The sequence below is a fragment of the Saccopteryx bilineata genome, chromosome 4 (genome assembly GCF_036850765.1).
Source record: "Saccopteryx bilineata isolate mSacBil1 chromosome 4, mSacBil1_pri_phased_curated, whole genome shotgun sequence".
Lineage (NCBI taxonomy): Eukaryota > Metazoa > Chordata > Mammalia > Chiroptera > Emballonuridae > Saccopteryx > Saccopteryx bilineata.
In genome coordinates this window covers 264,978,854-265,107,046 of record NC_089493.1, presented here as the reverse complement: position 1 = coordinate 265,107,046, position 128,193 = coordinate 264,978,854, and the positions used below count along the sequence as shown (strand labels likewise).

Below are 128,193 nucleotides of genomic sequence, written 5' to 3'. Positions count from 1 at the left end.
CCTCACTGGGCATCCTAAAGTCCTTGCCCCTGTACCCTCCTCACCGGGCATCCTAAAGTCCTTTCCCCTGTACCCTCCTCACCGGGCATCCTAAAGTCCTTTCCCCTGTACCCTCCTCACTGGGCATCCTAAAGTCCTTTCCCCTGTACCCTCCTCACTGGGCATCCTAAAGTCCTTGCCCCTGTACGGGGTCGAATTGTGTCCTCCCCCCCAAATTCATGTCAATTGGGAAACTGTGAATGTGACATTTGGATACAGGGCTTTTGCAGTTAAGATGAGATCAGACTGAGATTAGGGTTCGTCCTAAACCCAATGTGACTGGTGTCCCTATAACAAGAGGGAAATTTGACCACAGAGACACACAGAAGGGAGAACAGCATGTGAAGATAGAGCCAGAGATCAGGGCACTGCCAAGGAGCCCCAAGAACGGCTTCAACCACCAGAAACAAAGAAGAGGAAAGGAGGATTCTTCCCCAGAGCCCTCAGAAGGAGTAGCCTGTGACACCTTGACTTTGAACTTCTGGCCTCCAGAATTGAGGAGATACTTTTTTTTTATAAGTCACTCCGTTTGTGGTCCTTTGTCACAGCAGCCCCAGGAGAGCCTCAATCTGTTCTCTCCACAGCAGCCTGGGAGACCCTGGTCACATCCTTCCTCTGCTCTAACCCCACATGTTAGCTCTCATCTCTCCCAGGGTCAAAGACAAAGTTCTGACAGTGACTTGCATGGCCACACAACACCTGTCCTGCCCTTTGACCTCACCCTCCATTAACCCCCCAGCCACTCTGACCCTAGCAAACCCACTGAGATGCTCCCTGCTTGGTCCCATGGTGGATTGTTCCAAGGATGATACTGGCATTTCCCCTATCTCTGTGTGGATGCTGCACTTCACTCTAAGTGGTGTCCCTTCACCCCCCCTTGAAGTTGGGCTGGCCTCTGGCTTGCTCTGGCCATAGAATGGGGCTGCACTGATGCTGTACAACTTTTAGGTCTAGCCCTTGAAAGGCCTGACAGTTTCTATTCTTGTCCTCTTGCAGTTCTTACTGCCATGTAAAGAAGTTTAAGCTGGACCAGTGAAAAAATGAGCAACCTAATGACAGAAAAAGATGAAGATCAAGAGAGAAGTGAGGAAGATGGAAGAGAAAGGGGAAGGAAGAGGACAAGAGGAGAGGTCCAGCCAGCCCTTAGTTGTTCCCGTCCCTCAAGACATGTGAATGAAGCTAAGCTCCCAGCTGGATGTAAGCACATTAGTGACTCCAGCAGACACCATACAGAGCAGAAGAACCACCCAACGGAGCCCAGCCCTCCTAAAGAATTGCTAGAGATGATTAAATGGCTGTTGTTTTAACCCACAGAGCTTCAAGGACATTTGTTACACAGCAATAGACAACTGATCCTGGGACCTTCACACCTGATGACCCCTCTACCAATAGAGCATTCCCACAGGGGTTCCCACGGCTGGAACTCTCCTGGTTCATTCAGGTTATGTTTATATGTCACCTTGTCCGGGTTCCATGATCTCTCTCCCTAAAATAGCCCCCTCTTCTATACCTCTAACGCAGTGATTTTCAACCTTTTTTTTCATGGCACAAACACACACTAATTACTAAGGTCAGTGCCCCTGACTAAATACAACCATTTTCATCTCATGGCACAAATAAATTAGTTACTAAAGAAGAAGAGGTCAGGGCCCCTTTTCCTTTTTTTCTTTTTTTTCTTTTCTTTTCTGAAGCTGGAAACGGGGAGAGACAGTCAGACAGACTCCCGCATGTGCCCGACCAGGATCCACCCGGCACGCCCACCAGGGGGCGACGCTCTGCCCACCAGGGGGTGATGCTCTGCCCCTCTGGGGCGTCGCTCTGCAACGACCAGAGCCACTCTAGCGCCTGGGGCAGAGGCCAAGGAGCCATCCCCAGCGCCCGGGCCATCTTTGCTCCAATGGAGCCTTGGCTGCAGGAGGGGAAGAGAGAGACAGAGAGGAAGGAGGGGGGGTGGAGAAGCAAATGGGTGCTACTCCTATGTGCCCTGGCCGGGAATTGAACCCGGGTCCCCCGCATGCCAGGCCGACGCTCTACTGCTGAGCCAACCGGCCAGGGCCCTATACCTGTATTTTTTAATTTACTCTCTGTCCCTCTTAAGCTAGATGTCAGACTATGTTTATTTTCCCTGAGGTACTCCAGAGCCTGGCCTGGTGCCTGACACAGAGCAAGGGCTCTGTGATGACCTGCTAGAGAAATGAATGAATAAAATGCCTGCCTTTTTCCCAACCCTGACTTCTCTGGAGCTTCTGCCCGTAGCCCATGCCCACATGGTCCTTGTACATAGAAGACTCTCATTAAACTGTGTGTCAGTTGCACTGAATGTAAGAACTGAATATGTCTCGGTGCTCTGACCTCCAGCTGCCCAGTATCCAGGTAGGGAGATGCAGGCCCTGAGCAGGAAAGACACGGATCAAGGATGAGCCAGGGTCACTTGCCTCCTGGTCCTGAAATTGTAAGATTTCACTGAAGAGAAGCATTCACCTACTAAAAAAGTTTCTGGTTTATGATTCCATGTGTATGAGGCTTTAACTAGATTGAGGAGGTGGTGAGCTTCCTGTCATGAGAGGTGTACAAACAGACTGGAAAAGGGCTAGACCACAGAGCAGTAGAAAGATTCAGGCCCAGGCCAAGGTTGATGAACTGTGAGGTTTGTCCCCCTTGATAAGAGCACAGATGGGATTTTGTCAGGGTCGGGTGGGTTGCCACCAAACTTGTGGAAAGGGAAGGATTAGGTCACCTGCAGTTCCCTTCTCTGCCCAGACAAAGTCCCAGGCCACAGATCTGGGGCCTCTCTCTGCTGGAAAAGGGTGAGGAAGAGCCCTGCTCTGTCTCCCTGTGCACCTCCTAAGGACAGGGTATAAAGGTTGTCAAGGAGCCAGGGCCTTGTTTGCCAACACAGGGTTGGGTGGGCCTTTGGGAGCCTTTCACTTGCTGCCCTATGTGAGGGGATGAGTGGGAACCCCACCCTGTCCCATGAGTCACCCTAAAGGTACACAGCAAGGTAGGATCTTAGGAATAGACTATATTCCCCAGAGTCTGACATGTCCCTCCTCACTCTACACCACCTTGGCCCCTCTGGGCATCCTGGGCCCACTCCCTACACACTGGGATTCACTGGGGCTGGGCACATCTGGACCACGCAGAAGGGACACAGCAGGGAGGCTGGCTTCTGCTCAGAAGCCATGACATTCTGGTCATCAGCCTGATGCTATAGAACAAGATGGCACCGTGGGCCAGCTGGCCAGATATACTGAGCAAGAAGGGGTCCATATTAGCAGGCAAAATAATTATTGAGCACAACTATTGGGCCAGACCCTAGGCTCAACTCTGGGGATAGAGGGGAGAACTAAATAGGCCTGATCCCTGCCCTCAGGGAGTTACATGGAAAAAGGAGTTATTCGCCAAATAATGATCGAGCTAACTGGTGACTCCTGATGTAAGGGATCGTTTGTCCTGTGGTACAGCAAAACACAGTGTAAAGTTACAATGACCAAAATGGTCTGGTTCTGATTCTTGGGGAAACAGATTTATCCAGGGTGTGAATCAGAGTCTGAAAACTAACTTGAAAACACACACACACACACACACACACACACACACACACACACACACACACCACATACACAGCAGGCACAAATGTCTTCATGACCTTTGAATTTGTTTTCTAAATAATAGCAACTCTGGTTTCTGGTGTCCACCCCTCAAGACAGTAACAATAACAGTCACTTTACATAGCTCCTCTCCCCTCTGAGCTCGTGCCAAAGCCCCAGCGCTGGCCCAGGTTAGGAAAATGGCAATGGGTGGAGGTGGGGTCTCTGGTCTTGGGTCTACCCTGGTCCCTTGGCTGTTATCATTTCTGCAACATTGTGGAACTGCTGGGAGTGGCTTACTCCTGCGAAGTTCAGTTATCCTCCAGTGGGAGCCGGACCCCACCCCGGACTAGCTGGCCAGGCCCCTGTCTGGGACTGTGGGAGGGAGCACCCCCCAGCATGGCTGAGTGTTTGTCTGCTGCCTAGCTACAGTGCTGTCACTTGCGGCAGCTCCAGGATGCATGCAAGACCAAGGGGGACCCCAGGAGCCCTGTGGGTCTGGGAAGAAACGCTCACACCAAAACCTGAGGAGATAAACTGGGCAGCCGGTACCCTGAGCAGGCTGTGGGTGCAGACACCCCTGATACTCACGGGAGATCCGTGTGGGAGAGGGGACTTTGAGGATTGCCCCATGTCTGTGGCATATGATAAAAAATGGTATTTCACACTGATAAGTAAAGACACATGCAGCCCCATGTTTATTGCAGCATTGTTCACAGTGGCCAGGACATGGAAACAACCAAAAATCCCGTCAATAGATGACTGGATAAAGAAGATGTGGCACATATATACTATGGAATACTACTCAGTCATAAGAAATGATGACATCGGAACATTTACAGCAAAATGGTGGGATCTTGATAACATGATACGAAGCGAAATAAGTAAATCAGAAAAAACCAGAAACTGCATTCATTATTCCATACGTAGGTGGGACATAAAAGTGAAACTAAGAGACATTGATGAGTGTGGTGATTACGGGGGGGGGGGGGGGGGGGGGGGGGGGGTGGGGGGGGGGGGAATGGGAGAGGGAAAGGGGGAGGGGGAGGGGCACAAAGAAAACTAGATAGAAGGTGACAGAGGACAATCTGACTTTGGGTGATGGGTATGCAACATAATTGAACGACAAGATAACCTGGACTTGTTATCTTTGAATATATGTATCCTGATTTATTGATGTCACCCCATTTAAAAAATAAAATTATTATAAAAAAATGGTATTTCAAATCAATAAGGAAAAGTCTGATTTTTCAGTATTTTAGGTTTCTTCAGTATTTGGGAATTTGGGGTGTCTTTATTGAACCATTGACCCTTGGTGATTAATTCTACCTCCAGCCTCTCTCCCTTCCCTCCCTGGATGTAGTTTCAACCCTCTCATTACACCTTTGGTTCCCTTGGCAACCAGTCCCCACCCCGGGTTTTCCAAAAATCACTTCATTCATGTAAACTCAGGCATAGTTGAAAAGGGCCTGTTATGAAAAACAAAAAGTATCCATTTCCCCTTCATTACTCCGGAGCTATTTCAGGGAACAAAAGATGCCCCTTTAGGGGCCCTGTGCTTGGTCCTAGAGACAAAGGTGCTTGGTCCTACAGACAACCCCCCCCCCAACATGTATCCTAACTGCCACAGGTCACTAACTGATACAGGCACACCCCGAACTGAGGGAGGGGCAAGAGCAGGCGAGAGATGGGCATGAAGAGAAAAGCAGCGAGCAGCGCTGTGCAGAGCAGCCACGAAGCCTGTCACACTTTGAGAGGGAAGCTTAATCACTTGCTCCCACATTAAATGCAGAAGAAAAAAGGGAAAAGAGTCTTGCCTGAGTCTCAGAAGATGGGCAGTTGATTTCCAGCTATGCTGCTGCCCTGCCCAGGAAGTCCCTCCTGGCTGGGGCCAGGTTTTTTCATCTGCATTAATGAGATTAAGAAGAATGCTTGCTTGCCCTGCTCACCTCTGGGGACCTGGGGAGAAGATGAGTCCGATGAGCAAGAATGAGCATTCAAAGGGATGCGGCAAGCCCTTCCCAGTTCGTGATGTCTGCTTTCAACTACTTTTCAAAAGGTAGAGAGAGAGAGAGAGAGAGAGAGATGTAAATATATATATTTATTAATATATTATATAAAAAGATGTAATATCTAAAAACCTATTATATAAGCACGTATATTATATGTACATGCACATGTGTATAGCAGTGAAATGGAACCAGGTGTCACCTTGGTCCTTGAGTTCTGGCTAAGAAAGAATTCAGAGCCAAGACTTAAATACATGCAAAAGTTTAGTTAGAAAGTCACAGAGGTAGAGGGAGCCCACCGTGGAAGTGAGCCAGCTGGGCTGCACGGGCTCTGGAAGCAAGTTACAGAGGCAGAAGGAGGGCCCTGGAGCTTAGGAAAAAGAAAGGCAGAGAGACTGCGCCTGGGGGCAGCAGAGGCCCCAGAGAGAGGGGCAAAGGGAGGGGAGTGTGGACAGAAATGAGAGGGGGAGGAGAAGGGAGCTGAGTCCTGCCTTGAGAGTGCTTATCTGGAGGTCTCAGGGGAGAATCTCAATAGCCTGTTCATCAGCGTTCCAGATGGGTCTCCTCAGGGCCACGGTCACTGATTGATCGGCACCAGGGCAGAGGATCATCAATCATCGCGGCTGGTCCAGATGTCCACCATGGCTCTGTCCCACCTGGTCTTGCTGCTTTTCTGGCCTGGAGCTGAAACATAACTGAAGCCTGGATGCTGTCTCTAGTTTGACCCCAAACTCTGTCTCTGTGGCCAACAGACCAGAGACTCTGCTTCCAAGATCATTTGGTGCAGGCCAGAACCTCACTGTTTTGAGGGCTTAATACTTAAGGGAGTGGACATGCAAAGGAGGCATGAGGCCATTCTTGGGCCCTTTTTCTACTTGCCTGACTTGCGATATGCCAAGGGAGGCTCCAGACCACGTGCCCAGTGATATGAAAGGTCAGGGGATCTAAATCGCATGACCAGCAATATGCTAGGGGAAGAAAGGTCATCCTGGGGGCAAAGTCCCACCCTACAATTGTCCCTTGCTAGGCACCTGGGGCTTTTCTGCCCTGGTGACCTTCAATATCTGGCCTATGGTTCCTACTTCGCATGCCTAACTGTAGACTACCGATGTATAGAGAGTAACATAGTATATGTATAGTAAATCTATCTACCTAGGAGGGAGGGGATCCAGAGCAAATGCAGCAAAATATTAACAATTGTAGGATCTGGGTGGAGGCTATGTATACTGACACTCATTGTACTATATATGTTCTTTCAACTTTTCTTTAGGTGTGGCCATTTCTGTAGTAAAAAGCAGGAGGATTAAAGAAAGCCCTTACAAGGACCTGGCTGGTTAGCTCAGTCGGTTAGAGTGTTGTCCTGATATGACAAGGTTGAGGACTTGATTTCCAGGCAGGGCACATTCAGGAAGCAACCAATGAATACACAACTAAGTGGAACAACAAATAAATGTCCCTCGCACTCCCCAACTTCCTCTCTCTGTATTTCCAAAATCAATAATAATAATAATAAAGCCCTGCAGGGCTGCAGTCCAATCCAGGTGCGATAGGGTCAGTTCACGCTCTGCCCACCTGCCCTGGGCCCTATCCAGGAATCTTCTGTTAAGGAGAGATTGTCCAGTCCTGGCAGTGGCCACAGATGGAGGAAGGGGAAGCTTGCCTTTGGGTGTGATCCTGTAATTTGGGCTCTGGCTTGGCTGGCTGGGTGACCTTGAACAAGTCCCCTTCCTCTCTTTAGATTTCATCTAGAAAACTGAGGGCAAATCCCTTCTGCACAGGAGGGCTATGGAGAGCTCTATTTGCCAGGCTGGGGGCTGTTTGGACAAGAAGATTTAACAGCGTGTGGCAGGACTGTCCCGGGGCTGCCTGGACCTGGGATGCCTCCTCTCTGTGGCCCCTCCTTGGCCAGGCTCTCCTAGAGTCGGGGTGGGGGTGTCCAGGCTTGTCTTGGCGCAGCCACTGATTTGTCTTCTTCAGACCCCTCCCTGGCGATGCCAAATTCATGAGGCCAGCAGATTCTGCCCCCAAACCTGTCCAACCAGTTGTTTGGGATGGGGGGGCACCTGGGAGGGGCAGCAGGAGATGCCAGAAGAAGCCTCCCCCAGCCCAGCCCAGACGAAGGAGCTTCGGGGCTCTGGATGCTGCAGACAGACCCTTGGACAAACAGTTGAAGGTTTGTCCCATGGGGCTCAGTGGAGGACAGTCTGGGCTGCTGATGCCACCATTGCTGCTGCTGATCTGCCTGAGGCCAGGGACAGGCCTGGGTGAGTAAGAGTGAGAATGGGGCAGGGTGCTCACTGTGCCCCGCAGGGGCTTCAGGAGGACAGACCTCCCCTCTCCCAGCTGGCCCCAAGCCTCAAGTCGGGGGACTGGGTCCTGGGGGGGTTCAGAGAGACAGCCCACCAGAGAGGTCACAACACTGACACCTACCCTCCACTCCAAGACAGGGAAGGGAGTTACGCTTCCTGTCTTTCTGGGATTTTCATCTCCATGTACCCTGAGCCCACTCCACTTCTCACCAAATGGTTCCCTTCTCCCCTCCTTGCTCTCCTTCCTGTCTCTGAGCAAAGGTTAAAAGAAATCTACAGAGACAACCCCGAAAGGAAGCTCCCTGAGGGAGGCCGCAGGCCTTGTTCACCATGCGCTCTTAAACTAGGGGCTCAGAGATGCAGTCTCCCCATCTCCGCAGTTCCCTGCCTTTTCCCTTGTTAAGCAAACTTTAACACTTGCTGTATGCAGTGTGTACTTGGCCTCAGAGGTAGAACTGGGAGCTCAGAGAAAGGAGGGCTCTAGCACCGAACCTTGGGAATTGAGTGGAATGAAATGGAAATGAATATAATTTGTCTGATTTGAACCAAAAAGGGTGGTGGTGGTAAGGGGCCCAGAGACTTGATAAAGGCTCACCTCCTTTTTCTGTGGCTCTCTGGTATTTAGGCCTCTAGAGAGGAGGAACACCGCTCTCAAGGCGCCCAGGGAGAAGTTAGGGGTTCTGCGTGCCTCCTTCCCTGGACTCTGCCCATCACAGGGAGACCTAGGTAGAGCAGGGCCAGACAGGCTCCCCCTCACCTCCCACAGTGCCCTCCACTATAGACTCCCGAGGCAGGGGCTGGGGCTGGACTCAGGCCACCCACCCGTGCCGCATGGGTACAGAGTTGCCCGGGAACCCTCCTGATTAATGCCTGAACAAAGCTCCTAGCTCAGACTAGGGCTGTGCCTTTCCCCTCAGATTGGGCTCCCAAGATCATGTTTCCCGCAATCTGAGCTGTAGGGGCTTGCTTTTTGGCTGAGACTCTTGTCTCTGACCCCGGCCAGCTCCAGAACGCATCAGCTATGTGCCCCAGCTCGCAAGTGGCACTCTGGCGGGGACACTCACCCAGTCCACCTTCACACTGGAGCAGCCCCGGGGCCAGTTCGGCCTTCTCAACATCTCCGACTTTGACCCCATCTGGCTGGTGGTGGCCTACAGCAACGGTGGGAGCTACTAGGCAGGCCTTGGGTTTCCCTCTGAACAGGGCAGCGGCGAGCCAGGAGCAGGAGGGCGGGGCAGTGCGGGGGGGGGGGGGGTGCTGCTGGAGGTGTGGCCAGGGACTGTCTGGCCTGGTGGGATGTGCTGGAGCCCTGCCTGTGGCCTGTGGGGTCAGACGAGCAGGTCATACATTAGGCCTGGGAGCCTGGGGGGCTCCTGAAGACTGGGGGTGAGCCAGCCCCTGTCGTCAGAACCACCATTACCCATTGTCTGACCCGAATGCCACCCTCAGCCTCCCAGAATGTCACCATTCCACAAAGGGTGGAGGACATCCCAGTCCCTGCCGACTTCCCCGAGAGGGGCTACTACCTTACTCTGATGGCCAACCGGGCACTCTATCCGAGTAGCCAACCTGGCAACCAACTCCGGGTCCTTCGTGTGGGCAATGATACCAGCTGCTTCCCAACTTCAAGGGGCTGCAACCACCCTCTGCCAGGCCCGGGTCCCTACAGGTGAGCAGCTCTGCCAGGCCCTGCTGTGTTGGGTGTGCTCCTGCCTGTGCCCAAACCCGAGTCTGGGGCAGATCCCACCTGGGTGCCTGGGTTCTCTGCGTAGTTCCGCGTAGGAGGAGACCTGGGTGATTTCTGTCTTTCTTGAGCAGAGGGTCCCCTGACTTGAGCCACTGCCCCTCCGGGCCATTTAAATCCTACAGATGGAGTCTCCCCCATCCAGGCAGGGTGTGCCCCTAGGAAGGACTGGCCCTTTGACCTATCTCCCCTCATTCAGGGCTTAATTCACTAATGTTTAGTGCTGGGGGATATAGTCTACTCCACACACATTTCCCAAGTGAGGACACAGGCTCAGAGAGGGTAAGGGATACACCTAAGGCCACACAGCTGGGAAATGTCATAGCTGGGATAGGAGCCCCTCCAGGTGGGCTCCAAGGCTATATTTAAGCCCCAATCCCCACTCCTCCACCTGCCAGGCCCTAGACAAACTGATAGGCAACAGGACCCATGGACTCAGGATGCAGGGACCCTCACCCCCAATGCTGGATCTTCTGTTCAGAGTGAAGTTCCTGGTGATGAGTGACAGAGGACCCGTGGCTGAGACAGAGTGGTCCAGTGACATCCGTCTGCAGCAAGGTACGGCACCTGATGAGCAAGTCACACAATAGGGCTGGGGGACTGGGGAAACCCCCAGGACTGGGTGTGAGCCAGCTCCTGTCATTCAGGACCACCCTTCCCACCTGTGCCTGCAGGTACCCCTCCCCAGCCTGGGTGTGGGCTGGATGACCTGGACGCTGTTCCAGGTCCCCTCCCTTGGGTCAGATTCTCTCTTTCCTCTCTGCATGGCCTGCCCTGCTTGCCTGTGGGGGCCCCTCCTGTTCCTCCTGCCCTCAGCTGAGGCACTCCAGGCTACCCCTGGGCTCCAGAGCACGGGTTCAGTGGTCATCATCGCCATCCTGTCAGTCCTGCTGGCTGTCCTCCTCACCGCCCTTCTTGTCCTGCTCATTTATACCTGGTAAGTAGACAAGGCAGAGACTCGCCAGGTCCCTGAGAGGGGTGAGGTCCCTGACTTGTAGCCCCGCCCAGGCCCGCAGCCCAGCCCCCTCCCCCTTGCTAGCCATGCTGGAGTGGCTTCCCCTGAAGGCCAGACATGGGTAACAATTATTGAGCTAGGAATCCCCAAGGTTCCAGAACCTCTTAACTTCTTCCTACCTTGTTCCTTTCCTTGCTACCTGCCCAGGAGGTACACAATTTCTGAGTGGCGCCACCTCCCCCTGGTGGCAATAACTGGAATTGTGAGTGGGGGCGGGCAGCAACCCTCCAGCAGGGAGTCACCAGGTGGAGGTGAATTGCTTTTAGGTCAAGCACTAAACTTTGCCTCAAGCTTTTCATTCAGAGCTCAGATGCTGGGGTCCTGGTGGAGAAGGGGTGTCCGCAAGGCCTCTGAGAGTAAAAGGAAACCTACCCCTGGGTAGGATTTGGTGAGGAGAGAGGGGGGAGGTTCTTGAACAGGCAAGGCCTAGCTCTGATTCCCAGTTTAGAAAATGGCTGTATCCTTAAGGTGTTGATTAGGAGAGACAGGCATCCTAGGGTGTGGGGACATAGGAGGGGAGTGTGGGGCTGGATGATGACAAAGGCAGAGAGGGGAGAGCTGGCTTTGTGAAGTTTAGGGAAATAGTCTTGTTCCCTTTGGTTAATCCAGCTGGCCAGTGGAGCCTGTTTCTCCAGCATTCCAATGCCTAGAGCTCCAGTTATTTGTCAGGGGACTTCAGGCCCTATGTCCATCATTCTCTCTTACTCTTGCCTCCTTGTCCCCTACCCAAGCTACGACACCTGTGAGAGCACCCCCATTTCTGGAACAGGGGCATCGGTGAGCATGAGAAGATATAACACCCACCACATGTTCAGCCCTCGAGCTGTGAGAGGCTCCTGAGTGGCTCCAGGGGGCTCCCATCTGCCCCTCAACCTCCCTGGTCCAGGCTGCAGAGCCTGGGATGGGACCATGTCCTGCAGTGTCTGGAGCTCAAAAATAAATGCCTCCAACAACTCCCTGTGCACCAGTGTCACTGTATTCCTGGCAGTCTCCTCCCCTGCTGTCCCCAGATCCTCTGAGGGGTGGGGATTCTCAGGAGGATATAGCACAGGGCTGAGGTCCAGGGTCCTAGGCTGACTAAGCCATCTAGGGCAGGGCAAGCTTTTCTTTAGGCCCCGGTGTCCCTATCTATAAAATGAAAATGATCACACTGCCTACTGGGCCACGGTGAGTCCAAACCAAGGAGGTGAATGGGCTGACCCGACCTTCATGTCTAACACTTGCTGCCTCCTCACCCCCAACATCCTCCTGTGGTCCCTCTCTCCAGCTGGCCTCTCCTCCTGACTGAAGGACTGAGAGCCATTCACCTTCACTTTCTCTAATCTTTCTTTCTTTCTTTCTTTCTTTCTTTCTTTCTTTCTTTCTTTCTTTTTTTATTAGTGTGAGAGACGGACAGGAAGGGAGAGAGATGAGAAGCATCTGCTCATAGTTGCGGCACTTTAGTTGTTCACTGATTGTTTCTCATACGTGCCTTGGCCGGGGGCTCCCACCTAGCCAGTGACCCCTTGCTCAAGCCAGCGACCTTAAGCTTCAAGCCAGCAACCAGGGGGTCGTGTCTATGATCCCACACTCAAGCCAACAACGCCGCACTCAAGCTGGATGAGCTCATGCTCAAGCCTACAACCTCCTTTGTGGTTTTGAACCTGAGTCCTCAGCATCCAGGTCAACGCTTTATCCACTGCACCACCACCTGATTAGGTCACTTTCTCCCATTTCTGCACAAGTGCAATTTCTAAGCTTTATCCACCCCTGTGCTTATTCTGGGCCTGGAGGTTAGGAAGTGCATGGGGAATGCAGCTGCTAGAGAAGCCTGGGCTCAGCCCAGAGCAGACTGCAGCCCTGAACCTAATCTGGGCACCTAGCATTTTTTTTAGATGTTATTTATTGATTTCTAGAGAAGAGAAAGGGGGGTACAGAGGGGGAGGATCCAGGAAGCATCATAGTAGTTGCTTCCTGTATGTGCCTTGACTGGCCAAGCCCAGGGTTTTGAACCGGCAACCTCAACATTCCAGGTCCACATTTTATGCACTGCGCCACCACAGGCCAGGCCAACCCCCAGCAGCATTTTCATCATCAGCTCCACTCCAGGGTGGCCCGAAAGGGCTGAAGGTGACTTGGGCAAGGCTCTGCCCTCAAATTGCCCAAAACTGTGGGGAGAAGAGGGTTATTATTACACACAAGGATGGAGGGAACACAAGCATTGAGGCTTGGAGGAGGCTTCCTAAGCAGGTGTGGCCTGGAGAAGGGACCCACTGTGCTAGGTGGAAACAGGAAAGGGTGTCCAGGCGAGAGCAACAGCATGTGCTAAGGCCTGGAAAGTTGGGGACTCCTGGGTGTGCAGGTTGGGGGCAGCTAGAGGGTGGGGTGAGGAGAGGCTGGGAGGCACCCCACACCAGGTGGAGGGCCTCACCCACCGGGGCACGGATCAGGGAAAGAGGGCACTGAATGGCTTTCCAGGTGCCTATCTCTGGGAGGTGCACATGGCCCTAATTGGTTTATTAGCCTGTGCAGACACATCCTGCTCCTGCTGGGCAGGAAATGCTCCATGACCCTGGGGGAGCCAGGCTGGGAGGGACAAGGACGAGAGGAAGCAAACAGATCTCTAACTTCTCTTGGTCTTCCCACAGCTTTTTCAGAGCAACCATGAGGCACGACCCGGGGGCCTGGTGACCCTGGACAGATCACTCACCCTCTCTGAGCCTCAGTGTCCCTTTATGTAAAAAGCGAAGGTTGAACTAGGGGACTCTAAGACCTTACACTCCACAAACCTACACCTTGTGTGGGTCGGGCCCTGACAGGAAACAGATGGCATGCCTCTAACAGGGCAATTGAGAGAGTTTACCAAGGTGTGGGCAGCATTAGGGGAACCAACAGGAGAGGCTGACCTAAGGCACTGATGGGGCCATAGCGCTCCTGCACCTGATGGGCGGACGTGGGAGGGAGTGGTGTCTTCAGAACCAGTGAATAGGAGCCATGGGCAGGGTCCATCTGGCGGGAGCAAGGCTGTGGCTAGAGGGATGCAGTCGCTGGGGGTGGAGGAGGTATAGGGGGGAGGGGTAGAGTAAATACCCCTGCCTCTCTTCTCCTGTTTTCTGATTGCATACTGGTGCCTCCACTGACCATACCAGAGCAGAAGCAAGAGGGCAGAGGGTCTGGATGGTGTGGTCCATGGTCCATGTCCCAGCCTCCTGGGCCCATAGCAGGGCAGAGAAGGGCCAAGAATGAACTTGGAGGGTACTATAATCTGTTTTTTACTCACAGCATTTCTGACACCAAATGTGTGGGTTTCCTCACACCAACCAATTCTCCCACTCTCTGGATGCCAACTGAGTGTCCTACACTTTAACTCCATTCTGACACTAACTACCCAGAGTTAGTGCAGATCCCTCAGTTAAAGGGCGCAGTCCCACAAGACTGTCCCTTCTTGAGACACCAGTTACAAGTAGTGCATGCCTGGGGTACCCACACTTCTGTCCAGCTTGGTTATAAATCGGGGATTCCTGTGACCACCTCCTCAGTTTCGATAATTTGCTAGAACTGCTCCCAGAACTCAGGAAAACAGTTTACTGAACATTACTGGTTTGTGATAAACGATGCAGCCCAGGGTCAGCAAAATAAAAGATGCACAGGGCTGGGCGGAGGGACCGAGCAGAGCTTCGGTGCCCTCTCTGGGCGGCACCCTCCCAGCACCTCTATGTTCACCAACCTCGAAGCTCTTCGACACCCACGGTCTGGTTTTTTACGCAGGTTCCATTACCAGGCACGATTGGTTAAATCATTGGCCACTGGTGATTGAACTCATTCTTCAGTCCCTCTCGCCTCCCTGGAGATGATTGGGGTAGGGGGTGGAGCTGACAGTTCCAACCCTCTCATCCTACGGTCGGTTCCTCTGGTGACCAGTCTGCATCCTAAAGCTATCTGGGGGTTCACCTCATTAAGCATAAACTCAGGTAGGCTAAAAAGGGCTTTTTTTTGTGACAGAGAGAAGGACAGATAGGGACAGATAGGAAGGGAGAGAGATGAAAAGCATCAATTCTTTGTTGTGGCACCTTCGTTGTGGCATTGATTGCTTTCTCATATGTGTCTTGCGGGGGGGGGGGGGCTACAGCAGAGCAAGTAACCCCTTGCTCAAGTCAGCAACCTTTGGGCTCAAGCCAGCAACCTTTGGGCTCAAGCCAGTGACCTTTGGGCTCAAGCCAGCGACTATGGGGTCATGTCTATGATCCCACGCTCTAGCCAGCAACCCCGCACTCAAGCTGGTGAGCCTACACTCAAGCCGGCAACCTCGGGGTTTTGAACCTGGGTTCTCTGCGTCCCAGTCCAACACTCTGTTCACTGCTCCACTGCCTGGTCAGGTGAACAGGGGTTTTTATGAACAAAAAAAAGATGCTCCTCTCAAAATCCCAAACGTTTTAGGACAGGGGTCGGGAACCTATGGCTCACGAGTCAGATGTGGCGCTTTTGATGGCTGCATCTGGCTCGCAGACAACTCTTTAATAAAAAAAAATAGTAACGTTAAAAATATAAAACAGGACCTGGCTGGTTGGCTCAGCGGTAGAGCGTCGGCCTGGCATGTGGGGGACCTGGGTTCGATTCCCGGCCAGGGCACATAGGAGAAGCGCCCATTTGCTTCTCCACCCCCACCCCCTCCTTCCTCTCTGTCTCTCTCTTCCCCTCCTGCAGCCAAGGCTCCATTGGAGCAAAGATGGCCCAGGCGCTGGGGATGGCTCCTTGGCCTCTACCCCAGGCGCTAGAGTGGCTCTGGTCGTGGCAGAGCGACGCCCCAGAGGGGCAGAGCATCGCCCCCTGGTGGGCGTGCCGGGTGGATCCCGGTCGGGCGCATGCGGGAGTCTGTCTGTCTCTCCCCGTTTCCAGCTTCAGAAAAATACAAAAAAAAAAAAAAAAAAAAAAAAAAAATATATATATATATATATATATATATATATATATATATATATATATATATATAAAACATTCTCGTGTATTACAATCCATTCATTTCCTACTGCTCATGTTCATGGTTGCGAGTGGCTGAAACCAATTACAGCTGTCTTCCGGGACAACACCAAATTTTTATTGGATAATGCATAAGGTACACGGGTCATTGTATGGCTCTCACAGAATTACATTTTAAAGTATGTGGCGTACTTCACTCTCTCAGCCAAAAAGGTTCCCGACCCCTGTTTTAGGAGCTCTGTGCCAGGAACCGGGGGCAGAGACCAACCATATTAGTAGTTTCCCCTTATCCACAGGAGATCCACTCCAAGGCTCTTCCTGGGTGCCTGAAAACTCAGATAGTATGAATCTCATATACACTGCTTTTTCCTATCCATACATACTATGGTAAAGTTTAATTTATACATTAGGCACAGGAAGAGATTAACAACAATAACAAATAAAAAACTAGAACAGTCGATCTGATAAGTGAGATGGCACTAAGTGACTAATGAGTAAGGAGCATGTGCAGTGTGGATACACTGGACAAAGGGGTGATTCATGTCCTAAGCGGGACAGAGCAGGACTTAATGATGCTACTCAGAACGATGCACAATTTGAAACATATGAATTGTTTATTTCTGGAATTTTCCACTTAATATTTTTGGGCCATAGTTGACCATGGGTAATTGAAACCATGAATAAGGAGGAGCTACAGTAGATCTTACTGTATCACAGTATCACAGAGGGACACCGGGTGTCTTTGTGCCAATCCTAAGGAATCAGACCGTTCCCCCACCCTTAAAGTCTCTAGACTGGAGAGGGTGACTACACAGTCCGGTCCCCTACAGAGGGCTGCCTGAGGCCATGGAAGGGACTCTTCAGGGGCTGACCCCAGAGTGTTGGGGAGGACAGGGATCCTGAATGTCTCTGACTGAATATCCCACAGTCCCCTCTAGCCACCAGGCCACCCCCACAGCCAAACCTAGAGATGCCCCCCTCCCCCCACCTCCTGGTTTTGTGGTTCCCCAGACCCCTGACCGAATGCTGGAGAAGACCCCCTTAAACATCTCTCCCTGACCACATGCTCTTGCTAGCGACATGTGATAGACATAGCTTGGTCACAAAGAATTAAGCCACTTTCTTAGGCCCAACCTCAGGGGCTGGGGAGAGCCAGCATGGTATGAGTGGAATTCTCCCTCACCCAGGTTCCCATGGGGACCCTACCTATGCCTGGGCTTGCTTCTCCGGGCTCTTCTGGGGGCCTGAAGCACAGCGGCTGTGGTACCACTGACCACAGGGGTGGCTGCACCAGCCCACTCAGCACTCCAGCTCTCCGGGCACAAATCTGGGGAAAACAGACTTAGTGACAATGTCTTGAATCATGTCACCTGATATCAGCCTGATAAATGGGTAAACAGATGAGAGTGGGGGGACCTGCTGCAGCCCTCCCTGCCTCTTTCTGCCTTCCTCTCTGTCTTTCTGGTTGTCTGTCTCTCTGTGTCCCCTTCTCTTCTAGTTCTTTGCCTGCTTCTCACTGTCTATTGTCTCTGTTTTTAACTCGGACAAGCTGTGAGAACACACTTCCTTGGGGGAAGCCATCTGAGCTGGCCCAGAGATGGGCATAGCCGTTTCCCAATAAACACAAGATAAAATAAGAAAGCTGGTTCTAGATTTGGGCTCAGTAGGGGAAAAGGGCAAAAATAGAACAGAAAGAAAGGAGAAAGAGAACGGATATCAGGGATGGGACTATTCACAGCCTATAACCCTGTAGTAGATACAGAGGGGGTTACCCCAGGTCTCCTCTCCTGCTGGCCCTGCCCTATGCCCTTTATAACCTCTAGTCCTGCTGTGCTGTCTCCATGCCCTGGCCCTTTGTCCAGACACCCAGATATCCCCTGCAACGGGAGCTTAGGTGGCCCAAGTACCTAATAAGTCAGGCAGCTCCACTCCCCATAAATATGTACTTGCACCCCTCTTTGGCACGTGACCGGGGGCTTTCCTAGTGATGTTGGCTCACACAGAAGGATCTGAAAGTTCCAGTGGGGCTGGAAGCCAGGCAGGCAGGAGGGGCTACGAGGGAATCATCTGGCCTTTGAGTTGGGGGTCAGGGGAGCTGCTTCTGAGTATGACCGCATAACCCTAAGCTCCTGGGGGATGTTTCTACCTCAGGGCATAAAGATGCAAGGGACACGACCTGAAAGATCCACCCTGTTGGGAGGCACCTCCCGGGAGGACATTCTAGGCCAAGATGCAGGCTATTCCTAGGGTCCCCCTGGGGACTTGTAGAATGCTGAGGACATGTGTTACAGGGGCTGGCATTCCTGCTTGCTGGGCGGTTTGAGCTGCCCAGAGTCAGGCCTTGTCATTGGGGTGATGGCCCGAGGGCCCATATGTGTTCCTTTTGTCCTCTTGCCATCTTCCATGCCTTTCCCAGAGCCCAGATCCTTCCTTTTGGCCACCAATGACCCCTTCCACTGCAAGTTATTTGTCCCTTGTGAAGCTCAAGGACCACAAGAACATCTATTTGTTCACAAGGCTGCTCTCCATTCATTCTTTTTCTTTTTTTTTTTTTGCATTTTTTCCGAAGCTGGAAACAGGGAGGCAGTCAGACAGACTCCCGCATGCACCCAACCGGGATCCACCTGGCATGCCCACCAGGGGGCGATGCTCTGCCCATCTTGGGGCGTCGCTCTGTTGCATTCAGAGCCACTCTAGCACCTGAGGCAGAGGCCACAGAGCCATCCTCAGTGCCCAGGCCAACTTTGCTCCAATGGAGCCTTGGCTGCAGGAGGGGAAGAGAGAGACAGAGAGGAAGGAGAGGGGAAGGGGTGGAGAAGCAGATGGGCGCCTCTCCTGTGTGCCCTGGCCGGGAATCGAACCCGGGACTCCTGCACGCCAGGCCAACGCTCTACCACTGAGCCAACCGGCCAGGGCCTCCATCCATTCTTAGTGGGGTGAAGGAACTGTGAGAGACAGGTGGAGAAAAGCAGAAACAGAGATAGGGGACTCAGACACCCTTGTCAGCCACCCTTGGTCCACCCAACCCAGAGAAGACCACACACAGAAAGACACGGTGACTCAAAGGAGGGGCTGACCCCTGCACAGCACTTACTAGACACCAGCAACTGACCTGAGCAAATTCACATATGTGAACCCAAAATCCTTGGGGCAATCCTATGATTAGTCTCACTTTACAGATGAGAAAACAGAGGCGTGGTAAGTACCACCAAGTTAGAAAACACAGGGGATGGGAACCCAGCTGGGGGATGGGGTGGGGGTGCTCACGAATGGATCTCAGAGCTTAGCTGGGGGAAGGGGCTGCAGGGCCATTGGTGGGGAAACAGGCGTGCCCAGTTCTCCCACCCCTGCCCCTGTCTGGGCAGAAGCCCTGGGTGGTCCCCTACCCTTCCCACACTGCCACCCCCAGCTTCCTCAGTGGGAGGATGAGGCAGGGCATTTCCACTCCTTTCTGGAAAGTTCAGAAGGTTAATGAGGGCAAAGCACGCAACTCCATTCAGGGGGATGAACTTCTGGGAAGAGAGGAACCTGGGTCTGGGCTAAGGGCCAAGGGCGGGGTGGGCGACAGCACCTATGGTCATGGAGCCTGACTGCCCACTGCCGTGGGGCCACCGCTCGGTCTCTCTAACCAGACACTAGCCCCAGGGAAGTTTCTGAGAATGTCCAGTACATTGAATGGAGGCTGCTTCTGCCTTGACAAGGCAGGAGGCCCCTTCTCTTCCCGCCGTGGACCTGGTCCAGCCCAGGCTGTTTGGGGAGGATGTGGCTGATGTGGCTTTGGTTGTCCCCAACTGGTCTGCTTTGAGTCTAAGGCTCAGTTGGCCAGGGTGAAGGGAAGAACAGGTTCTGAATCCCACCTGGACCCTGAAGGGACACTAGGCCTGCAATAGGCCTGAAGAAGTTAAAAGCTGCCCCTATTCTCAGAGAGACTGGACCTTAAGCCTGTGTCCCCGGGCTCAGTCCCCAAGGTGGGGACATTTGTCTGTGAGCTATTCTCTTCCACCACCCACCTTTCTGTGAGTCCCCAGCTGCACGCTGTCCTCTGTGGGCTTCCAGCTGTGCACTGAGGGCAGCAGAAGCCTGGCCACAGACCCTGTCCTAGGAGGGCAAGGTGGCTAGTACAGAGGGACATACCCCAAGTAGGCAGTCCTGAAATGTCATGAGAGGAGGTCTCAGCCTCTAGGAAGAAAGTTCTATGTCCTTTTAGGGAAAAGGGCTCTCTTCTTGTTGGCCAACCCAGTGGGCTCTCCAGCCGTGAGAGGGGGGCCTGGGCCCACAGGGGCAGCAGGAGTGAGGTTAGGACGGCTGCCCTGCTCTGCCAAGCAAGGCTGAGGAAACTGGAGTTTCCACTGCTGGGCTCAGAGGGAAATGGAGAGAGATCTGGCAGTGAGACGGAGGGGACAGGTGTGAAATGCCAAGGGAGGGTGACAAGAATTGACCTGCTTAGGACTCAGCATTCTATGTCCCCCTCAAGGACCCAGCAGTTCTGCTCATAAGTTTCCCTGGGAGAAATGAATGCTCCTGTCTACCGGAAGACATACGCATGCAAGAACATGTGTTCTTATTCCTAACAGCCCCAAACTGGACACAATACAGATGTCCATCCACAGCGAAGGGATAAGGGAGGGAGCTGCATCCACACCGTAGAATACATTCAGCTTTAAAGGAGAATGAACTGTGTGACACATGCAGCAACGTGGAGGCTGCCCTGGTCATTATCACACTGAAGAGGAGCAGCCTGGCACAGCAGAATTATAGGCAGAACTCACTTTATTGCGCCTCACAGATATTGTGTTGTTTTACAACTTGAATTTTTGTGGCAACCTTGTGTCAGGCAAGTGTATCGTCACCATATTTTCTGATAGGTTTAGATGATGGTTAGCACTTTCTTGTAATAAATCATTTTAAAACGTGGCATGTACATTGTTATTTAAACAATACTATTGCACACATAAAAGACTACAGTATAATGTAAACAACTTTTATATTGTACGAGGAAACCCACAAATTCGCGTGACTCGCTTTCTAGCGATACTCTCTTTTTTGGCGGTCACGTGGAACTGAACCCCAGTCTCTCTGAGGTATGCCTGTACACGGCACGAGTCCATCCATATGGAGATCAAAAGCAGGCAAGACTAACCAGTGGTGATCGGTTCGGGAGAGAATTTGTCCCTGAGGGTGGCAGTGACTAGACTGGGCCCTGAGCAAACCTGACAGGGGCTGGAAATGTCCTAAATCTTGATCTTGGTGATGGATATTCAGGTGTAGGCAAGTAGAAGGATTCAACAAGCTGTTTCTTATTATCTGTGTGATTTACTGGAAGAACAGTCCATTATTCATGAAGCAACTATGGAGCACCCACTGTATGCCATCTTAGCCATAGCAGTGTAGAGATAGGTCCCTGCTCCCGGAGGAGCTGGGGGTGTGGGAAGCTGTCTGCTGCCCCGGGGGTGCCTGGCCCCAGGGCGCTGCTCACCGCTGCTCCTCACTCAGGCACAGGCCAGAGAAACGGGCGAGGAGGAGACTGCGTGGGGCCCAGCAGGGGAAGGAGGGACAGTCACACAGATCTCCGACAAGGCAGAAGCAGAGACCCCAGGAGGGCCCGTGTGCGTCCTGCTAGAGGCAGCAAGGACAGGGGTACCCCAGTGAGCTGAGGGCGAGGGGATACCCAGAGACCAGGGTCTTGAATACCCACAGTGCACCAGGAGCTGAGGAAGTGGAGAAGGGGAAGGCAGCCGAGGGAGCGCTGCCCAGAGGGGCTGTGGATATGAAGGGTAGACAGAGATGTCCCAGCAGAAGTCAGGCTGAGAACCAGGAGCCACCTCTTCCTCCTGTCCCCCACCCCACCCCCCACCCCGCCCATCCCCTGTGGCTCCAACTTTCACACCAAGGCTCCTGGTTCCTGTCACCATGGCCAGGGTTTTGTCTGGAGCTGGAGCAGGGAGGCTGTGGCGCCAGAAGCCACGACAGGTTTATGTTCCAGCTGCAGCTGCACTGGCCCCAGGCCAAGTCTTCTGTCTGGTGCACATACATCCTTCTCCCCGTGGAGCCAAGGGAGGCTCAGCATGTGAATGTGCCTCCTGAGGTCTGGTGAATCAGCATGCTCTATTCACAGCTCCTCTGTGGGGTCCAGCTACAGCCACCATTGCCACACTTTACAGATTAAGCAAACGAGGTCCAGAAGAGACTAAGTCGCTTGCGGTCACAGAGCAGGTTCTATAGTAATAGAAGAGTCAGGATTTAAACTCAGTGGTCTGGCTCAAGAGTTCACACTCTTCACTGTGGGCCTCTGCTTTAAACTTCTATTTAACCTTATCTGTCTAAATGGGGGAGACAGAAGTGTCAAGATTGGCAGGCAGGGGGAGGCTGGGCACAGAACCCCATCTGGCCTGTGACTGCCTCTCAGCCTGCCCCTCCAGGCTTCTCACAATCGGCAAGTCCAGACTTCTTGGCACGCTGTTGTCGCTCAGCCTGGAGCCTGCCAGGGCTCCCTGTGGTGTTGGGTTTAGTGCAGACTCCTGTGGCCAGCATTTGCTGGTTCATAGCTGGGCCATTCTGACCTTTTAGTGAGGGCTGCCATCGAGGCTGGGCACTGTCTGACGGGAGAGGATGGAAGGATGGCATGAGAAGGCCTTTCCTTTGAGCAGAGACAGTTTTCCCCAGGAAGTCTGGTGGGCATGGGGCTTCCAGCTCATTAAAAATCCCTAAGGGGAGGGAAAGAGGCATCAGCCTCAAAATATCAAAACCATAAAATGTTTAAAAATAGTAAATGTTTACTTAAATGTAACACCACATCAGTTTCATCCACTGTTAAATTTAGTATTTTAAAGCATGTCACTGTGCAGGAAAACAATTTGTAGGTCACATTTTTTCACTTGAATCCCCAAGTTCCCAAGAATGCATGATGTTTGTAGAGAAATCAAGTCCAGCACTAAATGAAATCAGTTACTTGTACTTAGCCAGTTTCAAAAGCTTAATTATAAACATCTTTTCAAATATTTTTATAGGCAAAAAAAAAAAATACACATAAAGTTGGGATATATTTGCATTTTGTGTGTGTGTGTGTTTGGTAAAAAACAAAAACATAATATAAAATTTACCATCTGGCCTTGGCTGGACGGCTTGGTTGGTTAGAGCACTGTCTGGATGCACAGAGGTTGCTGGTTCAATCATAGGTCAGGGCACATACGGAAACAGATCAGTGTTTCTCTCGCTCTCTCTCTCTCTTCCTCTCCCTCTCAAATTAATTTTAAAAATTTACCATCTTAACCATTTTTAAGTTTACAATTCAGCAGTGTTATTTATATGCACATTCTGTGTAACCAATCTCTAGAACTTTTTCATATTGCAAAACTGAAACCCTACCCATTAAATAACAACTCTCTGTTCTCCCGCCTTCAGAATAGAACCCTGGTAAACTCCGTTCTACTTTCTATACTCTAGGTATCACACGTAAGTGGCATCAGGCAACACTTGTCTTGTGAATGACTTATTTCATTTAGCATGATTTCTTTTCTTTTTTCTTTTTTTGACAGAGACAGAGTCAGAGAGAGGAACAGATAGGGACAGACAGACAGGAAAGGAGAGAGATGAGAAGTATCAATTCTTTGTTGCGGCACCTTAGCTGTTCATTAATTGCTTTCTCATATGCCTTGATGGGGGGGGGTACAGCAGAGCAAGTGACCCCTTGCTCAAGCCAGAGCCCTTGGGCTCAAGCCACTGACCATGGGGTCATGCTCATCTTGGTGAGCCCACATTCAAGCCAGATGAGCCCACACTCAAGCTGGTGACCTTGGGGTTTGGAACCTGGGTTCTCCGTGTCCCAGTCAGACGTTCTATCCACTGTGCCACCCTCTGGTCAGGCAGCATAATTTCTAAGGTTAATTCATGTTGTAGCATGAGTCAAGATTTCCTTCTGGCCCTGGCCGGTTGTCTCAGTGGTAGAGCGTCGGCCTGGCGTGCAGGAGTCCCAGGTTCGATTCCCGGCCAGAGCACACAGGAGAAGCGCCCATCTGCTTCTCCACCCCTCCCCCTCTCCTTCCTCTCTGTCTCTCTCTTCCCCTCCCCCAGTCAAGGCTCCATTGGAGCTAAGTTGGCCCTGGCACTGAGGATGGCTCTATGGCCTCTGCCTCAGGCGCTAGAATGGCTCCGGTTGCAACAGAGCGAAGCCCCAGATGGGCAGAGCATCGCCCCCTGGTGGGCATGCTGGGTGGATCCTGGTTGGGCGCATGCGGAGCCTGTCTGACTGCTTCCCTGTTTCCAACTTCAGAAAAATACAAAAAAAAAAAAAAGATTTCCTTCTTACTTTTCTGACCTGGGCCAGTTCACCGCTCCTTAGGCAACCTGGTGGTCCCCTGCTCCTGGGAGGTCATCACCTTGATGCCGAACTTAGTGCAGTCACCTGGTTGGCATAGCACACTAGAGCCCAGAACTCCCGGGCTCAAGGGATTTTCCTGCCTCAGCCTCCTGAGTAGCTGGGACTACAGGCGCATGCAACTGTGCCCGGCAATTTCCTTTTTTCTTAAAGCTGAGTAGTACTCCATTGTATATATACACCACATTTTCTTTAATTGTTCTATCTCTTGGCAACTGTGAAAAATGCTGCAATGAACATGAGTGTGCAAATATCTCCTTGAGTCACCCAATAAAATTCAATAAAAAAAACAACAAATATCTCTTTGAGACTCTGTTTTTAATTTTTTTGCATATATACTCAAATGTGGGTTGATAATTCTATTTTTAATCTTTTGAGGCCTGTGGTGGCCTGTGGATAATGTGATGACCTGGAATGCTAAGCTCGCTGGTTTGAAACTCCGGGCCTGCCCGGTCAAGGACCTACAACAAGCAAGCAACGAACAACTAACGTGAAGCAACTATGAGTCGATACTTCTAGCTACTCTGTCCTTCTCTCTCTGTAAAATCAATAAATAAAATCTTTTAAAGAACCTGTAATGAATGCAATTTTATTTCCCACTTTATTGAGATAGAAGTAATGTATAGCATAGCATTGTATTAGTTTCAGATGTACAACATAATGATTTCAAATATGTATATATTGTGAAATGATTACCACAAGCTTAGTTAACATCCATGACCTCATACAGATACACTTTTTTCTTGTAATGAGACATTTTAAGATCTCTCTTAGCCTGACCAGGCAGTGGTGCAGTGGATGGAGCATTGGACTGGGATGCAGAGGACCCAGGTTCGAGACCCTGAGGTCGCCAGCTTGAGCGCGGGCTCATCTGGTTTGAGCAAGAGCCCAGCAGCTTGAACCCAAGGTTGCTGGCTCCAGCAAGGGGTTGCTCAGTCTGCTGAAGGCCCACAGTCAAGGCACATATGGGAGAGTGATCAATGAACAACTAAGGTGTTCCAATGCGCAATAATGATTGATGCTTCTCATCTCTCTCCGTTCCTGTCTATCTGTCCCTGTCTATCCCTCTCTCTGACTCACTCTCTGTCTCTGTAAAAAATAAATAAATAAAATTAAAAAAAATTTTTTTGAAAAAAAAAAAGATCTCTCTTAGTGCCATGTGGATTTTTCCTGGATGTGGACTTTTTCTGGACTCCTGCTCCTTGTGATAGCTCCTAATGGACTGAACTGTGGTTGGGTTGCATTCGCAGGGATTTGGAATGGTGTTGGTGCCAACTTGGACTTGGTGAACATGTTAAGGACACTACTCTTTTATGGATTCTTGTTGTATTGGCCAAGAGTTTGCTTAAAGGCTTTAATCACTGTAAAAAAAATAATAATAAAATAAAAATATATATAGAAGACTGGATAAAGAAGCTGTGGCACATATGCACTAAAGTATACTACTCAGTCATAAGAAATGATGACATCGGATCATTTACAACAACATGGTGGGATCTTGTTAACATTATATGGAGTGAAATAAGTAAATCAGAAAAAAACAAAGAACTGCATGATTCCATACATTGGTGGGACATAAAAACGAGACTAAGAGACATGGACAAGAGTGTGGTGGTTATGGGGGGGGGAAGGGAGGGAGGGAGAGGGGAAGGGGGAGGGGGAGGGGCACAAAGAAAACTAGATAGAAGGTGATGGAGGACAATCTGACTTTGGGTGATGGGTATACAACATAATTGAATGACAAGATAACCTGGACATGTTTTCTTTGAATATATGTACCCTGATTTATTGATGTCACCCCATTAAAATTAATAAAAATTTATTTATAAAAAAAAGATCTCTCTTAGCAACTTTCAAATATACAATAGCATATTAGTAACTATAGTCGCCATGCTGTACATCACATCCTCAGGACTTACTTATCTTATAACTGGAAGTTTGTAGCTTTTGACCACCTTCACTCACCCATTTCACTCCTGTCCCCCAGCACTGGGTGCATTTTTAATGTTTATTGAGGTGTGGAGTGGAGCCCTGGTTGATGTGCAAGGCATGCATGCAGTATGCAAGCTCAGGAGTTCCCAGAGTAAAACTTTATTTTTCTATCATTCAGTGTAACCTTGATTGAACCTTCATTGCTCATCTCAGGCAATATGGCATCTCACCCCCTTCCTGTGGTAGCACCCAGGGGACTTCTCCTTGTTTAAGGGTCTTTTGGGTGGAGGCTGAAGGGGTAGGTAACTGGTCCTTCCCAAACTCTTCTGATGCTCAAAGACCCAGACTTTGCAACTCAAACACTATTTTCTTTAAGCATTACTAATCTGCTGTGAAGTTTAAAGGCGTGTATTGAACCTCAAGAGCTGCTTCTGTCCTATGCCAGGGAGCATTGTGATATGATCTTCATGAGCCCCAGGCACTTTCGACTGGTGTGAATCAAGATACTGTATTAAATTCAGCCCTGGCCAGTGGCTTAGTAGATAGAGCATCGGCTTGGTGTATGGACATCCTGGGTTTGATATCTGGTCAGGGCACACAGGAGAAGCAACCATCTTCTTCTTCACCCCCTCACTTCCTCCCCCTTCTCTCCCTGTTCCCCCCTTGCAGCCAGTGGCTCGACTGGTTTAAGCGTGGACCTACTGGTTGCACTGAGGATAGCTCGTTGGAGCGCATCAGCCTCAGGCACTAAAAATAGCTCAGAACTCAAGTATCATCCCTAGATGGGGTTGCTAGGTGGACCCTGGTTGGGGTGCATGTGGGAGTCTGCCTCACTATCTCCCCTCCTCTCACATAAAAAAATATAAATATCCTAACCAGGCAGTTGCGCTGTGGATAGAGCGTTGGCCTGGGATGCTGAGGACCCAGGTTTGAAGCTCCAAGGTCACCAGCTTGAGCCTAAAGGTCATTGGCTTGAGCCCAAGGTGGTGGCTTGAGCAACCGCCACTGGCTCGGGTCACTGGCTCGGCTATAGCCCCCCAGTCAAGGCACATATGAGAAAGCAATCAATGAACAACTAAAGTGCTGCAGCAAAGAACTAATGCTTCTCATCTTTCACCCTTCCAGTCTGTCTGTCCCCATCTGTCCCCATCCGTCCCTCTCTCTGTCTTTCTCTGCCTATGTCTCTCTCGCTAAAACAAACAAAAAATATATTAAATTTATATTTTATGACTTTGATATAAAGATGAATACAATCCAGGATGTATTAATTATTACATATTTATTACCATTATATTCACTTTTCCTTTTGATTATAAAAGAAATGAAAACATATTTGTGGGTCCCTAAAAATACTGCATGAGAAGGAATAATAAATTCACTTGACCACATGAGTGAGGGCACAAGAAGCTCAGTTTGGGAAGGAGCCCCATATGCTAATGCTTCAAAATTTCAGCCCGCTGCATTTCCAACTCCTAAATCCAACCATGTTACTTTTTTGTCCAAACCTTCACAGGAGCACATCCAAACTCCTTCCCAGCAGTCAAGGTCCTTCGTTGGCTGTTTCCCATCTGTTTTTCCAGTCTCGTGTACCATAAGCTTCAACACCTCCCTCTTGGATGTTTCCAGAACACCCAGCCTTCATCACACCTGCACACCTTTGGTCAGGCTACTCCCACCTCAGCCACATCATGCAGGACTCTGCATCCTTCCAGATCCAGCGCAAATGTCACTTTGGCTTTGAAGATCCCCTACCCCCTCTCTCCTTTACATTCCTCACTCATTTCTCTGCTCCAGCACTCACCCGCCCTGCGATTTCCATTTCTTACCCTCAACTGAGAACCTCCTGAGGGCAGGACCAGTTGGGTTTTTCTCTGGATCCCTAGTGCCCAGCAAGGGCCTGGCACACAGCAGATACTCAGTGAATGCAGACTACATAAGCAGATGACTGAGTGAATGAATGAATGAGGAGCTAGAAAAGGAGGGCAGGCCCCGGCCAGGTAGTTCGCTTGCTTAGATCATCGTACCCATACGCCAAGGTTGCAGGTTCGATCCCTAGTCAGGGCAAATACAAGAATCAACCAATAAATGCATAAATAAGTGGAACAACAAATCCATGTTTTTTGTTTGTTTGTTTTAAATATTATTGACTATATTTTCTAAGTTGTACTTTATATCCCCATGACTATTTTATAACTGCCAATTTGTACTTTATTAATTTATTAGTGTGAGAGAGAGAGGGACAAACCGGCTGAAAGGGAGAGAAATGAGAAACATCAATTCTTCGTTGCAGTACTTTAGTTGTTCATTGATTGCTTTCTCATATTGACCGCGGGCCTTCAGCAAACCAAGTGACCCCTTGCTCAAGCCAGCGACCTTTGGCTCAAGCTGGTGAGCCTTGCTCAAACCAGATGAACCCACACTCAAGCCGGCGACCTCGGGGTTTCGAACCTGGGTCCTCTGTGTCCTAGTCCGAAGCTCTATCCACTGCACCACTGCCTGGTCAGGCAAATCAATGTTTTATTTTATTTTATTTTATTTTATTTTTTTCTCTCTCTCTCCCTTCCTCTCTCTATTTCTCTCAAATAAATCAATAATTCTTTTTAAAAAAGAAAAAGAGCCTGACCAGGCAGTGGCATAGTGGATAGAGCATCGGACTGGGATGCAGAGGACCCAGGTTCAAGACCCCGAGGTCGCCAGCTTGAGTGCGGGCTCATCTGGTTTGAGCAAAAGCTCACCAGCTTGAACCCAAGGTTGCTGGCTCCAGCAAGGGGCTACTCAGTCTGCTGAAGGCTCGCGGTCAAGGCACATATGAGAAAGCAATCAATGAACAAAGGGGTGTTGCAACGTGCAATGAAAAACTAATGATTGATGCTTCTCATCTCTCTCCAGTCCTGTCTGTCTGTCCTTGTCTATCCCTCTCTCTGACTCACTCTCTGTCTCTGTAAAAAATAAAAAAATAAAAAAAAAATAGAAAAAAAATTCATTTAAAAAAGAAAAAGAAAAGGAAGGCAGTGGTCTGCTCAGAAAAGGGATCCCCTCTGTAGCCCTCAACAAATGCAGGGTGTAGGCCACGGGGGGAGCCAGGCTGAGCTCCCCTCCCAGACCTGCCCTCTGGCTCACCCCTCCCCAGAGACTGGTTTTCAGGAACATGATGGAAGCTTGGCTCGTCTCCCTGCTTGAATCCTCTATATTGACCATATTCTGCCCCAGGAGTCCCTGTGTTTAGAGGTTGTGCTTCCAGACCACAGGGCCAGGAATGGGCAATGCAGAAGTAAAAACCTCATGTGTCAGCAGGGATGAAGTGGAAGCAGCAGCCTGAGACCCTCTGGCAGCCCCCACAGAGCCTCCTCCCTTCCTTCTAAAGTGGACTTCAATGCAGGATGCTGGGCACATCACAGAAATCTCAGGGAAACGGGGGTGATAGCACCTACCTCAATGTTGTCATGGGAACCAAATGGGAAAACTATGTGGGTGCCTGGAGTCCAGGTGGCATTTAGTGGGTGTTAAACAAATGTCATGTGGGGTGCGACACAGAGAAATTCAAGACCCTTCAGTGAATACTGTCACTCTGTAATGCCTAGCACCTGAACCCCTTTCCTCAGCCCAGTTCTCCTCCTTGCCCCACGCAGTCTTCTGAGGTAACCTCCCCACACACAGGTGCTGATGATACTGTCCCAGCCTCGAGGCAAGGGGGATGCAGTAGTCCAGCAGTTGTAGCGGCAGCACCCGGTGTCCAGTGTTGGTGTGAGATGTGGGGTCTGTGGACAGGGCTGGCCCCAAGCCACTTCTTGTATGTGATCTGGGGCATTGTTCCTGACTGGATATGGCTTTGGGGCCTGGTTCCTTGGCCCTCCCATAGAATCTGTGACACACTTGATAGCCTTCTTCTTCTTCTTTTTTCTAATTTTCCCAATAATGAGAGAGAGAGAGAGAGAGAAGTATCAACTCATTGTTCCACTTAGTTGCACACTCATTGGCTGCTTCTTGTCTATGCCCTGACCAGGGATTAAACCTGCAATGGAACCTGTAACCTCGGCACACTGGGATGATGCTCTATCCACTGAGCAACCTGGCCAAGGCCTTGATAGCCTTCCAAAGAACCTCTTTCTGTTTAAATTATTTGGTTTCTGTTGTTTAGAACTAGAAACCAGGAAAATGTGACCCAAGAAAGCTAAGGGGATTGTGAGTGGCATTATTAAATGTCTAGTGCCCAGAGGGTTTGATCTATTCACATCTGCTCTGTACAGCACAGAGCACAGTAGTGTGGCCCAGCCCCCAGCCTCACTCTGGAAGCTACTACATTCCAGAAGGGAACATGACAAAGTGGAGGATTTCTAGGAAACAATGACCAGATCAGTGTGGGATCTAGAACTCATGGAAGGGCAGGGAAAAGGGATATGGAGCTTGGAGCTGAGTAGGCTAAAGGCTTTGGAAAGAACAGTTAGATCCCAAGGGCCACTCTGGCAGCTCAGTGGGGTGGAGGGTCCAGGCCTTGCTCACAGCTGGAATAGACTGAAGATAGACAGAGTTGCTTTTGGGAGAGGTAAGCCCCCCAGCAGTGGAGGTGAGCAAGGACTGCATTCTGAAGCCTCCCTGGACTGGCTTTGGGGTGTGTTTCTCCAGGTTTGCCAAAGGGATTAGCCTGCAGCAACGCCTGGACATACTAGACTTTCTCAGAGGCCCTCCCTGCCTACCACCCACCACCCAGGCCTCAACAGCAGCCCACAGTGAGCCCTCAATCTACAGAAGCTAATAAGCTTCTTCTTACTCCCCAGGCAGCCTGGCCTAAACCCAAAGGTGTGGTGTAGAAGGAGGACATGCCTGAAGGACTACCAGGTAGAGGGGGCAAATCTTAGTAACCAAGAATGACTGGTAATGGCTCTAATACACCAGCCAAAGAAGTAGCCCTTAGTTCCCTGAGAAACCATTATTTTCCCATTGCTTAGACAATGATCACAAATTGGTGAGAACATGGGGACATGAGGAAGCTGGCACTCTTCTGTATGTGGGTGGTTTCTGTAAACTGTGTATATTAGAACAATCACAGCATCAGGAAATTTGGCAAACCCTTCAGAAGTCTTTCACACACGTCTTCTGGCCCAGGAATTCCATTTCCTGGAATTTATCCTTGGCTGCACTGGCTTACATGCAAAATGATGTGTGAGCCATGTTAATTGTTTGGTGAAAACAAATGAGGGCAACAATCTGCCCATCCACTAACGGGGGACCCATCAAGAGATGACGGTATATCCACATGATGGAAAACTGGGCAAGTGACAAAGAGCATGAGGGTGCTTTTTACATATAGACATGCACAAACAACTCTCCAAGATAAAATAAGTGAAACTGTAAGTGCAACCAATAAGCTACTATCTGTGTATAAAGGAAACACACACACACACACACACACACACTGAGGCACTATAGATAGTCTGTCTTCAGAAGGCACAGAAACCAGGAATAGTGGATACCTCCAGGGAGGGAATTTATGTAGCTGGGAAAAAAGAGACGTGAGTTTTCAGTTTTCATTGTAAACCTTCAATATCTTTTGAATTTTGTAAAGCGTGCATGTAGTGTATAAATAACAAATAGGAAAAGAAACAGAATGTAATAGGAAACAGAACTTGTGCTAGTCCCTCCTACCCCCCACCCGGACCTCAGTGTCTCCTGGGTATCTTTGGCAGGTGTCTCTGCTCCCTCTTTGCAGATGATAAAATGGCACCAGCTCACTAAACTTCAAGAAGCCTCTCAGCATCACTCAGCAAGGGAGTGGTGACTGGGCGTGGGAACCAAGTCTGCAGTCGTGCTTGGGGCAATACCTTCCTTGGAAACCAGCTGCCCAGTGCCAGTTACCCCTGTGCCAGCCCTAGGTCTGTGACCTCTAGGTGTGGGAGGGAACCACCAAGAAGGACAATTCTAGAAACTCAGCTCTGGACACAATCTGGTAGAAGGATTGTGCCCCACTGGAAAGGCCTTGGTCATGGAGTACTGGGGAGACCAAACCTGGCTAGCATTGGGGCCAGATGTGTGACCCCCAACAAGTAATTTTCCCTCTGTACCTGAGTGCCTCCTCCACGTTGTCACCGTGGGGGATGTAGGAGGTGTAAATGAGCTGATAACTGAGAAAACCCTCATTTGCCAAGGAGGTTCTCAAAAATAATTCAGGTCATTCAGGCCCTAAATGCTTGGTTCCCAAACCTCTGGGCTGCCCTTGATCTCGCAGCCTCCTTCTGAGTTCAGGTGGCTCTACCATAAACTCTTATATTGTTTGCTAAGTTCGCCCAATTGTTTATTCAACTGACACCTATGCGGGGCCTCCCACGCGCCAGCCTCGGGTATCCAGGGAGGTCCTTCTCGCACACCACCGTCCCGCGTGTCCTCGCACATGCCCACGCCTCGGAACACACACTTGGGCCCACAGTCCCCGCGGGTCTGGGTACTAGCACTCGGACCACTCCTGCCACCCACACGTAACCATGGAGCAGGCCACGGGCGCAGAACATCTCTACTAGCCTGGAGAGGGGCCCCCTAGACCCACAGCACCCGCCGGGTGTCAATATCTCCACGCAGGCCCCGCCCTACCTTGCCCCAGGCAGCCAATAAGCGCCGCATCCCGATATGGCCCCTCCCACCCAGGGAGCCCCAGCCGCCGATTGGTTCGCCTGGGAGCAGTGTCTCCCCCCCGCACGTGGGTCGGGGCGGGGGGGGGGGGGTGAATGAAGTGGAAGTGATTCCTCCGCCCCGTCGCTTACCGCCCCCGCACTTACCACCCCAGTCTCGCATAGTCCGCCCCCCGGGTGCCCAGTCTAGCGCCTGCCCGCCTGCCCGTCGGATGCGGGCTGCACCGGACCCTGGCGTCTGACTGCCCTGGGCCAGGACCTCGCGTTGCGAACCCACGATGGCCAAGCGAAGCTCGCTGTTTATCCGCATAGTGGAGGGGAAGAACTTGCCCGCCAAGGACATGTGAGCGCGGCGGGGGAAGGAAACCTGAACTTTACGGGGAGGGGCGCTGTCCTTTACGCCTTACCTTTCGGGGGTCCGCACGGCCCGCCCACAAGTAGAGCGAAGGAAAGGGTGTGGCGACTGTGTCCGCAGTGGAAGACCCTCAGGAAAATGGGGACAGTGAGATGATTTGCTGAGAGAACTGGACAGGGGGTGACAGGGCAGGGCGGTGGACTGGGGACTGGGCGAGGATGGGTAAGGGGCCTCAGTGAGCCGGGAGCGAGCGAACGTTGGTTCAAGAGAGGAATGGGCTTTGACAGGACAGGAGCTGGGCGTGGGGGTAACATCACAGGGAGACATTTCCGTCAACTGCCGGGGGTGTGGCTGGAGGGAGGGAGTAGAGCCGCACCCCCCCCTGAAATGAGGAGTCTTCCTTTGTATTTTTTGAACCCTAAGTACCCTGGAGTGTGTGCCTGTGTCACGCCTAGGACCGAAGGGCTGCCCTGGGGCTTCCTGCCTTGCACTTAGATCAGGTGGTACTGGCATGAAGAGTTGACCTATAGGGCAGGGGGCCAGGACCAGTGCAGGATGCAGTAGCTGGGCTTGTAGCCTCATGAGTCGTTGCCTTTAATCCTCACAAGCACCCAGCAGGGCAGTTTTTATCATAACATTTTACAGAGGAGGCAGCTGAAGCTTAGAGAAGGCAAATGCTGGCTCCAGGTGTAGAGCAAGATCTTGAATCTAGGGCTTCCAACAATGGCTGGCATCTAGGGCTTTCCCTTGTTCCTGGCCTTCAGGAGCTCCTTGTCCTACCTTTCTCATTAGGTACCAGAGCTGAGCTGCTCATTTGATCCCTGGCTCTCTGGTATGCTGCCTTAGGCAGCTCCCTGTCCTCTAAGCCTTAGTTTTCCCTTCTGTAAACTGAAGGTAAAAATTTCTCAGATGGAGCAGTGGAAAGCACAAAGCTCCAGGGTCTCTGGCTGCCTGGAGAAGGGGGTGGAGAAGGGGAGGCCAGAGGCAGCATAGGGTCCAAAGTCTGCTGGCTGGACGCTTCTCATACCCAGACTCTTCATCAAGCTCCTGGATGCAGAGAGGTGGCTAGATGGGGTGGGGGGTGGGGTGCAGCACAGGAAAAAGGGGCCAGGCCATCTCTCTTACAAGGACTGTGGCCTCTGTGAGTTTCCTAGCACACTCATCTCAGCAGGAGCAGTTCCAGTTCAAGGGCCCCTGGGCCTTATGAGGCTGGGCTCAGCAGTTGCCATGACAATGGGTGTGGGAGGATGGTGGGGGACCTTCTCAAGGTGGGTTTCTATGCATGGGAGGCAGAGGGGCGGGAGCTGGGATTGTGGTTTCGGGGGGTAGGAAAGCTGATGAGCTCTGAGAAGGGTCTAGGCCTCCAGGTCCAGCCTTTAAGCACCCACTACACTTGTAACTAGGTCAGCTTGGCCTTCTCTGGCTGGTGGCAGCTGGGAGGAGCAGCTGGGAGGAGCAGCCCTTCCGTCTGTTTCCTCCCTCCCCTTCCCTGAAGCACTTGCCCTAGTGCCTGGCTCCAGGCTCTCACCAGCCCAGGGCAGTGAAGCTGTGGGCTGTGCCTACCTGGGATCCAAGGTGTCTGGTTCCTTGCCCAGCCCTGTCTCTGCACAGCTGAGGGACTCTGCACAAGATGCCTTCATTTCCGGGGGTTGGGCCACCAAGTCCTATTGGTTCTGCCTTTGAAATTTCTTTCCTTGCCCTGACCCCCTTCCTGACCTACTCGCCTCTCCTCGCCCCCTTTCTTTTGCCTTTCCTGTAGGGGCTGGTATATATACACAGTTCTAACCTGTCAACTGTCTTTTAAAGCCAGCTGTGACCTTCTCTCCCAGCCCCTCACATTTGGGCTACTGCCCTTCACAGCTCTGCTTCTGCATGTATTGGGGGCCTTCTGCTCTCAAGCATTCCCCTTCAGAGTCCTCCAGAAAACTCCTGTTCACCCTTCAGGACCCCTCTCAAACTTCTCTCCCGGTACTGGTACCCTTGTGCAGGGTTCACTGTCCCTGTTCTGTGCCCTTCAGCACTTTGCGTCAGTTGGAGTTAAGACAGAGCCCTTGATATCAATTGCTCCTTCCTGGGCTGCCTGTGCCACGTGACTGTGAGGGTAGGAACCATGACTCATCTGTCCCAACGTTCCAGGTACCCTGAGGGACACCTCGTCCAAAGTTGGAGACAATAAGAGGTGTTGAAGTCTCTTAATTTTCTCAGTAATTCTATAAGGTAGATATGCTCAGTTTGAAGATGAAACTGAGGCTCAGGATGTAGAAGTCATTTGCCAAGGCCACATAGGTAAGTAGAGAAGCCAGGATTCAAACTCACTCTTCTGCTGACAGGCCAAGAATCCTAGCAGGATGGAGGTTGCAGGCTGCTCTGGGGCTCAGTGGGGAGAGCCTTGCAAATGCCATGCAAGGCTCCAGCATTTGGCTCCAGGATGGCAAGGGTTTGGAGATCACAGAAAGCCCTCACTGAGTGCTGGAAGCAGGGGTGGGGGTGATCCAGCCTCCAGCCTGTCTTCTGAGCAGCATCCCTTCCAGCCAGGGCTTACACACTTATGAGGACAGGGAGCTCATCACTTATCATAATGGCCCATCTTGACTGAGACAGCTCTGAGGAAGGAAGGCTGTTGAACACAGCTGCCACCTGCCTCCTTGCCACTTCCACTCATGATTTTTTAGTTCTCTTAAGGGTACAGAACACAGCTGTGTTCCCTGTCACCAACAGTTCTCAGAGCCCACCTGTTCCTGTCATGCTTCCTCCCTGCTGTCTTCTATCCTTGGGTGCTTGGGTAGACAGACAGGAGCTGATTCTCATGGTGACCATTGACCCACTGGCTCCTATGCCCAGTGACCCTGGGGACAGGCCTGGGGCTATTTCAGGGTTTACCCTGATGGTTCCTCTTCCACAGCCTGGACACTGCCAAGGCCCTAAATATAGAGGCCCTGCAAGTAGCCAGGCTGGGCCAGAGCCGGGAAGTGGCTTGGGGAAGAAGTGGGAGAGGTGATCGGCCCAGGGGACTCATCAGGGCAGAAGACACTGGGCAGGGTACGAATCCCAACAGCTGGCCAGGGGCAGTGATTGGACCCAGGTCCTTAAATCTGGCCTTCGCCCACTCTTGACACTGTTGCCTTCCTGCCACATGATACAGCCACCTAGCGCATTCCTGCCCCTGCACACAGGTTCTGTTCTTGCCTCTGGGCCTTTACCCATCTCCATGGCCCTGCCTGCAACATGAGCCCCAAACCTCTACGTGCATTTACAATTCACCCATTGAGTGAAAGCTGAGCAGTGGGTAGTGCTGGGCTCACAGTACACAAGAGGTTTCCTGCCCCTAGAAAACCCCAGGCCCCCCCAGGGAAGAAGGCAGAAGCAGGGCAGGGAGGGATCTGTGGTGGGGGACAGTCCACAGAGGTCTCAGTCCACACTGAGACCTGGTTCCTCTGAGCTTCTTGCTCACACTTGTGCAGCTCCTGGGTCCTGCCGCCCAGCCTAGCACCTGGGGTGCACAGGGACCTATTCCTTGAGGCCTGGGGTCCCTTTACCTTCGGGTGGTGGGATGCAAGCTGGCGTGTTCCCAAGGGATTTTCTGGAGGAAGGGGCTCTTGAATGATAGGGAAGGGGGTTTGGGGCAGAGGAACAAAGAGTCTAGCGCAGGGTTAACATCAGTTGAACACCTCCCATGGCCTGGCCTTCAGGGAGCTGGCTTGACAAGTCCCATTTTATGGGGGAAGCTGAATCTTGGCAGACATTTTCTGTTGGCACCTGAGAGCCTTCAGAGATGTTTGTGTCGCGTGGTTTCCTCAAAAGAAGAGCCTCTTTTGAGAAGGGAAACAGGGCCCTTGGAATTTCCCAACCTCCAACACGAAAACACACTTCCTTTTTATAGAGGCCAGGCCTAAAGGGCTTTTCTGGAGATAGACCTCACCCTCCTTGCCCAGTACTAGCCCTAGGCCTAGCTGGGGCTGCCCTCAACCCCCAAGTCCCCTACCAACCAGACAGGTGAGACTGGGCAGTCCCAGGTTTGCCTCCCTGGTTCTTTGTCCCCAGATGGCTGAGAGCTCAAAGCCAGACTGTTATTTTTGTTCATTCATTCATCCATTCATTCAGCAAACACTCACAGGACCTTGTCTTGTGCCATGCCTTTTCTTGGGCCCTGGGGATACAGAAGTGGTTTCTACCTTCAGGTCACTCAGGTTGGGAGGCAACTGACAGGACATTACTAGCTTTCCTGGGTGGAGGGAAACATACTGAAGAGGGGACAAGCAGTAGGATCTCAGGAGAGACTTACTGTATTTCCCCATGTATGAGACGCATAGTTTTTCAAAAAATTTGGGGTCTAGAAACTAGGTACGTCTTACACAATGATTATAGTTTTTTTACCTGCATTCCCGCTTTTTTGCGCTTGTTTTTGCAGTCATTGTTGAAGACAGTGATTCGTCATCAGACACAGATAAGGACAAGCTAATGATGGGAGTTTTGACAGTAAGGAGGAGTTGTATGAATTTTATGACGAATAAAACTTGAGTTCAGTAACTTTATATAATACTTTTTTTTTTCAAATTTCGGGCCCCAAATTTAAGGTGCGTCTTACACATGGGGAAATACGGTACTCCCTGCCTCCAGACCCAGAGGGCTCTTAGAGGAGGGGCCAAGGCTGGGAGGAGTGGGAGGGTAGTGCTGGCAGGAGGGACAGCAAGAGCAAAGCCTCCGGGGACAGCATAAGGGGGCTGCCTGTGGTGTTGAGGGTCCGAGTGTCAGGGAGCTGGACTGAGGCTGTTGGGACTTGTGACTGTCTGTCTGTCCTCCCTGAGGTGGGGCCAAGAGCCTTGGGTAGGCTCCTGCCTTCCCTAACCACCACCTCCCAGACTGAGGGTGAGGACACAGGTTTTAGCCTAACCAACCTTGCGGCCCCACCCCGGAACCGTTGCCTCAGCCTTAACTGTCTTTTTCCTGGGGTCACTGGGGTGGCAGAGTGTGGGGAATGCCTAGAAGGCCCCCCCCCGTGGCCCTACCTGCAGCATCACCCCCAGCCCTTCCACTTGTCTGTCTTGCAGCAATGGCAGCAGTGACCCCTACTGCGTCGTGAAAGTGGACAATGAGCCCATCGTCAGGTACCACTCCCACCACCAGGATTGAGGGCGGGTGAGGCGGGATCCCTCCTCCATCCCTCCCACCCCCTAAGCCCATTTCAACACACACACCTCAGAGGGTTATGAAATTTGTATGGAGATGGGCACCTAATCCCCTGGGCCCCCACCACACCCGGACACATCTACTAGTAGGTGTGAAAGACCAGCCTATAATTCATCCTGCTAATTACTGACCTAACACCATCCCAGAATTATCTGCTGTGGGCCAGGCTCTTGGCAAAAGGCCTCTCAGCAGCTGTTCTTCTATAGTCTTTACAGCCCCCAAGAGGGACATCATGATGATGATGATGTTTAGTAACAAGACTGTCACTTTTGGAGTGCTGTCCCACCACTGTGTCTTATGGAGTGTGTCTCTGCCACACTGTACTAAATGAGTCCAGCCCATTTAATACTTACAATGAGCTATATATATCATTAAACCCTATTTTTGGATAAGGAAACCGAGGCTCTGAAAAATTAAGTAACTTTCCTAAAATCACATACTTAGTGGCAAAGCCAGAACCCAAGTCTGGCCTGCCCCAAAGCCTGAGTTCCTTTTCCCCTCCGTGGTCCTTGCTCTGACTTGGTGTCCCCTCTCCCCTAGAAAGCCCCACAGTGGTTGTCCCCCAGAAAAACTGCTCCTCTCCAGGCTGAGGAACCCCAGTCTGCACCCAGAAAGCCCACTTCCCCTGGACCTTCCTTTCTCCATGGGCGTCACGATTCTGGGCAGGGTCTTTGCTGTCCTGTCCTGTCCTTGCCCTCATCCCAGCCTCTGCCTCAAAATTCATGGCCACAGCTGCTCTGCTGGCTGCCCATCTGGGTGCCCACTGCTGCCTGCTGGCCAAGGCCGCCTGACTCCCAGTCCTTCCCACCTGCGAGCAGGGTCTGCCCTCCTTCCAGGTTCTCCTAACCACAGACACCAGGTGAAGAGAGGGACGTGATAGCGCTGAGTATCTCAGTGACAGGGACACTGACGTCCCAGAGTTCAAGTGGCCTCTCTGAGACGTGTTTGGGTGAAGGTGACCCCCTGAGCCTTATTATGGGTTCTTGGGGACTTCAGCTCCCCCCCCCCCCCCGCACATCCTTGCTGAGTCCCGTGAGTTGAAGGCTCTGACCCAGGGGGGTTGGCTAGAGCTGGGTAAGGTCCTGCCCAGACGAGATGTCTCAGGGTCAGGCCCCAGACCTTGGCTCCCAGGTTCCCAGGCCCTCAGGAGAACTGTCTGGCTCCAGAATCAGCTTGGCCATCCTCCTGACTCCACCCTCAGGAAGTCCGTTCAGCATCTGGAGTCAGGGAGTCCTGCTATGTGACCTAAGCTGCTGCCAACTGTGGTCTCAGTTTCTCCAGGTGTAAAATGGCCTGATAGATGCAGCCCTGTGCCCTACCCAGGGCAGAGAGGAAGGTCAGGAGGGAGTGGCTGCTGGTGGACAGGGTGTGGACAGGGTGTCTGGGACACGGGAATTCACCAACAGCAGCACAGTTGTTCCCAGGAGTGGAAGGGGGTGTGGGGAAAGGTGGGCTCGAGTGACACAGCCCCACCTTGCTCAGCCTGGGGCCGGCAGGTGGCCTGAGCAGGTGCTGATGGTCCTCTCCTGTAGGACAGCCACTGTGTGGAAAACCCTGTGCCCCTTCTGGGGTGAGGAGTACCAGGTGCACCTGCCGCCCACCTTCCATGCGGTGGCTTTCTATATCATGGACGAGGATGCCCTCAGGTGCGTGGGCCCCACTCTTCAGCTGGAGCCTGGACCCCACCATCTGCCCCTCCCTGGTCCATTTCACTGCAGGGACTGCTGGTCACTCTGCATCCTCTAAAGAGCTTGGAGGGAGGGGGATCCCAGGAGGATCTGGAAGGGTACAGAGTGTGAGAGAGAGTGTGTGTGTGTGTGTAGATTTACCATGCTTGCACCATGTCATATGTGTGCATGTGTGGGAATATAGGCATAGGTATGCTGTGTGAGGTGGGGAATGGGTACCCAGAGAGCGTGAGCGTGGCATGTATGTGGGCACACGGGTTGGTCCATGTGCAGAAAGGTCATGGGTCTGGCTCAGAGAGAGAACCCTGCAAGTGACTGGAGTGTCAACCTCCCTGCTTGCCACAGGAGCCCTAAACTTGGGAGGGGGGGTCCTGGGCTCCCTGCAGAGCTGCCAGCGCTAGCTTCCTTTCCATCCTCCAGCCGGGATGACGTCATCGGGAAGGTCTGCCTTACCAGGGACACTCTGGCTGCTCACCCTAAGGGTAAGGTCCACAGGAGGGACCCCGCAGCTCACTCCTGTTGCCCCTCTCCTGGCCTTCCTCCTCTCTCCCCCGCTGGTCTTCCCAGCCCCCAGCCTTCCCCTGACTCAGAGACCCTTCCCCGAGGCTCCTTCATGCCCCATGCTCAGGGAAAGCCATTTCTACCCTCCCCAGAAGGACCTACGGCATCTCCTGCACACCCACTTCTGTGCCTTGGGCCCCATTCTGCCTCTGGGTTAGGACCATATACCCGATCAAAAGGGCTGCTGGTGATGGGATCTGAGGAGGGGGCCTCCTTAAACTCCATTGCCGAGATGTAGGGACCCCTCCTCCCAATCTAGCTGGCTCCTCTGTACCCCCCAGGGCCCCCTCAGCCTGGGCCCCAGTGCCACTCTGTCCTAAGTCTGAGAGGTCAGCCCTGCCCCAGCCTTGCTGTGACTGGGGGCAGGTGTTGCCTTCTCTGGGCTCTGAGTCCCCTTGTGCCCATGAAGGTTCAGACCAAAAGCTCTTAGATGCTTCCAGCTCCGCTGGCCTGAGCCCCTGGGACTCTTAGGGGCCTCCAGGCACACACCTGCTCCTGTCTGTGAGGCTGGGGCAGGCATGCGGGGGTGGAGGGGACTTTGCTGACTCATGGAGCCTCTTGGCCCCTGCCAGGCCAGAGGCCTCTTCTGCCAGAGACCCCAGCCAGCCCCTTGGGGTCCAGTGGCCCCAGTGATGCCATTCTCTTACCGCTTCCCCTTCTGGGCTGGGCCCTCCTTCCAGCCTCCCTAGGTGGGAGCCACTCTTCCCCTGTTTTCAGATAGGGAAACCGAGGACAGGGTAGTGCTGTGATAAGTTAGGGTAGGGCCACCAAATGCAGCATGGCACAGTAGCAAGTATAACGGGGTCACAAGTCTTTGATTCTAATCTAGGCTCTTCCAAGTACTGTTTCGCAGCTCCTGAGCCCCACATCTGCCACTGGGGACAACGGCCCCTACCTCACAGGAGCTTGAGAGAACTCAGGGAGGGGGGATTAAGGAAGAGCCACATGGTGCCTGGCGGGGCTGAGGGTGAAGAGCGCGGGAAGAAAAGAGCCAGGCCACTGGCTCAACCGCAGCCTCACAGGTTTTAGTGGATGGGCCCACCTGACGGAGGTCGACCCTGACGAGGAGGTACAGGGCGAGATCCATCTGCGGCTGGAGGCGGTGCCAGGGACCCCAGCCGGCCGGCTGCGCTGCTCTGTGCTGGAGGCCAGGTGAGATTGGGGGCTGGGCAGCGGGGCCGCGGGCCCCACAAAACCAGAGAAACCCACTGTGGATGCTGGGCTTCCGCTGCTCCCATCGACTTCCTGACCCCGTGCCTCCTCCATCAAAGCCTGATCTCAGGCAGACTGGAGAGGGTTCCCTGGTGTTCTGATGGCGGAACTTCAGGCATTCCAGTGGGGGTGGAAGTGAGCAGGGACCCTGAACTATAATCATGCAGCCCCAGTGCCAAGACTGGGCTTCCCCTGGGTTTAAGAGCTGCATGAACTTGGCCCGATGTATGATGGTGGGAGAGTCCTTGGTTTGGTAGTTGGGGGTGTGTGTGTGAAAGAAGTTTCTGAAAAACTCCACAGTTTCTCCTCAGGAGGGACAGTGACTTGGGTGGGAAGGTGGGCCTGAGTCACCTGTGACAGAGACGCCCCCCCTCACCCTCCCCGCAAAGTATTTTTAGCGGCAGGCCTGAGTGTGAGTCACACACTCTCCATGAGAAACGCCTGCCTTTCTGGCTCTAACCCACTTCCACAGGGTTATTGCCTGCCCCTGGGGTGGGAGGGGTCCCCAGCCTCCGCCGGCTGCCCACTGAGGGCCACCAGCCAGCGGCAGCTATGGGAGCATGCCCCCACTGTGGAGTGGTTGGCATCCCTGGGAGGAAGATCTCTCTCCTGAAAACAAGAACTTTGGCTTCCCAGGCTTAGTTTTCCGTCCTGGGCTGGAGTGTGGAAGGGGCACAGTCAGATGGGAATGGTTGGACTTGGGGAGAGTCACGGTCACGCCGCTCATGAGCAGTCAGCCTCTCACATGCCATCCGTCCCTCCCTCCCGTTTCCGTCTGCTTTAGCCTCGCTGGCACCAGGCTCTCCGTGGCACATGTGCACACATGCTCACACGTACTCACACTGCCCAGACGACTGGGGACATAATGGCTGGGCCAGCCAGGCCTTTTAGCAAGTCCTTGGATGGGGGAGTGGTCTGTCCAGGTCTCTCTTTAGAGTGTGGGGGGCTCGTCTCCAGTGTCCTCAGCTCAGACTCCTTCTGGAATTCTGAGACAAACCAAGAGGCTGCCTTTAGCTGTGGAGGCAGAAAGGACATATTCTCATCTTTCTGGGCAGATTCTCAAGACCAACCTCTGGAATTCTGTTAGATGATTCCGAGGAAGAAAGAAAAGCAGGCATGAGAGGCTTCAAATTTAAAATAAGGAACAGAGCAGGAAATAATATTTATAGCAAATGGAAGAGGGGTAGGCTTTGTGGTCTACAAGCTTCCATGCTGAGGGTGCTGTAACCAGACTGGCTTTGGAAGGGACCCTCTGTGGAGAGATGATTGGCCAGCCTGCTCACCAAGACCCCCCTTCAGTAGGGGGATATGTCAGGGCAAGCCTTTTAGAAGCTCATTACCTCAGTTGCGGGGTGTGTCTGCATTTTACTGATGAGGAAACCAAGGCTCAGAGAGGCGGCCCTGGGAACACCGGTGGGGGCCCACGGTCCCGGCTGCTTCACACTACACTTGCCTCCTCAGTCACCTCAGGTGCGGCAGCCTAGTCAGAAGGAGCTGTGGCCTGGTGTGGGGCCCTAGGTGGTGATCGCTGTGGCAGTTGAGGTCCAGAAAAGAGAGAGATGCTGTCCACAGTCACCCAGCTCTCTGGGGCAGATGAGCTCAGAGCTTTCCAGCCTGGTGTGGCTACCCCACAGCTGGGGCAGCTTAGGTGACGGTGGATGTTTTGCTTCCTCCTCTCCCCAGGGACCTAGCGCCCAAGGACCGGAATGGTGCATCTGACCCCTTTGTTCGTGTGCGCTACAATGGCCGGACCCAGGAGACCTCGGTGAGGAGGCCTGTGGACTGTGGAGGAGGCAGGGAGGCTGAGGGCCCACTGGGCCCCTCACTGCCTTACCACCTCCTCGCCATCGCCTGGGAGGTCAGGGCTAGGACTGCCCCTTTACAGAGGAGGCTCAGAAAAGCAGGGTGACCTCTCTGAGGTCCCAGCCCTCTGGCACCAAGCCCTGTGGCCCCGTCCGTGTTTCACTCCTGGCCTGGCCGGACCCTGATAAGAGGCAAAGCCAAGAGCTTCCTCCAGTGCTTTCCTCACCTCCGGGAAACAGCCAGGGCGCTGGGCTCAGCCCCACGTGGGAGGATGTGAAGACCTGGGTTCCCAGTGCAATCTAGTACTTGTTTGTTTTGTGGCCATGGACAAATGCCTTACTCCAGGCCTCAATTTACCCACTTGAGAAGTGGGTGGGGGCTTGGGCAGGAAGTTTTTACCTCTGCTATTGCAGGGCCTCTGCTTGGACCCAGGAGAAGAGGCTACTTAAGTGCCCCCGCAGGGAAGCCAAGGGACCTGTTTGGGGTGGCTTTGCCCTTAGTTGGGCCTGGGGACCCCATGGAGTCCACCCCCTGCTTTCTGGACAGATCGTGAAGAAATCCTGCTACCCACGCTGGAATGAGACATTTGAGTTCGAGCTGGAGGAGGGGGGCACGGAGGCGCTGTGCGTGGAGGCCTGGGACTGGGACCTTGTCAGCCGCAATGACTTCCTGGGAAAAGTGAGCACCATGCCCCTCCAGGCTGCACCTGCCGCCTTCAGTGCCTGTCCTCCCAGCCATCCCGCCCCTCCACCTTCCTCAGAGAGGGGCACTCAGGAGACCTGGGGCTCCCCAGAAACAGCAGCCCCCCTGTCCCCAACACCACCGGTGCCCAGGGATCCTCTGAAGGTACAGTAGTTGGTAAGGAAGAGACCTGAGTGGCTTCAGTGTGCCCCCCCGCCACTGTGCCCCCAGGTGGTGGTCAATGTTCGGAGACTGTGGGCAGCCCAGCAGGAGGAGGGCTGGTTCTGGCTGCAGCCTGACCAGTCTAAGAGTCGGAGGGAAGAGTAAGTGCTGGAACTTGGTGGCTGGGATTGCGGGCTCTGGGCCTGGGGGAGGCTGAGAGTTGGCTTCAGCAGGCAGGGGGCACTGGTCAGGGGTGGGCGATAGGCCCCAGGTTTCTTTCAGCTCTTTCCCACCAGGCCAGGGTCCTACTCCATGCAGGCTGGACCCTTCCTCCTCTCCCTTCCCACAGCCCTGCACTCAGCTCAGTCCTCTGAACTCGGAGGCGGGGTCCTACTCCACGCAGGCTGGACCCTTTCCTCTCCCTTCCACAGCCCTGCACTCAGCTCAGTCCTCCGACCTCGGAGGCAGGACATGTCTCCTGCTTTTCGGCTAGTTGATGTTTCTGGAACAAGCCTTTATGCCCTTTCCCTTTAAGAGTTCCTTTGAAGACCTCACACTAGAGTTCAAGTCCCCAGAGTTCTGAGTCAGTGTCCCTGAACCATAGCTCTGACTTGCCCCAACATTCTCTGGGAATAAGGCTGCCAGATAAAATACAGGATGACCAGTTACAACTAAACTTCAGATAAGCAATGAACAATTTTTTAGTATAAGTATATCCACGAAATATTTGAGACAAACATACTAAACTTTTCAAATTCAACTGGGTGTCTGGTATTTTTATTTTGCTAAATCTGGCAGCCCTATCTAGGAAGCCCTCTGGCCTCCTTGCCCACCCCTCAACCCAGAAATGGAGGCTCAGCAGTGCCCCCCCACTGTAGATGGGCAGAAGGCCCTAGATTCCCATCCCCACGGTCAACAGAGCAGGGGCAGGGCGGTGGGGTGGACGTATCAGCATAAGGCATTTCTGTCTTGACGGCTTCTACTGCACGTGAGGCCGTGAGCGGAGCAGCATCACCCAGTGAACTGTGTCGTGCTGTGGGCAGCGGGCCTTAGAGGCTGTTAAGTGTTGGTTGGTGCGCTCACCAGGAGGAGTGAAAGCAGGGGAGCTTGGAAGTTAGGTCAGATGTTGCAAGTTGCTTAACCTGCTGGAGCCTCAGTTCCCTTGGCAGGTTGTTAGTGGGATTGGATATTTGCTTCTAGAATAAAGTGCGTACATGAAGGAGCTGTTCTCTGGGAGTTTCTAGACTTGAGGCTAGAGAGTCCAATGTGTCACATGGGTCAAACTTGGAGTCCACAGGCATCTAGACGTGGCAGGAAGCTAGGCCTTGAAGACAGATGAATTTCCATGAGTATGGAGGCAGGAGGGGCTTTCCAAACAGATAAAACAGCCTGGGAAAATATTGGGAAGTGAGGCAATCCAGGGAACCAGGGTGGAGGGTAGAGAGGTCACATGCTGCCTGTTCCAGGGGCAACCTGGGCTCCTTGCAGCTGGAGGTACGGATGCGAGATGAAATGGTGCTGCCCTCCAGCTGCTACCAGCCCCTGGTGCAACTGCTGTGCCGTGAGGTGAAGCTGGGCACCCAGGTGAGGGCCCCCCCAGGGAAGGCGGGAGGGTTTAGGGATGGTAGGCCTGTCCTCCCTGTCCACCCTGTCCATCTAAACCCAATCTGAAGAGCAGTAAACGGTTTTCAGTATGGTAGTGTCCAGGGACCTTTGCCATCTCTTGAGAAAGCCCTCTGAGGTCCTCAGAGTGAAGGGTTTGGGTTCCCTGTGTGTCCTGCAGCCCTGTCTCTCCTTGCTGCCTCCAGCAGGGCCCAGGACAGCTGATCCCACTCATTGAGGAGATGACCAGCACTGAGTGCCGCCAGGAAGTGGCCACCAACCTTCTCAAGCTCTTCCTGGGGCAGGGACTGGCCAAAGACTTTCTGGACCTGCTATTCCAGCTGGAGCTGAGTCGTACTAGTGAGACCTGGGAGGAAGTGGCCTGTCTGAGGGTGTTGTGGAGAGTGGAGAGTGGAGCAGGGAGCCAAGGACTCTAGAGATGCTGGGGGGGGGGGGAGAAATCCAGAAAGTCCTCCTGTAGGAGGTTGATGAATCAGATTAGGAGGAAAAGGGTCAGGTTAGGAGGCAAGGGCAAAAGCAAAAGGCAGAGGTGGGGCAATGGATTGGGATGTGGCAAGGAGGCTCTTTATAAAGGGCCAGCTCTGTCCTCTTCCCCAAAGCATTGTTTCTTTCCCAGCCCCCTACTCACTGGAACCTCTTGTTTATAGGTGAGACCAACACCCTGTTCCGGAGCAACTCTCTGGCCTCAAAGTCCATGGAGTCCTTTCTGAAGGTGAGGTTGCATGGTATCTTGTTTTTATTTGTATATGAGGAGACTAAGGTTCAGAGAAGCCAAGAGACAGAACTTAAATTCAAGTCTTCTGTCTCCATGTCTCCATGTCCCAGGACCTTTAAGGCTAGGAATTTCTACCTTTAGTTCATTCCTTCATTCATTGATTTATTTATTAATTGATAGATTGATTGATTCATGTAGCAGCAGTTTGAGCTGTATTCCTGTGTGCTTGGCCTGTTCTGAGTGGATATAGTAGGCAGATGGTGCACAGTTTGGCTGGGAGGCCAGCTGTGGGGAGATGGCTGGCAGCTGGGGGGGGTGGGCAGAGCCAATGCTGTTCTCGGTGGCCCCCAGGTGGCTGGGATGCGGTATCTGCACAGTGTCTTGGGCCCCATCATCGACAAAGTATTTGAAGAGAAGAAGTACGTGGAACTGGACCCCAGCAAAGTGGAGGTCAAGGATGTAGGGTGAGATTGGGGAAGGTTCTTGGGAGGGAAAGGGGTTGAGTGTGGGATAGCCATTTCTGCAAGTGTACGTTTATGACTCTTTCTGCCTGTGTCTACCTACCTTTCTTCTATCTGCTCACTCGCGTGTTGTTTCTGTGTCCCTATCTCGGCTGATGCCTTTTGGTTGCCTGTGTCTCTGGGAGTCCTTGCCCAACTCGTGTGCGCAGACGCTGACTGGGACCCTTTCTGACCATCCACCTCCGCCCCACACAGGTGCTCGGGGCTGCATCGCACGCAGACAGAAGCCGAGGTGCTGGAGCAGAGCGCGCAGACGCTGCGCGCCCACTTGGTGGCGCTGCTGAGTGCGCTCTGTCGCTCCGTTCGCGCATGCCCAGCCGTGGTCCGTGCCACCTTCCGCCAGCTTTTTCTGCGCGTGCGAGAGCGCTTCCCCAGCGGCCAGCACGAGGTGCGCCCTCTGCGGGCAGGACTGGGTGAGGGAAGAAAGCGGTAGGGAAAGGGGACCCGTGGGACCCCCAGGTCCAGAGCCGGAAGGGGTGGTGGTGGTGGAGTTAGTAACCGAGGACAGGCAGAAAGGCAGGGTCATGAGGAGAGAATGGGACAGCGCCAAAGGGAAAGCTGTTGTCAGGAGCTTAGGCCTGATGGAGGCCAGCCCACTGCTCTCCCCTCCCCATCCAGAACGTGCCATTCATCGCTGTAACCAGCTTCCTGTGCCTGCGCTTCTTCTCTCCCGCCATCATGGCACCCAAGCTCTTCCACCTGCGAGAGCGACACGCAGACTCCCGCACCAGCCGCACTCTGCTCCTGCTGGCCAAGGTGTGGCTGCAGGCGCGGGTGGGGATGCTCAGCTGGATGCTGAAGGGGGGGTCCTTGCCTGGCCTGCACTGTGTTCCCTACTGGCTCCGGGAGGGAAGGCCTTATGATTACTCCATGGATACTCGCACTTAAGTTTACACAGCTTTTCACAGTTATCTTATCTAATCTCACTGATAAGGGAACAAGTCTGCCACTGGGAAGGAGGTTGCCCAAGGCCACATAACCTGTTGGTGGTGAATTCCAGGCCTTTCAATCCAGATCTGCTAACTCTCAGGCTGGGCCAACCTGCCCAGCCTCGGGCTGGGCCGGCATACACTATGGGGCAGAGTCTGATATAAGACCTACAGAGGAAGGACAATAGGTTGGGTCTAGGTAGTCTCAATTATCAGGTCCTAAAATGCCTCATACTCAGTGATCTGTCCCCTACTCCCCATCCTCCCTGGGGATGGAGTGGGCCTGTGAGTGGAACCTATGCTCTTTCTTCCTCCATTTCTACTGTGGGAGTAGCACAGACTTGGGGGGGGGGATGGGACGAGGTTCTGTGGCTGGGCAACTGACGCAGCAGAGTCTGGCCCTTCCTGCTGTCATCTCCAGGCAGTCCAAAATGTGGGCAACATGGACACGCTGGCTTCCAGGGCCAAGGAGGTTTGGATGGAGCCCCTGCAGCCCACTGTGCGCCAGGGTGTGGCCCAGCTGAAGGACTTCATCAGCAAGCTGGTAGACATGGAAGAGAAGGAGGGTGAGTTCTTCCTGTGAGGCCCATAGCCTCTTGTTTGCATTAACCCGCCACCTATCCTATGGCCCCATCTACCTCTGTGCCTCATTGGCTGCTCCTACAGCGCCTCATCACATTTGCTCTGCTCAGTCCCATGGCCATGCCCCTAACCTGTGCTTCTGTAAGTTCATCCTACAGCCTGCTGGTGACGTTTGCTCAGCTCAGACCCCACTCAGCCCTCTACCCTTTTTTTTCGTGAGAGGAGGGGAGACAGACTCCCACATGTGCCCCGACCGGGATCCACCGGGCAAGCCCACTACGGGGCAATGCTCTGCCCATCAGGGCACTCCTTCATTGCAACAGGAGCCATTTTAGTGCCTGAGGCGGAGGCCGTGGAGCCATGCTCAGCGCCTGGGGCCAACTCGCTGTAATCGAGCCCTGGCTGCAGGAGGGGAGGAGAAAACAGAGAAGTGAGAGGGGGAGGCGTGGAGAAGCAGATGGGTGCTTCTCCTATGTGCCTTGAGCAGGAATCGAACCCACAACATCCACACACGGGGCCGACGCCCTACCACTGAGCTAACCAGCTAGGGCCCAAACCCATTTTTTGTCCTACTACCCCTGCCTGGCAGAACTGGACCTGCAGAGGGCGCTAAGCTTGCAGATGCCGCCAATGAAGGAGGGGCCACTCTTCATCTACAGGACTAAGGGAAAGGGCCCCCTCCTGTCCTCCTCTTTCAAGAAGCTCTATTTCTCTCTCACCGCTGAGGCCCTCAGCTTCGCCAAGACACCCAGCTCCAAGGTGGGTAAGGGGGGAAGTAGGCAAGTAGGGGTCTGAGGGGTTGTAACACCTGGAAGCACCTGTCTCTTCCTCAGAGCCCATCCCAGGGTCCACCAGGGTCAGAGAAAAAAGCTAGGCAAGACTGGCCTCCTGATGTCAGCTGCAAGTCACTTAAGACCCAGGAGGAACAAGCTCCCCTGAGAAGGGGGCCTGGGGCAGGCTGTCTCTGTGGTGTCCAACCCTGGCTTCTTGGTCAGGTGCATGAGTGGGGCAGGAGGCTGAGAGGTGCTTCTGGGAAAGCAAGGAAGCAGGCAGGAGCTAAGAGGAGTCCTGAGTTCCAGCCCTGTGTACCTAGGGGAAGTGTCTCAACCTCTCTGAGCCTTAGTGTCTTGGAGATAGTGGCCCCTACGTAACAGGTTGTTGAGGGTTAGATGAGATGATCTTTCACAGGGTCCAGAGCCAGGATCTGGCACAGACCAGGACCTAAACCAATGATATTTCTAAACACACTGTGTCCCCTGGGCTGGCCTCCTTTGAGCGCTCTTCTCCCAAGGAGGTGCTTAATGCGTCCTTTCTGGATGGACCTTTGACCCCTATCTTGGCCAACCTTATTCCCAGTCAGCCAGGCTCTGGGATGGTCTGCCAGGGATGCCCCGAGCAGCTGGGGGGTACTGAAGGGATGAAGTTGCTCCTTGGGGTGACCCCTCAGCTTAGGCCTCCCACTTTCCAGCTTCTTTTGCTTTTGGGTCCCCTCAGCATTTTCTGAAGCTTCAGTAAAGCCTGGCTACCTGGGCCCCTTACCCTGCTCTGGGCCCCTTTCTGTTTATTGGCATTGGCACATTATGAGTACCCCCTGTGCGGTGCCACTCCCACTGCCTTCTTTCACCTCTTCTGTAGCAGGCACACCCAGCATAGGCAGCACGCGGCACATCCTCTGGGCTGTCTCTTCTGTAGCAGGCACACCCAGCATAGGCAGCACGCGGCACATCCTCTGGGCTGTCTCTTCTGGCCTTTCGGAAGTTCTACCCTGAGACAGCTCAGACATGTGTTCCCAGGGGATGACACTGCCCCTCTCTGCTTGTCCCTGAGGCCGGTGGGGGTGGTGGGCTTATATGCCAGCCTGGGGAGTGTGGACATTATCCCAAGGGCCATGGAGACTGGTCATTTGAATGATGAGGGACTTGGTGAGTTCTGATGGGAGAGTATTCAAGAGGCAAGGAGAGCAGGGTCTGGAGCTGGTGGATTGGATGCAGCTTGAGCAGATTGGCGTTCTCTCCGGGATATGGGTATTTTACATCCAGAGCTTTCCTCTGTCCCATTTGTATCTCATTAGATTTGATGGTGGGAGTGGGGGAGGGGTCGGAGGTGGGATATGACTGTTAGAGTCTGGGAAAATAAAGGTGAACTGGGAAGTGGATAACTGCAAAGGCACATGGCCTGGTCCATGGAAGCCCTTACCTTCCCGCCCGGGGAATGCTGGGTGTCCAGAGACTTCCAAAATTCAGACCTCCCAGGACAGCTGGGAGCCCCTAAGAGGTCGAGTGTGTGGACACCATCTGTCTGCATTCTGTCCTGGCTAAGGTCACTCACAGAGCAGGCTCCGAGAGGGACAGGCATTCTGGGTCCCCCATGCCAATCCCTGGTGCTGCATAAGGGGAGACTGAGGCCCAAAGATACGCAGTGGAGTGGCCTCAATTGGAACCCTTAATCTCTCTTCCCCTGCCCCTCTCAGAAAAGTGCCCTGATCAAGCTAGCCAACCTCCGAGCAGCAGAAAAGGTGGAGGAGAAGAGTTTTGGCAGCTCGCACGTCATGCAGGTCATCTACACCGACGACACGGGCAGGCCCCAGACCACCTACCTGCAGTGCAAGGTGGGGCGGGGTGGCGGGAGCACCTTGGGGAGGGGTGCTATGGGTGTCCCCCGAGGGGGTTGGAATGAGGAGTGAGTGAGTCACCCCTTTGTCGGCCACGAGGTATGTGAGGTCTGGGAGTGTGCGTGTGCGTGTCTCTCCGTGGGCCTGCCTAGGCACCCCCATGTAGGTCTGTGCTTCACGTGGAAAGCGTTTGTGGGAAACTGAATTTCCAAGCGTCTTGATTTGGTTGGTGTCTATGTGTACCTGTGTGTGTCTGTGTGTGTCTGTGTGTGTCTCTGTGTACCTGTGTGTGTCTGTGTGTGTGCATATCAATGAGTAACAGTCATTTATGTCTGTGTGTGGCTCTGGGTGCATGCTCTCACTTCTTCCTCCCTGTTCGTGGATTCTTTCATTTATTAATTTAAAAAATACTTATTGAGCACCTGCTAGGTTCCAGGCATTGTTCTAGGTGGTGGGGGTGTGGCAGCAGATAAAACAGAGTCCCTGCCTTAGTGGACCTTATATTCCAGGGAAGAAGATGGACTGATAAGTAATAAATATTTACAATGGCAGATGGCAAATAGTGCCTTGAAGGGAAGCAAAGGAGCCTAAGAGAGATAAGGAGGGGACAAATAGGGTGCAGCAGGGAGGGATGCTGCTTTATAAAGGATGGTCAGGGGGGCCTCCGTTGGTGGCATTTGAGCAGGGACAAGGTGAGGGATGGAGCATCCAGGGGAAGAACACATGGAGGAAGAGCATGAGTAGGAAGGCTGTTCCCCGCGAATGGCTGTCCTGGGTGGGAGGTCACAGACCCATCCCATGGGGTCCTGCCCTCTATGGGCTCCCTGGTGGGTCAGAGTGCAAAGCCACAGGGAAAAGTTGGTAACAGCAGAGCCACCACATATGGTTGACAGGTTGTGAACTACCCAAGATCATGACCAAGGGGGCCAGGGGCAACCCATACTCTGTTTACCAAGCCAGGTGTCTGGGCATGAGCTGCGTTCTTAGGGAGAAAGGGCAGTCTTTCCTAATTCACTCACATCTGCTGAGTGTGCTAGTGGGGAGCATATCGATCTGAGTGGCACAGAGAGGCAGGGAGGGAGGCGCCCTGGAGGGGGTGACCTCTCCTCAGCTCCATTCCCTCTGCTTCCTGGTCCCTGCAGTGTGTGAATGAGCTGAACCAGTGGCTGTCTGCACTTTGGAAGGTGAGCATCAACAACACTGGCCTGCTGGGCTCCTACCACCCTGGTGTCTTCCGCGGGGACAAGTGGAGCTGCTGCCACCAGAAGGACAAGACAGGTGGGGGTGAAGGCCTGGGTCCCGTTGGGTTGCATCTGTCCACAGCAGGCAGCCTGCTACCAGAGCTGGTCATGGGGACCTTGGGCCTTGGGCATTAGAGGGATGGCCCAGAGGAGCTTCTACTAGAATTTTTGGTGATGATGGAAATGGTGTTTATCTGTACCTTCGCCATGAGCACAGGTGGCTGCTGAGCACTTGTGTCTGACCAGGTAGTGGTGCATTGGATAGAGCATTGGACTGGGACAAAGAGGACCCAGGTTTGAAACCCCGAGGTTGCCAGCTTGAGCTTGGGCTCAACCAGCTTGAGTGAGGGGTTGCTGGCTTGAAGCCCAAGGTCGTTGGCTTGAGCCCAAGGTCGCTGGCTTGAGCAAGAGTCACTCACTCTGCTGTAGCCTCCCCCGGCCAAGGCACATATGAGAAGGCAATCAATGAACAACTAAGGTGCCGCAACAAAGAATTGATGCTTCTCATCTCTCTCCTTTCCTGTCTGTCTGTCCCTATCTGTCCCTCTCTCTCTCTCTCATTAAAAAAAAAATGTGGCTAGTGGCTAGTGGAGCCAAGGAACTGAATATTAAATATTTTTAAATTTTATTTAGCTCAATTTAATTTAAATAGCCATATTTAAGTGTGGCTAGAGACCACTGGAACCTGACCCACCTGGATTTGAGATTGAACAAGGGGTGGAAACTGGCGGCTCTTGACAGTGTGTTGCTGGCTGGTTGGCCTTGCCTGAATCCTGACAGTTCCCATCACAGTGATAACCTTGTCATTGGTGAAGTGGGGCGCCCCAGGGCCTACGAGGCTCAGGGAGGGCAGATGCTTGTACCAAGGTGGTAAAGCCAGCAAGTGGTAGGGCCAGCTCCTTCCAAGGCACAAACGCCCTGTTGGCTCATTCACCGTAATATTACATTCTGGGATGGTCCTGTTTCCTTCCAGGCAGGTACTTCTAGAAAGTGGTCCAGCTCCCTAAGTTATATTCTGTGCAATTTCCACGCTGTGCAGTCATGTCCCCATGGCTCAGGAGTGAACCTGGGAGAGGAGTTGCTGTCCCCAGAGTGTGGGGAGCCATAGGCAGGCCCTGGGCCAGACTTTCCAGGCTGTGCTCCCAGCCAGGACCCCCACCAGGGACCCCTGAAGCCATCCCTTTCCCTCTCTAGGCCTCAGTTTTCCAATCAGAACTACCAGGAAGTTGGACATGAGCTCTCACAGTGCTTGACCAAGACTTATCTGCCCCCAGATCTGGGCTGCGATAAGACCCGGTCACGGGTGACCCTGCAGGAATGGAATGACCCTATCGACCATGACCTGGAGGCCCAACTCACCTACCAGCACCTGCTGGGCATGGAGGCTGCACTGCGGTGAGGAGGCCTATGCAGGGCCCGAGTCCCTCGTGGGAGAGCTCATAGAGTCCGGGAAATGTGCTGGGGGTTGCAGGCGGAGGCAGGGCTGCGATTCAGACTTAGGGCTGCTCCGTGATGACTGGTCGCCTCCCTCTGATCTCTGATCAGCCCCAGTGCCTTTCGACCTTTGGCAGCCACACCTGGGGAGGTGCACCTGGATCTCTGCAGTATGAGTCCAGCTCATGTTAGGATGGAGACCCCAACATGAGCTGCAGAAGCCCAGGGCCAGGGCCATGGCTGCTTCCTGCCCCGGCTGACTCAGACTCCCTATCTTTCCAGCCTCTTGTGGTACCCTCAGAGCACAGGGATTGTCTTCAGCCAACTCCCCGAGTTCCTCAGCCATCTTGATTAATTCAGTGGTTCTCAGTACTGGCTTCAGCGTAGGAAAAACAGGATGGTTTTCAAAAACAACTTAAAAAACCCAGGATGCGCCCTGGCCGGTTGGCTCAGTGGTAGAGCGTCGGCCTGGTGTGCAGAAGTCCTGGGTTTGATTCCCGGCCAAGGCACACAGGAGAAGCGCCCATCTGCTTCTCCACTCCTCCCCCTCTCCTTCCTCTCTGTCTCTCTCTTCCCCTCCTGCAGCCAAGGCTCCATTGGAGCAAAAAAGTTGGCCTGGGCACTGAAGATGGCTCCATGGCCTCTGCCTCAGGCGCTAGAATGGCTCTGGTTGCAACAGAGCGATGCCCCAGAGGGGCAGAGCATCGCCCCCTGGTGGGCGTGCCGGGTGGATCCCAATCGGGTGCATGCGGGAGTCTGTCTGACTGCCTCCCGTTTCCAACTTCAGAAAAATACAAAAAAAAAAAGAAAAACCCAGGGTGCTCAGGCCCTACCTTATTGACTTAGAATATCTGTGGCAGGGGATGGGGTAGCATGGGGACATTTTAAAGAGCTCCAGGGCTTCCTAAGAGCACCGCTTCCCTGGACAGTTTTAGCCCCCACACCTCTGCACTTGGGCCAGGCGGGTGGTGGCTGTCCTCCATGCTCCTCGTGTCCTCCTCCAGGGTTTATCTGTTCAAAATCCTTCAAAGTTCATGCTGTCAGACTAGAACTATTTACTTCCCTGTGACCTACACTCACCAGTGGCTTCCAGGTCACAAAAGCCACCTCCTTTCTTTTTTTTTTTTTTTTTTCTGAAGTGAGAAGCAAGTAGGCAGAGAGACAGACTCCCACATGTGCCTGACCGGGATCCACCTGGCAAGCCCACCAGGGGGTGATGCTCTGCCCATCTGGGCCATTGCTCCATTGCAACCAGAGCCATTGTAGTGCCTGAGGTGGAGGCCATGGAGCCATCCTCAGCACCCAGGACAACTCCGCTGCAATGGAGCCTTGGCTGCAGGAGGGGAAGAGAGAGAGAGAGAGAGAAAGGAGAGAGGGGGAGGGTGGAGAAGCAAATGGGCGCCTCTCCTATGTGCCCTGGCTGGGAATCGAACCTGGGACTTCCACACACCGGGCTGACGCTCTACCGCTGAGCCAACTGGCCAGGGCTGCCACCTCCTTTCTGACAGTGTGGTCCGTCACTAGCTTTTTCTCCACCCTACTCTGGCCCCCTTACCCTATTGACTTTATTTTCTGCCTAGAGGATACAGCCACCACCCTGTCCGCTCTGTTCCTGAGCTCCACACTATCAGAGACTTACTCTTTCACCCACCTGGACCCTTATTCCCGTGGCCACACCCTAAAACCTCCATTCCCTCCTCCTCCTCATCTTCCTCGTCCTCCTCCTCCTCCTCCTCTTCCTCCTCCTCTTCCTCATCCTCATTTTCTAGGCTCCACTTGAATTTCACTTTATGTATAAACACATTTAATATTCACAATCACTGGACCAAGTAGGTACTCATATTATCCCCCATTTAACCCAGGAAACAGTGGAGCTAAGATTCGAACCCAAGCCACCTTGGACTGAGGCGGGTCCCACCATGTGACCAGTGCCCATGGCTCTAATTACCACACCCTGCTTTAAGACCCTCCCCACCTCTCATTCCAGCTCACTTCCTCTGGTGTCCGGTGCCAGTGGAACTTCTACCCGCTAGGATCTCAGACCCACTGACCCAGCCACCTGCTATATCAGTTTCCTGTGATTGCTGTAACAAATTACCACATACTTGGTGGCTTAAAGCAACACAGATTTAGTCTTACATTTATAGAAGTTGGAAGTCAGAAATCTGCCTCAACGGGCTAAAACCAGAGGGGCCTGTGGTCCCTTCCTCCATTATCAAAGTGCATCACTCTATTCTCTGCTTCCATCATTGCACTGCCACCTTCCTCTTTACATCTTCCTCCCTCTTAAGACCCTGTGATTACATTGGGTCCACTTTCCTCACTTCCCCTCACCTCCCTCAGCCCCATGTCCAGCCCTTTAGCAAGTCCAGTCCCTTGGCTTTACTTTCAGAATAAGGCCAGATCGGGCCTTCTTACATTTACACTGACTCTCCGTGTCTGAGCCTCTCATACCTTCCATTGTGGGAATAACCCAGCAGCCTTCTGACTGGCCATTCTGCCTCTACTCCTGCCTCCCTAGGATCTGTTCTCCCCACGGCCCCCAGAGTGATCTTTTCAAACACAAAACATCACATCACTCTCCTGCTTAAAACCCCTGAAGACTTTCACAGCCTTAAAAGCCAGTGTCTCTGTCCTGCCTACAGTGCTCGAGTGCCCTGGCTGACCTGCTTCTCAGTTCCATCTACCACCAGGCCCTCTGTGCTAAGCTCCCTGAAGCTGTCCTTGCCTTCTTGCTGTCTCTGGGCATTGCCACCACAGGACCTTTGCACTTGCTGTGTCCTTTGTCTAAAGGTTCTCCCCCAGTTGTTCACGTGGCTTGTTCCTTCACCTGACTCAGGCCTCTGCTCAAAAGCATGGCACCTGTCAGAGAGGCCTCTCCTAACCACTGTTACTCTAGAACATGATGGAACTCATCAGTATGTGTTGTTGACTCATTTTTGCCTGTCTCAGTTACACTGAGCTCCCTGATGGCAGGCCTATAGCATTTGCTGCTCTGACCCCAGTACTGAGAACAGGGCCTTACACATTCCAGCCCCTCAGTAAATTTGAGTAACATGAACGGAGGAGTAAGGGAATGACATTTGAGCTCGTCTGTGAGGTTCCCAGGATCACTCTCAGAGAGTGAAGCAGGGAAGGGCATTCTGAGCAGTGGGGGCGACATGGAAAAAAGGCTGTGGTGGCTGCACTGAGAGAAGCAGGAGAGCAGGCCAGGTGACCCTGGAGGGACAAGAAGGTGTCTGAGCAGGAGGAGGGGCTGTTAGACCTTAGCGGAGGGAAACATCTCTCCCAGAATAGATCAGAGAGACTGTCAAAGGGCTGAGCCAGAAGAATTCTTACATCAGGAACTTCCAAGTGTGGGGCCCATGCAGCTGCTCAGCCACCAATACACACACAAGGATTGGACCTGGGGGGACCTGTGCAGAACCCCAATTAGGAATCGCGCTTAAAATGTCAGTCTCCATGGCCAGTTAACTAATTCTTGACCAGTTAATACTAGATGATTTTCAGGCCCCAGTGGCTCTTTTCCCAAGGGCCCCTCAAAACAAGAGTGACATGATTCTAGCTTGGTTTCCAGAGTACCTTCTGCTGAGGCACAGTTGGGAGTGCAGGAGGCCCAGAGGGGGAGGTGACCAGGGACCAAGACCTGGGCCTGCGTTGCTTCTGCATAGATAGAAAGTCAGCCCTGTTCCCCTAAGAAGCCCTTCCAGTCAGGATCCCCACACTGGGTCACCCAGCCTTCCCGGCACGGGCAGCAGGAGCCCTCACTCTGTCCCCGCAGGGAGAAGCACCGGGAGCTGAGTGCAAGCACAGAGGCAGGCTCCGCGCTTTCAGGCCCTGGTGAAGGTAGGTCCCTCCTGTCTGGACTCTCGGTGGTCTGAGTGTCCTTCAGGGACACTGTGAGTGAGGCTCCTGAGGCCTACTTCTGGGGGCCCTCTGACCTTTGGGACAGGCACTGGCAGGCAAGGTCCAGCCTGCCCTGCTCTCAACCTGCACCTGCCTTCAGCCCCAGAGGACCCACTGGCCCAGCTGCTGCAAGTGCTGCAGGACCTCCGGGCGGCACACAGCTGCAGCCCAACCAGCTCCTCGCCCTCAAAGCCGAACTGCCTCGCGGAGCTGCAGACGTGAAGCCTGCCTCACACTCCCTCACCAAGCCCCCTGCCAGGTGCTGGACACCCCTGGTGCACTCTTGGCCCTTCACCTCAGTCCCTCTCACTGGGGTGCGGGGCCTGGGTCTCTCCTGAGCTGGGTGAGTTGGGTAGCCAGGGACCAGCAGATCCAGAAATCCAGAGCTGACAAGGCTCTGGCCCATCGTCCCCCATATGAAGTCTGTAGGGGAACCTGGGGGTTCCTGCTCCTCTGAGAGGCCTGGCTGCTCCCTGCAGTCCCTGCCCCGGTCACCAGCACTAACCCAGACTCCAGGGACCTTCCACTGCTGCCCAGGGCCCACCCAGCCAGAAACTACCCCTGGGATGGTCCACACCCAAGTGGACTGACAATTCCTTGGGCCCAGAGAGGCAGGAGGGAACACGGCCTAGGAGATGAGGCCATGACCTCAGCACTCACTTTGCTCTCAGCTACCACTCCGCCTCCTCTCCTCACAGCCACTGGCTCTGCCTCTGGGAGAGCATCGCAGTGCTCTGGTGCCAACAATAAATGTGCTGTGACTGGCTCTGCGCTCTCGCTCTCGTGATGGGTGTTGGGAGGAATGGGTCTGAGGACCCCAACAGCTGCTGGTGGGCGTGGCCAAGGACTGACTGCCGGCATAGCTTCTGCACCCCCCTCGTTCTCCTTTGCTTTCCCCTTCCCGGGGGGTGGGGTGGGGGGGGGTGGTGTCCCCTTTCTCCTCCCAGCTGCTGGTCCCTCCATGCCCTAGGGTCACTCCTCCGTCCTCCACAGGTTACAGAGCCTCACCTGGCTCTTTCTGGGGCTCTGCTGCTCCTCTGCTTCAGGTATCCTGAAGACTGCACAGTATCCTGAAGGGGCAGGTTCAGAACCTTGAATCAGGTGGCCTGGCCCTGGTGCATTCCTTTTGCCAACCCCTTCTGCCAGAGCACGGCTCCCTCTGGTCAGAACCCCCCTGCCGTCACCCCGATCCATCTCTAGGTACACAGTAACCTCCGACATAATAAGATGGGGGAGGCACTTCCAGCACATTCTTTAAGACTCTCCTTCAACCAAGCTGGGAACCTTGCCTGTGAATCCTAGGCCTAGGACAGTCCCCAAGGACCTGGGTCACGGGTAGGACCCCTGATCCAGCTGACCAGTGAGGTCCTAGGGCAGGGCCATCTGGACAGGCTACATACTGGGTTCTTTGAAGGGTGGCAGAGAAAGCAAAGGGGGATGAAGGAATGGGGCTGCCCACCTCCCTCAACCTTGTGGTTTTTGTGGCCATGCTGACCTTTTCTCCTGGTCGCAGCCTCAGTGGGGGGTTGTGTCCCCCCACCAGCAGCCCACCAACCCGACCCCTTGGATGTCCATCACCTCTTGGTTGCGGTGCAACCATCCTGTGGACCTTCTGAGCCTCTTTGCAGGGCTAGGGAACCCCTCTTCCTTCCAGGCCCAAGGCTTGAATCCAGGGGTGGCTGAGCTCACTCTGCACCTGCTGCATCAAGAACACCTGGTTCTCTGGCTACTTCCTTAGAGCCTCACACAAATACTCATGCCTGTTGGATCTTCTTGGGTTTCGAGGACCTCATGGTCAGGAAGTATGTATTTCAGGGTTTCCTGAGCCCCAGTGCAGGGAATGCAGGGGAAAGAGAAGTGTGTACTTATTGGGGTTGTAACAACTAGAATTCTGGATTTTAAATGCACACATACAGCCACCCACTGGGACTCTCCTTCAGTGGATCCTGGTGTGGACATGGCCACCACAGTCAGAAGGGAAGTTTAACATGAGTAAGTGCCTGGCACTACTCCCACTGTTCGTGTACCCCCACACCCAGGGTCTCCTCTCCTCTCAGCCTCTGAGCAGAGCTGCCAAATCCACAGGTGCCACATTATTTTTGGAAGACACCTGGAAAAAGAGGGTCACAAAAGACTCCTGTCTGCCCATGGGACATGAAAGTGCCAGAGGTCACACTTTCCACCAACCCAGGCATTCTACATCAACACCATACAGCCTCAGGATTGCCAAGCCTATTTACCCAGGGGGCTGGCAGCACAGGGCAGGCACCCTAGGAAGCCTTGAGTGGGCCCAGCTCACAGTACATGTCTTTCATCCTCTGGGCCTGCCCTGTAGGAAATCTGGGCAAATTCCCACCAACTTCTTTCTGGAAATTCCTATCAAAGTATAATTTTTAAATATACCTTAAAAAATCGCCTGACCAGGCGGTGGCGCAGTAGATGGAGCGTCGGACTGGGATGCAGAGGACCCAGGTTCAAGACCCCGAGGTCACCAGCCTGGGCATGGGCTCATCTGGCTTGAGCAAAAAGCTCACCAGCTTGGACCCAAGATTGCTGGCTTGAGCACGGGGTTACTTGGTTTGCTGAAGGCCCACGGTCAAGGCACATATGAGAAAGCAATCAATGAACAACTAAGGTGTTGCATCAAAAAACTGATGATTGATGCTTCTCGTCTCTCTCCGTTCCTGTCTGTCCCTGTCTATCCCTCTCTCTGACTCTCTCTGTCCATGTAAAAAAAAAAATGACTCCTACAAATACAGAATGAACATGTATCAAAGATTTGTTACATATCAAGGAGGAAATGAGTGTTTGGTAAAGATGGTTCATAGAGCTTTTTGAGAAGCTAGGTCAGTGGTAGTCAACCTTTTTATACCTACGACCCACTTTTGTATCTCTGTTAGTAGTAAAATTTTCTAACCACCCACTGGTTCCACAGTAATGGTGATTTATAAAGTAGGGAAGTAACTATAAAATTTATAAAGCAGAGCCTGACCTGTGGTGGCACAGTGGATAAAGTGTCAACCTAGAAACGCTGAGGTTGCTGGTTCAAAACCCTGGGCTTGCCTGGTCAAGGCACATATGGGAGTTGATGCTTTCTGCTCCTCCCCCCTTCTCTCTCTCTCTCTCCTCCCTCTTTATAATGAATAAATAAAATCTTTATAAAATTTATAAAGCAGAGTTACAGCAAGTTAAAGCATATAATAATAATTACTTATCAATTACTTTATGTCGGATTTTCGCTAAGATTGGCAGAATAAATCTTTATAAACCAACTTCCTATAGTTAAATACTTTTTTTTATTTATACTTTGGTTGCTCTGCTACCGCCCACCATGAAAGCTAGAACGCCCACTAGTGGGCGGTAGGGACCAAGTTGACTACCACTGAGCTAGGTATTTGTAAGCTTTCTAAGAATGCTAGAATAAGATTGTGATGTTCTCTAGTATAGAAACGTACAAGTTCATAAGTAACTTCAGTGTCTGTGTTCTGATCAAATAATAAATATAAAAGTAAAAAACAGGTCCATTCCCAAAGATTAGGGATTGGTAAACTCTTAAAAAAGATTTTATTCAGCCCTGGCCGGTTGGCTCAGCAGTAGAGCGTCGGCCTAGCGTGCGGAGGACCCGGGTTCGATTCCCGGCCAGGGCACACAGGAGAAGCGCCCATTTGTTTCTCCACCCCTCTGCCGCGCTTTCTCTCTCTGTCTCTCTCTTCCCCTCCCGCAGCCAAGGCTCCATTGGAGCAAAGATGGCCCGGGCGCTGGGGATGGCTCTGTGGCCTCTGCCCCAGGCGCTAGAGTGGCTCTGGTCGCAACATGGCGACGCCCATGATGGGCAGAGCATCGCCCCCTGGTGGGCATGCCGGGTGGATCCCGGTCGGGCGCATGCGGGAGTCTGTCTGACTGTCTCTCCCTGTTTCCAGCTTCAGAAAAATGAAAAAAAAAAAAAAAAAAAGATTTTATTCATTTTAGAGAGATAGAAAGGGGGGAGGAGCAGGAAGCATCAACTCCCTTACGTGCCTTGACCAGGCAAGCCCGGGATTTCGAACCAGCGACCTCAGCGTTGCAGGTCAATGTGGGTTTTGGGGGTTTTTGCTTTTGTTTGTGCAGGTCAACGTTTTATCCACTGCACCACCACAGCTCAGGCTAAATATTTTTCTTTTTTTTTTTTTTTAAGACTTTATTCATTTTAGTGAGAGAGACAGAAAGAAAGGGGGGAGGAGCAGGAAGCATCAACTCTTATGTGCCTTGACTAGGCAAGCGGGATTGGCAAACTTTTTGCAAAGGCCCAGGCATGCAAGTTTTTGTCACAGTTACTCTCAGTACAAAAGTAGCCACAGACAATGAGTAAACAAATGGGCTTGGTTTACTGCAATGAAACTTTATTTACAAAAACAGGTGGCGAGCCCTAGCCAGCTGGCTCAATGGTAGAGCGTCCGCCTGCCGTGCGCCTGGCGTGTGGATGTTCCGGGTTCAATTTCTGGCCAGGACACACAGGAGAAAAGCCCATCTGCTTCCCCACCCTTCCCCCTCTCCTTTCTCTTTCTCTCTCTCTCTTCCCCTCCCACAGCCAAGGCTCCATTGGAGCAAAGTTGGCCCGAGTACTGAGGACAGCTCCATGGCCTCCGCCTCAGGCACTAGAATGGCTCTGGTTTGAATAGAGCAACGGCCCAGATGGGCAGAACATCACCCCCTAGTGGGCATGCCAAGTGGATCCTGGATGGGTGCATGCAGGAGTCTCTCTGCCTCCCCGCTTCTCACTTCCGAAAAATACAAAACAAACAAACAAAAACAGGTGGCAGGTTCAATTTGGTCTGCAAGCCCTCACAGTTTGACACACCTAGGTAATTAAATAACCCTAGGTCAGGCCTGTTCAGAATGCTACAGTAGGTCACTGACAGAACATGCTACACTCCCCCTTCACCTATTTCCAAGATTGGATAATGTTTCATCACACTCTTTGTCCCAGCAGGCCCATTCACAGTTGTGCCAGGCAGGACTATCTTATCAGAAGATGGGAATGGTTAGTTGGCCTCCTCTTGGGGCACACCATAACCAAATTTCTGAAGACTCTGTGTGTGTGGGGGGGGGGGGGGGGGGGGGGGGGGGCTGACAGCTTCTAGAGCCCAGGATCTCGTGTTGATTTGGGAATCAAAGAGCAAATGTGACCAGAACTCCCCAAAAGAGGGCAGGCTTCCACAGTGACAAGGAGGGTAGAGCCCCTACTGGGTAAAAATCCTCTCCCTGCCCTATCCCTAGCCCACCCAGTTAAGGGCAGCCAGTCTCTGTACATCCAGGCCCCTGCAGTCCTGGCAAAGGTATATCCCTGGCCCAAATATTTCCTGGATGGCTCAGAGGGGTGGGGCTGCAACCTCAGGGCATCATTAATTACCTTCGTTGCCTTCTATTCCTCAGCAGTTAAAGAGGTGCTGCCAGGGAATGACACTTCCTCACCCCAGGGCTCAAAGATCAAGTAGGAAATGGCCCCTTCCCAGAAAACGGCAGTGGAAGCTCAGATTTCTTTTGGAGCTCCTTGGCTGCTACCCCGACCTAGAGAAGCAGCTGGAAAGCTGTTAGGGGTCCGTTAGCGAATCTTAGACTCCAGTCCCCCTTGCTTCAAACAGCTCAGGTAAGGCCTTTATAATAAGCTGTTGTCTGCAAAATATCAACTAATCAAAATAAGTACTGATGCACTTACCCCTCCCAGAGCCTCACACCCGTCTTTTGCCCCAGCCCTCACCGAATTGTTCCCCTAACAAGGAGCTCACTATGCCACAAGCCCAGTTACAACACTGCCAGGGGTCTTGCGACAATCCGCCCAGGCAGCATTGGCAGGGTCTTATCCATACACAGCCGTCTGGTTAAAGGGATGGACAGCCATGAGCCGATGAGGCTTCTTCCACCCTCGCCAGCCACACCTGCTCATACCCAAAGACTCCATTCTCCATTCAGGGGCTTTTTGTTGTGTGCTCCAAGGGTACATTTCCAAAAACGGATCAAGGGATGTGGGAAGCAGAGACAGCCCCAGCTTAGGGTTGTCAATTAGCCTGGAGGAAGATATCTCAGGACGCAGAATAGCTCCTAGCTCTCAGAACATGTGACAAGGCACGCCCACGAAGAAACTCACGCATGCGCAGGCCCACCAGCCTCCCGTGGACCCTCTTGGGTTCTAGCGCCTGCGCGAGATCCTCCAGTCCGATAGGGGGCAATAAGCCATCCCTCAGATGGGCTCGGCACCACCGGCGAACTCAGAACCAGCCGCTGAGCCGGAAGAGGTTGTGTGAAGTACTCTGGCGGCGGTGGGTCTGGCAGCTGAGACTTGTAGGCGTCTGTGGCTTTAGGATGAACGCTCCTCCTGCCTTCGAGTCGTTCTTGTTGTTCGAAGGCGAGAAGAAGTAAGTGGAGCCTGCCGGGCGGGGGATGGTTGGGCCGAGGTTCGCGCCGTTGTCTGCCAAATTTAAGAGGCCTGCGAGGCGGTGGTGAGTTTCCCCTTTGCGGTTGAAGACACAGACTCAGAGATGTTAAGTAATTCCCCGCCACAGCCTGACCAGGCGGTAGCGCAGTGGATGGAGCGTGGGACTGGGACGCGGAGGACCCAGGTTCGCAGTCTCGTCTGGTTTGAGCAAAGCTCACCAGCTTGAGCCCGTTGGGTTGAGCAAGGGGTCACTCGCTCTGCTGTAGCCCCCTGGTCAAGGCACATATGAGAAAACAATCAATGAGCAATTAAGGTGCCGCAAGGAAGAATTGATGCTTCTCATCTCTCTCCCTTCCTGTCTATCCTTCTCTCTGACTCTCTCTTGTCAAAAAATAACAAAAAGTAATCCTTGCTGCAACCAGAGTTAGACCCATACCCGAGCTCCCTCCACTGTGCATTCCTTCAGTGACTCAGTGCTTGCAGAGCAAAGGAAAATACAGTCCGGTGGTCAGACAGCCTGGCCTTGGCTCCTGCAACCCCCTCTTAAGAACTTTAGTGTCTTTGGGTAAGTGACTTAATCTCCCGTAGGCCCTACTTTCCTCATCTGCAAAATGGGCTTATTACTGTATTAAATCACAGAGTAAGTCTAGGGGAGATTAAATGAGGTAATTTATGTAAAGTGCTTAAGAGCCTCTTAAATGCTAGTTTTTCAAACTTCTCTTAACAGCCTGGTATGCAGGGCTTTACGGTCTAGCTCTTGTCAGCCACTGCAGTCTCCCAGGAGAGCAGTGCTTCTTAGCTGGGGACCACCCTGGAACTTTTGGCAATGTCTGCCAACATTTTTGGTTGTCATTGAGGAGGTGCTACTGGCATGTAGTGGGTCAAGGCCATGACTACTGCTACTATTCTAAAATGTGTAGACAACCCCCTACCAAAAAGAGTTATCTGGTCTAAAATGTCACTGGTGCCAAGACTGAGAAACTCTGCTCTAAGGGAAAAGGAGCAATTCAGAGTAAGCAAGGGTCCCACAGAATCAGGGAGTAACAGGTTAGGATATAGACACGCTGCAGCTGAGTGAGAGAGGTCTTTATAAGATGAAGAGATTGAGAAAGGCTTCCAGGAGCAGGTGGGACTTGAGCCAGCCGTAAAGGGTAGGGTTTAGACTCGGGAGGAAGGGAGCCTCTGTCCCTCCCCCCCCCCATCTCTTGTCTCTCTCTTCCTAGGATCACCATTACCAAGGACACCAAGGTACCCAATGCCTGTTTGTTCACCATCAACAAAGAAGATCATACACTAGGAAACATTATTAAATCGTAAGTTCCAAGTCAAAGGCTCTCAGGGGCTATGTTTCATGGGGTTCTTTGAGGCAAAGTACAAGTTCCAGAAGATTTTCTTAAGTCTCGGAGCTATGTAAAGTCCTTCTGGCGGTTCACTCATTTTAGTACCTTATCTTCAAAATGATACTGACCAATACCTATTCACATAGCCACATTTCTGTACTGGCTCATTATCTGACTGAAGTAAGTGAATATTCAGGAAGCCACAGAAAGGTAAGCCTACTTGTGTGTCTTTGTGCTAATGAGCATGGAGAAGTCATCAAGGTTAGCTCCCACTCATCTTGCCCATGACAATGACCTCACTGACACTTGGCATTCTAAAATGTTTGTGCCAGAGATTGTAACTGAGTAGAATAAGGGGAAGAGGTAAGAGAGGGGCTTGGTGGTTATCTAGTGCCTCTGGTGGGTACCTGATACTGGCTGGTAGATATTTGTTTACAACAGTGAAGTCCTAGCCAGGTAGGTGGCTAGCAGTGTGATTGATACTCTGGCCCAGGGACTTGTCATTTCACTGCTGAAAAGTACCATCAGGGAAGCAGGTCTTTCCCAAGGTTGTGTGTTTTGAGACTTGGCTGAAGCCTGCCTGCTCTCCTGGTTTTAAATAGAGGGTGGTGTTGCCCGTCTTTTGTTGACTCCCACCCTGAACCAAGCCAGTGATGCACCCTGGCTCTTTCTGGGGCCCTGCTGCTCCTCTGCTTTATGAGCCACGTACCCACCTATGCAAGGACCCTCCCTCTAGGTGCTCACACCTGACTGAGCTGCTATGGAGAAAGCATGTCCCCAGCAAACAACACTGGCTTCACTTCACCACAACCTCATGGAACAGGACCCCATGAGGGTGGACAGCAACTGCCAGCCTATGTTGCCTAAAGCAGTGGTCCCCAACCCCCAGGCTGCGGACCGGTACCAGTCCGCAGAGAAAGAATAAGTAACTTACATTATTTCCGTTTTATTTATATTTAAGCCTGAACGATGTTTTATTTTTAAAATATGACTAGATTCCCTCTGTTACATTTGTCTAAGACTCACTCTCGACGCTTGTCTCGTAAGTTCGACAATTTATATATATATATATATATATTTTTTTTTTTTTTTTTTTTTTGTATTTTTCTGAAGCTGGAAACGGGGAGAGACAGTCAGACAGACTCCCACATGTGCCCGACCGGGATCCACCCGCACGCCCACCAGGGGCGACGCTCTGCCCCTCTGGGGCATTGCTCTGCCGTGACCAGAGCCACTCCAGCGCCTGGGGCAGAGGCCAAGGAGCCATCCCCAGCGTCCGGGCCATCTTTGCTCCAATGGAGCCTTGGCTGCGGGAGGGGAAGAGAGAGACAGAGAGGAAGGGGGGGGGTGGAGAAGCAAATGGGCACTTCTCCTATGTGCCCTGGCCGGGAATCGAACCCAGGTCCTCCGCACGCCAGGCCGATGCTCTACCGCTGAGCCAACAGGCCAGGGCCTCGACAATTATATTTAAAAATACCACAGTTTTTATGCCAGTCGCATAATTTTATTTTGTGCATTTATCCGTCCCACCCTAAAGGCCGGTTCGTGAAAATATTTTCTGACTTTAAACCGGTCCGTGGCCCAAAAAAGGTTGGGGACCACTGGCCTAAACTAAAGGACTTCCATTTCCCTGACTGCTCAGAGCCTGGGCCTTCTCCCTCTGCTGCCCTTATTTGCTGTGCCAGATGCTTTGTGGGCTGGAAATGGGGATTTTATGTTCTGGTTTACTGAATATTGGCTGGATTTTTACTGCCTATGGAGGTCTCTTTCGGGGCATTGCAAGGTCTCTGACTTCCCTTACGGGAAGAGTAGAAACCCTGTTTACCAGCTAAAGTTTTTCTTTCTTTCTTTCTTTTTTTTTTTTTAGTGAGAGAGAGAGAGAGAGAGAGAGACAAGAGACAGAGAGGAAGGGAGAGAGATAATAGTAGCTGCGGCACCTTAGTTGTTCATTGACTGCTTTTTCATATGTGCCTTGACCGGGGAGCCAGTGACCCTTGCTCAAGCCAGTGATCTTGGGCTTCAAGCCAGCAATTTTTGGGATCATGCCAGTGAGCCATGGGATTCATGTCTATGACACCACACTCAAGTCAGCAATGTCAGGGTTTCAAACCTGGGTCCTCAGCATCCTAGGTTGACACTCTATCCACTGCGCCACCATGTGGTCAGGCTAGCAGCAAAGGTTCTTGATGCTCCTGGATATACAGGTATGTGTGGGAGAATCCCCATATAGTCTATCTTCTCCTAAGTATCTATTTTACTTGTGTGTTTTTTTTTTGGGGGGGGGGCTAAAAATCAAGAGCAGGGGAACTACCTGGTGCCAGCTGCCAGCTACATTTGCTTACAGGCCTCAACCCAATAGGAAGGCCCCTTGGCTAGAAGGCCTGGTAAGCTACAAGGGGCCAGAGCTCCAAAAGCACTAGGCTCAGCCTCTTTTCACTGCTCATCCCTATATCTCAGACAGCTGTTGAAGGACCCACAGGTGCTGTTTGCTGGCTACAAAGTCCCCCACCCCTTGGAGCACAAGATCATCATCCGTGTGCAGACCACTCCCGACTACAGCCCCCAGGAGGCCTTCACCAATGCCATCACAGACCTCATTAGTGAGCTCTCCCTGCTGGAAGAGCGATTCCGGGTGAGGAGCCTGCTGTGTGGGCTGGGCTGGGTGGGCTGGATGTCCTGTACGCCCAAGTTGTGGGTTCTCATGCCCACACCTCAGACAACCCTGGCTTGTTTCCTCTGATTTAATTTGGTAGGGGTGGAGGGAGGTGGAGGTGATGACCGAGTGGGGACTTCCACCATAGCCTCCAGGAAGCATGGTTAAGGTTATGGAGTTGAGGCCTGGGGCTAGCTGTCTGCATCCATTGGTGGGAACTGTACCTAGTGTTCTAGGGCCTCCTTGTCCACTTCTGTGGTCCCTGTGGAAGCAGGGGGCCTACTGTCCTTTAGTGCTACTCCTCCAGGTCTGTACTCTGGTGCTGCTGGCTGCTCTGTGTTTTATTTTATTTTTATTTTAGTGAGAGACAGGATAGGAGAGAGATGAGAAGCATCAACTCATAGTTGCAGCACCTTAGTTGTTTAAACATTGCTTTCTCATACATGCCTTGACTTGGATCTAGCCAAGCCAGTGACCCCTTGCTCAAGCGGTGACCTTGGGCTTCAAGTCAGTGACCTTTGGGCTCAAGCCAGCAACCATGAGATCATATCTGTGATCCCAAGCTCAAGTTGATGACCCCATATTCTAGCTGATGAGCTCAGGGTTTCGAACCTGGGTCCTCAGCGTCCCAGGTCGATGCTCTATCCACTGCACCACCACCTGATCAGGCTGCTCTGTGGTTTTTAAGGCCTGGCTGTGTGCAGGTTATTTATCTAGAGGGCAGCTCATCCTAGGGTAGGGTCAAACCTATTCATGCAGGGAGTCTCAAAATCTAGACAACTTAAAGTGGGAAAGATCCTGTTTGTCAGATTTCAACATATATACTCACCAAGAAGCACCTCTGCTCCATCAGACTCCAGGTCTAGGCAGCAAGATGTCTGCTGCAGAAAAGTAATGGGGTGGGCTCGGTGGGCTCAGAGAGTCCTTTGGGTTGGGGCTGCCCAGCTCCCTGGAGCTGTTCAGGGCCGCGTTTACTGGTTCTGTTCAGTTTGTGGCTGCACTCTAGAGCTGTGGGAGCAGCTCCCTGGTGGACCTTGGTCAGCGATGCTGGGGCTGAGTTTCCAGCACTCACCTGGCCTTCCAGCTAAGTGTGCTGCCTTTCTTTTCCCTCAGGTGGCCATCAAAGACAAGCAAGAAGGAATTGAATAGTGGGCTGGAAACAGTCTTACTTGGCCCTTTCCTACCTTGCATCCGGCCCTTCTCCAGGCACCAGTGGAAGAGAACAGCTTCCCTCAGCCGTGGGCCTCCTTAGAGATATCCCAGAGTCCCTCACCCACTATACCTGGATTGTCTCAGCTTCCTAATAAAGTGTGGCGGGAAAAGACCCAGATGTGAGCTGAAGCGGGGGGACTTCACAGCAAATGGATTGTCAGGCTCAGTGGAGGTAGATGACCTGTCTCAAGGCTTCTCTGGGGCCACACTGCAGAGCAGATTAGTCCAGAGATCCAGATTTCTCTCTGAGAGGGTGCCAGGAACAAACGCATTCTGAACTAACGGGGAACCAGGGGCTGCAGTGAAGGCAGTCTTGAGCAGAAGAGACCTGCTCAAACCTATACACTACTTCCATGAAAACCTGTAGACTCCCATGAGTCTCTGCCGTAGAAGCCCAGCTGCCAGGTCAGGCTGTCTTACTCAAAATAGCAACACCAAGGGGGCCCACAAACAGCTCTTCCAGGCTTCTCTTACATAGTAGTTTAATAAAAATATTCACTCATAAAAAAGATTCCTCATCACTAGCTCAAAAGTTGAGTAAGTTGTGTCTCTGGAGCTCCTGCTGGAGGCTAGTGTCTCTTCCAGATGGCTACAATGTTGGAGTCTGTCAGAGCGGTGAGGTAGGTAAAGGTGGGGTTGGCCACCACCGTGTTCACCATGGTCTTGGTCACCGTGTGGCTGAGGGCCTGTGGTTGCGGCCACTTAAGGATCTGGAGGGGAGAGAGAGGGGGCTGGGCTCCTTCCTAGATCCCAGAACCCTTGTGCCGCACCAGCCCCTGCAGGGGGAGAGGAGCGAGCTGTGCCTACCTGCGTGGGGGCCTGCGGGGTTGCCGGCAGTGGAGGCTGCTGCGTCAGAATGTGCCTGACATCGTAGACCCACACGCTGCCCTCCTCGTCCCCACAGAGCACAATCCCTTTATCTGCCAGGACAAAAGATTGGAATCTAAGGTGAGGCATTCTCCAGGAGTAGAAGATGGGCTAGGGAGGGTGGGTGGGCTCACCAGGACAGGTGCTGAGTGAGAAGTAGGCCAAGTCAGTAGGTGACCACTGCAGCTGAGCCAGGATCACCACCGCCACTGTGGACTGGGTGCCACGGCCCACCCACGTCTGGCTCCAGCTCCACAGGCAGATGGTGCCTAGGTTACTCCCCTTGGAGGCTGTGAGGGAGAAGGGAGAATGGAGAACTGCGCCTGGGGAGGCCTCTCTAGGCTTTCTTGCTCCACAGCAAGCTCAGAAGCTCAGATCTAAACCCCAGCCCGGGAAGAAACAACCCACAAAGGCCTTACCAGGGTCTGTTTGGGTCCCTGATAGCCAGATTGTCCCAAGCCAGGCTCACTCACCCACGACATCCTCATTCACAAATGCCAGCCCGTCCACTCTCTGGCCAGATGCCTCGGAGCCCTCAGAGAATACAAACTCCACCTCACACACCCTGTGGGGCAAAAGATGCTGGTCAGACTATTGTGGATGCAGTTTCTCATTCATTCAATGAACCATTCATTGGGCCCCTATGGTGGGCCCTGCCCTGTGTAGAGCTCAGAAAATGCAACCAAGAATCTCTTCTGGGCCCTGGAGGGATTAAGTTTCACCCTCAAAATGGGAGCCAGCACCTCAGTATACTAAGTCACAGGTGGTGGGGACTCGAAAGCACGAGGAGCTGGTTCCCAGGATGGGGGTGGTGTGGCCATGAGCGTTCTGGAGAGGCAGTGCCTCTGGGACAGAGATGAGCAGGAGGAAGGCATTTCCAGCTGAGTGCTCAGGACCCAAGAAGCGACAGACTGGGGAGGGGTTTGCTGTGACCTTGAGGACAGTAGGGACAGTAGCTGCTCGGTGTTTCCAAGCTGACTGTGTGTAGGGTAGCAGCACTTGGAAAGGCCATCCAGCAGCTCCCCAGAGTCCTGGAGGACACCTGGAAGCAAGAAGGGCAGCCCAGGTCCTAACTGAGGAGCAGACAGCTGTGCTGTGGTGAAGAAATGCCACAGGACTGGGGGACCAGGCAGATGTGAGTGGGCACGGGAAGGGAGGGAGGAGGCAGACCCGGGGCTTGACTGCTAGGTGTAGTACAGGGCCACCACCAACTTAGGTGGACGACTGCCCTCCGTGTAGCAGCTGCTACATCCACTCCTGCCACCTAACCCTAAAATTCTTCCCAGGCTATTCATGGCACTGATGGTAAAACTCAGAATCTTACCATGGCCAACAAAACCAGTGCACCCTGGCCTGAGCAACCCTGCTACCTCATGGACCATTTCCTCTGGTTTCCAAGCCATGGCCAGACTCCCTGATCAGCCAGCTCCCCCTACCACTGGCCTTTGTACAGTTCCTCAAGTATTCACTACTACCACCTGACTCCCTCACAAGGCTCATGTGGAAAGCATGAACTGAACACAACCTTCTGCCACTGGTCACCTCTTCAGAGCCCCCTTGGCCTTCCTGTTCCCCTCTTAGAGCACCCGGTTCTCTCTCCTTCATAGCTCACTCACACGATGCTTTGTGGTGTTTTACTGGCCACCTTTGTTTACTGTGTCTCCTCTACTAGGCTTGGGGCCCCCAGAAGGCTGAGACACCATGCTGAGCTCTGTCTCAGGCCCTCCAGATAGCCTGGGTGAGCCACAAGCCTCAGCCTGGCCCTTCCAGGGCCTCGTCCCTGCCCTTGTCCTCCACTGGCCCTGGCATGCTAGTTACTGTCCCAACTTTACAGATGAGGAAATATACTAGCACAGGAAGGTCACACTGCTGGTAAGTGGCAAACCATGGGTGGCAGTAAAGCCCCAGGTTGAAGGTGAGGTGATCACAGTCCAGAGGGGGACCCAGCGAAGGAACAGGTCACAGGGACCTTTACTCAAGAGACTAGCAGGAGGCTGGGACAGGCCAGCTCTGTGAAGAAGACCCTGAAAATAGCCCCTGTGGTTACCCAGGGCAGTACGCATGGTTTGGCCACCACCTCTGGCAGGTGTGCCTGGGTCAGACATCTGCGGTAGCAGCTCCCAGCTCTGAGGCTTGGCTTTCAAGGCACCCCACCCACCTCACCTCCTCTTTTGAGGCTGCTCCAGCCGCACATCCCAGCAGCAGCAGCCACCCTCACAGCCAGCCAGCAGGTAGGCATCCGGGCAGGAAGCAACGGGGCAGAGGCGCAGGGGGGTGGATGTGGTATCGAGTGTGAGCAGCTGGCTGCCAGTGGGGGGAGAGGGAGAGCATGAGGCCATGGACCCAGGTGTCCACCCAGCCTGGCAGCCTCTCACCAGCCCTGCCCAAAGCATCACCTGGCCTGGAATCTGTAATCTTGGTTGGGGACCCCGATGTCCCAGAGGATGATCCGTTTGTCATAGGATGCCGCTGAGAGGGAGTGGGAAGGGGAGAGGTGGCTCTGAGGAGACCCTGGTCTCTTGCACCCAAGGTGAGACCATGATTCCAAGACCAGCCCCTCTGAAGCAGGGAGGGCGGGCCATGGCTGATAATTCCTATCTTACTCTAACCTAATGTGCCACACCAGGCAGCTGTCTTTGTAGGCCTCTGCTCACACATCGTCACTGAGGGCCTCACTGTAACTGAAGGGCCAGGGGTATCCCCCCAGGTCACAGACAGAGTGGCCAGGTTGTCAGAAAGCTCCAAGGCCACAGAGCAGATTGGGGAAAAAGTAAGAATCTGAAGCCCAGTTACTTGTCCACAAAGCCACACTGCTCCTCTCCTGGTGGAGCCAACCTTGGCAGCCCAGTCTGATATGCCAGCCACAGGAGTCCCCTACCATCACAGGGAGGGAGCACTGAGGCATCAGGCTGCAGGCCAGGGGTGCTGAGGGAGCTCTGGGGGGGTGGAGAGACGGTCTTACTGAACAGGTGGGTCTCATGCGTGGGGCTGAAGCAGAGGGTGGCGATGGCCTTCTTGTGGGCCCGAACGACCCCGCAGCAGAAGCCAGCACGCACATGTAGCAGCCGAACCTGGCCCCGCAGGCCGGCAGCTGCCAACACGCTCCAGCGCTTCTTGTGGCCTGTGTGTGTGACCACTGTCAGGGCTGTCCAGGCCACCGAGAAGAACTCCTGGGGCGGGGGAGGGGGGGAGCAGTCACCAAGGGGCAGAGCTACACGTGTGCACCTGCACACAGGATCAAATCTGGGAAATGAGCCCAGCATCAAATAAAAAGGCAGGTGGCACTCCTGCCCCCAGGGTTCTGCCCACTGTCCTGCAGGAGCAGGACCCTGGCACTCACCTCGCCAGGTGCCTTGTACTTGTGCAGTACGATGCCTGTCTGGCAGTCGATCACACACACAGCCTCTCCGCCACATGTAGCCACAGTCTGGGATGAGGCTCCTGCACACCCTGTTTTGAGAGATCAGCCCTAGTAAAAATATTTCCTGTGTTTTCCCCCTGCAGTTCCCTTCTCCTGGCCTTGAAGACAGTTTTAAGCTTTCTGTCCTTCATGGTTCCCCCATTGCCCAGGCAGCCCCCCTCCAGGTGGCAATTCCAGGCCCCCTGCCTAGAAAGCTTGTTCTGCTGTTCCCTGTGGCCTTTCTCTGTCTGCCCACCAAAGTTATACCCTCCTCCCAGGCCGGTTCAAAGGCACAGGCCCAGAGCTGGGTCTCAAGGTCCTCAGGGCTGTTGTTCTTGCTGTGGCACTGCAGGAAGTGCAGGGGCTCCAGCTTCAGGGCAGGCTGTGGGGGCAGAAGCGGGTCAGAGCTGCCCCAACCCTTGCTCCCAGCCATCTACTCCCTGCCACCCTACTATAGCTTACCTGGCTGCCACCAAAGCCCATGGGGCAGCCCTCCACCTGGGTCAGTGGGGAGGTACACACCCGCTTGTTGGGAGAGAGGTTGAGTGGGACATCATCTGGCCGTTTCAAGGCCACTGGCCTGGCCTGTGTGGAGGAACAGGTGGCTGAGAGCCTGGTGGCCATGGGTCCATCTACTCAGAGCTCTTTTCCTATCACAGCCTGGACTGGACCCACCCACGGGTGTAGGAGGCGAGGACTGGTCCAGGGTCAGAAGGAAGTACCTCAGGCATCAGAGGCTGTCCCCTGGGCTCTGCCTCCCCAGGAAGGAAGGGCCAATGCAGGCCCTCCAAGCCCTGGGAGCCACACAGAATCACACTCACCCTGGGCTCCTGGGCAATTGTGGCTTTCAGGGACTTCTCCGGGACGTCTGCCTCAGGTCTCTGGGTCCCACCAGAGGCTACCAGCTCCTCAGAGATCATCCACACCTGGGTGGAACCAGGCCATCAACAAGCTGCACAGTCCTGGGGCCTCTCATCCCCTCCACAGACACCCAGTCAGAGGGAGCTTGTGCTTCCTGAGCTGGGAAAGGGCCTTTCCAGCCAATAGTGGTACCTTTCCCGCCCCGCCCCGCCCCGCCTCATTCCCCACAGCCAAAGACCTCCAGGGCAACTCAGGGCATGGGAGCCAGCAAGGAGCTAGGAGAACAGACTCTCAGTACAGTGGGGTGAGGACATACCCGCCACTGGGTGAACTCGCTGAGGGACTCGGGCCCGTAGTGGACATCCCTGACGGCAGACCTCACAAAATCAGCCTGGGCCTTCTCAGCCTCCTCAGGGCTCAGTGAGGCCATGAACTTCTCCCAGTGAGCTGTGACCTGGCACAAGAGGGACCAGATCCAGGCCCAGTCCACCCCTAGAACCACCATGGCCCCATAGCCCCCAAACTCATGTGCACAGGTATCTCAACCTCACTGCCTCCCTAAACCACAGCCTTCTTAGCTGCATGCTGCATAAATCTAAGCAACACACACAGAAACACACACACACCAGGTTTGTCCAAGGTAAAGTTACTGTTACAGTGTCTCAGCCTCCCATGCTGGGCCCTGCACACCTGGAGGGCAGGACCCCCCACCCCCAGGGGCAAGATGCCAAGCACCAAAACCAGGCTTAAAGCAAACGTGTCAGGCTAGGGGCTAAGGATCACTTGGTGTCAGGGAAGAGAGCCCCTGTAAAGCTCCCTCAGTGTCTTCCCAATGTTGATGCCTGCCACTTGCTCCTAAAGGCTCCTGACTGTTCCCAACTAAGAGACACCTCCCAGCCCCCTTACTCTGCTAGTCAGCTCCCGGTTCAGGCTCTCCACCTGACAGGAAGTGAAGGAAGCATCTTTGCCATTGACTTTACGCAGCTTGGGCAGGAGAAAGGAGACTTTCAGATTGTCGCTGACCTGGGGAACAAGAGATGAATGACTCGGGCTGCTGAGCTGAGCTGAAGCCCAAGAGTGCTGGCCCCAGATATGGGGCAGCCAGGAGAACCCACTTACTGTCAGGAAAGGGTTGCCCTCCAGGCTGAGCTCCTCGAGCTGTGGAAACTGGCACAAGGCAGTGACGTCCCCCAGCTGGTTGTTGGCACAGCGGAGGATGCGCAGGTGGGACAGGCCCAGATTGGCGGGTAGTGTCTCCAGCTGGTTGTTGGAGAGGTCCAGCTCTTGCAGCTGTGTCAGTCGGCTCAGGAGCTTGGGGTCCAAGTGCTCTGAGAGCAGCTTCAGCCCTGACAGGCTGGAGTAGGAGGCAGATGGTGAGTGCTCAGGCAGCAGGCAGGTCTCTAGCCCCTCACCTATGGCCGCCCAGAGTGACTCCGAAGGCTTTTTCACCTAACATTCTTTGTATATGCACAGCCTCTCTCCAACACCTTACTTCTTAAAATCTTGTAACTACTTTAGGACTTAGTGTCGCTGACCCTCTCCAGGATGCTTCCCCTGATCCTCTGGAGGGGCCTCCTCTGTACTACCCACGCCCTCTGTAATGCTCTCAACAGGTTGCTCAATTCTCTTTCTGCACGGCTGTTCTTAGTAGCCCGGGCCCTCTTCAGGGTGAGGCCACTCGGGGCCCACCCGGCCCACCTCCCGAGGAGAGGACCGCGTTTGGCCCGAGTGATTAGAGACTCCGCCCAACCGACAGGGAGATGATAACGGAGCCGAATAAGGGTCCCAGGCTCACTCCCGAACCCCCTGTCGTCCCCGCCCGCCTCTTACTCCAGGCTCCGGATCTTCCCCAGCCGGTCGCTCTTGGGTCGCCCCCGCTGCATCAGCAGCCGCGGCGAGAGAGGTCCCATGGCGAGGAGGCGCTGCCCGCGCCGGCAGTATCAGCGGCTCCGATGTCCGCAGGAGCCAGCCGTTGGCGCTCGCGGCTGGCGGAGACCAGGAGGCGGCGCCGCACAAGCCCCTCGCTGGCAATGACCGGAAGGAAGTGGGAGCGGGGTTCCCGTGTCCGGACTACAAGTTCCGGCGGACCCCGCGCCCCCGCGCCTGCGCGTTGGCCTACAGGACGTAGCGATGGCGGCTGCGGTGGTGGCGGCCCCCGAGATCCTCCGGGAATGCGGCTGCAAGGGCATCCGGACCTGTCTGATTTGCGAGCGGCAGCGTGGAGGTGATCCACCCTGGCAGCACCCCCCACAGGTAAGGGCTGGGAGAGGAAGCGCGCCCACAACTGTATTCTTCATAAGGGGAAACTGAGGCCCAGACTGACCATACATACGGTCCCGGGTCAAACCGTGTTAGGGGTTCACGGCGGTGGGGATGTTACGAGGGTGAAGAGATGCGGGCTTTGAGGAGTGGGCTTGGAGTACGGAAGGGTTTGGGACGTGGGTGCAGTCCGCCCACAGCTCACCTCTGGGACCTGGCTGGGGAGTCTGACAGCAAGCCATCACGTAACAACATCCCTCCCCCCTTCGGTCTGGGCCCGGGAGCTTCACTGGCCCCTGTGCGGACGATATGGAAAGAGTAGAGGGTGCCGAAAGCCAGGGCAAAAGGGTCCAGAAGGCTTTGGACGGAAAAGAGCAAGGAGGAAATTAATTCCAGTTAATTAACAAAAAAACGACCTAGCCTTTGGATGGGTCTAGAAGTACTTTAATTGGTTGGAAGGGCATTCCAGCTGGGGGAACACCTTGAGTATGGGCCTGGAGTAGTGGCAGGTGCTTGGATGCGGGTGATGCTTCTGGTGAGAGAGATGAAGTCAGAGGGGCCGAACCACAGAGGGCCCTGTGTGTGGCTACTGGGCAGGCTGGGACTTGTCTTGGGGGCCATGGAGAGCTCCTAAAGGGTTTTATTTTAAAGGAAATGTGAATTTTAGAAGAATCTTGGGAGCTCATAGAAAGATATGAAGGCTGGGAAGCCAGTGAAGAAACTGTTGCCATGTCTCTGGTAAAAGTGTGGAAGATCCTGAGGAAAACAGTAGAAAGGTTTCTCAGACAGTTAAAAGTAGACTTACCAGCCCTTGCAGGATAGTTCGGCTGGTTAGAGCATTGTCCTCAAGCACAGAGTTTGCTGGTTTGATCCTGGTCAGGGCACATACAGGAACAAATCGATGTTTCTGTCTTCCCCTGCCTTCCTCTCTAGCTAAAATCAATAAATAAATGTGGGGTTTTTTTGTTTTTGTTTTTTTAAAGTAGAATTACCATATGATCCAACAATTCTAGAGATATACCCAAAAGAATTGAAAGCAGAGTCTCGAAGAAATATTTGCACATTCACGGTGGAAGCAATGCAAGTGTCCATTGATGGATAAACGGATAAACAAAAAGCAATACATACATACATAAATAGAATATCACTCAGGCTTCAAAAGGAAAGAAATTAGTGATACGTGCTACAACATAGATGAACCTTGAAAATATTATGTTAAGTGAAATAAGGCAGTCACAAAAGGACAAGTGCTGTATGATTCCATTGATACTACCTATAATAGTCACAATCATAGAGACAGAAAGTGGCATGGTGGTTGTCAGGGGCTGGGGGAAGGAAAAAGGGGAGTTGTTTAATGGGTACATGGTTTAGTAAGGTGAAAAGTTCTGCAGACTGTTTGCACAATAGAGTGAATGTACTTAACACACTAAACTATACACTGAAAAAGTTTTAAAGACAGTAAATTTTATGTTATATATGTTTTACCACATAAACTTTTTTAAAAAGCACCAAAGTTCTGAACTGTGTTTGTGGCTGTGGAGACACAGTATACTCTAGGGCAGTGGTTCTCAAACTTTTTGAAGTCGGGGATGCATTTAAAATCCTATAAATAATTGTAGGCGCACTGTATACAAGTTTCTGAGAAATATGTTATAATAATTAAGTCAAAGAAAAAAATATAAAGTCCAAGTGTGCTTTTATGGTAATTAAATGAAATAAATATGACAAAATTAAATTTATTCTGACATTAAAAAACATTTTTGTTACATTTTTTGAGTTATGCTTTTTAGAATTTGTAAAAAAGAGGGGTTAAAAAATTAAAAACAAAAAAGTTATCTTTTTATGTATATAGATACATTCTTAGTAAGATTTTGTAAATTCAGCAGGTCCCGATGAGAATGTGTTAAGTTTTTCATTCTTGTGTTTATGAGAAACATGAGCCTGATGTGTCCTAGCGATTTCTTCAATGTTTGGGCATATATTTGAAAGGCAAACTCTCATTTCCTCGTCAATCCATTCAAGAATTCCTCTCTCTTTACTGTTGTGTTGAGTGCAGAAAACCCCCACCATACATATCATCTTAACTTTACACCAAACTAAGGATAGAAGAAACTTCTCCAGTCTTTCTGGGGAACATGGGGGTAGTGTAAACAATCCAGCACCACAGCTTAACAGCCTTTTGCAGCCTAATCAGGTGGAGGGTTGGGTAGACTGTCAGCTTACAGCCAATTCCCCACACCTCTGTCCCCCAAAAATCTAAACTCCAAAAACCCTGTTGGTTTTTAGGTCCCCAACAGGTGCATATTTCCCTGGAATACCATAGGGCACACCTGGAAATCTAGGGCGCACCAGTGCACCCTGGCACACACTTTGAGAACCACTGCTCTAGGGGTAGCACCCACCCAACACGGTGGCTGAGGGATGGCCAAAATGTCCAGGATGACTCTCACATTTAACATGTCCCATGTGAAATGTCAGAGACAGAGGACTTGGTGGTTCAGAGATGGGGTGGTAGCAGTGCCTATGGAATATAAAGGAGGAGGAAGCAGAATTAATTGGTCAGGGAGGACCTCAAACTGCCATGTAGATCTGTCAATGTCATGGCCAACCCAGTTGGGAGCTCCAAAGCAAGTGCCTGTTAGAGGAGTCCCATCCATGTTGGACAGAAATGACCAGGTTCTGCTGGGTCACTGGTTGGGAGCTGCCTAGGATGAGGATGGCCTTCGCTCACAACCTCAGGCCGATCCGGAGAGACTGCAGCAGAAGATTGTCAGCCCAGCTCTGCTCTCGGTGACTGCCAAGCTCTGCTCTTTTTTGAAGGGAAATTCAGACAGTGCCTTTGGCTGTCACCAAAGGACAGGGCCAGAGACATCCCCACCTGGACTGGAGAGGGCTTCTCCCCTCTGGCCTTCCAGCCTGGGCTGCTCACCCCTGGACAACCCCAGGGCCTCAGCTTTAGGGGTTTAGCATATTTCTCAAACTTCTGGTCTGGGCTGGACACTTTGACTCCAGTGTTCTCCTTTAATTCTCACACGGCTGAGGACTATGACATGGATTGCAGGCTGTTCCCCAGCCGTGCAGCCTCAGGCTAGTTCCTTAACTTTGTTGAGCCTTGTGGCCACCTCATCTCTAAAATGGAGAATGAGCCTGACCAGGCGGTGGCGCAGGGGATAGAGCACCGGACTGCGATGCAGAGGACCTGGGTTCGAGACCCCGAGGTCGCCAGCTTGAGCGCGGGCTCATCTGGTTTGAGGAAAAGCCCACCAGCTTGAACCCAGGATCGCTGGCTCCAGCAAGGGGTTACTCGGTCTGCTGAAGGCCCGCGGTCAAGGCACATATGAGAAAGCAATCAATGAACAGCTAAGGTGTTGCAATGCACAACGAAAAACTAATGATTGATGCTTCTCATCTCTCTCCGTTCCTGTCTGTCCCTGTCTATCCCTCTCTCTGACTCACTCTCTGTCTCTGTCTCTGTAAAAAATAAATAAATAAATAAATAAATAAATAAATAAATAAATAAATAAATAAATAAAATGGAGAATGAAAACGGTTATGCGGGTGCTCTTCCCTTGTGTGGATAGGGAAAGTGACAGGGCCTTTCCCAGGAGGCAGCCTCAGCAGGGATTTGGCCTCCCTTTAGACTCCTACTGCCTTCCAAAGTGGCTTCAGGGGAGGACAAACCCTTTATTGGGCAGGGGCTGTTCCTGAGAGGGCCTCTGGGAAGCAGGCTCCAGTGGCTCCAGGACCCCTGTCTTCTTTTACAGAAAACACATCGTTTTATTTACTACACGGACACTGGCTGGGCTGTGGGGGCCCAGGAGTCTGACTTTGAAGGCTGGGCCTTCCCCTTCCCTGGCGTGACACTGATAGAGGACTTCGTGACCCAGGAGGAAGAAACTGAGATGGTGCAGCTGATGGACTGTGAGCCTTGGAAGCTCTCCCAGTCCGGACGGAGAAAGCAGGTAGGCTGGCCCCAGCTTGGGAGGGGGTCGGGCGTATCAGAGGACAGTCCCTGTGCTGGACCACTTTGCTCAGCTCCTGCTCAGTGTCTCCTCTGAAGCCATACCAGGGGTGAGCCCAGCCTGCTTGGCCTGCTCACCGTCCCAGCAGGATGCCAGTGAGCCAGGACTCTGGGGCAGATGGCCCCTCAGTTCTTTCTGCCTCTCACAGCTGGCTAGTGCTGGTGACTGCCAGGGAGGGTTTGGTTTTTTTCTTAAATTTTTTTTAATTAATTTATTTTTTATTACAGAGACAGAGAGAGTCAGAGAGAGGGATAGACAGGGACAGACAGACTGGAACGGAGAGATGAGAAGCATCAATCATTAGTTTTTCATTGCACATTGCGACACCTTAGTTCATTGATTGCTTTTTTTTTTTTTTTTTTTTTTTTTTTTTACAGAGGCAGAGATAGACAGGGACAGACAGACAGGAACAGAGAGAAATGAGAAGCATCAATCATCAGTTTCTCGTTGCGCGTTGCGACTTCTTAGTTGTTCATTGATTGCTTTCTCACATCTGCCTTGACCGCGGGCCTTCAGCAGACCGAGTAACCCCCTGCTGGAGCCAGCAACCTTGGGTCCAAGCTAGTGAGCTCTTTGCTCAAACCAGATGAGCCCGCGCTCAAGCTGGCGACCTCGGGGTCTCGAACCTGGGTCCTTCCGCATCCCAGTCCGACGCTCTATCCACTGTGCCACCACCTGGTCAGGCTGATTGCTTTCTCATATGTGCCTTGACCGCGGGCCTTCAGCAGACCGAGTAACCCCTTGCTTGAGCCAGCGACCTTGGGTCCAAGCTGGTGAGCTTTTGCTCAAACTAGATGAGCCCGCGCTCAAGCTGGCAACCTCGGGGTCTCAAACCTGGTCCTCAGCATCGTAGTCCTACGCTTTATCCACTGCGCCACTGCCTGGGCCATATATTTGGGCCAGGGAGGGTTTCTTGAAGGCTGTCAGATGCCTTCGTGTCTCAATTTCTCTCCCCATCAGTTTGACATATTTTTAGGCCTTCCCTTTGTCCAGGGTCACAGCCCCCTCCTCCCTCAGTCCCGCTCCTCTCTGTCTAGGTCACGCCTCCATTCCTCATCTCCAGCAGTCCTTGCCCCCACCAGAATCTCTGAGACTTCCATCCAGCCACCTTTCACTTTCTCCCCCACCCCATCGTCTTTCCTTACCCTGTACCACAGCCGTTATTACAGTCCATTTCTTGGGTGCCGCCTCGACCTTCAGCCCTTTGCTTCATTGTACTTTTTCTGCTCAACCACAGCCTTGGTCAAGTCCAGCTTCCCCCTCCCTTGTACCCATGTGCTACCTGCTGTCAGGTGTCCCCCCCCCAGCTCTGGGCCCTCATGTTCCCACAGTCATACCCACCTCCCCCAGGCTGTAGCTTAGGTGCTGTCCTTCCAAAGCTCTATTTCCCTCCATACTCTCCACTGGTGATCTTGCCTCTCAGAAAAACAGACATTAGACGTGGAGACAGCCAAAGTTTCCTTCTGTAGAGGACTGGATAAAGAAGATGTGAGACATATGTACAACGGAATACTAACTACTCAGCCATAAGAAATGGTGAATACCACCATTTATAACAACATGAATGGACCTTGAGAATATCATGCTAAGTGAAATAAGTCAGTCATAAAAAGCTAAGAATCACAGGATTTCATTCATTTGTGGGATATAAAACTGAAACTCATAGGCACAGACAATGGTATGGTGGTTGCCAGAGGGAAGGGGGTGGAGGGTAGGAAAGGGTAAAGGGGCCAGATATATGGTGACAGGAAATGATTTGACTGTGGGTGGTGAAATAAAATCAGATTCTGATGGACCATCGAATACTACATAGCCATTATAAAACATTGTAGACATATATTAGTACTTAATGGCATGGGAAGATGTCCTAATTCTGTATTTAAAGTGCACGTGGTTATACAACAATGAAGAAGTGTGTGTATGCGCACATGTGTGTGTACTATGTGAATTATAGGTGGCGTGCAGGCCAACACCCACAAAAATGGGTGGCATTTTTATTTCTTCCTTGTGCTTTTCTTCTTTTCCACATTTTCTACAATGAAGCTACATATTAATAGCTTTAAAACCAGGAAACAAGTGCTACAATAAATTTGCTACAATGAACCTATTTTTATTTTGAAGTCAGGAAGTAAATAGTGTATTTCTCTTCTTTAAAAAACTGGGAAAAGTTGGGGAGAATGCATTAGCTAGGGATTAGAGTTGCAATGTTAGGTTTAAGACTAGCATTGGGGTATTAAAATGAAGACTTAAGGGTGCCTGACCAGGCAATGTCGGACTGGGACACGGAGGACTCAGGTTCTAACTCCGAGGTCGCTGGCTTAAGCATGGGCTCACCAGCTTGAGGGCGGGGTTGCAGGTTTGAGCGTCATAGACATGACCCCATGGTCGCTGGCTTGAGCAAGGGGTCACTGGCTCTGCTGTAGCCTCCCGGTCAAGGCACATATGAGAAAAAAAGACTAAGGGTTAGAATTAGTATTATGGAAATGAGAAAACACATGCATCTGCCCACCTGCCTGCCACGGATGGGTGCTGTTCCCTTACCCATGCCCAGGGCTTCCCCGAGGGCTCCAGCTGTGTGCTGGTCCCTTTCCTCAGGAGTTCTTGTCTAGCATTGCTTCCCTCTCTCTGCAAGATGAATTTTGCCTATACTGGATCATTTCCCCCAGCCTCCCACTGAGCTCCATCTCTTCCCTGGAGCAGAATTACTCAAGAGTTGTTTATTTTGTCTTCAGTTCCTCTCCTCTCATTCCTACTTACCCCACTCAGAACTGTTTCTGTCACTGACTTCCATGCCCTGAACCCAGCGGCAGGTTCTCAGGTGCATTTCTGGGGCCTGGCGTCTTCCTGCTCCAGATGCCCCCTTGCTGATCTTAGTAAGCCATGGCCCTATCACCGGCACTGTATTTCAGACCCCCATGTCCACGCCCCCTGCAGTGTCCCATCTTGGCAAATTCCACCTTCTACCTGCACAGGCTGGAGATGGATCTCTCCAGGTGTCTCTGTCTTGTTAATTCCCATTAGCACTTCCTTCAAACCCTGTCTGAATCTGAGAACACACCCTCCCTGCCACTGCCACCATGGCCGCCACCACATAACACTCAGCCCTGGTTCCCTCCCTGGGATTCCTTCCGGGGCTTCCTGGGACAGCCCTCGCCCCCCTGCAGTCAGTTTTCAGTAGAAAGGAAGGTGACTCAGGACTGTGACTCCTCATCAAATGACCTCACGGCTCTGTTACAAACCCTCCGGGCTCCCCATCTCAACTTAAACACAAAGTCCTTACAGTGCCCTGGAAGGCCGGCCCTGTGCTGGGTCAGCCCAACCTTTGTTTTCACTGCTGGTCTCTGATGTCCTGCACCACAGTCACATCAGACTCCTCCATGCTCCTTAAAGGGTCCAGTTCCTCAGCCCTCTGCCCGCTTACTCCCATCTCAGGCTTTCTGCCAGCCCCTGCCTAGCGTCAGGCCTAGCTGGCTCGCCCTGGCACTCGGTGACATGCCAAACATGGAAGGAGAAAGTCCCACCAGACGGAGCCACCCCCCACTAAAGGGGGGCCAGAGATGGCAGGAGTCTGCAGGGAAGTGCTCCCCTTTCATACCAGATTTCAGGCCATAAATCTCAGGCGTGTTCTAGACAGCTCCTCCCTAATTTTTTGTTTTGCTTTTTAGATAGAAGCCGCATACTGTAAAATTTGCGCATTTAAAATGTCCAGTTCAGTGGGTTGGTTTTTAGTATAGTCGCAGTGTAGTGCAGCCATTGTCACTGTCTGGTTCTGGAACATTTTCATCACCCCGAAGGAAACCCGCACTCACTGGCAGTCCCTCCCTGTTCCCCTGTCCCCTGGCAACCACTAATCTATTTTCTGTCTGTGGATTTGGCCTAGACATTGCATACAAATGGGACTAGACAATATGTGACCTTTAATGTTTGCTGTGTTTCTCTTAGCCTAATGTCTTCAGGTTCATCACTTTGTAGCATGTGTAAGTGTTTTACTGCTTTTTATCACTGAATTATATTCCATTGTATGGATACACTATTTGTTTATCTACTCATCAGTTGGTGAACACTTGGGTGGTTTCTATTTCTGGGGCACTGTGAATAGTGCTGCTATGAACACTTGTAAGTTTCTGTGTGGACTTATTTTCATTTCTCTTGGGTATACTAGGTAGACCTGCTGGGTCACATGATCACTGTTCTCCCTCGCGGTTAGGAACCCCAGTTGTGCCCGGTGTTCCCACTTTGATAATGCTGCTCTGGACTGGCCTTCCTCACTTGCTGCTCATCCTTCCCAGATCCTGACCCCTGGGCATCATGTCCTGGAAACCCGACCTGCGTGTGGGCCCTTTGTCTCTAGCTCTGCTTTCTGGGGTACCTGGGCTGAGACATCCCCCAACACTTTGTATCCCTCTTCTCGGCTTTATTTTTTCCTTAGCATTTACTGCCATCTGATGTTTGCTGTTTGTTTATATCTCTATGGTGTTGGCCTCTTCCTACTAGAATGTCAGTCCCATGAAGTCAGAAATTTTTGCTTTTTTTTGGTCTCTGTGATTAAATTCTTTAGACCTAGCACGTGATAACATTTCTGTAAACTCAGACACTTCTCCACTTTCTTTTTGTCTTCATTTGTCAGGACTATGGCCCCAAAGTCAACTTTCGGAAACAAAAGCTCAAGACCACTGGCTTCCAAGGCCTCCCCAGCTTCAGCCGGGACGTGGTGCGGAGAATGGACCTCTACCCCGTCCTGGAGGACTTCCGCCCCGTGGAGCAATGTAACCTGGACTACTGCCCCGAGCGGGGCTCAGCCATCGACCCCCACCTGGATGACACCTGGTTGTGGGGGGAGCGGCTGGTGAGCCTCAACCTCCTGTCCCCCACTGTGCTGTCCATGTCCCGAGAGGCGCCTGGCAGCCTACTGCTGTGCCTGGCCCCATCTGGCTTCCCAGAAGCCTTGGTGGAAGGTGTGATGGCCCCCGGCCGGTCCGTCCTGTGCCAGGAGGTGGAGGTGGCCATCCCCTTACCCCGCCGCTCTCTGCTTGTACTCAGCGGAGCCGCACGGCACCAGTGGAAACATGCCATCCACCGCAGACACATCGAGGCCCGCCGTGTGTGCGCCACCTTCAGGGAGCTGTCTGCTGAGTTCCGTTCCGGTGGGAAGCAGCAAGAACTCGGGCAGGAGCTCCTGCGAATCTCTCTCTCCTTTCAGGGGAGACCTATGTGAGCTGCCTGCTGGGGACAGGAGCCCGCACTGGACCTGGCCAGGGATGCCAGTTCCAGAGATGACCCTTTGCCAGGATTGAAGGGCGGAGTCCAGCACAAGGGTCTTTCTTCCCAGCTCAGTAGGCTTTCAGAGAAGACTGCGGACACCCTATGACGCACAGCAGTGTGAGCCCTGCTGGGAACTGGTTTTGATAGGGACGTGCCTCAGGTCAGTCTCCCTTGAGCTGCACTGACTGTGGCCACTTGTTTGGGTTCATTTGTCACAGTTTGAAGGAAGTGGCATAATTTGAGTTTAAAAAATGTTGGCATCTGGCCCTGGCCGGTTGGCTCAGTGGTAGAGCGTCGGCCTGGCATGCGGGGGACCCGGGTTCGATTCCCAGCCAGGGCACATAGGGGAAGCGCCCATTTGCTTCTCCACCCCCACCCCCTCCTTCCTCTCTGTCTCTCTCTTCCCCTCCCGCAGCCAAGGCTCCATTGGAGCAAGGATGGCCGGGGCGCTGGGGATGGCTCCTTGACCTCTGCCCCAGGCGCTAGAGTGGCTCTGGTCGCGACAGAGCGATGCCCTGGAGGGGCAGAGCATCGCCCCCTGGTGGGCAGAGCGTCGCCCCTGGTGGGCGTGCCGGGTGGATCCTGGTCGGGCGCATGCGGGAGTCTGTCTGACTGTTTCTCCCCGTTTGCAGCTTCAGAAAAATACAAAAAAAAAAAATGTTGGCATCACTTAAAACCATGTTTTCCTTTATTCATCTCTCAGTGGGGTTTCCTGATCCCCTACCTCGTAGTCCCTCCATTTGGTAGCGTGTCAAATCAGAGTGTGGAATTGGTACATTGGAGGTTATTACTGTTTCAGATTTCAGCGCTGGTGACAGCTTCTGAGTCAGACTCTGCCTGGGTCATGCTTGACCCAACTTTGGGGTGCAGGATGCAGAGAGGAGAGGGAAATCGAGATTGATACATTGGAGCCCACCCCACCTCCACCTCATGTAACGGTGTTAGAAAGTAGGGGAGAATTCTCCAGCTCCCAGCATAGCACAAGGTATTCCACCATTGGGTGCTGCTGCTGTGACTGGTGCTCACCTGAATGGGTGGCTGCCCCCATGGGTGTGCAGGCTCTGGAGGCGGAGGGAGATGACACTGCTCCCTGGGCCTGCGTGGCCAGCCCTCTCTCCTAATGCTTATGACACAGTACACTTGGCTCACCCGCCACTTGCTGGGAGCCAAACTTGAGGGACCTATACCCCATCTTAGCCTGGAAAGTTTTGTGGTTGGCACTGGTCTTCATAGTCACTCTGGAACTTAGAGAGCTGGAAGGTTGGGGGAGCCACTGGCCACTGCCCTGCTTGTGAAGTGGCATCACAGCTGCTGAGCCACTGGCATGGACCAGAGAACCCTGTGAAGACCCAGTGGGGAGCCTCTGCACTAGGAGGCTGGGCCGTAGAGCAACGCGCCCCTGGACAGGGCCTGTCAGATGCTCTGCCAATAAAGGGCTCTGTGGGAATGGATGTTTGGGAAATGCTGCACAGCAAGACCTGTCAGGTAGAGGCCTGTTCAGGCTGGGGAGTCACTCAACAGAGAAGCCTGTTTCTCCTGGAATCTCCTAGTGCTTGCCAGATGTTTCACACTCGGCCGTTCCTACATCTCACAGAGCACACTTTAGGAAGTGCTCCATCACAGAGTCAAGTCGGGATCCCTAACTAAGTTTGTCCTTCAAGCTGCTACGTGAAGACCGTCAGGCCCTAGGTGCCCACTGTCTCCCCGAAGCCACCCTTGCCTATGCCACCCGCTGGGATGGGGCTGGGGGCTGGCCGGGCTGGGGTGCTTCCTCCAGAGCCGCTCCTTGGCACCACTGCAGCTGCTGTCCTGCACGTTTCTAATGGGACAGGGTGACCCCAGCTGCCACAGCCTGGGTAAATGTCTGCTTAACCTCCATATTCTGGGTAGCTAGTCCTGCTTTCCTTAAGCACCAGACCTTTGTTGTACAGATTGTCCCGTCTGTGCTAATGTTCTTGCATTCTCAGACTAGGAGGAGGCAGGGGTCTACTAATACAGCAGCATCCAGTCGAGGGCAGTTCCTGCAGTGTCCTTTTCCAGAATAAGTTGGCGACATGGGATGATGTTCCTCAGCCTGCCCTTTGGAAAGATGTTGAGGAAACAAGGGGCTGGCTATTGTTTACAGGGTGTGATGCTGAGCTCAGTCCAGGGAGGACCCTCTGGGTTATTTTTGGCAAGACTTGTACAGAAACTGCCTGTACCGTGTCCCCAGCCCCCTGTGGGGACAGCAGGGGCTGAAAAGGATTCAGCATGTTCTAAACAGCTCTAGAGTAGACTAGGCTCAGTCTTGTCCCATCTCACCCTGCTGGGCCCTACCCAGGTCTCTGTGGACCCTCCCCCCTCCCCCCAACCTTCTGGAAGCATCTGAATCAGGAATGAGTCTTCTTTCAGCAGGTCAGCTGGATGGTGAGTGGGCCTGGCCACATCAGGCTTGCTAGGCTCCCTGGAGAAGTGGTCCAAAGAGCATTCTGCTAGCCCAAAGCTCTGCCCGAGCCCAGGCCTTTGATGCCCTTCCATCTGGGCTGCAGAGGCAGCCTGGCCCCCTGTATTGGCAGAATTTTTGTATACAGTGGTGCCAGTCGCTTGTCACACCTAATTCTTAAGAGCAATGAACAGAAATTCTATGACCAAAAAAAGAAAAGGACAAATTCTTTGTTATAAAACAGCCTGGGAGCTTCCTCATGAGTACCACCAGACCAAGGGAGGGGTCTGCACCACTGCTGGACAGCCGGCCTCGGCCCAGAGCCACAGTTCCTGGGGTTGGAGAAAGCCCAGTGGGCCCAGAGCTTCGATGGCCCCTCTCCTGGAGGACTTCAAGCTGACCCTGTCCAGATGGCTGTGTTGGTACTTGGCTCTACTTGGGGCTGCCCCTTGCTGTATTTCTGGAAAGGGAGAGCCCCGCTTGGGCAGAGAAGCTGCAGGCAGAGGGGCCCCACTTGGTGGGAGCCTCGTGGCATGTCTGGGTCTGAGTGACCTGTCTCTCTATTCCAAAGAAGTCCCTCACCTGGGACACAGGCTGGTGACCAGCAATTAGGAAGAGGCAGGAGGGGCTAGAGGGTCCAGGATGCAGCAGATACCAGGGAAGGACATCTGCATTCCAAGAACAGGAAAAACAATGTATAACTTGTTTATTCAGTTCAATCCAGGGTAACTTTTAAAAATCTATACACAGGACAGTGGCTTTGCACACCATACATGAGCTACACAGTATCATGGCTCTGCACACCATACATGGTCTACACAGTGTCATGCAGAATGAATAATCAGAACAAGACAGGGAAGGACTGCAGATGAACCTCCACTCACGCTTCTGTGGTTTTATCCTCCACAGACCTTCCTAGACGACACTAAATTACATTCTGCCCTCACAGTTTCTAAAATAGAAACATGAGTTTTGAAATCTCTGGTCAGGTACTAACTGGAGACTGTGTTCCACTTGGGAATAGGCCTCCAGTATTTGCAGGCATTTGTTTTATGAGCACCAGGAAGGCTCTGCTCGGAGGGAACTAGGGCAAGCCCGCGCTGGCCCCGGGGCGACCCACGCACCTCACCACGGAGAGGCAGGAGAGGCCGCCGTACTGGAACACTTCCCAGTCACATTCAACCTCCAGATCCAAATTTCTAGCCCGTAATTCTCCAGCCCCTCCCCTAAACTGCCCTGCTGAGTTGTTCCTGCAGCTCCAACTAGTAGCTTATCTTCCATCTCCTAACAAGCTCCAGGGAGACCCTGAAGTTGTCCCCAGCACTAGTCCCCGGACCCACTGTCATCTCTGTTCCCACGGAAATTCTTTGTCTCTTGTCTAGAGAAAGGCTGGAGCTGGGAAAGCAACTCTGGTTGAGAGAACAAGAAATGACAGGAACGTTATTCTCCCCGTGTTTAAACGTGGTATGTGATATCTTCCCCAATCGTGTGGCACAGTCATTCGGCACCTAGTGTCTGACCCTGTTGTGGCCAGTCTAAAAGCTTTGCCCATGGATCAGGCATAACAACGGGCCCCATTGGCACTGGCAGTGCTCTCCAGCGTGGGGAGCGTGGCATTCCATGGGTCAGGCACACTTGGGGCAGGGATACCAGATGGCCAAGAAAGCAGCAGCAGGAATGAGCCCAGCATGGCCCCACTCAAAAGGCTCAGGCCAGAGTAAGGGCTTGCTGCCTGCTCCCTGCTGTAGGGAAGAGCCAGCCTGTCTTCACTGCCAGGACACAAAGTGGCTGCTTGCAGTGATGCTGACATTCTTTGCAAAGCAAACACATTAAACCAGATGAGCCTTTTAAACAAGGCTGGGGAAGAGGAAACATGCACTAGAGAGCAAGCAAGTTAGGACAGATGTCTGCAGCAGATACGAGGGACACACCCTTTAGAAGACTCCAGGGCTCTTCTCGGGCCTGGAGTCTAGGCTGCTGTAAGTGTCACACTGGCACTGGTGGTTCTCAGACAGCTCCCAGAGTTCTCATCAGCATCTCAGGGTTACAGACTAAGGGTTACGTTCTCACCAGCAGGTCACATCCCAGAAACCTCAGCCAGACCAGCCAGGGTTTCTTGACACAAGCAACCCAGACCCCACAGAAATATTAGGCTGTTGACAGGAATGCCATCAGAGCATGAAGTCCGATGACTATGAAAACAAATGAAAAGGCCGCCTTTTCCAAATGGCTGCTGGCCGGTATGGTAAACATGTTTAAAAGCAGCTTGGGGAGCAGCACGCTCACACAGAAGCTGAGCTGTAGCCTGTATGTGAACAGCCCAAGAACATGAGCTAGGGCAACCAGATGTCTAGTGAAAACACCAGAGCCCATGCTGTGCACGCAGTAAACATGGGAGCTGGGCCCCAGCACGTGGTGAGGCCTGGGGCCCAGGAAGGAGCACTGTGTGACGTGCCTTCTCTGCAGTTCTTCCATGTCAGGAGCAGGACCCACATTTGGCCAGGGCTGGCCCCTGGTAACACCACCAACAGACCAGCCAGGCCAATGCCTTGTTTAGACAGGAAGTCCCCCAAACTGCCCCTCCCACTGCTGGCACGATGGGCACTCAGCCACCTGAGCAAGTGCTCCTGGTCTTCTGTGGTCACAGCCCAGAGGATCAGCTAACTCAGGCTCAGACAGCATTCTGTGGCCAAGAGATGAAGGCCTCTGGACTGTGAGCCCTTCCCAACCTGGTAGCCTTGCTGGGTCAGTGCAGCCAGGGTTCCAGGCTGGCTGGGAAGAAAGAACTTGAGTCCAGTGTGCCTTGGAGCACCTCTCAGTTAACAGCCTCCTCAAGTGGGCTGCCCCACACACGCCTCCCTGATCCTGCCAGGCCTCCAAGCGTGGACATCTCCCACCACACCTGTTGGGCTGACATGTGCCCCAGCATCCTGCCATCTCTACAAGCTGGGCCACCCAACTCCTTCCAGAGCAGGGGAGGGAAGCACCAGGCCCAGCTGTAATCCTGTGTCCATCAAATCGCCACAGTCCCCCTCCATTACAGCAGGCTGGTACTATCAGATGTGCCAGTTGGATGCCATGCAGCCCTACCCTGACTGGGCCTCTGCCAGGCTCCCTGCACTGCTGGCTGCTCGTTCCACACTGCTGGGAGGACTGCAGTGCTGGAGCCCTGCCTCCTGTCTCGGGGTTCCCCAGGGCCAAGGTCTCAGCCTTCATTTGCCTTAAGCTCTTAGCAACAGCCTCTTATTTAAGGATTTTCATTTTCTGAGGGAAGATGATCCAGGTTTTACGGCATTGAGACAGGAGAAAAACTCTGGTCCTGAACAGTCTGGCAGGGTCCAGGCAGCCACTTGGCAACGCACATTTCTGAGACTCCCTCAGGGCAGGCTGCCCCGCTGGCCCCCAGCCCCGGGAGCTGCGCCCTCACACGACCTGCAGGCTGCGCTCGTGCCCGTCCAGCTGCACCTTGAGCTTGTGCAGCTCCTCAATCTCGCGGTTGTGCCGCTCGGTTTTGTGGCGCACCAGCGAGCGGTAGAAGTGGATGGTGAAGACCACAAAAATGAGACCCACAGGCACCATGATGATGGTGGACACGAGGGCAGCCTGCCAGCCCGTGTGGCCGCCGGGGCCAGGTGCGGGGCCGGGCTGGTGGCGTGCGTCCACAGGCAGGAACTTGATCCAGCAGAGCAGCACCACCTCAGCCAGGAAGAGCAGGATGCCGAGCACAGTGGAGAAGCCCCAGGCCAGCTCGATGTAGGGGTGCATGCGCTCATGCGGCGACTCGCTGATGGAGTTGAGGTTGTGGATGTTGCTCACGGCCTCCACGTTGGGCAGGATGCATGTGCTGATGAGCAGGGCGAAGAGGTGCACGGCCACCAACACCGTCGTGCAGGCACTGAAGGCGATGAGCAGGGGCCGTGGATACTCGTACTGCGTCTCCAGCTGCACCTCCACCATGGCCACCTGCAAGGCGGAGCAAGTGCTGCTGGGCCGGGCATCCGCCTTCCAGGCCTTTGCAGAGCACAGGGTACCCTCCTTGCTGTTCAGTTGTTTTGAACTTTCCTTTTTTCTGATTAGCTAAAGAATATCTCACTGAGAAAAAAAATCAAACTACAGAGACTACAGAAACTTGGGGTGGGGCGGGCGGGGTCACCTCCAGGTGCCTTCCCAGACACAGAATGTAGGGTGCATCTGAGGTGCCGCGCGGTAAGCCAGGGCAGAGGCCACACTTCCCTGGGAACATGTAGCTTTGCTGTTGATACCAGAGCCAGGCTGCAGTGTGGTTTAGCTACAAAAAAACCTGTTGTTTTAAAATATATATAAACTGAGCCTGGCCTGTGGTGGTACAGTGGACAGAGTGTCGACCTGGAATGCTGAGGTCACCCCGTGCTTTCCCGGACAAGGCACATACGAGAAGCAATCAATGAACAACTCAAGTGAAGCAACTATGATCTCGTTCCCTCTCTCTCGCTCAAATCAATCAAAAGGTTTTTAAAAAACAAAACAAAACAAAAAACCTGACCTTTCAAAAGGTAAAAAAAAAAAGTAAAAACGGACACTCCTGATGGTCCCCAGACTCAGAGCTGCACACCTAGACAGCCTCACAGACCACAGGGTACAGCTCTCAGCTGACACCAAAAGCCAGAAAGAAAAACCTGCATATCTGGAGGTCAGGAATGGAGACAGACAGACATGAGGCCATGGCGAGGAGGGGCAGCTGTGGGAAGGAGACCAGGCAGAATGAGCTGAGTTAACCACCACAGCCACAGGATGCCAACAGGTGACGTCTAACATGGGTAGATCAAGCAGTCTCCCACTGTTATTTGGAAACAAGAAGACTGACTGAGCTGCAAGAGGTTGCCTCCGGGGAATGGAGAACATGGGTCTGCTGGGGTTGTTATGAACCTTTTCAGCGGTACCATGGGCCCTTGAACAGCCCAGGAGTGTTAGGGGCACTGACCACATGTAGGTGGGCTTACGCAGGAAACCCCTGTTGCTGAAGGGTCAACTGTACTTAATTTTAAACTATGTGCATGTAATAACCGATAAGAATTATTTTTAAATGAAAGGGGAAATAAAAGACACACAAAGGGAACCAGAAGAAGCCTATGTAATCTCTATCTCTGTAGCAGTGGATGCCTCTAGCCATTTAGGGAGTACATTGCCCCGGGCCCTCGGGTGCTTATGAACTGTACAGCCTGAGCAGCTAGCTCCTGCCTCTGCCCTCGCCTGTCAGACCCTGTCCAGGCAGAAGAGCTCCCTCCAAGGCTCAGCATTCTGCCACCCCACCATCCCAGGACTCAGCACCGTGGACCTCCCCACTGGAGGGTTCTGTCCAGGCCCAGCAAAGCCTCTGGGACTCCCAAGGGCCTTCTTCCAGGTACCTGAAGTTAAAAAAATATCAGACCAGGAAGGGAGTGGGAGGCAGAAAGAGAGAAGCCATAGGAAGGCTTTCCCACTCACTGTGTGTGACTCCTGGATCGGAGCCATCCCTATCTTTAAAGATTAACAAGCAGATTTTACAACTTCTAGCACCACTTACAGTGAGCGCCTCATTCCCTCAGCACAGACGGAACATTTGGTAGTTAAAAAGAAGATAGGCATCCTAGTGGACCACATCTGAACAGAAACACAGCAGTGATTACTGCTTCAAAAAGATAGTGGCCAAGGACAGGAGTTAAGGGGTGGCCTTTTCTCAGGGTCCCTGTGGCCTGGGTAGGCTCTTGTTACCACAAAGGATATGACCCAACAAAAGGATGTTGTAAACTACAGAAGACTCAGAGATAAGAAACAAAGATGATCCAAAGGCCTACAAGGAAGTTTTATTCTGCCTCAAAAGACCATTTTTAACTGTTTTTATGTAAAGGTTTTTAGTGTGTGGGGGGTGTCTCAGATCACTGATCACTGGTTCTCTGTTAGGAGAAGGATAAACATGAAGAAATAAGCTTAAGATTGGTCAGAAATGCTTACTGTTGGACAAAGGAACAGTTTTGCAATTCTAATTAGGGAATGCATAATATAAAGAGGGACTTCACCTAGCAATCTGCCTATTTTCATTTTTCCATGTCCCTACCCTTATTTGGCTATGGTTTCCATGGCCAAAATGCTAGCTGAGGTTATGTATTGGTCACTCCCCTGAGCATGTGTAGTGGTCACTTCTTTCTCCCAGCTGCACTACAGTCTGAATAGTTATCTGATTTACTGGCGCTCAGTTAATCTGATCAAGCGGCACTGCTGCTGTCCCCACCCTTGTCCGGCTCCATGCTGCTTCCCTTGCTTCCAAGCTTCCACTATCATGGAGGAAGTTCCAGTGTGTGTTAAGCTGAGGCAGCCTCCCAGAGAGGGACCTTCTAGAAGAGAAGGCAAGGACACTATGTGGCTTTTAAATTGTATTCCCAGGTTGCTTAATGAAGCACTTGATGGTATACAGGAGATACTCCATAAATGCTGAAGAAATGAATCACCACGGGGAAGTACGGCTGCCATTGCCCAGCTAAGGACGGACAGCATCTGGGGCCCATATCCAGGGCTCCTTGCCTCTCAGCGGCTACTGTTCCCACTCAAAGACCACTTCCTACCCCTGAAGGCTGCCAGCAGGTCTCAAACTACTCCTCCAGAATTCACTTTCTTTAATAATTTTATTCAAGGGCTTATTTTCAAATTTTGAATGAATGGTTTTAAAGCCTTCAACTTGGGTGAGCATTCTGTTGGCTGGAAAACAGGATTTCCTAGGTTTGGAAATCCAAATGTTTGGAAGGCCAGGGTCTAAAAGGCAGCTGTAGACAAAAGCAATTTCTGAGCTCTGTGCTCCACACAGAAAGGAAACTGTTTCACTGAATTTGTCCTGCAATATTTCTCAGAGTTAAGTTTTCCCAAAGTTAAAAAAATTAAGTACAGGCCTGCAAAATGTAACACAATACTATAATTCTGTGATGTAGAAAAGCTCTAATTTTAATAGTGATGTTTAAACTTTTACACATTCCTTAAAACTAAGCTTGAGAAAATTCTGTCTTTTTAAATTGATGGAAACCACAAGAAGATCACTATGAGCCAAAGTTATGCATCATGTAGTCATGTACCTTTGTAATTATGTTTTTTAAAAAAAGAAAACTTATGACCTAAATAAGCCTTTCCTTTAAACTAGACCTAAATCCAAATTATTCCTTTCAGATTTGGTGACCCTGCTCTATATGAAGTCATGTCCTGACTGTGTAGTGTCATTTTTCCAAAGGCGGCCCCACCGCTGGCCAGTAGGCCCTTGTCAGGGGAGTGGCCACAGTGGCTCACTCTGCTAGCTTTTCATTTTCTGCACTTCTGATGAGCACTGAGGCTCCGGACTATGGAAGAACAATGTTTCTGCATCATAAAGAAGCTGTTTCTGGCCCAGTAGGACCTCTGAGCATACAACAGAGATAGGGAGGTGGCTGCAGCCCCAGGAGTTCTGACTCCTGACATCTGTGCCCCTGGGACAATTCCCTAAAGAGATGTGGGCTGAGGGCTTTGCCTGAGGGACTCTTGTCCCGGGGAATGAGTCAGAGGGAAAGCCACAGCTGGGCAGCTCAGAGTGAGCCCAGAGGCTCTGCTTGGTCACCCACGAGGCCACATTTGGGGGCATCTGCACCCCAGTTGGGCTACACTGTGCAAACCCCAATCAATTCCACAGTTCCTGCTCAAGTCCTTGAGATTTCCAAACTCTTGGGTGATGGCTGACATGGGCAGATGTGGGTACTTTTCTCCAGGAAATCCTATACCCTGAAGCTATTTTTTTAATATAATTTTTATTTATTTATTTATTCATTTTAGGGGGAGGAGAGAGAGAAAGACAGAGAGAGAGAGAAGGGAGAGGAGCAGGAAGCATCAACTCCCATATGTGCCTTTACCAGGCAAGCCAGGGTTTTGAACCAGCAACCTCAGTGTTTCCAGGTTGACGCTTTATCCACTGTGCCACCACAGGTCAGGCCCCTGAAGCTATTTTTTTTTTTTAATTTTTTAATTTTTTATTTATTCATTTTAGAGAGGAGAGGGAGAGACAGATAGAGAGAGAGAGAGAGGAGAGACAGAGAGAGAGGAGGGGGGGAGGAGCTGGAAGCATCAACTCCCATATGTGCCTTGACCAGGCAAGCCCAGGGTTTCGAACTGGTGACCTCAGCATTTCCAAGTCGACGCTTTATCCACTGTGCCACCACAGGTCAGGCCCCCTGAAGCTATTTTAATTACACTCTAACTTCCTTGCCAGTCCCTAATGGTGCTTTCTGTAGGTTCAGAGGCTTGGGACCCCCTGTATCCCCCAGCAGTCACCTTGGAGGAGATGGGAAGTGGGGAAACTTCCTAATGGTCCATCCTGGCTGCCACTGGGGCCCAGAGGGATTGCTTTGCTCCCTGCAGCATCACAGGATATCAATTAGCCAGAGCCCATTCTGCAGGCTATGTTCCCACCAAGTATTTGCACTCACCATGGCAAAGCCCGAAAGGAGGGCGGAGGTGCGGCTGGAGGCTTTCAGTTTGGCCCTGCTCAGGTAGAGCTTCCTCCAGGAGAGGGCCTGCACAGAGTGGTGGTTGGAGGTGACCAATTCCAGGTAGCTGCGGCGGACCCAGTCCCGGTAATCCATGCCCTTGTGACCAGGCTCAGAGCAGGCGGGGGCAGAGGGGTCCACAGGCACATTAAGCTCAGCACTCATGATTGGGAGCCAAGCTGGGGGCAGAAGAGAGATACACTCAGGCATCCCACAGGGTTCCCACCTGGAAAAGCCAGAATCCAAGCCCAGTTGATCTTTACTGGGGCTCACTGGAGCCATGGGGGCCAGGGGTATGTGAGTGGGGAGCCCTGGTCTCTGATGCAGTCTCCACACTAGAACATGGGGACCAGAGGAAAGGAGGGTCAAGAGTACATTTCCAAGAACCATCACAGTTTCTACCATTGTTCTTCTGCAAAGCTAGAATCCGGCCTCCCATCCCGAGCTCAGGAGGGCTCCATTAGAGGGTGGCTCTTGGGTGAATGGAATTCCATGGTTGGCCAAGAGCACCTCAGATAATCCTATCTTCAGGGAGTAGGAAGTGTAACATATAGAAAGATCCGAGGAGCTCAAGTTACCAAGTCTGGATTTGACCTGACTGTGTGATGCTGAGCATGACCCTTGACCTTGCTTTCCTCACTCATCTTTAAATGAGGGCATCCCCACCCTACAAGGCTCTTAAAAAGAAAATAATGGACCTGTAAACTCAGAACTGCTTTGCAATGTCCAGAGGTCAACTGTGAAACACACCTTTCCAAGCAGCTACTAGTTTCTCAAATCCAACTTAAATTTTAATCAGTACAGTTCACGCTGAAAAAAATACTTGGTTTATATACCTAGAGTACAGCCACATCCAGGCTGCAAAGGAAACATTTAGCAAAATGAAAAATTAAATACACCAATTGACATGAGAATGTTTTAAAAGAAATTAAGACTGGAGACCCCTGGAGTTATCCCAGGTAGACATCTGGTGTGACAATAACATGGAATAAAGATCAGAAGGACTGATCTGTCAAGATTTGTGAATTTAAACCCAAATCTCCACTAATCCAAATAGGGATTGGCAGTCTCATGTGGCCCGAGGGGTTGGCCTGTGTGGAAGCACAGCGGAATCAGCTCTAATTAATCTGCAGGGCGAGCTTCAAGGGCACAGGCACCTCATAGCTCAGTTGGCATCAGATGTTAACTTGTATGTTTAGGCCCGAACAGGACCCACGAAAAGCCTTCTTAAGGCTATTACAAACAGATCAGGGTTTCTGGATCCCAGGGAGCATGGCTATGGATGGGTGGGTGGGGTCGGGGTGGTTCCCTAGGTCAGCACCACTGAGGAAATGTCCCAAACCTGATCCATCCAGGCAACCTCTGAAAGGGTTCTATGGGAAGGTCCTGGAAGTAGGAAGAGCTCTCTCTTTTGGGGTGTCTTCCTCTTTGTTCATTGCCAGACTCTGGAGGCACAGCTTTTACTGACCAACAGGACCCTGGAGAAACAGTTCTGAGCTCTTTTACTTCTGCTAGGGATGTCAATTACCAGGTCATTTCTAGGAGTGCCTACTTGGTCACTGCCCCCTGCCGTATCCGCAGCCAGCAGCGCTGCTTTCAAGCACTTTAACCACTGGAAGGTCCCTTCCCTGTGGGAGAATTCAGAGGAAAGTTGCTCACTAACCAATCCCTTGACTAGCTGCAAATAATTTAGAATGGCATCATTTGGAAATTCACATTTTCTTTCTTTATTCCATATGTAACCTGAAATGGGTCTACAGGTATGATAAAGACAGTATACTGCTTGTGGAGGGGTAAAAGGAGTATCCATCTCTCCATCCAATATCCTGTATCAAAGAGATGCTTACTGGGCCCTAAAGTAAGATAGCATTTGTTATTTAGACATCAAAGATGAAAAACGTGCCGGGCTGGGTAGCTTAGTTGGTTAGAGCATCATCCTGATAGGCCAAAGTTGTGGGTTTGATCCAGGGGGTGTGAGGGCCAAGCTAAATGCTTTAGTGGAGGGACTGTGAGGGCTGAGGGAGCAGAGAAGGTGCTGGCTACCTTAGCTTTTGGCAGGGAGGAGCTCCCGTCTTGGAGCAAGGATAGGGGGTAAGGACATAGGTAATGAAAGAAATATTGGCAAAGAGGGACCCTCCCTCAGAAACAAGATGCTGCCCACATGGGAGGGTCCTGGGAGGCAGGGGACATGGCAGAAAGGCTGGCTGCAGAGGGATCACGGAAATGAGGGGGGAGGGGCTGGATGCAGGGGAAGCCAAGCCCAGGGCAGCCCAGGCAGTTTGACTGTGCTGGGCTTTCTCCGCAGTGCACTGTGTGGGTCATGGAAAGAATTCATGAGGGGAACAATTCGGGGTCAGCCTGGTCTGTGTGCCCAATAAAATGGCAGGAGGGTCTGGTGGCCCCCCAAAAGACAAAGGCATGTATGGGGTAGCCCTGGGGAACTGGGCTTAAGTTCCAGAGTGGAGATGGAGGGCTTTCGGGGCAGTAAGGTCTGGCAGTGGCCTCCTGGGAGCGGCCAGGGCAGTCCCAGCAGCCCTGTAAACATTCTCGGGGTGGGAAGGAAGGACTATCTGTCAGCTTGGAGCCCAGGTCCTGAAGATAGAGAAGCCACTTCCTGCAGAGGGAGCAGCCCAAACCTCATTCAAATTCATTCTATCCCTTCCAGCCCCACCATTCTCCCTTGAGCCAGGCGTCCCCTGCCCGAGGAAGGGCAAAGTCTGGTCCTCACACTTCACACAGGCAAGGGGTAGGGTGGGGCAAGATGGAGCCCGACATTTCAGTCAGGTGGCAGAGGCTCTCCTGGCGGAACCTCGAAGGGTTTTTGTTTGTTTCTATATAAGGGAAGTCAGAGAAAGGCGGTCTGGAACACTAACGGGGACTCTCTCTCTAGATTAGCTACTCTCCCTGACAAGCTTGTTTGAAACACATCCAGGGGGTGGGTTTGGGGTTTGCCTGTCTTCACTTCCTTTAAGCACCTGGGGCGTGAGCAATGGCGAGTGCCCCGCAGAAACGTCTGTCTTTCATTCTTTCTGTCTTTGTTACACCTGCGCGGGGCAGGGGCCCAGCAGTCCCTTCAGGGGTCTCCTAGAGGCGTCCATCAGCATCTCCATCCCTCCTCCAGGAAAGACCCAGCGGCCGCAGGACCTGGACGCGGCCCGCGGCCCCGACCTCCCAGTCCTCTCCGCGCCGCACATGGCCCGGGGCTCCGCAGAGTTGGGGTCATCTGGCGCGTCTCCGCCCCGCAGCTGCCCCATTCCGAGCCTGCCCGGGAGAAAACGCGTCCCCTACCCTGCTGAGTCTCCCGATGCCAATTCCGGTCCTGCCAACGGGGCGGGGACCCGGCTACCTCCTCCAGACCTCCAGCGACGCGCACTCACCGAGCTGCTCTGCCCGTCCGGCCCAGCTCAGCTCTGGTTCGGCTCCAGTTCGGCTCCGACTCGGGCTCGCAACGGCAATGGCATGGCCTTGTGGCCCCGTGGCCCCGGTGGGGCACAGAGCGCGGCACCCACCCTCTTTCAGCGGGTCCCGCGGGCTCCCACTCGGCCCCGCCTCCGCGGGCTGCCCCGCCCCCGCAGGCCGGCCGCAGCCGCTGCCAAGGCAACGGCGCGCTACCGTCACGTGACCTACCAGCGGGGCGCTTCTGGCCGCGTGACCCGGTGGGCTTGGATGGGCGGGGCCAATGGCCCTCGGTGGGGGTCCCGGGGTGCCCTGCCGGCTGGACGCGGGCGTGAAGACCCTCAAAGAGTGCGCATCTCTCTTGTCCCCCGGCGCGCCTCGGGTAGCCGTGTAGAGGGGTTGGCGCTGCGGCGGCCGGGCGAGCCGGAAGCCCGGGCATCCCTCGCTCTTCCGCCCGCTGGGCAGCCGCGGGGCCGGCCTGGGCCTTAGTGACAGTACTATAAGGCTGCGCTGTTTCACCCTAGCAAGTTCCGGACAGGATGGGCCCTGCCTGCCCCGAGGTGTATAGGTCTAAGCGCAGAATGGAACCACAAGGTTTCCAGGGTAACTCCGGGAGGATGCCCAGGACCGTTGGCCATATGGACGGGTGGGGAGAAGCCAAAAGGGTGCACCCTGCAAAGAAAGGGAACAGGAATCCCGTTATCTGATTACTAGGTGGGCGGGAATGAGGTGTGGAATGTGAGGTTAACGGGTAGAAGGACCCAGGCAGTCACGCGCCTTTGCCTGGGTGGAGGAAAGCACTTTGCAGATCGCCAGCTGGAGCTGTCAAGTGGTCACCCAAAGCGCACCACTTACTCTCAGGCCTTGTGAAAACTGTGGGGACCTAGCCCGGGTGCCCCAGGCTCGGTATTCTAACTGGTGAAAGCAAGCCCGGAGTTGATCTAGTGTTCTCAAACTGCAAGGCTCCTGGGGTGAAAGTGTCTCTGCGTGCCCCATCCTTTCCATCGGCTACTGCAGGGAATCTCTCACCCCAATGGTGACCTCTCCAGTTTTACAACCGAGATACTCAAACAGTTCTTTTCAGAAAGTGCATATGAATGATCCACTACGAAGCAAGATGAGTTCATATTAGCCTACCGTGCCAGGCAGCCTCTCAGAGTCCTTCCTGCATGCCCTACATTGGATTTTCCCATCTGTCACACAGCACTGAACCGTGACACATTTATCCAAAAATGATACCTTTTGATTTAGAACACTTACAAAATAGACTAATGCACTTTCTTCTCTGCAGTGGTGGGATTCAATTAATTTAACAACCGGTTCTCTGCCCTAATGACCGTTTAAGTATAAAAAATGAGATACCAAAGGTAGTTTATTATTTCATGCATTTAATACTTAAATAAAAACAATAAAAGGTATACACAAAACTAGATTGTTATAAGAGTTTTAAAATATTAAGGAAAAATATTCAATAGTACCTGACAAAAAACAATAAAACTGTTATTGCCATATTGCTTCTTGATGGGCATCCATACTTGCAAATTTTTTCACCTATGGATAGAATAAACATTACTATGGGCACTTAGAATACGTACGCTGTTGCACAGATGAATGTTAAAAAAGAGTAAGAAATGTAAATTTGTGATTTGCACATTGGGTGGTTGCCCAGGCGCCATAGAGAGAAACCTGATTACAAGTGCCGCTTTAACAACCGGTTCTTTGAACTCAACAAAAACTAAGCGTTGGTTCTGCCAAACCAATGTGAACCAGCTGAATCCCACCACTGCCCCTCTGGTTACTGCCCAAAGATTATAGGAAAATCCTGAGTTCTGATTACTGCCCCACCTTCATGGCTATAGGAAAGGGATCATTTGAATTTCAGGGGGAAAATTCCCAAAACAACCATATTGTGGCTTTCAAACCTCAAAGGTCTTCATAAAATTTGACCTGCCAAATGGGAAAAAACACACTAAACTACAGTAGTTGTGTCATAGATGAGAATTCTTTTAGCAAGGGAGTCATTTGTTTGTTGAGTTCTCAGCCTTGAAGCCCTGCTGCACATCCTTTACAAAGCTTCCCATGCCAGTTAATGATGCCTCCACCCAAGCACATTTATCCAGCATGCCTGGACAGAAGCAAAATGTGTCATAATTACCAGTGCTTTTCAGAACAAGATTCCTCCCAAACCCAGAACATGGCTTTTCCCTGCCACCCAGAAATTTAGGAAGGTGATGGCAGCCTGTTGAAAGGAGAGAGACTGAATGATCACAGTACTAATGGATTGAGAGCCCTGTCAGGTACCCAGGTAGATGAATTGGAGTTACTTGGAGGATAAAGGCCCACAAGTATCAGCCACCCAAAGATGTCTGGGCTACAGTTTGGGCTGCTATTTTCCTAGTTGGTTGGCCTTGGCAAATCACTTCCATGCCCCCTCAGGGCCTAAGCTACTCCATGTTTGAAAAAGACCAATTCTTTGAGGCATGCAGGGGGGTGGGGAAAGGGGTTCAACACTCTGCTAGTCTTCCTCATGGGCAGATGCCCCTCATTCAGTGAAGACTGTGGTCCTGCTTTCCTCTCCACGGGAGATCTTATCATCCAGCATGGCCACACAACTGGTGTGAACAATGTATGCAGTCCCGACACATCAGCTGTCCCCTCGGCCATTCACTCTTATGATGTAGCCTTTGTCATCTCCTTCTGTGAAATCTTACATTCAAATATCCCGCTTTCTGACCTTTTCTTCCTCAGTTTTCAACACACTGCCTTTCTTCCTCGATCCTGCTGAAACCCACCTCATCACTTCCTTCCTTTCCTCCTCAGCCTTCTGCAGCTCACTGACATTATGTTGCTACATCCAGAAGATATTTGTCATTGCCTTGGCTGTCATTGGGTAGGTACCCCTCCCTCTACGTGAAAATACTCTTTTTTGCTCTGGTGACCCCACATGACTCTTCAGAGCAGGCTGTCTGCTGGTTTGTCCCTAGATGGGGGTGTTTCTCAGGGATGTCTGGGTTCCTTTCTCGATACTTCTTCCTGACTGGTACCACCCACTCCCCTTGTCTCAGGAACCTGATAACTCCCAGATCATCACCTCCAGCCCTGATCTCTTCCCAGCCTGGCAGGGGTACCCCCAACTTCACTCTGCTCCCAGTCGAATTCTTCCTTTCCCTCAGGCACCTGCTCTGCCTCCTGGATCTCCAGTCTCTGGGGCTGTTTCACCATCCGCCCAGCAGATGACGGTATAGATCTGGTGTCATTACTCACACCTCCCCTCCCTATCAAGTGCTGTGAATTCTCCTGCCTAAATGTCTCTGGGATTTCCCTCATTTCTCCCTGTCCCCAATTGCCTCTGTACTAATTCAGGCCATATCACCTTCAGTCTGATTATAAAAGCCTCCCACCTGTCCCCTTCCAATCTATTCTGCACACAGCAAAGTGAAAAATCCCCTTTGTATCTCTCCACTCCACCCTCCAGCCCTTCAGTTTCTCTGTGACCTTGGATCCACTTGGTCCCTTAACATTTAGAGGACATGGCAGAGTATCTGTTCCCTCCTCAGCTTACTTTCTCTTTTTAAAACATTTTTTTAAATTTATTTTGGTATTTTTCTGAAGTTGGAAATGGGGAGGCAGTCAGACAGACTCCCGCATGCGCCCAACTGGGATCCACCCGGTATGCCCACCAGGGGGCGATGCTCTGCCCATCCGGGGCATCGCTCTGTTGCAACCAGAGCCATTCTAGCACCTGAGGCAGAGGCCACAGAGCCATCCTCAGTGCCCAGGCCAACTTTGCTCCAATGGAGCCTTGGCTGCAGGAGGGGAAGAGAGAGGCAGAGAGGAAGGAGAGGGGGAGGGGTGGAGAAGCAGATGGGCGCTTCTCCTGTGTGCCCTGGCCGGGAATCGAACCCAGGACTCCTGCACGTCAGGCCGATGCTCTACCACTGAGCAAACCGGCCAGGGCTAAAACATTTTTATTTATTGCTTGAAAAGGCAGTGGCGCAGTGGACAGAGCATTGACCCGGGATACTGAAGACTCAGGTTCAAAACCCTGAGGTCACTGGCTTGAGCACAGGTTCATCCAACTTGAGCACAGGATTATAGCCATGACCCCATGGTTGCTGGCTTGAAGCCCAATGCTCAGCTGGAGCCCCCCACCCCAATCAAGGCACATATGAGAAAACAATTAATGAACTAAGGTGCTGCAACAAGAAGTTGATGCTTCTTATCTCTTCCTTCCTGTCTGTCCCTCTCTTTAAAAAAAATAAAAAAAAATTATTTATTGATTTTAGAGAGAGAAGAAAGGGGTGGGGAGGAGCCGGAAGCATCACCTCGTTGTTGTTTCCCGTGTGGGAATGTGCCTTGACTCCCCGATCCCTGATGGTTTTGAAATGGCTACCTCAGTGTTTCAGGTGGAGGCTTTATACCATATTTTACTATGTATAAGATGCACTTTCCCCCGAAAAATTTAGGGTCTAAAAACTGGGTGTGTCTTATACAGTGGTTGTGGCATTTCAAATGCTATAGATGGAACTGAGGATGAGGCAATACATGAAGACAGTGATTCGTCATCACAGATGAGGACAAGCTAATGGATGGGAGTTCTGCAGTGATGAGGAGTTGTATGAATTTTATGATTAATAAATCTTGAGTTCAATAACTTTATGTAATACATTTTTTTTTTTTTCAAATTCTGGGCCCCAAAGTTAAGGTGGGTCTTATACATGGGGAAATACGGTATACTGCGCCACCACAGGTCAGGCTCAGCATGCTAGAGGCCTGAGTCACATGCCCACACAGCACCCTGTGCTACATTGCATTGATCTTTTGATTTCTGATCAGATTTGGAGCTCTTTGAAGGCAAGGGCTGTGTCTTTTGCACCATCATTCCCATTGCCTAGCCAAGTGCACTTAAGGATCTTTTGGATTTAGGAACCTTTGTTTCTACAGTCCATGGAATCAGAAACTGAACACTGCCTCATAGTACCTGCTCCAGGTTCATTTCTAAGGATGTTTTCTTTCTTTCTTTTTTTTTTTTTCATTTTTCTGAAGCTGGAAACAGGGAGACACAGTCAGACAGACTCCCGCATGCGCCTGACCGGGATCCACCCGGCACGCCCACCAGGGGACGACGCTCTGCCCACCAGGGGGCGATGCTCTGCCCATCTTGGGCGTCGCCATGTTGTGACCAGAGCCACTCTAGCGCCTGAGGCAGAGGCCACAGAGCCATCCCCAGCGCCCGGGCCATCTTTGCTCCAATGGAGCCTTGGCTGTGGGAGGGGAAGAGAGAGACAGAGAGGAAAGCGCGGCGGAGGGGTGGAGAAGCAAATGGGCGCTTCTCCTGTGTGCCCTGGCCGGGAATCGAACCCGGGTCCTCCGCACGCTAGGCCGACGCTCTACTGCTGAGCCAACTGGCCAGGGCTAAGGATGTTTTCTTTATTGAGATATTAATATATGGTTATTGTAGCCCAGTTACCAAGTATGCCTAATAGTAAACATAAATCAACTTACAAAGGGGAGAAGAAAACATGACTTTTTCCAGTGATGATTCCAAAGGAAACATTTCCACACAGCTCTATTTTTTTTTTCCACGCAGCTCTTTTCATGTAGCTGGGAAACCGGATTTAGTTATATTCCTATTTCCAAAAGTCAACAACAGAACATCATTCTTCTCAGTTTATTTTTCCAAAAGATAAATGTTGGAAGACTTTAAAGTAGTAATGGTACTTAGTATGCTCCAAACCAATGTTTCTCAAGGTGTGGGGTGGGAGAAGCCATAGTGCAATTTCCAGGGGTACCTGTTTAAAATGCCTATTTGGGGCCTCAACTGGGATGACTCAGTGTCTGGGGGTGTGGGCAGGAAGTCCCGAGTGCTAGGCAGGCTTCTCGGCTGGCATTGCTGCACTGTGGGCAGCACTGTGGCAATCCCCAATAAACATAGCTAACTGCATACATCTCCTCTTAGGTTCTTCATGCCATAGAAGCAATTTTTCAGGCGTGAACAACTTACCCGTTTGTTTTCAGTCACTGGCAATTTGTCCCGTTATCTGACATTTATTGAGCATCTGTTATATCCCAAGCACGTGCTGGCACTAGGGGTACAGCAAAGAGCAGGACAAGTGTGTACTCACTCTCATGGAGCTCAGAGTTGAGCCTAGGGGTGTGGGGGTGCAGGTGTGGCAGGGTGCAGATAAGTAAACAAGTGATGGGTGCTATGGAAGCAAATGGAACAGAAGGTTGGGGGTGGGTGGAAAGCCGAGACCTGACATAAGGGAAAGAGGCAGAACAAGCACAGAGTTCCTGAGGCCGGAACAGCTGACAGGGGCTGCTGGGAGAAGAGTGAGGCAGCAGGGCACAAGAGAGGAGGCATGGACAACCGAGCCTTGCAGCTCCTATTTAAAATGCAAAGGAAGCCCTGGCCAGGTAGCTCAGTTGGTTAGAGTATTGTCATGAATGAAACAACAAGGTTGTGGGTTCAATCCCCAGTCAGGGCACATATGACAAGTGATCAATGAATGCACAACTAAGTGTAACAGGTGAATGCTTCTCTCTCCTCCCTTTCTCACTGTGTCTCTCCAAAATCAATCATTTAAAAAAAAAAACACCTTAAAAAACTATAAAATAAAATGTGAGTGAAGCCATCAGGGACTTAACACAAAGGGATGACAAGATGGGGTTTCTGCTTTTAAAAGATCGCTCTGACTGCTATGTGAAGATTCTTGGGGGGGGGGAGGGCATAAGTAGAAAGAGGCCATGGCATCCAACCAAGCTGGAGATGCTGGTAGTGTGGACTGGGTTGAACAAGGCACAATGATGCCCTGGCCGAGTAGCTACATTGGTTAGCCCCGATAAGCCAAAGTTGCAGGTTCAATCCCTGTTCAGGGAACATACAAGAATTAACCAAGAATGCATAAATAAGTGGAACAACAAATCAGTTTCTAAAATATTCAACTTAAGAAAAACAGGAACCAAGGATGACCACTACTCCTAGGTTAGGGGCTCGCGTAACCGTGTGGGTGGTGGCACAATTTACAAAGGTAGGAAGGAGGAGGAGGAGGACTTGGGGGGTGACTCTTTTCTTACGCTAAGTGCAGGGTGCTCATCAGATATCCAAGAGAAGGCGACAGGTGGACATAAGTCTGACTCCAAAGGGTAGCTGAAGCCACAAACCCAGAGGCATCAGTGAGGATGGTATTTAAAGCCATGGGTTAAATAAGATCTCTCAGAAGTCTGAAGTTTGACAGATGACAGAAGACAGCCCTCTGGGTCACGCCAGCATCTAGAGGTTGAGCAGAGAAATGAGCAAGGCAAAGGCAGTACTGTTAAGAATGCCGACTTTGGAAAACTGTATAGCTAGCAAGACTAGGATTTCAGTGGAGTGATGGGGATGAACACTTGGAGAGGATGAGGGAGAAGAGGTGGAAGTGAACCAAGAACTCTTGGGGTGTGTTGGTGAGAAGGGAGGAGGGAAATAGGTGGTAGCATGACATGAAACAAAGGCTTGTTCTGTTGTTTCTCCACAGGAGACCCCAGAGATGCGTGCTGACGGCAGGGGCCAGCAGACCAATGAGAACGGGAGACCCTGTAGTGTACCAGGAGAGAAAGCAGGGCGCACCAGCTCTGATGCAGTGGGCTGGTGGAGGGTGGCGGGAAGGCTCTAAGGAGAGGACCCGTATAAGTACCCTTTAGTTTTATTGACTTTAGAGAGGAAGTGAAACAGAAAGCTCGATCTGTTTTTGTATGTGCCCTGACTGGGGGCTGAACCGGCACTCTCTGCACTATCAGCATGATGCTCTAATCAACCGAGTATCCAGCCAGGGCTAAAAAAATGCTTTTCTATTTTATTTTTTACTGATTGATTTTAGAGAGACAGAGAGAGGAAGGGAGGGAGGAAGGGAGGGAGGAAGAAAGGGAAAGAGAGATTTATTTGTTGTCCTACTTATTTATGCATTCACTGGTTGCCTCCTGTTTGTGCCCTGACCAGAGACCAAAACCGCAGCCTGCCCTGGCAGGATAGCTCGGCTGGTTAGTGTCATCCCGAAGCACAGAGGCTGCCAGTTCGAGTGCCGCTCAGGGCACATACAGGAACAGATTGATGTTCTCTCTCTCTCTAAAATCAATTAAAAAAAATCCACAACCTTGGCATTTTGGGATAATACTCCAACCAACTGAGCTATCTTAGAGCTCAAAAGTGCCTCAATTTAGAAAGTGGGACAGTGATTACATCAGGGAAAATCTAATGCTGGGTGAGGAGTGCTGGGTTCCTATGTGACATCTGTGAACCTACATTCAAAGATCAGTCCAACTGCCTGATTCTCCAGATGAAGTCAAGTACTGTTAGGACCAGGATGTAGCCATAAAATATATACTGCTCACAAAAATTAGGGGATATTTAAAAGTGACTATGAAGCGATAAAAAAAGAAGCATTTGATTGTTTTTTATTAATCAAGATCGGAAAAGCAAACGAGTCAAAGAAAGTTGATTATGCAAATGAGATGCAAAGTCAACTTCTATTTCATTGGTGAAAATGCACTACACAAAAGGCTGTAAATACTGGAGTATCTGCACTTTCCCTGATCCCCTAATTTTAGTGAGCAGTATAATTCGTTGCTTTAGGAAACACGTCTGTAATTCCAGGATTGTTCATGAATGTTCATTCACTCTCCAAACACATATACACAATTGACTCATTATTCACGATAGGTAAAAGTTACTGCAAACACTGAAGCAGTGAAGCCTGGACCATTGTTGATCAGGAAATAGAGGGTTGGGTTCTGGTTCACCTCTTGTCACACCACCAGCTGATCAACACATAACCTTTGTCAATATATATATATTATTGATTCATTAACACTGAACTCAATAGCCAACAGTGCTATAACTCATGCCTGAGCAAAAAAAAAAAAAAAAAAAAAAAAAAAAGTGTGCTGGCCCAGTGTGTGGAAGTCCCAGGTTCAATCTCTGGTCAGGGCACACAGAAGTGCCCAACTGCTTCTCCATCCTTCCCCCTCTCACTCCTCTATCTCTCTTCCCCTCCTGCAGCCAAGGCTCCATTGGAGCAAAGTTGGCCCAGGCACTGGGAATGCCTCCACGGCCTCTGCCTCAGGCGCTAGAATGGCTCCAGCCTCAGCGGAGCAATACCCCAGAAGGGCAGAGCATTGCCCCCTAGTGGGCATGCCGGGTGGATCCTGGTCGGGCACATGTGGGAATGTCTGACCACCTCCCCACTTCCAACTTTGAAAAACAAACAAACAAAAAAAACCCCTGCCATTAAATAGGTAAGTTTTAGCTGAAACAAGGCAGAACTCTGCCTTGTTTAACCTCAGTTAGGAATGATTCTCCCCAATCATGGCTTGAGAAGGGGTGTCCTCTCAGTATCATGCATTCCCCTCTTACTGATGACATCTAATTGTTCCCCTTTCTCAATAAACAATGCCCTGAAGAAGACTGAGTCATTCAACCTAAGGTAGAGAAGACCCCTTAGAAACTGTCAGAAACTGCTACAGGATGTTTCCTACCTAAACATCATCTGAAATCTAGTAGAGGTGTAAAACATAAACACCCTGCCTGGCATCCTATTTGTTTACTCTTCTGCCAAGCTTTCCAACACACATCTCACTAAGCTCCTGGCCAGCTGCACCAGGCAGAGGCAGGAAGTGACTCGCCCAGAGTTCCGTATTCCAGCAGAGGCCTGGTCAGGGCTCGAACCCAGGTCCTTCCACTCTCCACTCCAGCATCCTCCACAGTGCCTCTGGAGTCTCCAGTGAAAGCCAGCACCCACAAGATCCAGGCTAGACTCAAAGCAAGAGCTGTGACACATTCTAGGGGGAGATAAGGAAACCAACAGGTCAAAGATGGGGAAACAAAAAACACAAACCAGCCTGCCGGTCTCTAACCAAAGAGAAACACGGGTTTCACAACATATGGCCAGGGCATGTACTCATTTATTAGGGTTGACTTTCCATTCCAGCTTCCTAGGGGAAAAATTCCTGTGAGTCACTTAATGTTAATCAGACCTTGATGTACTGCAATAAAACAGGGGACTGCTAAAAAAAAAAAAATTCTTGTGACTTGAACTGCTGAAAGGACAGGTGTCACCTGGCTCAGGGCAGGGATAGGGAAATCAATACAACAAAGTGAAAGTAAAACATCCACTCAAAACCAGGATTTCCCTAATTCCATCAAATTTCTTAACATTCAAAATAGTGTTAGAAATTCGGAAATAAATCATCCAGAAAGTGAGCAAAGGCTCTAATTAGAAACCGTCTCTGTGCTTCCTCAGATTTTCTTAGAACCCCTTTGAGCTCAGGATGAAAATGCAGCTTTTGGCTACGGATCCCCCTCCCTTACGGTTTGGCTAGGATTTTCCACCTGCTTCTTTACCTAGTCTCTAATTATTTTCCCAAAAGCTCTTTTCTTTCTTGTAAAGTTTATTTTTTCCATCGATTCAAGAGAGGAAAGGGGCAGGGTAGAGAGAGAACAACATCAACTCCTTGTTCCACTTAACGGTAGTTGTCCACTCACTGGTTGCTTCACATATACGCCGTAACTGGGAATCGAACCTGTGACCTGGGTGCACTAGGACAACACTCTATCCATCGACCCACCTGGCTAGGGCCCAATATGCTCTTTTCACACATCAAGGCCCCCTTTTTATGGCCCAGCCCCCATGGTTGCAGCCCACATCTCCCTTTGCACATGCCCAAGGCTTCCCAAAACACACCTGTGTACCGGGAGCTGCTGGGTGTGAGCATGTGTTCTGAGGTGCAGTCTGCACCCTTGGCAGAAGGAAACACAGGTACGAGTCAGCTTTAGAACCAAGACCATTTCCCTCAAGGAGTCTGAGAACAGTGCCATGTAACAGGCCCCAGCCCTATCACCTTATTCACAGCCTCCCCTATAGCTTCAACATCTCACAGGTCCACACAAAACCTGAAGTCTTTCTGTTCTTTACTAAATAAACATTCTTTTCACAGAAACAAGCCCTAAACTTATCGCTGTCCAAATACATGAGAACAGGCACCGGGGGCAAAAGGTTATACACTTTCCCCTTTTAGTGGGAATGTCAGTGAACTAGGAGCCAGCCCTCTTTGTCCCACAGGCTCCTGCCCATTGGAAGGGCCATGAGCAGTCAGGATGGCTTCCCACTTGCTTCTATCCAGCGAGGCCTTGGGAGAAAAAATGAGTTCTAACAGCCTCCTTTCTCCATGGGTCATGTGAAGGGTTTTCTGAGGCCCTGGGTTCCAAACAGCCATTGTGGCCAACAGTCATCGTCCCATGATGAAGCTGGGCTCTTCCTCTTTCTCCTCCTCTGTTCCAGATGCCTCCTCAGAGCCACTGGACGGCTGCTCTTGGGACTGACTGGATCCTGTAATCACATGACAATCGGATTAGAGATGTCCAAATTCACTCAGATACTCAAGGGCGCTTTAGAAAAGGAAGAGTGCTGTAGAAACATTAGGAACTTGTTCCTGGACAGACAGTGAAGAGCCAGCGGAGGTCCTCACATCTGTCCATCCTCAATGCCACTGCACATACAAAGGGGTCAGTCGGAGAGCTGACCTACCACTGCCGGCGGTGGATCTGATCCTTATTAAAAAGACCGAGCAGCCCTGGCCGGTTGGCTCAGTGGTAGAGTGTCGGCCTGGCATGCAGGAGTCCCGGGTTCGATTCCTGGCCAGGGCACATAGGAGAAGCGCCCATCTGCTTCTCCACCCCTCCTCCTCTCCTTCCTCTCTGTCTCTCTCTTCCCCTCCCGCAGCCGAGGCTCCATTGGAGCAAAAGATGGCCCGGGCGCTGGGGATGGCTCCTTGGCCTCTGCCTCAGGCGCTAGAGTGGCTCTGGTCGCGACAGAGCGACGCCCCGGATGGGCAGAGCATTGCCCCCTGGTGGGCGTGCCGGGTGGATCCCGGTTGGGTGCATGTGGGAGTCTGTCTGACTGCCTCCCTGTTTCCAGCTTCAGAAAAGTACAAAAAAGAAAAAAAGGGAAAAAAAAGACAAAAAAGAAAACAAAAGACCGAGCAGCACCCACAAGGGCCTGATGCCCCATAAGTCAACCCTCACTGCTTTTATCTGGTCCTCACCATCACCTTGGCAGGGCAACATCTCCAACCAGCCTTTAATATTTAATGCTGACAGTACTGCTGCGGCTGTCTCAAGCTCTCACACTGCAGCCGCAAAAGGATTTTCAAAAACTGTGTGGCAGAGGGCTCTGCCCACACAGATACACCAGCTCCTGGCTCCTCCCCTAGACCCAGAAACCCTCTCTTGACATTCCACATGCAGCTCTGAATTCCAGTGTTTTCCCTGGCATGACTGCCAGTACCCACAGTGCCCACAGCGCCACTGAGCTGGCAAAAAGCAGAGCACGAAGACAACTTGTTCCTAATTCCTCCTCCTCCTCCCCCTTCCTGGGAGCAGGGGGGTGGGTGAGCACTGGAACAGGACAGAACCAGAGCTCTCAGAGGCAGCACCGATCCTCCAGGGTACCGTCCAACTCAGGTGGCCACTTGCAGGCACTGTCGGCTCACCCAGGCCCACATGGGCCTCCTCCCTGCAGATGTGCAAGAACTACAAAACCCCCAAAGCCCACTGGCACCTAGAGATTTACTCCTGCTGTCATCGCATGGCCAAAAAAAGCTTCAAGGCAGGAGGACTTGGGTGCCCAAGTATAGTCTAAAAATCACTTCCATACCCTACGATGAAACACGAAAAAACATTCATGGCAATGGGTTGAAATCATCTCTAAAATTTACTTTAATAAATTTAGTACATTCCTCCTCCTCCTCAATCTCATGCCAAAAAGAATAAGTTTCATGCTGACCCAATAGATAAGAGTGTTGACCTGGAATACTGAGGACCCATGTTTGAAACCCTAAAGTTACCACTTGGGCCTGGGATCATCAACATGATCCATGGTCACTGGCTTGGCTTGAGCACTCCTCCTGGTCAAGGCACATATGAGAAGCAATCAATGAACAGTTAACGTGAAGTAACTACGAGTTGATGCTTCTCATTTTTTTTTAAAAGACTTAATTTATTGATTTTACAGAGTAGTGGGGTTGGGAGACAAGTACTAGCAACTCATAGTTGCTTCATGTTAACTGTTCACTGATTGCTTCTCATATGGGCCTTGACCAGGCAAGCTCATGGTTTTTTGGGTTTGTTTTTTTTTTGTTTTTTTGAATTATTCCGAAGTGAGAAGCAGGTGGGAGGCAGACAGACAGACTCCCGCATGCCCAGCAGGGGGCAATGCTTGGCCCATCTGGGGCGTTGCTCCACTGCAATTGGAGCCATTCTAGCGCCTGAGGGAGAGGCCATGGAGCCACCCTCAGCCCCCGGGCCAATTTTGCTCCAATGGAGCCTTGGCTGCGGGAGGGGAAAGAGACAGAAAGGAGAGGGGAAGGGTGGAGAAGCAGATGGGCACTTCTCTTGTGTGCCTTGGCTGGGAATGGAACCTGGGACTTCCACATGCCAGGCCGACGCTCTACCACTGAGCTAACCAGCTAGGGCCAAGCCCATGTTTCTTTGTTGTTGTTTTGTTTTGTTTTACAGGGAGAGAGAGTCAGAGAGAGGGACAGACACGGAAAGATAGACAGGAACGGAGAGAGATGAGAAGCATCAATTATTTTTCGTTGTGACACCTCTGCTGTTCATTGACCGCTTTCTCATATGTGCCTTGACTGCAGGCCCTCAGCAGACCAAGTAACCCCCTGCTCGAGCCAGCGACCTTGGGTCCAAGCTGGTGAGCCTTGCTCAAACCAGATGAGCCCATGCTCAGGCTGGTGACCTCAGGGTCTTGAACCTGAGTCCTTCTGCATCCTAGTCCGATGCTCTATCCACTGCGCCACCACCTGGTCAGGCCCAAGCCCATGGTTTTTAACCAGTGACCTCAGCATTCCAGCTCAAAGTTCTAGCCACTGCACCATCACAGGTGAGGCCAATGCTTCTCATTCTCTCCCCTCTCTCTCTCCCTTTCTCTCTCTCAATTAAAAAAAAAAAGAAAGAAAGAAAAGAAAAAGACGTTTCTTTTGTCAGGGCCTACAAACGGTGAGCATGTTTTAATAGCTATATTTTTTGAACACCTATTGTGTGCCAGGCACTGTGCTGAGTCTTTACTGTCTTGTTTAACTCTAGGTACCACTACCATATATGCATTTCACAGATGAGGAATAAAGCTCAGAGATTAAGTTATTTGCTATGAAGGTCTTACAATCAGTAAAACAAGGATCCTTCCAGGATTCAGACCTAGACTATTTGACTCTCTAAGCCTAATCATCTTGTCTGCAGAAATGCATAAGGAAACTCAGGAAAAGAAAAAAGAGATGGAGACAGGAGTGAGGTGAGCATCCTGAATGGATAAGCAAAATGTGGTCTAGCCATACAAAGGAGTATATTCATCCTTAAACAGGGAGGAAATTCTGACATGCTACAACATGGATGAACCCTGAGGACATTATGTTAAGGGAAATAGGCCAGTCACAGAAAGTAGGACTAGTCAAAATCATAGAGACAGAAAGTAAAATGTGGCTGCTGGGGTTGGGGGAGGGAGAACAGGAGTCATTGTTTAATAGGTATCATTTCCACTTTAGAAGGTGAAAAGTTATGCGGATTGAAGGTGGCAACGATAGCATGATTATTTGAATGTATTCAATACCAACAAACTAACTGAACACTTAAAAGGGTTAGGATGGCCAATTTTATGTTACATGTATTTTATCCCATTAAAAAAATACACATTGGTTCTGGCCAGTTGGCTCAGTGGTAGAGTGTCTGCCTGGCATGTGGAAGTCCCGGGTTCAATTCCTGGCCAGGGCACACAGAAGTGCCCAACTCGTTCTCTACCCTTCCCTCTCTCCTTTCTCTCTATTTCTCTTTCCCTCCAGCAGCCAAGGCTCCATAGGAGCAAGGTTGGCCCGGGCGCTGAGGATGGCTCCATGGCCTCTGCCTCGGGCGCTAGAATGGCTCCAGTTGCAGTAGAGCAACGCCCCAGATAGGCTGAGCTTCATCCCCTGGTGGGCATGCCGCGTGGATCCCAGTCGGGCACATATGGGAGTCTGTCTGTCTGCCTCCCACCTACTTTGGAAAAAAAAATACATACTACGGAGAGCTCAAGGGAAAACCCAAGAGGGGACAAAAACCTAGCTCTCAGCTCCTTGGGCTCACTGGGCAGTACTCCTGAAGCTCTCTCATGTTGTGGCACACATGGAAAAGGACAAGATTTCTATGGCACATAAGGCAGCTTGTCGAAGGCCTTGGGCATTCAGTCTCCACCCTGAAGGCTGAGGGGATCAGGGTCTTACCACTTGCAGCTGGAGAACTTGGGCACTAAGGCTGAAACCGCTGATTACTTCTGTTTTATTCCATAACGTAGCATATTCTATCTGCCTCAAGTCTCTCTAAGAACCACCATCCATACCTGCACAGGTCTGAACACAGCATGACCAGAGCATAGGCTTGATCTTTAATTCTGATCTTGAAGAAAGAGTAAAATATTGGTTAACCTGGATGTTTGTGAAATGGGGTGTTTTGGATGTCTGAGATGCTTATTAGCAGAGGAGGGCTTAAAGCATCTCTTGTGATTGAAAAGCCCCTGAAAATGTAGACCTCAATAGTAAACACTATTAATTCCTATGCAGGAAACATGTTGTCAGGACCTAGAAATATCACTCTCAAAGAGAATAAACCTAGGAATTTGGTGCATATTCAAGTCATTTGGTAATTCAACAAAATTATTTCACCCATTCTTTCAATATAAATACATAAAGCACTTATTACTACTATGCTTAATGTTGAGGACATAAGAATTTTTAAAATGCTGTCACAAATGAAAACAACAAGCCTGACCAGGCAGTGGTGCAGTAGATAGAGCATCGGCCTAGGACACAGAGGACCCAGGTTAGAAACCCTGAGGTTGCTGGCTTGAGCGTAGGGTCATAGACATGACCCCATGGTCGCTGGCTTGAGACCAAAGGTCTCTGGTTTGAAGTCCAAGGTCACTGGCTTAAGCAAGGGGTCACTGGCTCGACTGGAGCCCCCTGGTCAAGGCATATAAGGGAAACCAATCAATGAACAACTAAGGTGCTGCAACAAAGAACTGATGCTTCTCATCTCTTCCCCTTCCTGTCTGTCTGTCCCTATCTGTCCCTCTGTCTCTCTCACTAAAAATAAAAAAAGAACAACAACAACAAGATACTGACTGACTGGTGGTGGCTCAGTGGATAATAGCATCGATGTGGGATGCTGAGGTCCCAGGTTCAAAATCCTAAGGTTACCGGCTTGAGTGTGGGCTCATCCAGCTTGAGCGCGGGGTCACAGGTATGACCCCATGGTCACTGGCTTGAAGCCCAAGGTCCCTGGCTTGAGCAAGGGGTCACTGGCTTGTCTGGAGCCCGGGTCAAGGAATATATGAGAAGTAATAAATGAGCAACTAAAGTGATGCAACTAAGAGTTCATGCTTCTCATCTCTCTCTCTTCCTGTCTTGTGTGTCTCTCTCCCCAACAACAATAACAACAAAAACCCAAGGTACCATAACACATTAATATGGCTAAAATTTTAAAAACTAATACCAATGCTGGCAAGGATGGAGAGCAACAGGAACTTACTCATTACTGATGGAAAGCTAAATGGAACTGCCACTTTGGAAGACAGTTTGACAGTTTCTTACAAAGCTAAACGTACTCTTATCATGTGATCAGCAATCATCTTTCTAGGTGTGTATTCAACAGATTTGAAAACTTATAGCCACACAAAAACTATCACATAGCAGCTTTATTCAGAATCTTCAAAAATTGGATACAACCAAGATATCTTTCCATAGGTGGATGAATAAATAAGCTGTGGTATATACAATGAAATACTATTCAACAATAAAAAGGAATGACCTATGAAGTCATGCAGACATGAATGGATTTAAATGCATTCTGTCTTCTAAATGAAAGAAGCCAGCCTGAAAAGGCTACAAATTGCGTATTTCCAACCAAATGACACTGTGGAAAAAGCAAAACTATACGAATGAAGCTTGACTTGTGGTGGTACAGTTGGATAAAGCATTGACCTGGAATGCTGAGGTTGCCAGTTTGAAACCCCGGGCTTGTCCAGTCAAGGCACATATGGGAAACAACTATTATAAGTTGATGCATCCTGCTGCTCCCACCTTTCTCTCCCTCTCCTCTAAAACCAATAAACAAAATCTTTAAAAAAAGAAATGTATAGAAATGGTAAACAGATCAGTGATTGCCAGGGACTAGGGGTGGGAAAGAGGTTGAATAGTGAAGCACAGGTGATTTTTTTTGCCGGTGAAACTATTCTGCATAATATTGTAATAGTGAATACAAGATACTATGTGTTTGTCAAAACTCAGATTTTACAGCACAATGAATAAATCTTAATATATGCAAATTTAAAAATGTCAAGGATCCCAGGATACAATGAAAATGTGATACATAAATCCAACTATATGAATGAAAACTCTGTGAAGGGGTGGAGAAGAGATGCTAACCTACATAATTTCAGAAATAGTCTGTTAGACTAAAGGCAAAAAGAACTCTACATAGCACTGTATTCTAGTTGATAAAGTTGTTTCCCATATGTAACAGGTTACCAATTCTGAAACCATTATCCATGTGTATTGGAATTGAACAATTAAGTAAATGGATGGTAGAAGGTAGGAGCCTCATGTGAAGAAAAGCCAAGAAAATTCCGAGTCAGCAGACCAGACCGGTTCTGACTAAAGGAAGTTCTTCAGACATAAGGGAAATGATACTGGAGACAAGATTGGAACATTAGGAATGAAGGGAGAACAGAAGCTATCTGGTTACTACTGTAAACTATTCTCCTTTTGAGATCTTAATAGATATTTGACGGCTGAAAACAAAAATAACATCTAATATATACAGTGTGTCCGTAAAGTCATGGTACACTTTTTTTTTTTTCCGAAGCCAGAAACTGGGAGGCAGTCAGACTCCTGCATTCGCCCGACCGGGATCCACCCGGCACGCCCACCAGAGGCGATGCTCTGCCCATCTGGGGGGTCGCTCTGCTGTGACCAGAGCCATTCTAGCGCCTGAGGCAGAGGCCACAGAGCCATCCTCAGCGCCCGGGCCAACTTTGCTCCAATGGAGCCTTGGCTGCGGGAGGGGAAGAAAGAGACAGAGAGGAAGGAGAGGGGGAAGGGTGGAGAAGCAGATGGGCCTTCTCCTGTGTGCTCTGGCCAGGAATTGAACCTGGGACTCCTGCACACCAGGCCGATGCTCTACCCCTGAGCCAACCAGCCAGGGCCATGGTGCACTTTTGATCGGTCACAGGAAAGCAACAAGACGATAGAAATGTGAAATCTGCACCAAATAAAAGGAAAACCCTCCCAGTTTCTGTAGGCAGCATGTGCACTTGTGCAGATGATGATGTAACACCGTGTATACAGTGGAGCAGCCCACGGCCAAGCCAGTAGAGATGTGGACAGTACAGAGGAAAGTGCAGTGTGTTCTGTGGCTCGCTAAATTCGAATCCGTGACCAAAGAGCAACGTGAATATCGGTGCGTTTATAATGAAGTGCCACCACATAGAAATAACATTACTCGGTGGGATAAGCAGTTGAAGGAAACCGGCAGTTTGGTGGAGAAACCCCGTTCTGGTAGGCCATCAGTCAGTGACGAGTCTGTAGAGGCTATACGGGATAGTTACCTAAAAAATCTGTGCGTGAGCCCACATCGAACTGCACTGAATAGGTATGAAACTGGGAGGGTTTTCCTTTTATTTGGTGCAGATTTCACATTTCTATCGTCTTTTGTTGCTTTCCTGTGACCAGTCAAAAGTGCACTATGACTTTACGGACACACTGTATATAGAGATGTAACATGTAAGGCAGCTACAACATAAAGGGTAAACGAAGCTATGTAGTGAAAAGTTTCTACATTCCAAGTAAAGTGGTGAAATACTGATTCCACGTAGTCTGTGGAAGTACATACACAGTAATCTCTAGAGTAGTGACTTTTAACCTTTTTCATTTCATAACACATAAACTAATTACTAAAATTCTGCAGCATTTCAAAAAATGTATTTTTACTGATCTGACAAAAAAATAGGTATAACTTGGATTCATTCATATGGGATGGCTACCGTTGTGTGGGCTGTTGTCATTTTTTTATTCGACAATCTGAAGGAAATGAGGTCAGCGTCCTGACTAAATAGCCGGGTGTTGCATGTTTTAAAAATTCTTGCAGCACACCAACCACTGGGAGAGGTAAACTGCATTGGGAGTTCCTCTGAAGTTACACACACAGTCTGTCCTCATCTGACCTGTCTGGCAGTCCCTGGAAACTTACACTTGCAAGGATTATCTTTATTCAACCTGACTTGGTGTAAAACAGCCTTTCCCCAGGCCTTGTAAAATAACTTCTAGGAAATGGTGGGAAAAATCACACCATAAATAATGTGTCTTACAGTACATTTACAACTTACAACTCATGAGAAAACTGGTTCTGGAAGGGGCCAATCACATTGCAGTATGTTAGTGAAAGTCTGACTTTGAGACCAAAAATCGCAAGTGTCCAATCAAGATTCATGCCTAGTCAACTAGGGAATTGGCACTAATTCAGTAATGCTGTAGAGAGATGCTAATTTTTTGTCTCTTAGTATCCTTGGGTCCTTCTTATCTGGGGCCGCTCTGTCCCTGGCTCTTGGCCCAGGGGTTCCCTGGAGAGTGGTTGGCACCTCTGCCTTTTGATAGGTTCAGAGGGAGGCAAGACTGGAAGTACTGTGGATGCTGACACATTATTCACTCCCTATTCCTTCTTGTGAACAAAATCTCAATTCCTTCCAGGCTGCCACGTACCAGATCTCTTCTCCATGCTCCACATGGATCATGACAGGTTAAAGATAGTCATGACCATTCTATTTTCTATTCATCCAGCCTCATGGGAGCAAGAGATAGTAAAGTGACTCAGTACTGATCAATGATACATAAGATGACAATTGCTGGGCATTTCCGGGGGGGTTGCTCTTCAGTAAAGAAAAAATAACAGATCAGACAAGTAGCACTTTTCTTCCCTCTTCTTCCTGCTTTGAACATAGGTGTGATGCCAGGAGCTGCAGCAGCCCTAGTATGCCCATAGAATCAAGGCCAAGAGAACCGTAGGGAAGCTGGACCTGACGCATCTGAACTGCTGAACCATACCAGACTGACGAGGCTGCCACCTACAACCAGTTTTCCCATTAATGTAAGAAACATGGGCCCTGGCCGTCTGGCTCAGGGTACAGCTTGGCTCGGTGTGTGGATGCCCCAGGTTCGATTCCCTGTCAGGGCACACAGGAGAAGCAACCATCTGCTTCTCCACCCTTCCTCTCCCCCTTCTCTATCTCTCTCTTCCTCTCTTGCATCCATGCTTCGATTGCTTCAAGAGCATTAGCTCTGGGCGCTGAGGACGGTTCTGTGGAGCCTCAGCCTCAGGTGCTAAAAATAAAAAATAGCTCAGTTGTGAGCATGGCCCCAGATGAGGTTGCCTCCCCGTTGAGGTGCATGCGGGGAGTCTATCTCTCTATCTCTCCTCCTCTCACTTGGAAAAAGGAAAAAAAAAAAAGAACAGAAAGAAAAATGAACTCTTTGTTTAACTACTGCTAGTTAGTTTTCTGTAACTTTTTTCCCCCAAACAATCCTTTCTTTTTTTTTTTTTGTATTTTTCTGAAGCTGGAAACGGGGAGAGACAGTCAGACTCCTGCATGCGCCCGACCGGGATCCACCCGGCACGCCCACCAGGGGGCGATGCTCTGCCCCTCCGGGGCATCGCTCTGCCGCAACCAGAGCCACTCTAGCACCTGGGGCAGAGGCCAAGGAGCCATCCCCAGCGCCCGGGCCATCTTTGCTCCCATGGAGCCTTGGCTGCAGGAGAGGAAGAGAGAGACAGAGAGGAAGGAGAGGGGGAGGGGTGGAGAGGCAGATGGGCGCCTCTCCTGTGTGCCCTGGCCGGGAATCGAACCCGGGACCTCTGCACGCCAGGCCGATGCTCTACCACTGAACCAACCGGCCAGGGCCCCTTTCTTATATTTTAAAAAATATTTTTTAATTTTTTTTTTTGAGACAGAGAGAGTCAGAGAGAGGGACAGACAGGGACAGACAGACAGAAACGGTGAGAGATGAGAAGCATCAATCATTAGTTTTTCATTGCACATTGCGACGCCTTAGTTGTTCATTAATTGCTTTCTCATATGTGCCTTGACCGTGGGCCTTCAGCAGACCAAGTAACCTCTTGCTCGGGCCAGCGACCTTGGGTCCAAGCTGGTGAGCTTTGCTCAAGCTAGATGAGCCCGCACTCAAGCTGGCAACCTCGGGGTCTTGAACCTGGGTCCTCCGCATCCCAGTCCAACGCTCTATCCACTGTGCCACCGCCTGATCAGGCAGTTTTCTGTTTCTTGTAGCCAAAGATATTAATTGACTTACCAAGTGACTCAATTAGAGACAAAGGGACATAAAAACACTTTTTCTAGGGACAGCCCCTTAGTCTTTCCTACTAGACAAGAATGAGGCAGGCTGCAGTCCCCAGGAACCTCACAACCATAAGGAAGATATAAGCCTGCCTGAAGACAGGGTGCCATAGGACAGAAGGAAATAGTGAATGCCAATTAACAACTCAAAGTTCTTTTAATAGTCATGCCTGAAAGGTCTGGTCCTGAATTGGACTTAATATGACTCAGTGTCTTTCTTTTGTGCTTAACACAGTTTGGCTTTCTGACACTTGCAATTAGATGAGCCCTAACTAATAGAAGTAAGCCCTCAGTTCTTCACTGCCCAGCCAACCAGTTTCAAACTCTAAATCTCATTGTTGACAGGTCAGCTTCTGTGATTAACACCAAAAAAGGTCAAAACAAGAAAAGTGGGTACCACTCACCTTCTTTTTGTTTCTTCTGTTCAAGTTTCATCTTCTTTGCTAATAATTTCTTCTCTTTTAACTTCTGGCTACAAATATAATATAAATACATTAATTACTTAGCTACCTTATTTTAGAAACATCTACTAATAGAATTTTAAAGACTTTATAATCATACAAACACTACAATAATAAAATGAAAGAAATATTTTCTTATGGTTCTGCTCCACCATCATTACCAACATTTTATCAAGCTGTTTTCTTCACAAATCAAGAGAAATCCTTGGGAAGTAATTAAAGCAATTTCAGAAATACTGGAGAATGCTTCTTCACTCCAAGATCTTAAGAGACTATTTTATAAATCCTGTTCAGCGCTCTTAGAGCTGAAGAAGTGGATAAAAATGGGGTTCTACTGAAAGTAACCTCACAAGGTGATCTGATCATAAATTCCTAACTGCGCACGTCATGGTAGGTGGCCATACCCAGGCATGTAACTTTAGTTAAAGGTTTACCTTTGCCTTAAGCAAGCCCTGTCCATTGTTTAAGTGCACCTAGGTTAACACAACTTTGAAATGACCTTTTAACGTAACCACGCTCAAGAGAGCACATAACCTGGTTCACCATCCTGTAATCCAGTTTCCATTTTGCTTTCTACCACTTTCCTGTAACCTTTCTTACTTCCCTCAATTTCAAAGGCTTAGAAGAAGCTGCAAACTGCCTTTCTGGGGGGCATTTGAGACCTTGCTTCCTAGAAGCTGTCAGTTTGGCTCAAATAAATTCTTATAAAACTTCCCTATAGATTTGGATGTTTCTTACATTTATAAGGAAGCATTTATTAAAACACACACACATGCAACCTATATACTCATATAGTCATTTAGGGAGGTCACAGGCTCTAATTTAAGGAAGAAGCTAAATGAGAAGTTCACTGACATCCCCTAGTTAAACCTGATGTTAAAATACAGAAGTGAAGACAGAAATGCATATGATCATGGAAGTGCTAACCTCCAAGCTTTGGAGAATTTAAAAGGAGCTGGGGAGGGCCACAATAAATGGCTTTATTTCTCCCCAGGTACTGGAAGAAAAGCCATTCTTCTATTGCACTGCTCCATGATGGGCTGTAACACCCAAAACCTCTACAGGTTATTCAGGTGAAATTTTGATTGCAAGGACTCATTCACCAACCATCTACTTTCCCATTTCCTGCCCTCAGTCTCTTAGTTACGGAACACCACAAAGCCCTTACCGCTTTTTCCGACGCTTTGCAGTCTGCTCCTCTGCAGCAACTTTATTCTTTTCCAGTCTCTTCTGAAACTCTACATCCAATTTTTGCTGCAAAATATTCCGCATCATTTAGACACACTGTGGGCCGGATATAGAGCTCTAGAGGTCACACCAGTGGGGGTGCTATAGGCACATCTAGGTCTCCAGGCCACTTTAACTGTAACTGGTTGCTCCACAGGTGGTGTGGGAAATCAATACTGGGCTCTCTGATGGCAAATAAGTTTCAGTTCATTAAAATACTGAGGCAGGTCAGTAAGAAACTAGGAAAATTCCCTGGCAAGTCCAATAAGGAAACTGAGACAAATGGTTAGACAAACAGCAGCTAGCAATTAACAGCCAGCTAATAAATCACAAGACCCTAGCCTCCCTAACTGAAGATACTAAGAGCAGATGGTTTAACTTACCATAATCAGGGAGCTAGACAATAAAAGCCAATTAGAGCCAGCCTAATCCAAGATACAGGTAAAACCAACCAGCAAATGACCCCAGATCCTATTATATGCTCATTTTAATACATCAGCATACTGAACAACACACCAGAAATCTAATGAATAGTCTGTTCAGATTCTCCACCGGGACTTCCCCCTAAAATACCCATCTAGGAAAACAGGACAAAGGAAGGCCCCCTGCCTCTCTTCTTTGAGTACACCTGCACCCCCCTTTCCTCAGATGTGTGCTTTGCTTATTACATCCTAAGCTCTAGGGTTCTGATGAGACCTGCACGCAGGGGAGCAGTGGGCAGCGGCAGCTTGTCCGAGGCTTACCCCCATCCTATCTTCAGGCGCCCTTTGTTTGCCTGTCACAAGCTTTAATGAGTTTACTCTCACTTTTCTTTCTTTTTTTTTTTTTAAAGATTTTATTTATTCATTTTAGAGAGAGGAGACAGAGAGAGAGAGAGAGAGAGAGAGAGAGAAGGGAGGAGCAGAAAGCATCAACTCCCATATGTGCCTTGACCAGGGAAGTCCGGGGTTTTGAACCAGCGACCTCAGCGTTCCAGGTCGATGCTTTTACCCACTGCGCCACTGCAGGTCAGGCTACTCTCACTTTCACCTGGATTTCTGCCTTGAAATTTTTCCTGCACAAGTCAAGAAGCCGGAGGTCACCTGACATGCAAAAGGTCCCAAACTGTGGGGGAGCACTCCCCCACCCCCACCCCCACCCCGGCAGCAGAAGCAGTCTGGTAACAAGGCCACTCATGCACAACAAAATGTGAGAAGCTGAGAGGGAGCACACTGTACTCCTTGAGAGAAGAGGCAGCACAACTGGCTCTGTTTAGCCAAGGCCTTAGTGTGACATTGTGACTTATTTTACAAAATATATATTTAATCTTCGTCCACTGTTTCTGACACATAGCTCTTAAAACTCTTATATATTTCCCATTAAGAGCTGCAGGGATATCTTTCTTTTTTTTTAAAGATTTTATTATTTTTTTTCTTTTTTTTTTGACAGAGTGAGAGAGAGGGACAGACAGACAGGAAGGGAGAGAGATAAGAAGCATCAGTCCTTTGTTGTGGCACCTTAGTAACTTCAGGCGTCCCCAAACTACGGCCCGCGGGCCGCATGCAGCCCCCTGAGGCCATTTATCCAGCCCCCCACCACACTTCCGGAAGGGCCACCTCTTTCATTGGTGGTCAGTGAGAGGAGCACTGTATGTGGTGGCCCTCCAATGGTCTGAGGGACAGTGAACTGGCCCTCTGTGTAAAAAGTTTGGGGACCTCTGCTAGTTGGTCATTGATTGTTTTCTCATATGTGCCTTGACCAGGGGGCTACAGCAAAGCAAGTGACCTTGGACTCAAGTCAGCGACCTTGGGGTCATGTCTATGATCCCATGCTCAAGTTAGCGAGTCATGCTCAAGCTAGATGAGCATGTGCGAAAGCCGGCAACCTCAGGTTTTAAACCTGGATCCTCTGCGTCTCAGTCCGGGGCTTTATCCACTGTGCCACCACCTGGTCAGGCTAAAATTTAAATGTTTTTTTTCTGGCCCTGGCCGGTCGGCTCAGTGGTAGAGCGTCAGCCTGGCGTGCAGAAGTCCCGGGTTCAATTCCCGGCCAGGGCACACAGGAGAAGCGCCCATTTGCTTCTCCACCCCTCCCCCTCTCCTTCCTCTCTGTCTCTCTCTTCCCCTCCTGCAGCCGAGGCTCCATTGGAGCAAAGATGGCCCGGGCGCTGGGGATGGCTCCTTGGCCTCTGCCCCAGGTGCTGGAGTGGCTCTGGTAGCAACAGAGCGACGCCCCAGAGGGGCAGAGCATCGCCCCCTGGTGGGCAGAGCTTCGCCCCTGGTGGGCGTGCCAGGTGGATCCCAGTCGGGCGCATGTGGGAGTCTGTTTGACTGTCTCTCCTCGTTTCCAGCTTCAGAAAAATACAAAAAAAAAAAAGTTTTTTTTCTAAAAGTTTTAAGTGCACATTGCTCAAACCCAAGGACTCAGCCAGCCTCCTTGCTTACTGACCTTCTCAGCCATGGCATCCATGTAGTCCTGCCGCTGATACTCTCTCCGGCGCAGATGCCTGTACACATGGAACTCTCCACTGCCAGCCCCAGCGCTTGAACCTATAGCCAGGACAGTTCAGAGTTCTTTATGAGTTCCAGTTATCAACACAGGCTACCTTTAATTAAAAGTGACCAAAGAAAGAAACTCAGGCAATGGAAGCGACGGCCTGTCCTCTTCCCCACTATTCCACAGAATCTAGCACAATGCCCAGTTCACTGTGTAGGTATTACTAAATATTTGTTGTATGGATAGTGAATATGAAGTCACTAAAAATTCCACTCTAATGCAGTACTAAGAGAAACAGAATGTGGCCAGTGACCAGGAACCTATGACCTTTCCCTCCCTGCCAGATTTAACATGCTGAGTTTCTACTGAGCTGAAAAGACGTCCATGACATATTAAGTAAAAAAAAGTTGGTTACCAAATAGTATGTGTGGAACAACCATATTTTTCTAAAAACATTTTTTCTTCAGCAGTGGTTGGACTATAAAGAGAGTTGGAGGGCTCTATCATAATGTTACAAGTGGAACAATGAAATTACAGGTGGTTCAAACTTTTTTAATACCCTATCACTTATTTTTCTTCAGTATATGCTAATTTACAACCAACTAATTTTCTATTAGTATATGTTAATTTACAACCCAACAAAATAATACAATTATTTCCATTTAGAAATAACCAATACAAGGCACTACTAAAAACAATGCATAAGAAAATTCTCTAAAGCCAAACCCCTTCATTGTGAGAGGAAAATATTGAACCAGTGAACTTTTTTTTTTTTTTCCTAATAGAGATCTAATTAACATGTACTAACTGCAAGGGTTTTTATATATATATACTTCAAAAATTATATTTACATACACATACACTCCCCAAAAGATATTACCCATTACATCTCGGACAAATTCTGGGGGAGGTCGAGGTGCCCATTCATTCATTTTTTCTGGAACTGGAACTGGTTTGTCCTGAAATATTTAACAGAAAAGCATTTGTAAGTATAAACCTTCTGACAAAGTCACATCTCTTATAACCAAACAATTTACCTAGCCTAATTAAGTAAGGCTGCTTTGCTCCTGGGACTCAATGCTGACTTTATCCTCTTCCCTCTGTCTTAGCTTTACTACATCCTGTATACTTTGGGGTCTACTACAGCCTACAGCATGTCAAGGCTATCCTTAACGTCCAGAAAAGACCCCAAACGCAAATCACTATGTATGGCTGGAAGCCTCCAACTTTAACCCTACTATACGGAGAGTCAATCCTTTCTAGTCAAAGATATGAGACTTTATGATTGAGGAGGCTGAGGCCTGGACGGGGGGAGTGACTTGCCCCAATACGTCCAACAAGGTACTCCTTAGAAGAAAATAACCCTTGTGCTAACCCTAGGGCTCTATCTTTCCAGTCTAACGCTCCTCACGCTTCTGTTCATAAAAAAGACAAAAAACAAATACAAAAACGAAAAAGCTCTTGGAGCACGGAAAGCCAATCCACAGCGCCCCCATCCTGGATGGGCTGTAACACAAGCGCAGAAGGAAGCTCTCCATCTCTGGGTCAGCCTACACCTTACTACATACTGGCTCTGGGGTCGGGGTAGTGAGTTCCTGAGTTTGGAGGAGGGGGAGGTGGGTTGTGGGCCCCGCAGAGGCGCAGGAACGGAAGGAGATGGAACTCGGAGGGGCTGACGAGCTCACGCCTCATCTCACCGGGTTCTTCATGAGCCGCTCCAGCTTGAGCTTCTGCTCCTCTGCCGCATTCTTGGGGATGACAAGCGCTTGCGGCTCTTTCTTCGGCCTCGGCGGTCGTACCGACGAAGCGGCTGAACTCGCCATGTCAGCTCTACGGCTTCCTTAGCGAGCGGCGGCCGCGCGCACGTATGACGCTAGAGACGCGCGCCCGCGACGCAAGCGCAGTCTCCCAGCTGGACGTGGCTGGGACGGAATCGCAAGTTGAAGCAGGTTGCTGAATATTTATGAGCCCGGGACAGCAGGGTTGTTTTGATCGAAGCTGCTTGGTTTCCTTTCCTGCTTCTGAGCAATCCCGGCAGCGGAACTCCCATGACCCTGGGCCAGAGGAGGTCCTGCAGGCCCTAGGGTTCTGCCCCAGCCTACTTTTCCAGTCCCGTGTGCCTACCTCTTTTGCCGACCT

General features: G+C 51.4%; 7 protein-coding genes across 11 annotated transcripts; 4 read left to right on the top strand and 3 right to left on the bottom strand.

Moving 5' to 3' along the window:
- Positions 1-7,705: 7,705 nt before the first annotated feature.
- LOC136336407 (uroplakin-3b-like protein 1) lies at positions 7,706-11,660 on the top strand. 2 transcript variants are annotated; one of them, XM_066278047.1, is made up of 7 exons: positions 7,706-7,902; positions 8,573-8,673; positions 8,951-9,109; positions 9,397-9,616; positions 10,173-10,249; positions 10,508-10,628; positions 11,438-11,660. In XM_066278047.1, the coding sequence occupies exons 1-7, from the start codon at positions 7,721-7,723 to the stop codon at positions 11,544-11,546; spliced, it is 969 nt and encodes a 322-aa protein (XP_066134144.1). In that variant the 5' UTR covers positions 7,706-7,720; the 3' UTR covers positions 11,547-11,660. The 2 variants fall into 2 exon arrangements, with proteins under 2 accessions (XP_066134144.1, XP_066134145.1); XM_066278048.1 differs by lacking the exon at positions 8,573-8,673 and having other exon boundaries at positions 7,738-7,902.
- A 21,168-nt stretch (positions 11,661-32,828) lies between these two features.
- On the top strand, positions 32,829-58,565 carry RASA4B (RAS p21 protein activator 4B). The gene is made up of 21 exons (XM_066274481.1): positions 32,829-32,931; positions 37,992-38,048; positions 39,663-39,776; positions 40,239-40,300; positions 41,402-41,531; positions 43,275-43,356; positions 43,941-44,072; positions 44,307-44,398; positions 45,704-45,821; positions 46,049-46,199; positions 46,508-46,572; positions 46,927-47,039; positions 47,292-47,484; positions 47,715-47,852; positions 48,447-48,591; positions 49,197-49,366; positions 51,078-51,215; positions 52,361-52,496; positions 53,734-53,854; positions 57,675-57,739; positions 57,900-58,565. The coding sequence occupies exons 1-21, from the start codon at positions 32,867-32,869 to the stop codon at positions 58,019-58,021; spliced, it is 2,409 nt and encodes an 802-aa protein (XP_066130578.1). The 5' UTR covers positions 32,829-32,866; the 3' UTR covers positions 58,022-58,565.
- Positions 58,566-64,035: 5,470 nt separating this feature from the next.
- Positions 64,036-69,528, top strand: POLR2J (RNA polymerase II subunit J). The gene is made up of 4 exons (XM_066274480.1): positions 64,036-64,191; positions 65,435-65,524; positions 68,009-68,183; positions 69,318-69,528. Exons 1-4 carry the CDS (start codon positions 64,139-64,141, stop codon positions 69,351-69,353), a joined length of 354 nt encoding a protein of 117 aa, XP_066130577.1. The 5' UTR covers positions 64,036-64,138; the 3' UTR covers positions 69,354-69,528.
- Positions 69,529-69,666: 138 nt separating this feature from the next.
- LRWD1 (leucine rich repeats and WD repeat domain containing 1) lies at positions 69,667-76,603 on the bottom strand. Its single transcript, XM_066274477.1, has 15 exons — positions 76,375-76,603; positions 75,664-75,898; positions 75,451-75,567; positions 74,861-74,998; positions 74,505-74,609; positions 74,146-74,268; positions 73,951-74,065; positions 73,624-73,733; positions 73,246-73,453; positions 72,680-72,752; positions 72,447-72,587; positions 70,757-70,848; positions 70,418-70,573; positions 70,224-70,336; positions 69,667-70,126 (listed from the first exon to the last, which is right to left on the bottom strand). Exons 1-15 carry the CDS (start codon positions 76,452-76,454, stop codon positions 69,986-69,988), a joined length of 1,947 nt encoding a protein of 648 aa, XP_066130574.1. The 5' UTR covers positions 76,455-76,603; the 3' UTR covers positions 69,667-69,985.
- On the top strand, positions 76,595-87,501 carry ALKBH4 (alkB homolog 4, lysine demethylase). The gene is made up of 3 exons (XM_066274479.1): positions 76,595-76,797; positions 80,568-80,765; positions 85,453-87,501. The coding sequence occupies exons 1-3, from the start codon at positions 76,675-76,677 to the stop codon at positions 86,038-86,040; spliced, it is 909 nt and encodes a 302-aa protein (XP_066130576.1). The 5' UTR covers positions 76,595-76,674; the 3' UTR covers positions 86,041-87,501.
- Positions 87,502-89,198: 1,697 nt separating this feature from the next.
- Positions 89,199-100,597, bottom strand: ORAI2 (ORAI calcium release-activated calcium modulator 2). Of its 4 annotated transcripts, none has more exons than XM_066274476.1 (3): positions 100,400-100,597; positions 96,963-97,201; positions 89,199-92,472 (listed from the first exon to the last, which is right to left on the bottom strand). In XM_066274476.1, exons 2-3 carry the CDS (start codon positions 97,185-97,187, stop codon positions 91,933-91,935), a joined length of 765 nt encoding a protein of 254 aa, XP_066130573.1. In that variant the 5' UTR covers positions 97,188-97,201; positions 100,400-100,597; the 3' UTR covers positions 89,199-91,932. The 4 variants fall into 4 exon arrangements, with proteins under 4 accessions (XP_066130573.1, XP_066130571.1, XP_066130570.1 ...); XM_066274474.1 differs by having other exon boundaries at positions 100,311-100,435; XM_066274473.1 differs by lacking the exon at positions 100,400-100,597 and adding an exon at positions 100,167-100,293.
- A 5,231-nt stretch (positions 100,598-105,828) lies between these two features.
- PRKRIP1 (PRKR interacting protein 1) lies at positions 105,829-127,928 on the bottom strand. Its single transcript, XM_066274472.1, has 6 exons — positions 127,752-127,928; positions 126,935-127,013; positions 126,007-126,107; positions 123,521-123,606; positions 122,296-122,363; positions 105,829-111,781 (listed from the first exon to the last, which is right to left on the bottom strand). Exons 1-6 carry the CDS (start codon positions 127,875-127,877, stop codon positions 111,681-111,683), a joined length of 561 nt encoding a protein of 186 aa, XP_066130569.1. The 5' UTR covers positions 127,878-127,928; the 3' UTR covers positions 105,829-111,680.
- Between the last annotated feature and the right edge of the window lie 265 nt (positions 127,929-128,193).

Bases quoted from the DNA above. Each gene is read 5' to 3' on its own strand.
- LOC136336407 (XM_066278047.1), top strand. From the start codon at position 7,721: ATGCCAGAAGAAGCCTCCCCCAGCCCAGCCCAGACGAAGGAGCTTCGG. The intron at 7,903-8,572 runs GTGAGTAAGAGT...TCTGGTATTTAG, and splicing joins GAGGCCAGGGACAGGCCTGG to GCCTCTAGAGAGGAGGAACA. The intron at 9,110-9,396 runs GTGGGAGCTACT...TGCCACCCTCAG, and splicing joins GGTGGTGGCCTACAGCAACG to CCTCCCAGAATGTCACCATT.
- RASA4B (XM_066274481.1), top strand. From the start codon at position 32,867: ATGGCCAAGCGAAGCTCGCTGTTTATCCGCATAGTGGAGGGGAAGAAC. The intron at 32,932-37,991 runs GTGAGCGCGGCG...TCTGTCTTGCAG, and splicing joins AACTTGCCCGCCAAGGACAT to CAATGGCAGCAGTGACCCCT. The intron at 48,592-49,196 runs GTGAGTTCTTCC...CCTGCCTGGCAG, and splicing joins AGACATGGAAGAGAAGGAGG to AACTGGACCTGCAGAGGGCG.
- POLR2J (XM_066274480.1), top strand. From the start codon at position 64,139: ATGAACGCTCCTCCTGCCTTCGAGTCGTTCTTGTTGTTCGAAGGCGAG. The intron at 64,192-65,434 runs GTAAGTGGAGCC...CTCTCTTCCTAG, and splicing joins TTGTTCGAAGGCGAGAAGAA to GATCACCATTACCAAGGACA. The intron at 68,184-69,317 runs GTGAGGAGCCTG...CTTTTCCCTCAG, and splicing joins TGCTGGAAGAGCGATTCCGG to GTGGCCATCAAAGACAAGCA.
- LRWD1 (XM_066274477.1), bottom strand. From the start codon at position 76,454: ATGGGACCTCTCTCGCCGCGGCTGCTGATGCAGCGGGGGCGACCCAAG. The intron at 70,337-70,417 runs GTGAGCCCACCC...TTGTCCTGGCAG, and splicing joins CTCACTCAGCACCTGTCCTG to ATAAAGGGATTGTGCTCTGT. The intron at 70,127-70,223 runs GTAGGCACAGCT...TCTCCCCTCCAG, and splicing joins CCCCGCAGGCCCCCACGCAG to ATCCTTAAGTGGCCGCAACC.
- ALKBH4 (XM_066274479.1), top strand. From the start codon at position 76,675: ATGGCGGCTGCGGTGGTGGCGGCCCCCGAGATCCTCCGGGAATGCGGC. The intron at 76,798-80,567 runs GTAAGGGCTGGG...CTTCTTTTACAG, and splicing joins CCTGGCAGCACCCCCCACAG to AAAACACATCGTTTTATTTA. The intron at 80,766-85,452 runs GTAGGCTGGCCC...TTCATTTGTCAG, and splicing joins AGTCCGGACGGAGAAAGCAG to GACTATGGCCCCAAAGTCAA.
- ORAI2 (XM_066274473.1), bottom strand. From the start codon at position 100,245: ATGACCCCAACTCTGCGGAGCCCCGGGCCATGTGCGGCGCGGAGAGGA. The intron at 97,202-100,166 runs GTCCTGCGGCCG...TTCTGCCCCCAG, and splicing joins GGGCCGCGGGCCGCGTCCAG to CTTGGCTCCCAATCATGAGT. The intron at 92,473-96,962 runs GTGAGTGCAAAT...TCCGCCTTGCAG, and splicing joins TCCTTTCGGGCTTTGCCATG to GTGGCCATGGTGGAGGTGCA.
- PRKRIP1 (XM_066274472.1), bottom strand. From the start codon at position 127,877: ATGGCGAGTTCAGCCGCTTCGTCGGTACGACCGCCGAGGCCGAAGAAA. The intron at 127,014-127,751 runs GTGAGATGAGGC...TAAATATTTCAG, and splicing joins AGCGGCTCATGAAGAACCCG to GACAAACCAGTTCCAGTTCC. The intron at 111,782-122,295 runs GTGAGTGGTACC...ATGTGATTACAG, and splicing joins ACAGAAGAAACAAAAAGAAG to GATCCAGTCAGTCCCAAGAG.